This window comes from Polyodon spathula, chromosome 13 (genome assembly GCF_017654505.1).
Source record: "Polyodon spathula isolate WHYD16114869_AA chromosome 13, ASM1765450v1, whole genome shotgun sequence".
Classification (NCBI taxonomy): domain Eukaryota; kingdom Metazoa; phylum Chordata; class Actinopteri; order Acipenseriformes; family Polyodontidae; genus Polyodon; species Polyodon spathula.
The window spans coordinates 8,707,813-8,851,991 of NC_054546.1; the positions used below are offsets into that span (position 1 = coordinate 8,707,813).

General features: G+C 39.7%; 6 protein-coding genes across 11 annotated transcripts in view; 3 read left to right on the forward strand and 3 right to left on the reverse strand.

Moving 5' to 3' along the window:
- The first annotated feature begins 5,178 nt into the window (after window positions 1-5,178).
- Window positions 5,179-27,912, forward strand: LOC121326284 (lysyl oxidase homolog 4-like). 2 transcript variants are annotated; one of them, XM_041269529.1, is made up of 16 exons: window positions 5,207-5,256; window positions 6,028-6,094; window positions 6,367-6,677; window positions 8,716-8,897; window positions 9,872-10,086; window positions 16,063-16,101; window positions 16,577-16,790; window positions 17,476-17,656; window positions 19,541-19,695; window positions 20,047-20,214; window positions 22,287-22,449; window positions 22,620-22,863; window positions 23,594-23,709; window positions 24,046-24,182; window positions 24,979-25,090; window positions 25,393-27,912. In XM_041269529.1, exons 3-16 carry the CDS (start codon window positions 6,392-6,394, stop codon window positions 25,461-25,463), a joined length of 2,283 nt encoding a protein of 760 aa, XP_041125463.1. In that variant the 5' UTR covers window positions 5,207-5,256; window positions 6,028-6,094; window positions 6,367-6,391; the 3' UTR covers window positions 25,464-27,912. The 2 variants fall into 2 exon arrangements, with proteins under 2 accessions (XP_041125464.1, XP_041125463.1); XM_041269530.1 differs by lacking the exon at window positions 6,028-6,094 and having other exon boundaries at window positions 5,179-5,256.
- Window positions 27,913-30,315: 2,403 nt separating this feature from the next.
- Window positions 30,316-38,232, reverse strand: LOC121326086 (R3H and coiled-coil domain-containing protein 1-like). 2 transcript variants are annotated; one of them, XM_041269247.1, is made up of 7 exons: window positions 38,152-38,232; window positions 34,550-35,534; window positions 33,950-34,131; window positions 33,710-33,780; window positions 33,235-33,330; window positions 32,026-32,166; window positions 30,316-30,811 (listed from the first exon to the last, which is right to left on the reverse strand). In XM_041269247.1, exons 2-7 carry the CDS (start codon window positions 35,516-35,518, stop codon window positions 30,759-30,761), a joined length of 1,512 nt encoding a protein of 503 aa, XP_041125181.1. In that variant the 5' UTR covers window positions 35,519-35,534; window positions 38,152-38,232; the 3' UTR covers window positions 30,316-30,758. The 2 variants fall into 2 exon arrangements, with proteins under 2 accessions (XP_041125181.1, XP_041125180.1); XM_041269246.1 differs by having other exon boundaries at window positions 33,950-34,149.
- A 4,674-nt stretch (window positions 38,233-42,906) lies between these two features.
- On the forward strand, window positions 42,907-69,179 carry LOC121325463 (cartilage acidic protein 1-like). Of its 2 annotated transcripts, XM_041267955.1 has the most exons (16): window positions 42,907-42,981; window positions 44,514-44,710; window positions 46,411-46,607; window positions 48,084-48,220; window positions 50,387-50,543; window positions 53,947-54,081; window positions 54,944-55,089; window positions 57,334-57,470; window positions 59,530-59,612; window positions 60,420-60,520; window positions 60,795-60,963; window positions 62,584-62,726; window positions 62,949-62,991; window positions 63,460-63,603; window positions 68,240-68,359; window positions 68,973-69,179. In XM_041267955.1, exons 2-15 carry the CDS (start codon window positions 44,520-44,522, stop codon window positions 68,320-68,322), a joined length of 1,866 nt encoding a protein of 621 aa, XP_041123889.1. In that variant the 5' UTR covers window positions 42,907-42,981; window positions 44,514-44,519; the 3' UTR covers window positions 68,323-68,359; window positions 68,973-69,179. The 2 variants fall into 2 exon arrangements, with proteins under 2 accessions (XP_041123889.1, XP_041123888.1); XM_041267954.1 differs by lacking the exons at window positions 68,240-68,359; window positions 68,973-69,179 and adding an exon at window positions 63,822-65,273.
- Window positions 69,180-74,967: 5,788 nt separating this feature from the next.
- On the reverse strand, window positions 74,968-88,085 carry LOC121325284 (golgin subfamily A member 7B). 2 transcript variants are annotated; one of them, XM_041267721.1, is made up of 6 exons: window positions 87,943-88,085; window positions 82,228-82,353; window positions 80,654-80,806; window positions 78,387-78,488; window positions 76,160-76,263; window positions 74,968-75,266 (listed from the first exon to the last, which is right to left on the reverse strand). In XM_041267721.1, the coding sequence occupies exons 1-5, from the start codon at window positions 87,952-87,954 to the stop codon at window positions 76,180-76,182; spliced, it is 477 nt and encodes a 158-aa protein (XP_041123655.1). In that variant the 5' UTR covers window positions 87,955-88,085; the 3' UTR covers window positions 74,968-75,266; window positions 76,160-76,179. The 2 variants fall into 2 exon arrangements, with proteins under 2 accessions (XP_041123655.1, XP_041123654.1); XM_041267720.1 differs by having other exon boundaries at window positions 74,968-76,263; window positions 87,943-88,084.
- Window positions 88,086-109,930: 21,845 nt separating this feature from the next.
- LOC121325805 (secreted frizzled-related protein 5-like) lies at window positions 109,931-128,847 on the forward strand. The gene is made up of 3 exons (XM_041268860.1): window positions 109,931-110,892; window positions 119,395-119,472; window positions 128,503-128,847. Exons 1-3 carry the CDS (start codon window positions 110,361-110,363, stop codon window positions 128,829-128,831), a joined length of 939 nt encoding a protein of 312 aa, XP_041124794.1. The 5' UTR covers window positions 109,931-110,360; the 3' UTR covers window positions 128,832-128,847.
- Window positions 122,313-144,179, reverse strand: part of LOC121325803 (protrudin-like) — a 47,034-nt gene continuing 25,167 nt past the window's right edge. Inside the window, exons 14-15 of one of the 2 annotated variants that reach the window (XM_041268857.1) lie at window positions 122,959-123,021; window positions 122,313-122,700 (exon numbers count right to left, since the gene is read on the reverse strand). In XM_041268857.1, coding sequence (XP_041124791.1) covers window positions 122,981-123,021 — 41 coding nt within the window. In that variant the 3' untranslated portion in view covers window positions 122,313-122,700; window positions 122,959-122,980. Of the gene's footprint in view, window positions 123,022-144,179 lie in introns of both variants that reach the window. The other variant, XM_041268856.1, reaches the window with a different exon arrangement.

Sequence of the window (144,179 nt, forward strand, 5' to 3'; positions counted from 1 at the left end):
TGGATGGAAAGTCTAAAGACCTTACCCTTAAAGGTATAGCAACATTTACAGAGTAATAAAAATCCCTTTACTAATGGTTGAGTAGTAGACCACACTTCAAATTTCATAACTTTTATCACTAGATTTATTTGGCACATTTTTTTTTTTTTTTTTTTTATCAATATATGAAACATAGCTTCTTTTTTTTCCTGCACATAGTGTGTTTGTTAATGGCCTGTATTAATCCTAAAACTGATTGACGACTACTGCAAAGAAGTTAATTTACAGTTAGGCTATGTGTGTGTTGTTTTCATATTGTTTATTACACAAACGTTTTTGCAACCAGGGCTTTTCTGTAAGTTGTTTTCATTGTGGGGCTGTTCATTTTGCAGTTTTGCTTATGAATTCCTGGTGTGTTCCTATTCTTTAAAGGGCAGTGGGGGTAATGTGACACTGAGCATACTGTGTCTAGCTTAGCTAGGTCAGTTACTTTACTTTGTGACTGCTCCTTCGAGATATGCAAATTTTCCCCACGCTTTGGAAGTAAAGACACAGTTAAAATCCCATTTGAAAAAAATCAAAATAATCCTTTAAAGGGAAAGTGATTTTTTTTAGCTAGAGTATTTTTTTTTTTTTTTTTTTTTTTTTTTTTTGCACATGCCTGTTGATTTTTTTTCTTTTTATTTATATATTTATTTTTGTGCTTGAAGCCCCAGTTGCCCAATCCCCTACTGCTGTGGGGTTGTATTGGGGGCTAACAGACCAATCTAATGGGAAGAGCTGCAGTGCAGTCAGAACTGTACCATTACCTCCCACATGTACGGCCGTTCAAAAGACATTTGACTTCAGCAGTTTATAGAGAGGTGGGAAAGTAAGTGCAGTTAAACAATGGCACACTGCAGGTAGGAACATGAGACCATGGGAAAGGGATGGTATGTTTGGGCACATATCAAAAAGGATCCAACTATGCCAGCTGTAAAGTGGTAAAGTGAATTTTGAATCACCCTGTAGACAGCTGTAATTAGTGTGGTCTTTTTCTTTTAATAGTAAAAACACACATTACTACATTTTAGACCGTATTCCCCCCACCTCCTATTTTTTTTCTTTTCAAGTACCAGATGCTGGCAGCTGCATTAAAGCAAAAAGCTGTCTTTGTGGGTTGACTGGTATGTTTCCAGAGCGTTATTGAAAAACAGATTCAGTGGTATTTCTCAAACCCTCACCCAGAGGTTTACTATCATGAGTGTTTTCTACACAACTCTTTTCTGTTGTGTTTTTTTTTTCCGCTGAAGCTGATATTTCTAAGCAGTTTGTTGTGGTAAATTGAGAAGAGAAGAGCTCTTCAAACACTGTAAGCAGGCTGGCTGCATCGGCTCAGATAGGTACATTCGAGAGTGTTTTTATCATTCTGTTTCCCCTAAGTGTTACTCAATGTGTCGGACTGCACTACTGCCAAAATGTAAATTATTTCCATTGCTTGTGAATGTTTTGTGTGTTTGTTTTTAAAGGGCCAGTGGTAGTGGTCAGTGTGCCACTCTGCTGTGTACTGGAGAACAATAATAAAGACCAGATTAAACAAAAAAACCCAGAGGATCCTTTACTAGGCTGCAGGATTTTTTTAAGTCTAGGTATAATAGTAGGGTTTGGGGAGGGATGTTATACTGTGGTTATGTTTATTTTGTGGTCTGCATGTTGCCAGGAATGAGACAATAGTATACAGGGGTGGAAATGACTCTCATTGCAAAGCAGTTTGATGCATTCTCAGTTTTACTACGAGTTTAGTAAGACCTACCTGACACTGATACAGTTACTCTGTGGCTAATCAAACTCGTATTAACACCTGGGGGTCCCTGAATGGCTCACTTGACTGAACTTAGGGGCGGAGATTTGCTGGGCTGGTCTTTGTCCTCCAGGGGCCAATAGCCTGTGGGCATAAGCGCTCAAATTCCTGTGTGTAAAAAGACGCTGATTGGCCTGTGGAATCAGAGGACGCCAACTGAGCCTCGGGTCCCTGAGTTGCATGGGGAATCGCCATGGTGAAGGAGAAAAATAATAATAATTGGGCATTTAAATTTAAAATCATTGAAAAAGGGTTCAGTTTCTGAGTGCTAGTTTAACCACTATTTCACCTCCATGATGCTTTCCTGCTTTACATTGTGAGCCCCACTGGAATCCATGGTGAAATACACCAAATCTCTTATTAGATGTATGGTTTTAAAACCGGGTTTCAACAAGTCTCTACTGGGTTTGAAATGCCTCTAAATAACTTTTAAGTACATGCCTTGACCTAAATTACCTTCATTATCTGTACCTTCACTTCTGTGTCTGCTGAAGAAGTTAATTCGTTCAATTATTGTATCTGTTTTAGGGGTCCAAGTTCCAAATGGCAGGTTCCCTTTATCCATTATAATACTGACCTTTCATCTTTGAACCCTGGAGAGAGGGATGCTAGCCACTCTATAGACTGAACTGGGATGACACAAACACACAGTCATTTGACAAAGTTAATTCTTCCCTGTTCTCTAACTTGTGAGAGAGAAAGCTGCAGCTGGATAGAAGTCATAAAATGTTTCTTTTTTTCAAGTTAAGGAGGTGCTATAATTTGAAAAGGCTGCAGTTTATCATTGGAAACTACCCATTTATTACATGCAGCCACAAATTGTGGTTGATGGAGGAGCCAGTACCGCACTATGTAATTAGAGAGAGAGGTGGAGTAACCACTGAGCAACAACAGTCGATTTTAAAGGGACTTTCCTTCAAATCAGCCAGCACTGCCTTCCTGCAGCTTAATAAAGATCACTAAACACTCCATTTCAGCTCTCTAGCACTGCCTTCCTGCAGCTTAATAAAGAGCACTAAACACTCCATTCTCAGCTCTCTAGCACTGCCTTCCTGCACCTTAATAAAGATCACTAAACACTCCATTCTCAGCTCTCTAGCACTGCCTTCCTGCACCTTAATAAAGATCACTAAACACTCCATTCTCAGCTCTCTAGCACTGCCTTCCTGCACCTTAAAGATCACTAAACACTCCATTCTCAGCTCTCTAGCACTGCCTTCCTGCACCTTAAAAGATCACTAAACACTCCATTCTCAGCTCTCTAGCACTGCCTTCCTGCACCTTAATAAAGAGCACTAAACACTCCATTCTCAGCTCTCTAGCACTGCCTTCCTGCACCTTAATAAAGATCACTAAACACTCCATTCTCAGCTCTCTAGCACTGCCTTCCTGCAGCTTAATAAAGATCACTAAACACTCCATTCTCAGCTCTCTAGCACTGCCTTCCTGCACCTTAATAAAGATCACTAAAACTCCATTCTCAGCTCTCTAGCACTTCTCTTAATAAAGCTCAGCTCTCTAGCACTGCCTTCCTGCACCTTAATAAAGAGCACTAAACACTCCATTCTCAGCTCTCTAGCACTGCCTTCCTGCAGCTTAATAAAGAGCACTAAACACTCCATTCTCAGCTCTCTAGCACTGCCTTCCTGCAGCTTAATAAAGATCACTAAACACTCCATTCTCAGCTCTCTAGCACTGCCTTCCTGCACCTTAATAAAGATCACTAAACACTCCATTCTCAGCTCTCTAGCACTGCCTTCCTGCAGCTCTCTAGCACTGCCTTCCTGCAGCTTAATAAAGAGCACTAAACACTCCATTCTCAGCTCTCTAGCACTGCCTTCCTGCACCTTAATAAAGATCACTAAACACTCCATTCTCAGCTCTCTAGCACTGCCTTCCTGCACCTTAATAAAGAGCACTAAACACTCCATTCTCAGCTCTCTAGCACTGCCTTCCTGCACCTTAATAAAGAGCACTAAACACTCCATTCTCAGCTCTCTAGCACTGCCTTCCTGCAGCTTAATAAAGAGCACTAAACACTCCATTCTCAGCTCTCTAGCACTGCCTTCCTGCAGCTTAATAAAGAGCACTAAACACTCCATTCTCAGCTCTCTAGCACTGCCTTCCTGCAGCTTAATAAAGAGCACTAAACACACCATTCTCAGCTCTCTAGCACTGCCTTCCTGCACCTTAATAAAGATCACTAAACACTCCATTCTCAGCTCTCTAGCACTGCCTTCCTGCAGCTTAATAAAGATCACTAAATACTCCATTTCAGCTCTCTAGCACTGCCTTCCTGCAGCTTAATAAAGATCACTAAACACTCCATTCTCAGCTCTCTAGCACTGCCTTCCTGCAGCTTAATAAAGATCACTAAACACTCCAGTCTCAGCTCTCTAGCTTGAATAGTTTGACAATAAGAACTATTTACAATAAATAATTGTTCCACAGCGACTAAATTAGTTGTATCACATAAAGTAGCCTCAGGCTCATTTACAATCAGTCTCAGGTGCATGAAATGAACTTAAATACAAAAAATATCAAGATATTAATAAACCAGACCCCCTTAGGAGAAATCAGTCACTCTGGAACATGTTGGTCACAATTGGTTGCAACCATTAGTTATATAAAGAATATATTTTTACATTTTGTTTATTGTAATAAATGTTAGGAATTGATGTTTTCGATGGCCGTTGGCTTGTTTAACAACAGTCTGAAACAGTTTCACTGATACAGAACTGTATTCAATCAGTCAAAACAGACTTTCTTCAAAACCTTAAGAATAGGGCCCGATGTCCAAGGATTGGATGGCTGGACTATTTGCAAGGCATTATGGGGAAGCTGGCATTGCCACTGCATGTGTTGCACACATTGTGTGGATAAATAGAGAGCTTCCATTTCCAGGACCATTGATCCAACAGCTTTCAATAGCTTCCAAAGGTATTGGTTACTGAGTGCTGGAGCGTGTTTAAATGGCGTTCCCTGGTAGGTGGAAATTCTCCTAGGTGAGACAATAGCTGTGGACAAAGCAGGGTGTCAATACTGAGGCTAAGCCTAAACAGACGAGAGGAAGGATTTGTTCAAAAAGGTCAATGTTACAAGACAGACATACAGAAGCTGGGAAGAGGCAGAGCTCAGAATGAAGAGACAACAAAGAAGAGAGAAGGAGAGGGATACAAGCCTGGAGGCAATACAGACACATTGTAATACATACACAATATAATGAAATACAACGGGGAAAGATAAGATTAAAGGTTTTCTGAGAAGCTTCAAAATCAAACGAGTCCATCAGGAGAGAGGGAGGGAAGGGAGGGAGAGAAAGAGGGAGGCAGAAAAAGAGAGGGATAGAGAGCAGAAGGGTTAGCTCACTCCCTCAGTCCACACTTCTCTCTCACATGCAGTCACAGCAAAGCTGCTCTCTGCAACACTCATCTCAGGTGAGTAATCATTCACTAACATGCTAGGGGCTTACATTCACAGCTTTAAATATCTCAGTTATAATCTTAATACATAAGCTTTTTTTTTTTTTTTTGCTTTTTTCAGTTTCAAAACAGATTATTTTTTATTATTGTTGGCTGTTTTCAACTAAATGATCATTTTACATTTTTCAACATTTTTATTATTGTTTTTCTTGTGTTGTTTTCTTAGCAGGATCATTGTACATTGTTAATAATTGCAAAGGATAATATTCACAATGCTACAGTAACACTTTGATTATTTATATATTTTTACAATCCCCTACATTCCAGGAGTCCATACATATGGCTGTGTTGCTATGTGGTATGTCTCAAATATGTAATATGTGTTTGATATACATGTATGTAAATAACCTTTGGTGAGACTATGTAAATAAAAAGATATTTTACACTGTTTTATACTCATTTTACCTTCTATGTAATAGTTTTGTAAATGAAATTAAGGGTGCAGAGAGAGAAAGGTGGACAGAGAGAGATCTACTGTTAGTGTGCCACAGCTCAGAGAATATATAACATGTATTCTCAGTTATTGTTAGAACTCTTGTGTTGACTTTTGTATTCTTGTTCTTTAGTATGGCAAACCGTTTTAACATTTTTTTAATATCAAACATTTTAATAGAAATGTTGACATCAGAAATCAAGGATTAAACGTTAAAAGGGGTTGCCATACTTTGGGGATTTTCAACACAAGAGACCTGCTTTAATTGAGTTTCAGTCTCTTCTCTTCACCAGAGGGTGTCAGTGTTTCCCCTCTAGGAGCAATCCCTTTGTCAGTGAGCTTCTCACAGAACAGAGCCAGGTGAGCTTGACCTAGTCCTCTCTCTATTGCAGCTGCATTATTCACCCATCATCCGCATACCCGTATGTCAAAGCATTGAAAGTGCAATGAATCACAACGCCTGAAATGCAGACTGAAATTAAGCTGCACTGTAAAACATTCTAATTTTATAATATTGAAGAGGGAACTTCACTTACAAGTCTTTAGACGTTTCACCCGACAACTTGTTACACAATGGCGCTCCCCCAATACATTTCTGCAGTGCTGCACACGTTTTTTATGTTCTCTTCCAGGACTCTGTCAGGCCCGTTTGTCGAGATGTTGGGGTTCCTCCTATCTGTGACCCCTCTACTGCTTCTGTCTGCCCTGACCTCCCCCGCTGCAGGACAGCCTCAGAACCGTCGTGCACCCCTCATCAAGCTGCGGCTAACGGGGAACACGGGCAAGCCCAACGAGGGTCGGCTGGAGGTCTATTATAACCGAACCTGGGGCACCGTCTGTGATGACGAGGTGGACATCAACCTTGCCAACGTAGCTTGCAGAGAGCTCGGCTTCGAGAACGCACAAACCTGGGCTCACAGCGCCAGGTACGGGGTTGGCAAAGGTGAGTGGCGGTGGCTAGATCAGGGGACTTTATTTATAACACGATTTAGTAAAACGTCTGTTTTATAGATTTTGTAAAGCGCACGTATTACTGAAGTTTCTTGATTGAGGGATTCAGTTGAAGAGTTTGTATTGGGGTGTATTCTTGGTGGTAGATGGAAAGGAGACTCCTATTTCATAGCAATTTCACCCATTCCAGGTTCTACTACGAGCTTGATTATCCCCAGTGTATGTACCAAGCTTATCTGTCTTCTAAACAGCAAAATCAGGTGTGGATCAGGCTGCCATGCAATGGAAGTCTTATTTCCATCTCTGGTGCCGGGTCATTACAACTTAGACATTTGGTGTCAGCCTGTATTCTACTGATTTGTTCAAGTGCTGTACATTGACAAAGTCTCTGAAAAAGAAACTTTTTCTGTTGAACCAAATAAGGCAACATACTGGTGCTATGTAACAAATATGGTGAAATATTGCCTGCTTTCAGTTTCAACAAGAAAAACACATTTTGAACCACTGACACTAAAATCAACCAAAGCAATTTTAGTTTTAACATAGTGGGCCCTATTCACTGACAAGTAATTAAGAGTCGATTAAATGCAGTTTATTTAACTTAAACTCTCAAGAGTCAATTAAATGCAGTTTATTTAACTTAAACGCTCAAGCTGAATAGGGCACAGTCATTCAGTGTTGTACTTTTTCACTTCACTAGTGTTTACCTAATATTTTCTTTCTGTATAATGTATTTTAAATGTGGAGAGGAAGGAAAAATTCACATGTAATATAAATAATTCAAGAAGTATTGTACATTTTATAGCTTAAGTGATTTCCCTATGTTTTTGAATATGCTTCACTCTTCCTTGCTGGTGTTTACAATGCTTACATATGCTTTATCATGTTTTCACTGTCCTTTATTACACTTTGCTATGCTTTTACTATGGGGAACTTGTATAAGGGTTAGTATTGCTTTTAGTTGATGCTTATCCTCAAACTGGCATTTTTCAAACACAAACCCTGTGCCTCTGGCTTTGCAGCACTGTTTTCTGCTTTGCTTTGCCTTCTAATTTAAACTGAGATTGTCTGTAAAATGCACTGTAAACATAATGGCAATACAATGCTGTCATTAAACTGGAAGGAGCCATCTCAGTGAGAGTACCATAGCTTATTACACTCATGAGCCAATCGCAGCATAATCTGCATATTGAGAAATACCAATTTTGCAGACTTCCCTTCATGTACTTGGCTATGATTTGCAGTGTTTACATCTCATTTTATTGTCTTTTTCCATGGCCCACTACAGTAGATGCGTTGAGGTGTTAGAAGCTGTAAAGCTGGAGGTGGCAGCTGATTTCAGCATTTAGGGAATTCCAAGATATTGGTGCTTGAACAACAAAAGGTCTTAAGACTTTGGTGACCTAAGACTTGTTCATATTGTGCAGTATGTGCCATTTTGTTTCTTTCCTCTATTTCTGTTCTGCATTCGCATATTTGTATTGTGTTTTAAACTGGTCCAGTAAGAAATGAAAACACAGTGTCTCCTGCTTGAATTTAGGTTGAGGCAAAGGTCTGTGCTAGAAAAGTTTTAGCACTGAGCACTTCACAGTTACACTTGAATGAACGACGCAAATTCCAGTGCATCCAAGGCTATGTCTGTGGTGCTCCACTTGAATTCAAGTGGGGGCCATTGTTTTCCGCACTAGAAAATGAATTACAAAATAACCCCAAAACATTTATTATTCAGCTATTTCTCCTATGGAATTCGTTGAAATTCATATACACTTGCAGCCATTATTTTGAAGTGTTACCCAGTTTACATTTTTAAATAATTCCTTTTTCAAAACAGTTAATTTTCATTGAATTGAACACATTCATTATTATTAATATGTAATTGATAAGCTGGAGAGACTGACCATGTGTATAAGGGAGTGTATAGGAAACACCCTGTTTCTCAGCAGGAAGGCTGGTTTTGGTTGTGAATAATTTGCAGTGCAGTGTGGGTCCTCAAATAATAATGCTGTTGTTTCTGTGTGTGCCCCACCCAGGTCCAATCTGGCTGGATAATGTGCGCTGCAAGGGCACTGAGAAGTCGCTGGCGGAGTGCAGCGCCAATGGCTGGGGGATCAGCGACTGCCAACACACAGAGGACTTGGGCGTGATATGCAGCGAGGGAAAGCGCCGTGTGATTGATCAGCAAGGGGGGCGCCCTGTCACCATTGTTAGACAGGTAACCAGTCAGAGAGCATTTACCTGGTTTAATAAGGAGAGAGTGAGGGCGTGTTTATTTACTTGTTTCATTTCGAGAATATATCCTAGTTGTTAGTTTTACTCCCTGCCCAATTTACTAAATGTTTTAGACAACATTCTAAGTTGTTTATTTGGTAATATAGAGGGTTTCACACAGTTCCCATGCAGGAGGGAAATGTTTAAAGCCAAGGGATCTCAAAGCTCTGTGGTCTACTGTATTGTTAATTTGAAACTAGGTTACAGTATGGCTTAAGTGTTCCAGCTGAGGAACAATTCAGACGTAGTCTCAGAACTTCAGCTGTTAAAAATGCAGCCAGCATCAGATTTCTGAGAAATGAAAAGACATCAGAAACAAGCCTTTCCTGTCCAGGAAGTGTTTGTTTGCTGAGTGATGGTAGCTGCTGTGATCTCGCAACCTCTTCCGAAAAAAAAAAAACACCTGGAGAGGGTACTGCTGCCAGTCATCCCCTTGCTGAACTCTGTGTGACACAGGGCCTCCCAGTTACCATGTCAAGGTGTCTGGTAGCGGTGCAGGACAGAAGCTCTCAGGCATGATTTAAGGAAACCCAAACCAAACTCAAACAGGAGCTCATGCCAGGCAGGAAATGTTCAAAAGGGCTCAGGCCTGCACTAAGAAAACAGCTTTACGAGGCATTTCCCAGATTTAGATTTTAACTGGCAACAAAATCTTTAGTCTTCTTTAGCTCTGCTCTAGCCTCTGGGCGACATTGCCCCTCAGTCCCTCAGCTTTAAAAATCAGACTGCACTGACCCCCAAAGCCTCCTCTCTATTTAGCAGGCCACACGGCTCTCTCAGCTCTAGCCACTTGGCCACACTGCCTCCGTCCCTCAGTTCTAACCACAAGACCACGGCGCCTCCTAGTCCACATTCACCCTTATTCAGACCATAGAGTGATTCCCTTGCTAAACAGCCCATGTTCTCTTTGTTGCTCAGGGCGGCAGCGGGGTGAAGATTGAGGAGGTCCGTCTCCGACCACTTATGACTGGTACTAAGGGCCGCGTGCCCATCAGGGAGGGCGTGGTGGAGGTGAAGCATGCTGGGAGGTGGCGGCAGGTGTGTGATGTGGGCTGGACACTCAACAACAGCAGGGTAGTGTGTGGCATGCTGGGATTCCCATTGGAGGCTCAGCACAACACCAAGATGTACAAGTAAGTCTTTAAAAAAATAAATAATAATGTGCTTCAGTGGTGCGCATTTGCTCAAGTATGTGAGAGCGCCAGGACTGGGTGTGTTCGGCCCAGTCTTACTGCCACATTTCTAGAGGGTTCTGGGCAGAGCTTTGAAGGTAAATATAGCTGTGCTATTCCACCGGAGCTTTCTTCATCCCTCTCTAAGAGGCCCTGCATGTTTTAAAAGCCTTTGTGGTGTCCCGCTGTTCCCATGCACCACACAAAAGCACACATGACTCACGACTACGGGAGAGTTTAACACACATTCTCCAGGTCTGAGCCTCAAGCTCTCGCTGTGAGACGTCGATTCTGGAAAGACTCCTGTTGCAAAGTTTTAGCTAGTCCAGGTTTTCCATACCTGAACCTGAAATTCTACAGTTTGTCTAAAGCTCAGGCGTTCTGTGATGGAATTTATATCCAACCTCAAAGCAAACTATACAAAATGTTTCTGGTTATCTAGTAAAGGTACAACATGTTGTTGGGGTTTTTTTTTTTTTTTTGGAGTATTTTCTTGGGGTTTTAATCAGTATGTTATGCACCTCGTTTCACAGATCAACCTTCTACTGACTTACCAAATATAACATTAGGTATTTCTTATTTATACGGGCTGGTTTCACAAGATTAGTGAAACCAACCCATATAATATAGGATATCTGATGAAGTGATTGTTTACAGCCTCTGATTAATCGTCTAAAAGGAAATGTTCAGATATCAGAACAAGGTGTAGATCCCCCCCCCCGCCCCCGCCCCCCCCCACACACGCCCTAGAGTGTCCATTACACCACAGTAGCAGTTAATACAGTGTACTGTAGGGCTGCTTCGTGGGAAACCGCTATTCCTTTGACCAGACATGTTAAACAATTCTGTATTTCATAAGGATGTGTAGAAAACAGCTTTCCAAAAAAAACCTGGTATCTGTGGGGAAATTATATTGTTTAGTCAAGCAAGACTCAAGTCAAGTGCTTGTTTTTTTAATTGGTTTAGTAACTATATAATTAATACCAGACAGAAATTTGTTAAACGCTATTATATATTTTGTAAGTGTTTTTTCAGACACCACAGACTTCTCTTGTAATTTTCCGCAATTACCTTGGCTTTACAGAACTGTACAATCCCATGTCAGAGTCTGCAGTTTTATAAGGGCCAAGGGCAATTGTCTCATTTCTAGCGCAGTAATTCTTTACAAGATTTTGAGGGTGGTCTGGCTGCTTTCTGAAAAAGAAACTGATGCTGACCAAACCCTGCCCTGCAGTCACACAGCTGAGCTGGAGCTAACCCAAGACTGCCATTCTGACACTCATCTCCAATCACTAGCCATTCTGCCTCCAATTGATCCGGGTGAACTACAGGGTGCACTGCCTGGTCTCGATGGCGGTGCTATTGAAAGTCAGGGAAGCAATACTGTGGCTGTTCAAGAATGGGGTAAAACCTCTATCATGGTCAGCCTTATTTTCATTAAACTTTCATTAGCTTGCTGAAGATCTTGAACATTAAAACAAAAAGTATTTCGCTGTAAAATAAAGTTCAACACCCCAGAAATTCCATTCCATTGAAATGGATTGATTGAAACAAAGAAAATGTGTTGCATTCTTTTTAACTTTACCTGCATCAGCTGCATTCTCAAGCATACATAGAGCCTGGAGACGTTGAGTACTGTTAATAGCTGAGTAGGTGCAGAGGGCTGCATTTTAAAAAGACTGGGTCCAGTCAGTGTGAAATAAAAGGATAAGGTTTTAGTCTGTAAGTAACAGACTATAAAACAAAGGAATACATAAGGACAGTAATAAGAAACTGCACCGTGTGGTTGTTGTAAACCTCACAAAAAGCTTTAATTATGAGGGAGTTTGCATTTAAGTGGTTAGGTTTACCACTGGAAAAGCTTGAGGTCAGTGATAGAAATGGAGGCTTGCTGTACCTGATTGAGCCAGTGACATTGTCTTATTTAGGCGCTATCCACGGATCTATAACTGCAACTAAGTAATGATTTTCATGTTTTACTACCCTAATTTTGTGTTTTTATATATATATATATATATATATATGTGTTATATATATATATATATATATATATATATATATATATATATAAAATATGTGTTTTCAAACATAGGGTGATTTGTCACAAATAGTAAAAACAAATTCAACTTTTTGTACATATGGAAGTACAAGCCCAAGTTAGAACTGATTATACCAGTCTCTGTAGTTACCCTGGTTGGGTATTACCCCCAGATATTTCTAGACTATGTAAACAAGACCCAGACTGCATCCATGCCCAGAGTCACGTCTGCAGAGTTGCGTAAGCATGCAGGCCCAAGAGAGACTTGTCGCTGTGTGGAAGGCACACAGCTAGATTGTTTAGCAGCAACTCCTCCTATAATTTAGCAACCTCTGTCTCTTGGCAGCCTCCTACAGCGGCTGTAATTAGACATTAAAAAGGGCTGAGCGTTTTTCTGCGTTTTAATTTTTCCCGTGAACAGGGTGCAATTACAGCTGCGCCCTGCTCCTGCCTGCTGTGTCAGCAGAACCCCGACTCAAACACTGTGCACATGAAGACAGTTTTGTTTTGTGTGTTTTTGGAAATGTTTATTTTAACTTGCTAGAGGAGCCTGTAAGGCTTTTGTCACAACCACACATCCTAAAATAATAGTAGGTTTACATTTGAAGGAAATGCATACAGCCTTTGACATTTAAGGTAGTTTGCAAATTTATTGCACACATGGTGTCTTGCTGGTTATACCCCTCATAGGTTTACACGTTACAAAACCTGAATACAACTGGTGCCTTTCTCCAATTAATGTGTCTCATGTGATTCAAACCTTCACTCCTGCAGTCCAGGACAGAACAGGAGAGGTGCTGCCTGAACCTGCAACTCACTTTCAGGCTGACTAACTGATGGCCCTGCACCACTGAATCTGCTCACAGTCGCTAAACAAATACATTGAAAAGACACAACCTTTAAGCTAATTGTGTTAATAGGACATTATTTCTGCTAAATACCCGCCCAGCTAGTATTATTGGATGTAATTGGACCTTCCAAATGCATTGTATAGTGAATGCTGCAAAACAAATGAGTAGGCACAAGTTTGACTTAATCATAATTACAATATGTTGTTAAATTATGTTCACTTTACAATTAATTACAAGGGGTCTATTTTTTGCTCAAATGGCTTTATAAATATTATTTTATATTAATTGTTTAAAATGATTCTACTAGTGCCAAATGCTTTTATTTTATACCTTGCAAATGTATATGGCCACCATAGTATAGTGAGGTTGGTTATGTTGCATAGTACAGGGCTACACAACTGGCAGCCATTTAAGCTTAATGCATAAACGTCAAAATGAACTAAAATGAAATACCAGTATAAATATGAATTGGGGCATCCAGAAAAATAATGATTTATTTTGCATGAGTTTTTCAGCTTCTATGTGTGCTGGCGTTTCAGTGTTGGTATAATAAATGATCCAGATCAACAAGGTCACAGTTGTCACAATGAAAGTGTTCTTCTCTCAACAACACGCCCTCTCACAGAACTGCCTGAAATTGATAGCTGGCAGGTGCAGATTAAGTAACCTCTAATGAGAGTGATCCCAACCCTGCACTTGGGTGATAGTTAGGAGGCTGAGGAGAAGGGAAGCCTTGCATTGGAACCAAGAAAACAATCTTTTTTGGCTACCGTTGCCAGGGAAAACAGCCACAGAAGCAGCCTGAAATGTATCATTTCTCTGAGGTTTATAAATTTGGGGTGGAACTCGAGCTATAATGACAGAGGCATGTGGTACTTAGAGAAAAGATTCTCAGAACAAATTAAAAACACATCGTTTTCATAGTTTGTGTATTCTAAAAGCGTGGAGCTGTATGAATCGTTATTACAAGGTTAGGGAACCAACCCCACATGCCTATCCCTAACCCCTATATACGCATTGCATAATAGACTGTAATTTTCATCAAGTAATGGAAAGTTTTGTCTGCAGTTCTTTTTAGGAGGGCTGTGTGTGTGTGTATATATATATATATATATATATATATAGGGTGTATATATATATATGTATGTTTGTTTTTGTTTTTGTATGTAAGGGTAGTATTATTGAACGCAATTATCTGTAAATTCTTCCCAAATTGGAACCAATGAAGATGTGGCTGGCTGGTGCAATGTTAGGCAATCATTTTACAATCCGAGGAACACTGAAATACCTCCCGGCCCACCACAGTACCCAAACAACAGGGATTACACATAAAGAGGACGTACAGCAAAAACAAAAGCGGAAACCGGGTTTCCATGGATTTGGTCGAATTTGTATTGCTCGTCTTGTTTCATGAAATGTTCTAACTGAAAACTAAAACCAACTTGCTTTTAAGCTGGCGGCAGTTTCCACCACTTTACACGGTGGATATGTTAGGTTAAATAACACCACCTTTAGTTTACAACGCTGCTTCCAGGTGGAAGATGTTGTGAGTTTGTATTGTATCTCAATGGGCCTTTCAGTCTTGATAAGCCTGCTTAGATATTTAACACTTCCATATATCAGTTTTCATTAAGGGACGGTATCTACGGTACAATACAAGTTAGCCAGCGCTTATTCTTAGTAATTCACAATTATTGACATTGTAGGACCTGCTCTTGAACCAGCATAACTGGTCAACTGGTCAACATATAATATATATATATATATATATATATATATATATATATATATATATATATATATATATATATTAATTTTTTTTTTTAAAGCTTTGATGAAATAAGGTTTGGTATTCATGACGTTTTTTGCTTTTTTTTTTTTCAAACACCAGTCACCAGTAACCAGAATATGCTCTTATTTCCAGCAATGTATAAAGTTTGTTTGTTCAGTAATTCTTGCACAGAGCCTGCATTCCTAAACTAGTTTTAATCTGTGTGCTCCACCCCTTTAGCAAGTTTTGTGGTATAAAAGAACCCCAGTTTGGATTATGCCCTGAATTCCATTCACCTAATGAGTAAGGGAGAGTGTTTTGAAGTCCTTCTCGGACAGCACACCTCCCTGCAGTGCTGGGAATGCTTTTTGTTTTTAGTCTTTGCGAGACGGCATGTTTTTGATTGGCTCTGGTCCCGACCTACGCTCGGAATGCTTGGGCTCTCTACCAAAGGAAATGTGTGTTTTTGTGAATAAACATTTTACAAGTCATTGGTGTGCCCAACCATATTTTCTTGCTTTGAAAATCGGTTACATCCAGAAGTGTCTGTAAAAGGAAGCCCAGTTTGCATGCCAGAGGCCACTGTCTGCTTTTTGAGTTTAGAAATGATTTCCCAAAAGGAGATGCAATGGGTGGAATTGGGGGTGCAATACTTTTGGTTTTACCCAGGCTTGAGTGATTTGCCCTTGTTATGGTGTACAGGCTAAGGTTTGAACGCAGAGTGTTGTTTCTCTATTGCCTCACCACAAGACCGCGATGTCTCTGTGGGGTGGATGTCTACAATAGACATATTAGTCTGGCGTAAAGGCTTTAAACTAGGGGGCATTAGAATGCGGAGTGACCACATTGAAACAGCTGAGCGAAAACCTCCACTTTGTATAAACAAACTGTTCCGGTAAATAAAATAAAATCGTGTTGTAGGAAGTTGAAGTCATGAGGCTTAACCAGATAGACAACCATTTCCTCCTCCAACCCTTTACTTCCAGTTTCATGTGAAGGACCTTGCGCTTGTCTGTAAACTATACAGTAACCCGAAGACAACAACAACAGGATAAATCAGGACGCGGACGCAGGACAACGCTTCCAGTTGTTTCAGCTTGTTAGTCAGTGTGCTCTTGTTCTGTTATGACTTTCCAGTGCATGTAAATAACTTTTGTAAAATGTAAAGATTATTATTGATTATTGTTTTCATCATTAAATTATTCATAAGTGACAAAAAGAATTGTCCCTGGAAACAAAAACAACAATAACAAAAAACTGACTTTTCTCTGTTACAGAAAACTTTGGGATACCAAGGTCAACAATCCAACTACCAGGTAACTTCTACTATACAGTACTCTCAACACAAACAACTGTATCACCTATATTAAAATGATTGTGAACTTTATACTGTGTTACAGTGCAGTTCTATATAATGATAGTCAACCTAAATTAATTTACAATGTACAGCTGAAAGGTATAGCACTATTGAACTCTTAACTATGTCTAATACAGTTTGGGGAGGAAATTAGCTGATGGGGTATTCAATTTGAGGCCTTGTATACCTTTCAGATCATATTGCCTATTAACAAAAACGACATCTATAATAACATTGATTAATTAGTTATATTAGTGAAGCTGTTCTAGCCCATTGATCTTATAAACCAATCTTTGTCACGCATGAAAACAGGAGCTAAAGTAAGCATTGTGAATAGGGCTTGATGTTTAACCTTAGAGGATCAAAATGTATACAATGAATGACTTAGTAAATAAAGAATTCCTGTCGAGTACATGAATGTCCCCTCTTCCCAGACTCAGCACAATGTCCCGGAAGAAGAGTTTCTGGGTGGAGAAGGTGAGCTGCCATGGCAATGAGCCCAGCCTGTCAGATTGCCGGGTCCAGCTCTCTATTTCCCGCAACAGCCCCCCCTGCAGGAAAGGCATGCACGCCATCACACGCTGCGTCCTGGGAGCAGAGCTCAGCAACGCCCTGAACACTGGCCGCAAGACACACTCCCACAGAGAGGTGAGAGGGGGAGGAGGGGATGGGGGGGTGCAGCAGAAGGAAGATGGAGGAGTGGGGAGAGAGGTAGATGAGAGGCTTACAGAGGTTCTGCAACAATAAAAAGCTCTAACAATCAATAAAGAAAACACAGAGTATTGTATTTTTACTAAAAAGAAACCCTGACTCCTCTTATCACAAGAACATTTAAGCAAACAATAAATTATCATATATTCATTTTTTGTAACTATTTTTTTTTTTTAAGGTTAGGTTGCTGTCATTTTTTAGAGGACCGTTCAGTGTTACTGATTCAAGTTCTCTACAGTGTGGGCCATATTTTCAAAGCATTTACTGCAGTCTTGAATTCCTATTTTTTGAAAGATGAAAATCCAACAGCAATATACAAAACTGAGAAACAAACCAATTGAGAGTATTTAAGAGACCTCACTTAGCAGATGTTTAATACTTGTTTTTTGAAAACAATGTGTTTTTCCCTTTTAAAACACAAAAAACAAAACAGCAGTTAATTAAAGACTGGAGTAAGCTCTTTGATGACATGGCCCTGTGTGTCTGGGAGGGGATGTTTCAGCTTCACAGTCCAACCCACAGTTTCATTATCAAAATCCAAGCTTTTGTGAACTATTACTAGTGACTTTACCATAACCTGATTCCATTTCTGCCCCTCTCTGTCTTCGTGCCTTCCCTGCAGCCCTCAGTCCGGTTGAAGGCGGGCGCTCGGCTGGGCGAGGGTCGCGTGGAGATGCTGCGTGAAGGGAAGTGGGGCACGGTGTGCGATCACCAATGGGACCTGGTCTCTGCCAGCGTGGTGTGCCGGGAGCTGGGGTACGGCACAGCAAAAGAGGCCATGAGAGGAGCGCATATGGGGCAAGGTCAGCCAGCTTCTCTCTGTGTGCCAGTGCTGCAGGCTGAACACCTGTCTGTGTGTCTGTTAGACAGCTTTCTCATGTGGATGGGTGTCTCTTAGCCTGCTTGTATATTTGTCAGCAAATCAGCTAAAGCACAGAAATGCTGTGCATGTGAATAACGAGGGACTGACAGCATTAGAGATTTGGTGCCCTCTAAGTATTGACCTCTGTAGGTATCCCATTCCTCTAAATAGCATGCAATAAATTGTTGACTTTAGATTTATCTTGCAGTGAGAAGTGTGACAGGATTTGTGTGTTCCAAGTTTTGAACAACATGAATGCTGATTAGCAGGTCTTCTGTATTTTGTAAGGTGTTAGTGGTTAGAGAGTGCTGGACTGCAATGTATAAGATGGTAGTTAATTAGGCTGTAGGATCACAATGTAGATGGCAGCAGGTTTAAGTGGGTCTGTGATAACTAGTAGGTTCTGATAACACATTCTATTTTGAGAATTGGTCTGTGGTATAGAAAGTAGTGGGTTTGAGCAGCTCAGTAGCTAAGTACTGAGTTTCAATGTGGGAGATATGTATTACCAGAATAAGCAACATGACACTTCACAGTGATAGTTGCTGCAATTGAAGTAGATTTCTAATTTACAAACAATTTATACAGAAGGGTAATTTTAAATAGTTGATAGTTTGTGTGATTCAGATGGAATTACTGACATGGCCTGTGGGCATTTGAATCGGTCACCGGGATTTCTCTCTCTCTCTCTCTCTCTCTCTCTGTCTCTCTCTCAATGCTTTGAATGTTGAAAGAATTACTAAAATAATGTATTTACTTGTTGTTATATGGACAGCACCAAAAAGAAAAATCACAGACTCAATGCTCACATTTGAACGAGTTTTTCAGTCAGTAGATGCATGACTGTTCTAGTTTTGCAGCACAAAAAAACATAGAAAAGGGGAGGTGTTTAAATTAAAAAGCATGTGCTTATTGAAACCAAGCGTTAGTCCCTCTCCCACTCTATTTTTTTTCCAGTAGGATTCCTGTGTTTAAAATGCCCCTCCCTCAGGGAATTGAAGCATTGCCCTGGCCTCGAACTGGTGTTTCTTGGCAGGGTCATTCAAAGGAAGTGTTTTAATTGGTCAGGAAGAACAAGCTTTTCAGTTTGCTCCCTATAAAGGGCTGTTTATTCTCCAGTCAAACTGCTTGGTTACAAAACCCTGTTTTTTTTCCCAGAAACAGGTCGACTCTTATAATTTGAATGACGTTCTGTTGTAAATGTTGCAGTTGTAGCATGTTGAATATCAGGTTGGCACAAACACCCAAGTACCCAGCTCTGTCAGTCTGTACCCCTCTATACCTCTCTATTACAGAGCCTTCAACTCTCCCTCAATCTATACCCCCTGTACCTCACTGTATCTGAGCCCCTAACTTTCCTTGAATCTTTACCTTACTATAAGTCAAATCATAGCCAGGTTACCAGAGAAGCCGATCTGTATCTACCTGTTTTGATTGCTATCCTTATTGTTGTGAAATGGAAAGGAAAGGTAGTCCTTCACTGCCTATAATGCCCACTCAGTGAACCGCCGTACTCGGTGGACCACAGCACGCTGTGGTGGGTGCTATTGTAACTGTAGACAGTTTGCTTAATCTGGATTTTTTTGTCTGTATCCAAGTTAGGAACAGTTTGTCCCCTTTTGTGTTTTGGATCCACAATTCCAAAGGCAGCACTAAAACAGCCTTGAGCAGGCAAGGGAGGCCGCAAAGAGTCATTTACACGCCATTGCGGAAATCAGTCTGCCGTTTGAGAGATGTTCATTTACGCTATTATAGGGAAGTCCAGTTTCACTTACTACACATTTTCTTTCATTAATTGTTTTTAATGTGGCTGCTGTGCTTGAAGGATTGGGTCCCATCCACATGAACGCAGTGCAGTGCAGTGGGCATGAGCGCTCCATCACTGAGTGCTACTTCCAGGACCTGGCCACCAGGGGGTGCACTCACTATGATGATGCCTCTGTCAGGTGCAACGTGCCTAAGATGGGACTTGACAGCAAGGTAAGGTCATTTAAGCCTTTTCCTGAGTTTATCTGAATTGGTTTGCCACCACTCCATCCTTCCCTATTGATGTGGCTTTCTCATTCTTTCCATTCCAGCAACAAGATATAATGTTAGGTCTTTAAATCACAAATACAGTTTGGTACACTTTCATTTATCACAGAGCTGCTTAACCTTGTATGACCATCTAATGGCTCTACAAACTGCCATGAGCTGTGTTAAAAGTTAAGCTAAACAATCCTTTATCAAAGTAGTGGAACTACTTTTACTGCAGGCACTGCTTGGGAATATGCATTGGAAATGAGATGTGCAATGCAATTCTTGTTTTCTCCCCTCTGTGCCGCTGTGTAGATTCGCCTGGCAGGGGGGCGCAGTCCTGGGGAGGGTCGTGTGGAGGTGCTGATAGAGGTTGGAGGTCGGAAGCAGTGGGGTGCGGTGTGCAGCGAGTCCTGGGGTCTCAACGAGGCCACAGTGGTGTGTCGACAGGCGGGCTTCGGATTTGCCTCACATGCCCTGCAGGTGGGTGTCTTATTGTACTGATAAGACCCCCTAGGTCTGAGAGAATGGGATAACCACCTGTGTAATAAAGCTTTAAAATCACCAGTTAGGACCTGCTTGTAACAAACCAAAGAGAGAAGTTTGATCTACGGAACTGATATGCGGATGTACGTCAGGCAGATCTGCTCTTGAATTGAATCTCTGTTCTCAATGGGAGGTTTTAAGGGGTCTTTTGGATCCAATCTCATTTTGTACTTTGAAAAGTAAATGGAAACAGTGGGCATCGAAGACAAGAAATAAACCTTTTGATGCAATAAGAAATAAGAACGTTACGATCCAGTGATATGAAACACCTCATTGAGACGTGACTGGGAAACAGCAAACTGTTTACTCTGTTACACCCTGGCAGCTGTAACTAATGGGTAACACCTGTTTGGAAAGCACTTGTTGTTCTTGTTAAAATAAGTAAACATGGTAATTATATACAGTGGTTTGCAGAAGTATTCACCCTCTACCAATAATGTCAGGTATTGTTGAATTACAAATAACGTATGCAGCAAACAAACTTTTTATTCAAAGCTATAGTGGTTAAACTGAACACTGTTACATGACGAGGTTAAATGTCAGCAAAACTTGAAAAGAAAATATACAAAATGAAATTTACTGGTTGCATAAGTATTCAGCCCCTTAAGTCAGTACTTGGTAGAAGCACCTTTTGCAGCAATTACTGCTATGAGTCATTTTGGATAGGTCTCTACAAGCTTTGCACAGTAGGATGGTGAAACTTTTGCCCCTTCTTCATGGGAAAATTGCTCCAGTTCTGATAAGTTTGTTGGGGATCGTCGATGGACTGCAATCTTCAAGACTCGCCATAAATTTTCGATTGAATTCAAGTCAGGACTTTGACTGGGCCACTCAAGAACGTTGATAATCTTCTTGTTCAACCACTCCAGTGTGGCTTTGGCTTTTTGCTTCGGGTCATTGTCCTGCTGAAATGTGAATTTCCTCCCGTTTCAGTCTTGGCTGACTCAAACAGGTTTTCCTCAAGGATTCGTCTGTACTTTGCACCATCCATTCTCTCCTCTATCCTGACAAGCTTCCCAGTCCTTGTTGAAGAGAAGCATCCCCATAACATGATGCTGCCACCACCATGATTGACAGTTGGGATGGTGTTGACTGGGTGATGTGCAGTGTTGGTCTTACGACAGACTCTTCAAATTTAGACTGAAAACTTAAATTTTTTTCTCGTCTGACCACAAAGCCTTTTTCCACATGTCTGCAGTAAAATCTACATGTTTTTTTTGCAAACTCCATATGTGCTTTAAGGTGAGGCTTTTTGAGTAATGGCTTCTTTCTTGCCAGCAGTTCATACAGATAAGCTTTGTGTAGGGACCGGCTTATTGTTGATATGTGAACACTGACTCCCATGTCAGACACAGAACTTTGCAGATCTCACAAGATCATTGTTGGCTTCAGAGTGACATCCCGAATCAGTTACCTGCTTGCCCGGCTGCTCAGTTTGGGAGGGCGACCTGATCTGGGTAGTGTCTGGGTGGTATGAAGGATCTTCCACTTTTTAATGATGGACTTCACTGTGCTGAGGGAATTGGTTACACCTGAGCTAATTTAGGATTGCTATTACAGGGGGGGGTGGACACTTATCCAACCAAGCTATTTCAGTTTTTATTTTTATTTAATTTTCTACACATTTCTAGAATATTTTTTCATTTGGAAGTTGTGGGGTAGGATGTGTAGATAAATTAAAAGAAATATATATATATATACACACACACACACATACATACATTTGTTACAACATGTCTGTTATTAAACTACCGCCCATGTTTAGAAATCATCAATTCAGTGCCCTTAAGACAATGATCTGTAGTACTGTCTGGAGATAATTTATCACACAATGATCTGCGTGAATTTTTAAGTTCCCCTTTAAAGTTAAAAACTAGATTTGATCTGGTTTAGGCAGTGTGAACAGATACAAGATTCTTCTCTTTTTTTATAAGGATACAATGCAGAACTGCATATTTCATTATGCAGTACTTCTGCTTCAGCAGTGACGGCTATGTTTGTTCTTCCAGGAGACGTGGTACTGGCAGGGGGACCCAAGTGCCAGTGAGGTGGTGCTGAGCGGGACCACGTGCTCCGGGACTGAGCTCTCGATTCAGCAGTGCCAGAAGCACAGGCAGGTACACTGCCCTCGAGGGGGCGGGCGGCGTGCTGCGGGGGTCACCTGTAGTGAGAGTGAGTATCCAGCAGGGGAGGCAGAAACACAGAGAGCAGGGAGGGAGAAACAGGGGGATTGGATGACTGTCTGCTCTTGGAACAGGGAAACGTGAAAGAAGTGTATCTTTGTTTCCAGTTTTGCTGTTCGATTGTTGGTTTGAGGGAGTGGTTTCCCTCTCTTCCCCCAGTGGCCCCGGACCTGATTCTGAACGCTCAGGTGGTCCAGGAGTCTGCGTACCTGGAGGACCGACCGCTGCACCTGCTCACTTGCGCCCACGAGGAGAAATGCCTTTCCTCTTCCGCAGACCACATGAATTGGCCCTATGGGCAGCGGCGCCTGCTCCGCTTCTCCTCGCTCATCCACAACCTGGGCAGGGCTGACTTCCGCCCACGGGCAACTCGAGAGTCCTGGATCTGGCACCAGTGCCACAGGTAGGGTTGCACACCATTGCAGTGACATGCAGTCAATATCCCTTAACTTCACCTCTGAACCTTAAAATCAGCTTGTCTTCCGATTCCTAACCTCTTCTACAGAGAAATAAAATCGCCATAACTGAATGCTCCCATTCTTTTTCAGTGCAGACTTTATAACACGGTTCATGATCAGTTTTTTTTTCATCCCTATGTTGAATACACGACCATGTCTCTCTGACCTCCTTAGTGCAGACCATTCAGCAGCTGTCCTTGCCATGCCCTCTATCCCATAAACCCCAGGTCTTACAGCTCCAAATGAGTTTCCTGAAATCATTACAGCAACACTCTTTGGGAACAAGGCAGTGCCTTGTGCCGCAGGCAGCCTTTCGAATAATTGAGTTCCAGTCCCCGCGTTGATCTCTGCAATAACTGTGACCTGTTAAGATGTATTTCTAAGTGTTTAATTGAACAGTTAAATAAACAGCTCCCCAAATCAACCTGCCTGGGAACAGGAGGTTACTGTCAAAGGTGTTCGTGAAAATGAAACACACCTTACTTACTGCGTGCCCCGGGAATGAGATCATCTCTTTTAATCCCCTAGTGACTTTCTGTGCCAACCATTTGCAGTGGTGAGGGTTGATTTGTTTTATATGCTAACAAGCTCTCTTTATTGTAGATTGCTACTGGAAAAACCCTGCAATATATCTGGTTATAACAGAAGCTCTTTTTACCCCCACTCCCCTTGCAGGCACTACCATAGTATCGAGGTGTTCACACACTACGACCTCCTCACCCTCAATGGTAGCAAAGTTGCAGAAGGTCACAAGGCCAGCTTCTGTCTGGAAGACACCCACTGCTCTGACGGTAAATCCTGAGCAAGACGCACCATCTACAATCACAGTGAGGCATTGAAAGGAATGAGGGTGCTAGACTCGGTTCAACGCACCCTACAGCAACAGGGCTTCTTAAATTCAGTACCCTCAGTCAAAGCATTCCTTGCTGAAGAAATGTGGCTTCCACAGGCTTTCTAACCACCTCTACAAATCACCATGGTGTAGAACCCATTAATTTGACCACGAGGGAATAGACACAAATCTCTACCTGTGGTAGTTGCACAGGCAAATATTTTTTTCGAACCACTATTTCTTAGTGACCACCTGGGTAAGTGCATGTGTTTGTTTCTGTTATTTCGATTGGCAGGGCTACAGAAACAGTACGCTTGTGTCAACATGGGAGAGCAGGGCATCTCTGTGGGCTGCTGGGATACCTACGGACACGACATTGACTGCCAGTGGATCGACATCACGGATGTCAAACCAGGGGACTACATCTTCCAGGTAAGAGTTCAGCTGTGAAAAACTTCAGCAAATTTGAATAAGCTACAGTGTTGGGGGCAGCATGCAGTGTGTCAGAATGAAGAGGGACCAAACAAACAGAGCACTCTATTTAGGGATATTCTCTCTCAAATAGGTTATCGATATACACTCACTGACAGAATTGATTCTAGTTTATATTTTATGTGCTACTAACATTTGCTATTCTAACTCATTGATTAAATTCTACTGTACAATTACAGGTTCAAATGACAAAGAGCTACAATTCTAAATTACACAGAACAATGCAACTCAGCACCATGACTGGCAGATGAAAGTGTAGAATACCTCAAATCCACTGGAGATAGACTGGAGCTCAGATTTTCTGTCCCATTGCTACAATTTATCTATTTCAATTCCTTGAAACAGTTTTTGCATGCATCGCCTCATTCACAAGCACATCCTGTTGGCAGCTAAACCAGTAACCGACAGAGATAAAAACATGCCCTACACTAATAAAAAACTAAAATTGGCAAGTCAGTGCATTTACAAGAGTTGTTTAGTTTGATGTTGGGAAAGTTTTGGAACATATTCTTTTTTTTGTCAGTGATTTAACTAGTAGTTAAGCATAAGGTCTAATTTTGTGAACTGCCATTTAAGAGAATAGTGAAACAACATGATAAACAACTTGGCATTTCTGAAGAACGACAAAACTAAATTAGGGTCATTACAGACCGCCACGTTTTTTAAAACAGAAGTTCAGTAATGTAAGTGCTGGACACACAATTTCCTCACTAATCCATCTTACTGGTCTGTCCAGGTTGAAGTAAATCCCCACTTTGACATGGTTGAGTCCGATTTCACAAACAACGTAATGCGCTGCCGATGTAAATACGATGGGAGTCGGATCTGGATGTACGGCTGTCACACAGGTACAGTATTGAATTCACACACTGCAAAGAGCCACATATCCAGTGACTGTATATGGGAAAAAAATAAACAATGGTATTTCTGTCTCTTTGCCAATCAAGCTGCAAACGGAGAAAGGTTATTCCACACTGAAAAAAGTTTCGGATGTAGCCCTCTATAGAATCATGCTTAATATAACGTTCTCAAAGTCTATACATTGCCAACCAAGTTTAAACTTAGTTTCTTAATGTTAAATCTCATCTGTATCCCAATATTACATTTTATTCTTCTGACCCCTGACCCCCCCCCCCATTTCATCTATCAGGAGATGCATATAGTGATGAAATTGAGGATCTGTTTGAGCACCAGAATCGGATCTCCAATAACCTGATCTAAATGTTCACCCTGGAAATGCCTAGAAGAACCTGGAATCAGGAATGGGGAGAACTGGAGCTTGAATTCGGGATTTGGACACTTACCTCAATACGTGCAACACCAACACAAAGCACAGCAGTCTTCTTGTGATCAGTGGGGAAGTCAAGTGGATTTAGAGTGACAAAGGTGGCTCCTTTGGGCTACATACATCCATGGTGATCCTGCTGTAGGATTTGGAAATCTTTATCCCAGTGTCTTTTGCAGTTTGAGTATTTTCTACTTTTATTTTTTTTTAATGCATACAATCCTTTAGGACAGCGTAACTTTAAAACAAGAAAAAAAAAAAAAAAATTGGACTTTGTTTTACAGCCTGTTTCTGATTCCTTACTGAAGTACTTTATTTAAATGTTGTCTTGTATAAAACAGAAGGGACAGAAACAGACCTATTGAATATCTGTGAATGAAAATCCAGATTTTCTCCTTGATTTGTTTGAGGACATGAGTAAATAACACACTTCATACTCAATGCTCAGATAATTCCATTTGTATATAGCTCAAGTATTATTTTAATATTTTCTCAATACGGGCTACTGCTTTACTCAGAGCACCATGATGTCAGGACAGCCTAAAGCTTCTACAGTATCTTGAAACAAACTACAACTACTTTTATGTGTCACTGTGAATTCCCTAACAAAGTCTCTTCACACAAGTGTAGCAAGAAGTGCGGGAACATTTTCAGGAATTATACTCAGGTAGTGATGTCATATTTAAATCATTTAAGTACTAGAATGGCAACATTTTGCAGTTCCTCATTGAGGTTAAATACATGAGTACAGCCTGTTTCATAAAAAGGAAAACTAACCATACTTTTTAATTCAATGAGGAGAACTTCCCATACCTGGACTTGCTTTATAATAAACATTTGTTTAAAATAGATCCTTCTTTTTTTAACTGAAGCAAAATTGCTGTTATAGCAATACAAAGTGCATTTTTTGAAACCACAAACAGCCTGGTTGTTTTAAAAAAGAAAAAATCTAAATTTGACCACAGCGAGGAAACTCTTTAAAAGCATATTATGATTTCTATGCAATGCAGAGCCAGTCATCCTGTAAAATTAAATTATATAGACTTGAACAAGGCAACAACAAAACAAAGTCATTTTCTATTATAATCTTCCCCTTTTTTAAAGTTGATCATCTGTAGCAGGAATCCCACAAAATGTGTTTTCTGTGTTAAGAGAACAATGTTTTTAACTTAAAATACACTTTGTAATTTGTACTTGGAAGTTGTTTGCTTCTTAATCTGTGCAAACATACTTTAGTACACCATACACTTCAGTTTTATAACATTCCTCGACTTTAAATCCAGCTGACTTGTTTACACTTTGAGTTATTGAATTTTAGAATGTTGTTTATTACATCTAACCTTTGAATTGTTCGCTGTAACTTAGCACATCAACTTTTATTTATTTTAATCAAAATGCATTCTGGCAATATGTTAACCAGGCCATTTATGGCAAATAGTGTCTGTAGATACAAGTTTAGGCAAATCGTTATTTTTTTTAATTGGCTATTACCTTACAGAAAACCCATATACTTAGGATTTTTTTAAATTACTCGACCTCGCTGTTGAAAATGATTTAGACGTACATATTGCAGTGTAAAACAAAACAAAAAATAAACTCTTGATTAGTCCTTCCTTGACAACTTTCTGTGAAAGCAGTAACGTTTACATTAAGTGCCACAAGTTCTGCATTTAAAAAATTTCTGTACTGTACATTTTAACAGAGAAGTGCAGTAATTTATGCAGGTCTGTGGATAAACCACACCACCTTGTCATGATGTCTTATCCACTTACCTTTTCTGTAACAGATTACACTGGTACTCGTGCAAAAAATAACTTGCTGGACGTGAATGCCAAATTGTGTTTTTTTTTTTCCTTGAAACAAAGCTGGCTTAAGTGTTTTTGTTTTTTTAATCTGTTTTTGTACTGTATTAAGGGCTTTTCATTGTATTTATTTTTAAATACTGTATGACTTCAACTAAATACTTTCTAGTGTATTACTTAATGCAAATAAATATGCATTTTTATTAAAAAAAAAAAAAAAAAAAAAAAACACACATCAGTGTTTGCTCTTAAGTAAATTTTAGACTGTGTTCAACATCACTTGGGGAAAATGCTAAGCACTAACTCTACAGTACAAGAATCTCCTAAGCTCAGTTTCCACTGCCCAGTGTTGCCCTGTACTGGAGCATTCCTGTAGAGCCTACAATTAAAGGTAAGAATTTACACTAGTAGGAATACATAATTTATGCTAAAAACACCAAAAACGATTACCAGAACCAAGTCTGGACAGCAGAAACGCAGCTTCAGATTCTCACCTGTTGTAGAATAATCTCCCAGCAAAGGTGTCCCTACACAAACCTACTTTAACAATGACTTGTAATCAATAAAATAATCTGAAGCAATTGGAAAGAGTGATTGTGTACTTTTGTTTAATCATTTAATGTGTCCTGGTTAGTGTGATGTGTTGAAATGCATTAAACCATCTTCAAACTAACAATCCCCCTTTTTTCACAAAATTATATAATCTGTAGCCAGCAGCTCAGTGAATGTTGTGTGTATTATTTTCAAGACTGCATATAATCAGCCTGCTATATTGATCAAGTGGAAGACAGGCTTAGTTGTTATTCGGTATGGCCCGGTGACACTGAGGAAATATAAGATGCAGTATGGCCTTGTGCGGCGCTGAAACACAGAAGCAGCTTGGACCAGAATCAAGAGTAACAGAACTGGCTGGGAAGTGGGTAAAACTCGACTGTGCTTAGGAACAAAGCATGTGCAAATCCCACCTAACTTAATATTTGGTACATGCAACCCACAACTAACTAAAAGAAAAAGGGGTCACCCAAGTTGCGGCATACCAATGTGCATCTGGAAGTCCTTTCCCTAGAAAGAAAAGCAAAACTAAATTTCAAACAAACAGGAATGTAGACTTAAAAACAGTTCTTGACCCACCAACATTCATTTTCCAAAAAACACAAACCAACATATCCCCATGCATGTAAACAACCAGCCCCTGTGTTCTCATTTTATCTCAGGAGGCCTGCTTCCTGTTTGCAAACACACCTTTTTATTTGTGGGTTAGTCCCATCCCCCCACAATGCCAGCTATGTGGGCTGATGTGAATCAAAAATCTGTCTTGTCTCCCTAACTCCAGTCAAATCTCTTACTTTATACATGGCTACTACTCTGGGAACCGAAGGTCCATTTCTCTGGGAGATCAGTGTTCCACTCTGGTCACAAGTGAAACAAGTTCTAGAAGTCTACGTTTAGTTGGCAGTGGACCAGTAAAAAACTTTGTATACCCTCAAATGTTTTGCTTCATGGCAGCTTTGTGCTGGATAAGCTAAATTAGTAATCTAAGGGGGTAAGGTAAAAACTTTAAGACTCAAGTGGACATGAACAGTGTTAAGAAGCTAATGTTATAGATACTAACAAAAACATTTCAGACACAGCGTGGTACCCCTGGGTAGCACTGTACCCTGGTCTCTCTCATTCATATTACATCATGAGAATATTCCTCATGTAGACTGTGGGCATACTAAATCCAATAACATACTCCTAGTGTTAATAAACATTTAATGATTTTGCTATACCCCTGTGCCATCAATAAATACACCACCCACTGGATATATCGCGGGTGTCGGGGTCCAGTATAAATCCGCTATATATCAAGGGAGACTCATAGAAAAACAAATAGGCAACAAATACTGTACAACTACTCCCTTGTTTTATTGGCGGCGTCAGGGTCCAGTAGAAATCCTCTATGCAACCTTTTTCTCATTTTCCGTTTAAAAAGCAGAACAAGTTTTAATCCACACAGCGTAGGGTAATTTCTTCTCATCAACTTCAGTCTCCAATTAATTTCATGAGTCTTCCTCTCCTTTCTCAAACGCACAAACCCACTGCATTGAAAGAATCCATTCCCAGCAGCAACATAGGAGGCTTGTTGCTAGGAAGCCGACATCACTGCCCTGTGGCTTTTGCTTGTGCATTGCTGCCACATGTGAACACCTTGTTGGCTAAAATAAAACGGCTTCAAAAAGTAGATATTTAATTTGCTTTGTGTTATTGTGCAATACGTGTGTATATAATAACCTTTTGATACTAATGCTTTGTTTTTAATTGTTTTGTATATTGTTGTTTGTGCAGTACGAAATAAAATGAACAGTAATTCTAAGTACCTATGTATACTGCAGCTAAGGCATACACAGTTAGACAGTAAAAATGTGGAGCCAACTCCAGGACCGTGATATATCCGAATCCGCAGTATAGTGAGGGGCGACATAACGAGGGGTGGGTGTAATAAGATAAACATGGCAGATTTGCATGGAGTACCGTGTTCATTCGCCTTCGTCTACTTGGCTTAGACTATTGTTTAATGCAAGTGCATGCAACCAAAGCCAAAAAAGATTTCTGTAATATCCAGATCCACCACCAGCGCTGCAAATACAAAATTAGAACTATCAATAAAGTGAAAAAGCAGATTACCATGACCTACATTCAAATTACAGGCCGCACTCTTCATAACGATGTAGTTGGGAGCCAGTGCCAAGAGGCCGTGCAATTTGTTCTACCTTACAATGATAATGCAAGCCCCAGTGTAATAGCATCAAGGGGAGCCATTACTATGCTGACTTATAAACTGTTCTGTAGTGTAAAGGGCTGCCTTTTAATGAGGGATCACTGTATGTGCATGTAAAAATGTAGATATGACATAAGTTGTTATGCATATACACAGGGACAGATGGGCTCCTCCAAACATGAATGGATTGATTTTTAATTGACAAAAAAAAAGAAGTAGGTGATATTAAAATCAAACAAAACTTTATTTCTGTTGATTACTTTTTAGTAACTTTCTCAGGTTGATCTTAGTTAACTTTGAAACTCGAAAAACTCCACCTATATAATTCCCAGCATAACAGTCCTCTCAGCAAACGTATAAAAACATTCAGTTGAACAGTCAGCTTTCGAAAAAGACGCTACCTTGTGTGAATATCTTCGGTTCCATACAGCATCAGGCTGCTAATTTCTTATCAAACGAAGGTCTTGCAGAGAATGCTATACATCTTCTGTCACTAGCTCAGATATTCATGGCAGTGTCCAAGATAAATTCCCAGCATGGAAACTGGGCCTCTCAATATGGTTGCCCTGTTAAATATCTTCAAATACAGCATATCCAGCTGAATTCGATGGCCCATATATAATACTGCTGATCTTTCACCAGCAATGAGTCATGTATAAAATGCCCAGTCATTTTCCCTCCCAAGCATCCTCACGCTGTTTGGCCGCCAACCGCTTTTGTTCTGTGGGGGTGGGAGAGAAATAAAATCTAAATATATATTTTTTATATTACACCCAGTGTCATGACCGTTCAAGGACAGCGTTTACATTAACAATTTTGTAAGAGCGAGAGACGCAAAATTATCTTACTTTTTTTTGTATTACTAGGTGGAATGTTATAAGAATTGCTGTAATTTAGATTGCTACACTTTTTAGCATCAATGTGTTTTTGTCCGATAACACTGAATCTTTGCTCTGGACATCGATCCATGCCGCGCAAGAAAAGCGTGGCCTAAAGAAGCCTAGGGAAGTGGCAGGGGACAATTTCTGGTGAATAAGCTGTGTGGTGCTTTCAACCTTCCACCTTGTCTTTGTATACCTGTACTTTGTAAATCAGTGGTAAATTAAAAAATAAAATAAATGAAGAAACCAGAGAAGAAAAAAGTCCCAAGAGAAAGTCTTGGTGGGAGGGGACATTAAATAGCCCCGGGGGATGCCCTAATAGTCTCACCTCTACACTGGTATTTATTAAGACCTTTTCATACACGCTTGCATGTTATTATTCACCACAGTACAGCCTCTGTTGAACCACACAGCATCAGGGCTACCCTTGTCTGCATACAATCTGCCTTTTTTCCTTTTTATTCTACTGGTGAATTTAATGACTGCGAGAGACGAAAGCCTGAAAGGTGAAGTGCGCACAGGCACAGAGGACATGGGGAATGTATTGCCAGTGGAAAGAAAGATGCTGATAGCACTGTGGAAAGGGGCCCACATGTGCCCTTCCATCTACAGTGCAAGTATAGACCTGGGGGTAGATCATCCACAAAGCAGGAACATCTCAGGAACTGTGCTCGTTACTGGCGATTGACTTCCAGCACTAGGGACTGATCACTTGTTATGTCCCCAGCAATTATATGAATACACTAAAGCCAAAGTTTAAGAAATAACTATGTTCTTGATTTGTATTAGTCAATCTTATTGTATCTTAAACACAAATTTACTTCTAAAAACGCACCTTTTTAAATCAACGTAAATTAAAACAAACCCACATAACAGTGCAAGTACTTTCCTTAATCTAAAACAGGCAAAATTACTTGTAGTGTAAAGGAATAACATCTAAACTCTGCAGCAGACAAAACACAAGCATTACTTGAAATACATCCCCATCTAGTGGTAGAAATAGGAAACTACACCAGTGTAACATTTACTATAGGAACATATCCTGTGTTCTCACCACGGGCCTCCTGCAGTTTCCTCTTCTCTGCATCCCTATCTTCTCGGCTCTGGGGGCTCCGCACGCCCAGTGCCCCAATAACCAGCCTTCTGGCCAGAGCCGCACTGGTCTTGGGGCGCTCCTTTGCAGGCAGGAGGTAATCTGAATGAGGGAACAAAAAAAAAAAAGACAATACTCAATTATTTATTTTATCATGCAGTTGCCAAAGAAACAACATTCCGAAATCAAGACCTGGACTAGGCCTAATGTGGGTTTCTAACACCATTTTACACCAATTCTAACAAATCAACACCGAATTTGTCTTCAAATCCAACAGACACTCAGCTAACTGCATACGGATAATAACATCCCTCAGTTCAGATTAGACAGTCTGCATGCCCCACGGAAGTGTTTAAAAGAGAATGATCGAGCAGACTGATAACAGAAATACTGTCCTAAATAAACCATGGTATAGGATAGGTCAAATGGTAGCTGTATCAATACAGAGATGGTAGACAAAGAGAAAAGGCGAAACCTTTTAAAAATCAGACTAACTAAACAATAATGAATCACAAGCTTTCAAGACCTCAGAGGTCTCTTCTCTCTTCTACTTTCACCTGAAGAGACCTGTTATTTAGTTAGTCCAATAAAAGATATCACCGCTCCTTCTACCGTGGTATAGGAAACTCTGAAAGCTTGAATAAGTGTAAAACATAAAACATTTTTTTTGTATCAAATTTGCCCATGAAAAGTTTAGTAAAATTCACACTAGTGTTTTCTAAGATAAAGTCGGCAAATCATGTGTCAGTTCAAGTACTGTGAAGAAATATGTCACCCTGACCTACAGTAAGTTCAGAATACTGAAGAACTTACTGCAACACATTTCCATGCAAATATCTGAGATATAGCCTTCTCACTAAAGGATAGAAATGATACAAAGTGGGTCTCCATCACTATGGCTGGAAAAGTGTTTTTCAAGATATAGCTATAAAAGCCCTTTAATACCTCCACCCATATCCCCACTATGATTGCCCTGGAAATTCACCATTAAACTACTTTTAATAGTCAATGTGTCACTGGTCATCATTTAACAACACCTGACTCTGTACAAATTAGTATCTTAATATGCAGTAATAGAGTATGACAGGAGTTTCTGTCTCCAAGAAGAAAAAAGTGACACTACTTTATTACTGTAAGTTACTCATGCTGATTAAACTGTTTAGAACCCACCTGAACATCCCCTGGCCTTAGCTTTGGTCACAGCAGATGCCTGTGACAGCGGGCGGACCTTCAACATTGGGTGTTTTGTTCTCAGGGCATCTCGTGCTGGATTAACAGAGCAGGGTTAGAGATGTGAGTGTGTATGCAAGCTAGTCAAAAATTATAGTTCTCACTGTGCCCAACTTTTTCAAAGAAGGACTGCATTCAATATGTGATGATGACATGGGAATAGGAAAGCACATTGGTACATTACTGCACAATGTAAATGTAAACATTGCATTATTTTAAATAAAATACGATAGTCGCTAATCGTTGCATTTATTATTTAAACTACTAAATACAAATACAGGTACAATGTTATGCAACAATTTAACTCTTCATGGTTCCGTCTTAATATTGAATAAACAAAAATACAAATCTATGCAAGTGACAGCAACAGGTGTAAAAGCATATGTACATTTTTTAATATCACTAGACAACTCACCAGCTATGGGGCTGGAGAAGAGTCCAAGCGCGTGAGTGTCATCCACCCATTGAATATCAAACCCCTTTTGCCTGCATATGAAATCAAAATTAGTGTCCAATATAAAGGTGATATTTACTCCAGTTTTCCATTAAAAGTATTTTCTTCTATATTAGGCTATTATCCACTATTGTCTCAGATAGAATGCTCCTTTTTACTCCACCCTCAAACTGAGGCTCTCTGCTCACAATTAATACCCACTGAAAGCTGTTGAAAGTTCGGAGCAGATCCTCTGTTTTGAACTCTGAAGGGAACTCGTAGATCTCAACAATGTGGGACAACTCATCCTCTCTGAGCTCCACCTCGGATTCGACTGCCCAGTTGTAATAATCAAATCGGGGCTCCTGGACGGTCTTCTTTACCTTCGCCTGATCTTGTGATATCTGAAAAAGAGATTGCAACTAGACAGGACACACCATCAGAAACTAGACTAAACCCCAGCTCCTGGTGTTTTAGAATAGTCTATCAAGTTTTTTTTTTTTAAAAGGAGGTAGTGTTTTTGCATGCTACTTTGGAGTCAAGAGCAAGGGTTCTAACTATGCAGTTGGTTCTGTTTTTATCTGGAAAATAAAAAGAAAAGTGTTCTTGGAATCATAAGGTTTCTTTACAAAGTACATTAGAAGCAGTAACTCCACCAACTAAATTGCTTCAGAATAGTTATTAATAATGCTCCCTCCTGCCCATTCATCAATTTGAAGAGGAAAACAAAAGTTTGCCAGAGAAACTTTGATGAACTTAAGGCATTTAGCCTTCCGGGTTGTTGTTCTAATTGTGTATCATTCACAACGAACACACAGTTACCTCCTCCAGTAGATGGGGGTCCAGGCAATCTCCCTCATCGTTAAATAGGGTGTCCCAGCTGTCTGACTCCTGGTCACTGGGCTCCTCCCTCAATGCTGTACTGATAGAATGTGAACTTTGTTCCAAAGTTCCCGAGTCTCCATTCAGGACCTTCTCAACATACCAAGTTTCCTCAGTCTGCAAGCCTGTCCCTTCTGTGCTGGAACAATTTGGGGTACCTTGGGAAGGCTTTGTGTTCTCTGTGTGTGTGCTACTCTTTACCCCTTCACCCTGTCCTTCACCCAGCCCTGTCCCAGAGCAGGCACCCTCTTCCTGACCTGCACTCACTGCTAAGGGCTCCTTCACTGTCACACCTATACCAGAGTCTCTCTCTCCCAGTCTGCTACCTACAGCTTCACCAAGGGGGGAAGATTTAGAAATACAGACTTCAGTTTGGATGTCCTGCATGTTTTCCTTATGAGAACAGCTCTGAGGTCCGTCCAAGACAAGGTGTTCCAAAGTATCAAAATCATTTCCCTTCTTGTTTCCTACCTCTCCCTCTTTATCTGCCATCGCTCGATTTCTTGTGTCTTCCCTTGTCTCTGTTTTTTTGTCCCCATAGCTAATCCCCTGACTCGCCTCTCTCTCACCGTCCAATTGCTTCTGACTTTCACTACCTTCCCTGTCCCTTTTCATTTTGCTTCCCCCAGTACTCATGTTACCCTTCTTCCCTTTATCCTTGACCTGCCTCCCTTTCCTCTCCCTCTGCTTTTCCCCCCTCCCTGACCCACCAACCTCAAGGGGACTTGCTCTAGCCTTGCCCTGAGCCTGTCTCTTGGGCTCCTCACTAGTAGAGGGGCATAGGGCCGATTCCTTCAGCAGCTCTCCTTTCTTCTCCTGCTCCCCATTCACTTGCTGCCTTTTAGGGACATAAAGTGCCCTGTCTGGCTTTTTGGAGTTCATTTGCTTCCTCTCCTCCTCCTGGTCCATTACTAATCACAACAGCCTGCAGAAAAAAGCATTATTTATTACCACTATTCAAAATAAAAGACTTTCATCATCAATCCTAACTCTTAATGGAAAGCTTGTTGGGAGAAAACACCTCACTGTGGGCAATTCGATGAATGTCAGACTACTAGCAACGCTCTGATGGCCTGCGTATTAATAAAAACACATCAACCAAAAACTGGTTAATCCTAGAATTCCGTACAACAAACATACCATATGAATGGAATGAGGTAATACTCTCAATCCTCAGTGAATTGCTTCCAACGACAAAACATTGTATTTATGAAATGCTCTGTGGCTAATTTATTGTTAAAGGTTTTTTATTTTGAAAACGAGACAGTGTGGAATAACTTGCCATCAATTGTGCACAGTTTGAGCAAGGGTCTGCTTCGATAGTCAGCAGTCAATCTGAACACAGTTTTATATTCTACAGGAGAAATTAAACTTTTTAATATATATATATATATATATATATATATATATATATATATATATATATATATATATAAAAAATCAAAAAAAAATCTGGATTTATTTTTTTCTCTTTATGTCTGTCAAATTTATGGCTGGCTGTAGCGAGATCAATCCAACCATAAAAGAGCATTAATTACTAGAGATGAGGGATGGGGCTCTACTCTCCTCCTCCCCCCTTTCTCTCTGTCTTCTCTTATTTATAACCCTTGTCAGTCTGCTGTTGTGATTATGGATGTCATAAGGCAATAAACTGCTCTGGGATCAATAAACCTGAAATTTAAAAAATGTACTTCCACAGCTAACTTTCATCTTCAAGAAAGGAAGTGTCCTGTGTCTGTAACATCACTGGAAATAAAACCAATAAAAAATAAAGAAAAAGAATTACATGGGCAACCGCACAAAACACATCAACCTACTTTAAGCATAAATTCTGCGTAACTCGGTGAGTAAAACAAAATTGCATTATATTATCCATGCTTGTAACATTGGATGTATTAAATGTTGACACTGAAATTCTTTATTTTAGGTTATGTCAGTTACACTGGTTTGGAAATCTGAAAGTGGGGGGTTCATATTGTTTGCTCCATTTGACCAGCTCAAGATCCCTTGTTATTGTAGGTGAGGTGAGGTGAGGTGAGGGGGACAGGGTTGATTAATCATCTTGCACATACACCACACAGAGCCCGCATTTCCACCAGCACCCCACCTCAGAGAACAGACCCATTATTTGTCTCCCCTTTCACTCAGGGAGTACAATTGATCAGAAAATAACTGCCGTACTCTATGGGTCTACCACTGAGCACAACAATATGAGTGAAGATCTGGCTCCACAGTCGTGACAGCGCTCTACCTTTGCGTAACACATTTCCCCTGCATCACCTTGAGATGCTAACAGTCACCTGGAAATAGCTCCCACTCTGTCCAGCCACAGACTCAACTATAGTTTCAACTATAGAAATATGTTGAAGTTAGTAACATATTTCTATAACGATAGGACCCTGAATAAATCTACAAATCTGACTTAAATGTCAGAGTAGCCTGTGAAGCTACTTTTTATGTCCAGACAGGGGCCTAAGGAAGGCTAATGAAAGGGCTTGATGCCATTCTGAAATACATACAAAGCTGTTGCCATCCCCATAACCATTTCATTACAAACAGAAGAAAGTTACAATCGAATTTATTTCTCTGATTGGACATCGAGAGTAAAACTACTAAATAAATCAATGTCTACAAAAAAAAAAAAAAAAAAAAAAAAAAAAAAAAAAAAAAAACCCACACAATTATTACTACATGACAATAACCTTAGACCTTGCTTAAAAGTGAATAATTTGGGGCGGCTCTAATGAACAGAGAACAGAACAAATCATGGTAGAAAAGCATACTAGCTTTCCACAAACAGCCAAGTGGGTGTAAAAATGCTAAGAGTGGGTTTAAACTATTTAAACGGTTTAAACATTAAACTATTTTCCAGCAAAATGGCTAACTTTGGAAGGGATTCCAGGCAAGAACAGTATTTTTAGTATCATCCAAGTAACTATTTGTCTCATTAGCCTAAATAACAAATCTACAGGCACATGAATACACAATCGTGTAACCAAACACACATCAAATACAGACGCAACGGCGAATTGCACCCCCGAATGCTCCACCTGTTGAAATCGTAGGCCCGCTATTCTCCAACGGCGGCCCTTTTTCACACTGGTCCATTACAGTAATTACTTTACTCATTTTTTAAATATATCTTAGGACAGTAGGTACCGACATGCATTTCAAAATTGTACAATTAGCTTCACAAGTTACTTATGTAGTTTCTCAATGTCCGTCGTTTTTGAGCATATTTTACCAGTCCCCAGTTTAAAATGTTAACTTTTTTGTTTGTTTGTTTTTACATATATTTTTTAATTAAATTTAATTTTGAACTCATCGTTACAGGCCTATAAACAGACAAACTAATATTTTCAGACAGAAATAAAAACCAGGAAGCGCAAACAAAACTATATATATATATATATATATATATATATATATATATATATATATATATATATATATAAAAACACCGTCTTTGTTTTGTTTTAGGAAAAATTCAACATGTTAAATGAGTTCAAAAAATACATGCAAGTTATAGATTTTAAGGGTACCTTGTCTGTTATTATTTTGCTTTCTGTCCACACCCGGCTGGTGAACAAGCACGGCGCACACGCAACGGATGTTTGCCCTTCACTTTCGTCGGGCGTCATCACGCACTTCCAAAATAGGAATTCTGGGAGGTGTAGTTTTTTGTTTCCTCCACCACCTATAGTAGAATAGGTCTCTAAACTGGGGGCCCACCACACCTTTTACCAGCAAACCAAGCAGCCTATTTACTGAATGCCAAATCAAAATGGAAACCCAACCAGCCGTGTTTTGTTACAGGGAAACATGTACACCAAATCGGCTTGTTCACTGACAATACAAACCAACCATCAACAGGCTAATCAGCAGTATCATATGGAGGCCAATCTCTAGGAGAAACAAGCCTAGTTTACTAAGAGGAAAGCCATACACTGATGAACTAAGTAGACCCTCCAATGGAAACCGAAAAGCTATTGGATCTGAAATAGACTTTTCACTGATTACCCAAAAAAGAGCCTTTCCTAGGAACCAAAAACAAAAAGCCCCTTACTGGCAACCAGCTGGGGACTCAAAACTCATAAACATAAAAAGTATAATAATGCTTACAGAAATAACCTATAGAAAGTCCTATAGTAGGTTGATCAAGTCCTATAGAATATCCTGTAGGATTTCTTTAAAACCTTTTTAGTTCTATAGAGTGCCGTACAGTACTACTGTAGGGAGACCCTTTTGAGTACTATAGGAGGATATTTTTTTAAAATAATCCTTTAGGATTTCTCTAAAAACCTTTTTAGTCCCATAATTTCCTGTAGTACCATTATAGGATCCTATAGGACATTTCTGTAAGGGTATGGACTACGTAATATTCCTGTTATATAATAATGAACCCCGAGGTATGATTTGAAGATTCAGATTTGCATGTGTATGCTAATTGTACATAATTAAATGTACTGAATATTAACATTCATTCAAAAACTAATAATAATAATAATAATAATAATAATAATAATAATAATAATAATAATAATAATAAATTGAAACAGTACATTCATAGATCAGCTATAAAACACAAAGACGATTATACCATCCAATCAATATGTGAACATCAGATTTTTTTTACACACTAGATATATTGTTATAGCCAGAAGGGCATAAATCAGATATTATACACTAAATTAAAAAATGATTTATAGCAGTTAAAAACACGTTTATATTCCAGGGTTATTAAACGAGTAAATATTTGTTGAACTGGTCACCACATATATCTAATACTAATTTCTTATGCGTTTTATGTTTAAGCAGTTATGATTTTTAAAGCTTATTCCCACAGTGTGTTAGGTGACAGCAGCACTGGAAAGACGAGCACGGAGTAAAGTTTTAGCAGTTATTACTGCAAGCATTGAATAGCTGCGTAATAGGGTGATAGTGGTCATTGTTAAGGTGAACCTAATTTAGTCTACATTTCCATTATTTTGGGACCCCTAGGTTGGCTGATCTCTGGTTTTGTTCCACCTTTTACATGTCATTGGGTTAAAAAGTGCTGCTGTTGAGGCTTCCTGGATTGGGCAGATCTCTGTCTTATATAATTAAACATCTTTCATATTAAAGGCTATTCACACTATAGAGTTTATTCATATAATCGCTGCGGGGAAAAAAAGCGATATTCGCTGCGAAAAAAAATCGATTTGGATTGGGAAAATTTCGATACAATATGAATCGGGTGCAAGCTGTCTATGGTTATTACTCTGAGGAAGAGGAAGAAAGAGAAGAATGTGGATTCACCATTCTTGTCTTTAATATTTTTGATGTGCAAGTATGAATACAAAAATAGCAGCGAAACGTCAGGTGTAAAAAAAACACAGCGAATAAATAGTGTGAATAGCCCTGTAGTGTAAATAGCCCTTAATGATGTATGGCACAATTCCAAATCTGATTTTGGGTGAGTGAAATTTAATTGATATCCAATGCAGGCTCACCTACCCTCCTTGCTACTCCCCTGCAGAGAGGCCATGCAGCCAGCAGCATTGCAGAGGATGGAGGAGATTTGACTTGTTTATAAGCATATTATTAAAGGTGCAGTGTCCCCTTGCAGTACAAAATATTATCTTACAAAGATAACTGCCATTCAGATAATATTTATTGATTTGATGCAATTATTTTAAACTAACTAAAAACTTATCAAGACAATATTTGCAATGTGCTTATTTGAGGGAATTGAAACATCAAGGTGATCAAAACTTGTGTCTCTACCTTACAGCTAATTCCTCTGTGGACTGTAAACAAACTGGACTGCCAATAGTCTGCTTTCTGAAGGCTTAATTATGGCTTGAAGAACTAGTTAACAGACATCGCATATTTTTATCGGCAAGTAAAACTGATCTTGGCAAATGAAATCATAACAAAGTTAGAAGACAGTTCCAGCTAATCCTTAACCAGTTTTAATTTCAATTTCAATAAAGTTTCCCTATTTCTTTATATTGCGTGTAATTTTGCTCTTGGTAACGTAACATTACAGACCCATTGAGGTTCACTGTGGGATGTGTAAACTAGGTAAATCAATCTATTTTGTTATTAGGTAACACATCAATGTGGTTTAATGGAACATGCATTCATCACGATAAATCTGATTTATTCATCGGTCAAGAAATACTTGGAGATTTGAGGCGGTATCATGATGCATAAACGTTCGATCAAGTGGCACAGGTTACCAATACCTCTGTTAGTTCACTGAGCAGGGATTCCACACACTATTTTGAACTGTGGATTACTGCAAAAGTCACAGATCAGGTCCCCAGAGCTGTGCCTTTCCACTTTCCACAGCAGAGCATTATGGATACTGCATGATGGGACTGCAGAACAATACACTTAAACCCCAACAACTTATTTCCTTATCATGGGGCAATAGATTAAGTTTTTCAGACTATTATTTTAACTTTGACTCACATGAAAGTGATTGATCTTAATTCCTGCTACACAGGAAATTAATTTATAGTGTGGCGGCAGGATCATTAACTTGATACAAAGCAAAGACTAAAATCTGGAAAACAAGCAAAATACAAAGAACTTGTGAGAATGGTTTAACAGCCAACTCCTGAAATGCAAGGAGAGGTTTTAAAAGCTGATGCCCCCAAATCATTTTTACACCTTCTTGCCACTATGCTGTTTTCCTACCTGCAGCAGAAGGGAGTTATAATTTATAAATGGTGTTTTTGTAATGACATTTTATATGAAACACATACAGAGCTGATAGCATTATGTTATTAAATATAGTGGACTTTTAAATGATAACTTAAACTTAATTCAGAATTGACAATTCCCTCAATTTTTGTGCGACCTTCAGCCATTGAAAGGAGGTCAGCTGAAGCATCCTTTGTTTGGTTGATTAACCAGAGAAATGCTAATCTGGGAATAAAAGTGAATTGATGAGGGACATACATTTACGATCGTTCTGACTGAGGCTGTGCTGTGCCTCACCCACACTCTTTGTATTAATACAGGGTCTCCCAATCCACCAACTGAATCACAAAAAAAGGAGGTTGTTACAGTTGTGAAAATTTGATTTCATCCAATAACTGTTTGATATTGTGTGCCAATCGCAGAAATATTGGTCCATATTGTCAAATCATTTAAATCAAAACTGTAAACAAAGAACTAAGTTATATGTCTCAGGTTCTCTTCAGCACTCCCAAGCTGTTTTGTTTTTCATTATGTAACATTAACATGATTTTTTTTCTTCTTTAAAATTGCTGGAAACCCTGTCCTGGAGGTTTACTCAGAAGATCTAGTATTTTCTAACAATAGGGTCTCTTTTTACTGTCAAGCTAAAATGTCATTTATGAATAACACCCTCTTGGGTGGAAACCTTTGTAAGGGGTCTCGGGAGAAAATATAGCAGCAGTGTGCTGTGAACAATGAATAAAACATACTGCAAACATACATCCTACCAAATAAATAAGCAACAATTACACTGGGGCTGAAGTGAGGAGAATGTAAAAACACCAGGCCTATTGGGGTTTCGTTTTCCTGGTGTATTCTTTAAAGGGGGATAGCAGGCAATCATTTAGCATTTCAGGCTCTATTAGTTCATACATGTCTTATGCTTGATTCACATATAGTTAGCACAAATAGACCAAATAACAGAAGCTACTGTACTTAATTATGTGTATTTAGAACAGCTACAAACCTTTAAATAGTTGGAAGTACCTCCAGAAAGGACCAAATATTGCTTACATAATTATAATAATAATCCTTTCATAAATAGTACAGCTCTCCATGCAGCTGCATTGTACAGTACAAGTAGTAACTGTAGGCTGTTACTGTCAATTTAGAATGTTATACCCAGCTGAAATTGCAGGTGTAGTTAAAAGCACCACAAACGTTTAAACTACAGTTAAACTAGTTGGTTGTAATTGAATGTATTATCTGAATGCACTTTCAGTTCATCTGCAGCTTAATAGAAAGAGGATAACCCATATTAATCTGATATATGAAATCCACCTATAGTCAGCAGAAGACTGGACAGCATGATCCTGAAATATACTGAAATCATCCATCTATTGGGATTCCATTGATCTCCCCCTCTATCTGTCAGTCCCTTACTCTATCAAGCCTTCCTCTGCCCTAAAAAAACGCCAGCATAAATCAGAATGCTCCCAGCAGGACACACCCATAATACCTCCTTATTGGTCAAACCAACTAATTAATATTTACTGTGCCCTTCTATGATTGGCTAGGCTGTTAGACAAGAGCTTGCATAACTGAGAAGTTCTATAAAAACATGAGAATTTTGGTGGCTAGAAAAGCACAGAGCTGAAGTTTTTAACAGCAGGCTGGTAGAAGACTGATCGTTCAATTCTGTAAGTATCAGAGCTCTTTATTGCTCTTAGACCAGTGCTGGCAGGGCTGTTACAACTACTGTAGATAGAGAGGAGCGTGGACCGGGCTGGGTCTCACTCCAGTGCAGGTGCACTCTATTGCAAAGGTCTTATTCCATTATAAAATGTAAGCAACATTACACTTTCAAAGCATGTTAAATCCTGTACAAATCATTTGTGTAATTTATGTATATATTTTATGGGAAAGAATTGGGGGGGGTGGGGGGTTGGGGAGGTCACCAACATCAGCCATTGTTATTCTCTATTTGTTGTTTTGACTGCAGGACTACCAAGTGGCTTCAGATTTCTACAACTGTTTTTAACGCTATGTGTGCATCCAGGAAAGGGTTGAGTACAATATTAGATACCAGTATATGGATTTGTTCTGTGCTCTATACAAATAAACTGGGTTATACCCCTCATTAATATATAATTGATTGAAATATTTCTGGTATCTACAGCACACCTGTATAAAAAGATTGGGGTTTAAAATGGTCTCGGTAACACTGAATTTGTGATCTATGTTTGATTATGAAACTCTTCAGAAATCCAGGTGTTTTTCCAATGATATTTGATTATTGTGAATTGCTGTGCATAGTTTGTCTTTTGATTATAAGCAATACCTAAAAAGTACAAGCACACTTTTCTTGGTGTATTATTGGCACCGTGTTTTAAAGAGCCATTAACTATTATCTCACAACTTCCAAGTGCTTTTGTCATTTGTAACAGAAATTACTAGTATAGGTTTGAAATGATAGCTGCAGTTTTTAAATCTGCTACAAGAAAAAATCCCAAATTAGGATTTTGCTGTACTAGAGAAAAAAGAAATACTCAAATTGCTTGATGCCAGAACAGAGCTTTTCAAATGGAGATTCTGTTTCTGAAATCAAATGACAGCGGTCTTTTGCCTCAGATTTTATTCTTTGTGATTATTTCCTCTCGCTGCAGACTGCTTTAGCTTGCATTTTTGCATCTTGCTCTACTGCTAACCCGGACTGCCGCAGCGCTATTTATGTTCTGTTTCAGTTTAAATGTTTTTCTTTACAGGTTATTACTTTTGTAAAAGAAAGAGAGACATTTCCAGTACCGTTTGTTTAAATGTCAGGCAGTATCTGCTCATTTAGCGGAGTCGCTATTTATTACTGGAATAATCTTCTTGCATGGTGACTTGCCAAAATTGGTTGCTCAGCCCCACAAATTGCATGCTAAGTAGAGAGAGGTGAGTCCCCTAGCAGTATTATAACTTGGCATTCACTGGTTGAGGAACATTTACTTGAACAGCCCCTATAGAATACTCGTCAAGTGACTGCAAAAATCAGAAAAGGGAATTCAAATTGAATACCAGGAGAAGCTCCGATCTCACACTGTATGCCAGTTGTACTAGAGTTTTTCTAGTGGAGGGGCAGTGTCAGTACACTTTAGTGATTACAGGCAAGCCTGATGCACTGTTCTTGAAATGCACCTCATGCATCATTGACAGCGATCTCCCTGACAGGTTCTGTTTGTGTATGCAGGTGAGGATGATGCAGACCTGGTTGCTGGTTTCTCTCCTGCTTTCTATCTGCTGGGCCCAACGTTCAGAGCCCATGTTCAGGGCAATGACCAAGATGGTGCTGCCCCCAGACTATGAGAACAACCCCACCCAGCTCAACTATGGGCTGGCAGTGACGGACGTGGATGGAGACGGGGACCTAGAGGTGCTGGTGGCAGGGTATGTATTGGACCTGCCTGTCTGTCTAGTTTAGTTTTCTATTTGAAATATATAAGTTTATATAAGTAAGTTTGCTGTGATACATTTGGTATTTGTACAGTGTGTAGAACCAGTCATTATTTAAGATTACCATTTGATGTAAAAAGACTTTCATCAATACACACTGAGGAGATAAAATGACTGAAATATGAACTTGTTTCAAATATTGGGAACCACCCTTGGGAGGTGATGTTGTAAAGGATGGGGGGAGGAGAGCAAGGCCTTGATTGTCTGAATGCCATTTCCTCTTTCTAAACATTCCTTATTGTACAGTAAGACTTATTGAAGTAATAATTTAGGGTATCTCAATGTGCCTTATCTGGTGTGGCAGGGCAGAAGCCTTACTGTTAGAAATAGTCTGTGTGTGGGAATGTGAGGTTGGTAGGGATGGGGTTAAATCTGTCTCTGCCAGCAATCACATGTGGCCATTCCCCAGTAAGCACCAATTACCCAATTGGGCAATGACCACACCTGTGATTGGGCAATGACCACACCAGAAAAGCTACCAGTTTAATATACAGTAGGTATTTAAATACCTATAAAAGCGCTTCTGACAGAGAGAGAGATTGTTTCCGCGAAAGCCTGATTGGCTTTAGCCATCAGTCCAGCTCTGATATAAATCAAGGTAATTAGACAAAACTCTCTGAGCTGTGAAAAAACGACAGATCTGCTGGAAATGATCTCCCCAGGGAGTGAGACGGCGAGGGGGGTGTTGTGGTGTCTCTCAGTCCCCCGAATCCTCTCATGGGTGGCTGCCAGGATGGTGGAAGAAGCCAGGGCCGTCTGGGCTTGTAGAACAGCACACTGTGTCAACACTGTGATGATTGAAATGCAGTAATTCCTTGAATCGATATAGCAGTTTAGAATACTTATCAGTGCAATCCAGTTGCAGATATTACATTCCTAGTTTTGCTTTTTGTTTTTCAATTTCAGTCAAAAATGTTAATTATTGGAATGGTGTGGTAACAAACAAAACCACAGAAAACTGCCATGGAAATGTGTAGGCTCAGTTTATAGTGGTAACATTTATAAAGGTAGAGTCACAGACTGAATGACTGTATATGTGTGCCCCTGACATGGCAATTATCTTCTATTCTCATAATTCTAATATCAGACCCTGATCTCAAGAGAGCAGGGCTACATTGCTGTATGAATATAGTGTAGTTTCGTGTATCTGTAATGCATTTGCTTTTGCTGTACAGCCACAAGCACATGTTTTTGACAGTTGTTTGGCTAGTTGTCAGGTTACACAAGTATCAGCGTTTCATAAGCAGAAGCTGGAGAGTTGTATAAGGTGTTTACTCCTACTTCGTGTTGAATAAGAATGAAGCCGAATATCAGGAATGACAACTCTTTTTTTTCCAGCTTAGCTCGGCTCAATGGAAACGTACGTTTTTAAGGCTTTTTAAAAGCAAATACTGAGGTTATCTTAATTGTTCAGACAAACAAAAAAAAAAACTATAGCTAGAATCAATATTTATCTGCTTCTGCCTGCATTGCATTTTTTGGGTTTGATGATTGGGTTCCACTGTTCAACACAAAGCCAATTTGACTTCAAGTAAATATGAGTTTAAAAAAGCATGTATGAGATGTCTAATTTATTTAGTTTTTCATAAACATATTTTTGCAGTGTAACTTCTGCTACTATGTGTTGGTTGCAGGTATAACGGGCCCAATCTGGTGCTGAAGTACGACAAGAGGCGAGAGGTGCTCTATAACATTGCTGCGGACAACAAGAGCTCCCCGTTCTATGCGCTACGTGATCGCCAAGGCAACGCCATCGGAGTGACAGCCTGCGACATTGATGGGGACGGCAGGGAGGAGATTTACTTCTTGAACACGAACAACGCCTTCTCAGGTAGAGAGGGGGAGGGTTGGGTGTGGTCGGGTGGGGAGAGGATAGAGAAAATATAGCAGAGATTCAAAAGAGAAATTGGTGAGTGAGAGAGAAGTGGGAGAGAAATTTGGTAACAAGTTGAGAGAACATGTAGATTTGTTATAAGTCATTTAAGCACCCTAATTAAATATCTATTTGTCAGCTCTCTAGAATGTTCCTTACTTGTAAGCCCTTATAATGCTAACCTGTTTGAAGTGGACCAGTGCCAGTACCATGGGCAGGAAATGTCTGCATCCATAGACTTGTACAGTATCAATTTCCAATTTGCTCACTTCAGCAGTCCCCTAATAGGGCAGATAGGGAGAGAGATAAGAGGAAACCGCTCACTTCAACAACTCCACTGACGCAGAGACAATCAGAGTCACAAACTGCTGGCTTGGGGCTTTGTCTCTCTCTTCAGCTGTCTCTACACCCTCTGCCCTGTTTACAAAGCTTTCACTTGAAAATGTGAACCTAGGCACTGACCATGACAGCCTGTGTGCCTGTCTGTCACATTTTACATGGTGAACATGAGGATCCCCTTTAATTGTCTCCAAACTTTTCAGATTGGATTTGGGTACAGTTATAACATTTTACATTTGCGATGAATCTGTATGATTGATGGAGATTATGAGGACTGTATGTGTGTGCGCTGGTCTATGTTTTAATTCTTTAAATAAACTATTCATGAACCTCCTACTGCTGTTAAGAAAACCAACCTAGTTTTTGAAATGTTTCCTGAATATCAAACTCAGTTGAACTTGGTTTAGCCAAACACTTTGCATAGAACATACTTTTCGGATTATCTCTATCACTTCTATTTCCTTTTGCCCCTCCTTTGCACCACCTTTCTTGAGAAGGAGCTGTGTGCTCTTTACACTCAAGGTAGCAATGGCAGTGACACTGGTGTTCGTAGAGGTGAAAAGGTGTGGATGAGGCCCTGGTTAACACACAGTGAGGGGTGAGAAAAACACAATGGGGATGTGATGGTTGCTGTGATTTGGCCCAATTCATAAAGCTCATCAGTGATTGAATGTCTATTTGAAGTTTCTTATTCATGAAATTGTATTTTCTCCATAAAAAAATACTTTATTTTAAGAAACCTTGGGTCGTATTTTCAAAGTTGTTCAGTTCTAGCTTTGTCAAATTAAGAGACACTTGTCTCCATTACAAAAAAAATAGGAGTTTAAAGACTGGAGTTATCACTTTGGAAATAAAACCTCATGAGTCAAAATTACAGGCCCCATGTGTTATACTGCAGGAGGGAAAGTACAGAACTTCAGTTAAGTGTCTTAAATCTGTTTCTGATTGTTTCATAGACCCTGATTAGGACCTTGGACTATTTTACCAAAGGTAAGGTTAAGTTATCCAGGATTAGTGTTATTCTCTCTCTCTCTCTCTCTCTCTCTCTCTCTCTCTCTCTCTCTCTCTCTCTCTCTCTCTTTTTCTCTCTCTCAGGTCTTGCCACATACTCTGACAAGCTCTTTAAATTCCGGAATGGTCACTTTGAGGACCTCCTGAGTGATGACATCAATGTGCGCCGAGGAGTGGCCAATCGCATGGCCGGGCGCTCTGTGGCCTGCTTAGACAGAAAGGTACCCACAATCCTTCACTTCTAATGCAGCCATTACTAATCAATTTAATATTTAATCACCGGGTACCTAGCCAGTTGGGTCCTGTATTATGCAATGAGGAAAGATCTAGGTGAGGCTAAAATGTAAAAGAGCTATAAAGTTGAATTGCTTAAAACCCATGGTTAAAAAGTAATGAACAAGCAATTAAATAAATACATACAGACATTTGAAAATGAATTAATTTGTAAGGTTTTGTATAGTAATTGAACTATGACTGTGGATAACGAGTGAGAGAGATGCAAGAATGTTGCACATTGCTGTCAGAACCCTGTGGCAATGTGTTAATCACTTTTTTGAGTTAGAAGGGCGTTAGTTTGCTACCCCATCTCAGTTGTTTTTGTTTGTTCATTAATACCGCCTTCTCTATGCACTTCCAGAATGTGACAATTGTGGGATAGGTGTGCCTATTAGTATTACCACTGAGTTCAGGATCTTAAAACACACATGAAGAATGTACTAAAACTAGTTCCTGTAATATAGCTACAGAAACTAGAGCTTCATTACTTTTTTCTTATAACTTTCTGTATAATGTTTGACAGAGCAAGTAGTCACTTTTTACTGTATGAATATGAATGTGGGGAAAACAAAGAAACGTCTTTGCCTAGCAGACCAATGTTATGACAAAATATCAACGCTGTTTAGTTTTGCTGCGTCTTACTGCATCGCTTTATATTATGAAGTGGGTGTCAGCGTAACAATCAGATGCTTTTTATTATTTTATTAAATATGTTATTAGTTATACAGCACTGAGTAAAGGAATTGTATTATTCTAACATGACAGTTTTGGGTTTCATAACCTAGTCCACACACACTAGCTATTAGATTTTTCTATAATGACATTTTATGCAGGACATTTTTAAAACTTATTAATATAGTCGGAATCACAACACGTCTTCACTAGATTTAGGTAATCCTAAACATAATTTATATATAGAAACGTAGACATCTCTTATTGCAATAAATCATCTTTTTAGAAATTTTTAACTAATTCGAGGAACCCAGTTGGGTCATCCCAGGGGTGGGTGGGGGGGGTGGGGGGGGGGGGGGGGGGGGTGGGGGGGGTGATGTCCTGACCTGGATTTTTTTTACACCAAATGGACTGGATTTTTTTTACAGTGCTTAATCATACATGTCTATGGTTGATTTCACAGTAAGTTTACCCTGTTTCACAACACTTTCTATATATTTACTGTGCAAAGTGCTTTATAAGGGTATATGTTAAACAAACAACCAAAAAAAAGATTCGCTTCAAATGGAAAAACTGCCAGTGTACCAGTATAGAAAATGTGTGTCAACAGTCCCCAGCACAAGACCAACAGAAAATTTGGCTGCATTCTTTGAAGAATGGGGGGTATTCAGTTAAAGGATGAGGCCTGCTTGCAGGGCTGTGCTGGGAGGGTCTGATTGTATGGCACTCAAATTTCATGAACCCCACAATCACCTACAAAAATCACAGCAAAATAATACACATGTTAATGTTGAGCCATGGCTGGTTTTAGTTATGATCCTTATCCAGAGAGTACAATTGTGAGGCACAGCGCCCATAATATTCATTGAAAGGCCACAGACAATTGTACACCTTCAACAACATTCTAACATCAGTTTGGTAGATTATAGGCATCAGGAAATGTGCATGATGCTTGTACAGGTAAGGATCAGCCTGTGCTTTCTGGATTGAGTACTGCGTGCAGCCTGGCAGGTAAACCAACTTGTTGTGAGATTCCTCATTCCATCTGCAATTTAACAGTGGCATGCAGCAAAGATTTTGCTGACAAGGTGGTAAAATAGTTCTGAGCAGTGCTTCACCACACAGGTTGTAGATACTGTCTTTTGCATATTGGCCGGATGCAGGGTGCAGCAGAACATCTTCATTTGTCTGAGGGGTGACATGAACCTAAACATGAAACAATCGATCAGACCCCCATCCCCCAAGCCCCAGTCTTACAGTATTTACACAGGTGATACATACAACAGGGTCCCTGTCCCCACACAGTCACTGTATCTGTAATAAAACTATGTTAAAATGCCAATCTGTCACTGCCTGTATGATCTGCTCTCTCTCTCTCTCTCTCTCTCTCTCTCTCTCTCTCTCTCTCTCTCTCTCTCTCTCTCTCTCTCTCTCTCAAGGGCACTGGTCGCTACTCTATTTACATTGCTAACTATGCTAGCGGTAAAGTAGGGGCCCATGCGCTAATTGAGATGGATGAGGCTGCCAGTGACATGTCCGCAGGAATCATCGCTCTGTCTGATGTGGCTGAGCAGGCCGGAGTCAACAAGTTAACAGGTAGATCCATTCTCCACCTCTCGCTCGGTCTCTAATGCCAAACTTGCTTTCAAAATGCAGGCAGTGTGCAAAGACATTACAACTGACCATTCATCAATTTAGTGTACTACGTTATAAGCGTAATTTCCGTCAATGCGTCAATTGTTAGCAACGGGCTTAGCGACCACCAACCCATCCAAACAAACGAACATGTCATCCGGCAGTTAGTTTTTCGGCGTTACGGTTTTATTCACTGAGTGAGGAACCGAAAATCTTATTGTAAATATAAAACTGCTGAACAGTCATGCTTCTACTAAAGTTCTTCTTGTGTACAACGGCTGTTTATTATTATTATTATTATTATTATTATTATTATTATTATTATTATTATTATTATTATTATTATTATTATTATAGCTGCATAAATATCAAACCTTAATCAGAGTATCATGATGAATGTTTTAATTGCAGAAAATAACTTCTTGTATGCTGACATTAATTACTACAGTACGCTATAGTCATACGATGGGGTGAGCAGAAAAACTGTGTTGTACTGCGATAGATACACGGGCGGTAATGGGCGTGCAATGAAATATGTTACTTCTCATAACTGCCTGATTTAAAAAGCATGCAGAGTGCTACATTGCCAAAATCCTAATGTGGACATCCTCACGTCAACACAGTAAGTTAACGTCTGTATGAGTGAAAAGTACATTCAGTGTATTATAGAAACTGAAAAATGACATGTTTGAGTGGTGTTTTAATAACTGAAATTAACCGATTTTGCAAATAACACCCCCCCAGCCCCCCCTCCCCCCCCTCATACCCATGGGAAGTCCCGGACTGAACAAAAAATAAAAAACAAAAAAATCAAGCTGTAAGTGTCTCATATATTTTGTAGGTCTTAAAAAACATCCAGAATTATTTTGAAATCCACATATCAAACATATTTTCAATTACATTTTGTCAGTCTGAGGAACTGTTTTTATATCTATACTTTAAAAAGATGATTTTCTACTGCACATATATATATATATATATATATATATATATATATATATATATATATATATATATATATATATAATATATAGGATTTCAAGATCCAGAGGTGTTATGCATGACAGGGGTTACATCTGTGATGTCTTTTTACGTTAACAATGCAGTGTTAAAGCAGATTTAGTGTGTCTGTGGAGGTGTGATTTTCTCTTTGTATTTACACGTGGGTGTTTCAGAATATGAATATGGATGCGTATTATTATTGCCCTCAGACCCACACCCTTTCCCAGTGAATAACGGCAAGCAAGATTTACACCACGCTCGACATGTTCGATTCAGGAGTCAGCTGATATATTGAAAGTCTTTATTGGAGAAAGCCACCTCTATGGGTAGTTGCCAAACCAGAGTGCAGCAAGTGCCAGTTTTGGCCCTGTCAGCTGTTTTCAGCTCTGAAAGTCACTGGGAAACGCAAGGACAATAAAGCCACATTTCAGCTCTGACTTGTTCAATGGGCCAAACAGTCAATTAATCAGATGATTCTTAGGCTCTGGCATCTCTCTTCAGCAGCGGCTGCCTTCACTTCCTTCATTGTGTCTCAATGAGACAGTGCTGTACACATAACTGGGCGAGGCAGTGTGCCCTGGTGGTTTAATGCCAGGCAGTATTGTTGTTATTGGGATGGATTAGAATAAATAATTAATAACCTTTCCTTAAAAGCAAAGACTGTTTTTTTTTTCTTAATTAAAAAGTCATTAACATTAAAGATTTAGGACTTTAAAAGCAGAGTGTTCTTTTTATTCAAAAAACAAAATGTCTTGACTTTGAAAGATTTGTGGGAACAGAAATCTCTCTTGTGAATAGATGACTTATCTTTTCCAATAATGGTCAGGCCCTAGAGTCAGGAACAGCGTCAGTCTGGAACAAAGAGAATTCACTGTCAATGCAACACTTGTCAGCATTGCTGAAGTATCCTATGAGGCAAAAATGGTGAAAGAATGGTTAAAAAACATGATCCCAGCGATGACCATCTTATTGGACTGAGCCGCTAACTCTGTTCTAGAGTATTGTGTTACTGTTGGAGCTTCTACCTCTTCTCTCTCTCAGCAGTAGAGATATGGTAAAGAGCAGGTACTTTCAGGTAACTCTTTCAGGAGAACTGAATGTTCAGTGGGCGTCCTCCGATCCAATGCTGTTTGTTTATTTAGCAGACGCCTTTATCCAAGGCAACTTACTTAGACTAGGGTGTGTGAGCTTACAACAGCGCCTCATCCAAAAGACGGCACACAAGGAGGTTAAGTGACTTGCTCAGGGTCACACAGGATTGGAACCAGGGACCTCCCTGGTTACAAGCCCTTTTCTCTAACCACTGGACAAGACAGTTTCCTCTTTTTACACCCAGGATCTCACTAGGTGCCTGGCCGGTATGTTCTGCTATAGAACGATGAGGAGAAACAGTCTCTGACAGTTTTGCCTCCCTAACATTTGGGAGTGCCAGATCCAATGCAAGACTTCCACTGGAATGCTCAGCAAAGACTGACAACTTTCCACAGCCAGGGAACGAACATGCGCTCCCCTGACTGTATGACTCACCCAGCACAACAACATGGTTGTGCTTTTACCAGGTGAGCCACTCTGGGACCCCTACTTTCCAGTAACTCTACTATAAGTTTCTATTAGCAATTGCTTTTTAAGGTGCCTATGTCAGTTCTCAGCAGGAGAGTTGTGACCCAAAGCAGGTAACTGGTGTCTATGTCTCTTGCTTGAGCTATGTGGCATTGGAGGATGTAATGGAACACAACAAAAACTGGGCAAGGGTTAGCAAGTCATCTGTTCATTCGCTCATGCTTTTAACTTATTGGTTTTGCTTGATTCTCAAATGGTCCTAGAGTTTGTATCACTAGAAGTAAGGAGTTCACAGTTTAGACTCGTCCATCTCTGCCACTTTATCATTCTTGACAAAAGCAGTGACCTTTCAAGGAAATTGGCAAAGAGATAAACCAAATCAAATCTGTGAACGAGACACACCTTGTGTGGTTTAACTAAAAAATAACACTAACTGGGGTTGCTACTTGCCCCTGTTTTCCCTGGACCATCCCAGTTTTGAGGAAGGTGTTCCAGGAATACCTTCCCAGGACCCTAAATGCCTGTAATAAATTGAACAGAGTTAGAGAAATCAGGATACAATATTATTGCAATAGACGCACAATGTGAATTGGTTGTCAGTACTACTGTTGCAATATTATCAGTGTTTCCTATTGGATGAATATTGAATTTCTAAAAAGAGTTTAAACTTTGAACAACTCCCTTTCTTTCGGAGGTCCTGGGTTTTTGTACCTCAGAGGTGGCAACCCAAACGGTAACTGAGCCACCTGCAGTGGCTCTCGGGAACGTTGGCGAGTAATTGAACCCCTGTCCTGTTGCGCAGGCGGCCGTGGCGTGGTGGTGGGGCCCATCGTGAGCCAGGTGCAGTCCGATATCTTCTGTGACAACGAGTACGGGCCCAACTTCCTGTTCAAGAACAACGGAGATGGCACCTTCACTGACATTGCCGCACAGGCGGGTGAGTGCGGGGCTCGGGAACATGGGCAAGATGATCATGCAGAACTGTGAGAATGCTTACCTTATTGCCTTCTTACAACAAGACTTCAAACTGAGGTGTGCACTAATCACTTCTCATGCTCACTGCTGTGTTCAGCAAAGTCGGCCCTTAGTATATGCGCTGTGTTGAGCGCGGCCAGTAATTGCAGCAATAAACATCATCATCTAGGATGTCGGAACAGGAGAACAGGCGCTGTTAGGAAGTCTCTTTGAACGATGGTTATACTTTCAAGGTACCGATATCTGAAATGAGAGAGTCAGCAAGTAATGCAGATAGATTTGGCTGGGAGGATATATAAGCGTACAGCAGTTTTATTGAAGCACCACTTTCCAAAACAAACTCGTTACTCATGCAGATGTGTGTGACTGTGAGTTTCAGCACTGATGGCTAATGGCTGTGGGTTTAATACAATGATGACATCTCCTTTGGCAGCAGGGTGGCTGTCAAGGTGAGTCAGTCGTCTGTGTTGTGAATGGGCCCCAGACTGGTCACTCACAGCTAGCTCGGGTATCTCGGTTGGCACACGACCACAGAGGTGTTAACATGTCAACGCAGTGCTTGTCTGAGAGACAGAAGCCTGAGCACAAAACACCACTGCCAGGGAACTCTCTGATTACCTTCCATTGAACACATTCTACAGGCATCTTCTTTCGATTTGTTGCTTTTGTGGAGCCATACTTTATGAGTGGACATTCTCTGACCACATTACCAAACCACATGCTTTTCTGTTTCAGGCTCAGAATTAAATGACAGGGGGTGTTCAGGTCATTCACCTTATACAAATTCTAACTGTAATATGTTTTCCTGGCTGCGTTTTGGTCAGGTGTTGACGACCCCTATCAGCACGGCCGGGGGGTGACGCTAGCTGACTTCAACCGGGACGGCAAGACAGACATTGTGTACGGCAACTGGAATGGGCCACACAGGCTCTTCCTGCAGACCAGCGCCAACCGCAAACTGAGATTCAAGGTATGGGTCAGGGGCTAGGATCCACTGGGGGACTTTAGTTCCATTTGATCCAGTAATACATCTCTCTCTTTCTTATATTAGTACTGCCATGGTACATTGCCATGTATTGCGGTACACTTTACTATGATTTTACCATTGTTTACCTTGCTTTTCTGCTTTTTACAGTACCCCCCCCCCTCCACAGACACTCATTCATTTCTCTCCCAGACACACTCATTTGTCCTCTCCTTCAGTTTCTCTCTCTGTTTCTCTAAACCCCTTGTAGTTTTTCACCTTGAAAGATGCAGCTGAAACACTTCAATTCCTTTCCTTTCCTTTCCTTGAGCATTGATTGTTGGGGGGGGGGTTAATGCTTTGGGAGCTTGGGAACAGGGCCTCCCTCGTTTCTCCCCTCATTAACTCAGCCTCTGAAGTAGATGAAACAGTAATTACAGGCGGATGAGAATGTGCTGACAGGGAGTGTGCCGTCCTCATCGCACTGCCTGACCTCTCCAGAGACTCAAGCACACTGGATTGTGCCTGCAGTGCAGCATGCACAGGTTTTGTAGGGTGCCTTTAGCTATTGCAGAAGCCCATCAGTCTCCAAGCATCTGAGACAGAGGTTTCATATTGTTTGGGACCGAGGAGCTGCCGATACAGTTACACCTGCACTCCTATAGCTATTAAACGAATGGAGGCCTCTTCCTCATCTCTCAGGAATTGGGGAGATACTTTATGGAACACAGTGGCTAGTGTGAGTTTATGGGTTGTATTGCATTAGGAACCCATCTTCTCTCTTCTCTCTCCAACAAAAGATTTTTCTGTGGGGCAAGTCCCTATTAAATATAGCAGTAAAACTAACACTTCGACTAATGCCTTAAAAAGTCCTATTGCAGATAGTGACAGGTCAAAGGATTTGAAATTGTTGGCAAATTTAATCAGGAAAGCACAGGTGTGGGTTAATTTCACTGTTAAGTGTTTGGCAATATGTTTATAATAATAATAAAAAATGAATTAATTGAGTGAACCTGCCACCTATAATTAGATTGTAATGTCTCCCTGGTAAATTGACAATTAAGTTTTGGCTCATTGGCTGACTGATAGCTCTTGCACAGAAATAAAGCCACCACAGTGTAGCAAAGGAGGGAATCTTTGGGGTTTTAATTAAGAGTAATGGGTCATCACCTCCTTAGGACATGTAGCAGAGTGTGTGTGTGTGTGCATAATTATGTGTGCATCAGTGAATGGATGCACAGTTGTGTATTAGGGGTAGCCCTGAATAGTCACATAGAAAAGTGATAGTCAGCTAATCACAATAGTCAACTGATCACATGTAACATGATTGTGAAGTAATTCTGAAACGTACGGTTTCATATGGATAGAAGTGCAGTTGCAATTGCAATCCATTAACATAATTATATATCACATTTCAGAACATTACGTTCACAAATAGAGACCTGTATTTTAGTATTTTAATCTTAACTGTTTGACTCTGTCAAATCAGTGGATGTCTCTTGTGATCGCGCTGTGTTCAAGTTGTTAAATGCAATGTTCATGATGTTAAACATTTCAACCCTTGTGTCTTGTTTCCAAGGACACAGGTATAAAGTAATAACTAATATGTTTGATACCAGTAACTGAGCTGGTAAATATGAGAACACGAACAGCAAACAAATGGATTACTTGGTGCAAGTATCACTGGGTAATTTTGTTCCCTCAGTGATTCCTATCCCTTAATTTCTCAGTAATGCTGTCTGTCCAGTTCACTTAACTTGTCATGCTCTGGCTTCCCATCTGGTATTTTCAGTCCTGTCCCAGTAATACAGACCCCACCTCTCTCCTAAACCCATTGAGCCCTCAGTGATGTGCTGTTGCAGCACATAAATATAGGCGACATACATAAAAGTTATACCCTGTTTGATCACAAAACGCTGAGATTTACCTGGGGAAGTCAGCCGTGTCCCAAGAAACTGCGTCAGGCAGCTAACCTAGGTGAGCCTCTGAATCAAACATGGGGAGTGATGGCTTTATCACAGTATATACCAGCACTGGATCTGTAGACAGTAAATCATCGTAATGTAAAAATCTGTCTGCCAAGGCCTTAAATGTAGCTCAACGTCTTTTCAGTGTTTTTTGATGTGTAAGCCTGATGATGACATTTTATTGTTTTTTGTACTTCAAAATAAGGACTCACATGTACAATCCTATCTGAGTTGATTCTTCTCTCTCTCTCTCTCTCTCTCTCTCTCTCTCTCTCTATCTCAGGACATCGCCACTCAGAAATTCGCCATGCCCTCTCCGGTCCGTACCGTCATCGTGGCTGACTTTGACAATGACCAGGAACTTGAGGTTTTCTTCAACAACATTGCGTATCGCGGCTCCTCTGCCAACCGCATCTTCAGGTAATACAGCCTGGCTCTGCCCACTCGGCTAACATCTGCTGCTTCTTTCTCTTCCGTCTCACCTGCCTTCTCCTCTACCACCCATCCCTCTCCTCTCCACAAGCATACAGCAGGTGGAAGGTCCATGTGAACCAGTTCAGAGTTCATTTGGTTCAGAAAGTTTGGAAAAGGTTTGGATACCAGAAGTTCACATTGCTACTCAGATCATAAAATAATAAAATGCTAATACATTTAACTATGTTAACACTAACCTGTTTTATCTGTTTCCTTTAAAAACTCTGCACCTCGCTTTGAGTAGCATATATACATTATGAAGTATTCATATAATAACGGAAGCATGCTAACAGAGCACTGCCTTATTACTGTGTCCCGATACATAAGAATACACCATGTGTTTGCCTAAGCAGCCCTTGGATCCCCACGTATGCCTACTTCAGATATTCAGCGTCATTTCTGTGAACCCTATGTCTGCCACTACTCAGAACCTCTCATTAATAACTGGCTTTTTTGTAATGGGTTTGGTAGATATTGTATTGGTTGAGCCCAAACAGAACTTATTTTTGGATAAAGGGTGGGTTAAAGACAGTTTGACTGGAACTGCAGTGTAAAAGCATCACTGTTAAAACATGCAGCGTTGAGGTTTCTCCTGCTAGTCTCCAGTATAAACCAGGTCTGGGGTTAAAAAGCACTTTCTGCGCCTATCCCGCCAGTGACTAGCATTGAGGAAAAACTTTGTCTAATCAAGTCTTTAATCATAATTAACCCATTTGTGTTTAGATTCCTAAGCAATGACTTTCCAGGGTTTTATAAACTATTGACCCTTAATGAATAAGCACAACGTTTGTTACATTTCCAGACTTACATTTCAGTTGAACACAGCACAATGAGTTGCCTCCTGTGTTACATGTAATAGGGTCCCACCTGAGCCTTACACCTGCATTAATGCTTCCATAGGACAATATGGATGATCAGGTGGGGTATTACCTGTAACACAGGAAGTGTACTTATAATATTGTCTCCTACAAAAATGAGCTGTGATCACCTGTGTAAATAAAGTCTAGAGAAAACAAATATTGACCGGAAAATAATTCGAGGTAGTTGTTTAAAGCTTTGGTTATTGTTGTATTAGTTATTTTTTAATTGTTGTGTGATTATTCTCCTCTCTAATTAGATGAATATAGTACACATTAAGGTATAACACAAGGATAATGTTTTTGTTTGAAACCGGCAATTCCAGGGCTACAATACTTAAATGTACTCAATAATCTACACCCGATAGCAGCCTGTATTGATGGGTCAGGAGTCAGGACACAAATAAATAGCTGTGAGGGAAGCAGTCCAGACTTATAAATACATTTGGTCTGTGTTACTTGACCCTTTGGTTTGCATTCAGTGCTCATATTGATCAGATTGTTGAGAAATGAAGACAAAACCTGGGAAATAGTGTACTGAAATAGGAGGCAGTTTGTTTCTGAGGACTATGCCGGCAGTTCAAATAATGATTATACAGTATCACATACTAGTTTATTAAATTAAAGATGCCCGCTAGTGGCAGGCTGTAGTACTGTTCCGATGAAGGCGATGTGGATTAATACTTTCCCGTTTTCAGATTAACTGGCCTTTGTGAAGTTTTGGAAAAAAGAAAAAAAAAAAAAATATGCTTGTTGAGTGTGTAAAAAAAAAACAGAAAACAATTGAACAACAACATGCAAGAGTCAAAGAACTTTAAATGGAGCCAATTGAAGAAACATGTGGATTCCTTGTATTGGTAATTCATGCTTGAGTCTGGCCTGGCTCCGAACTCCTGTAGTGTTAAAATAGTTTTTTTAAAGGAAGCTTTGCATTACCCAATAATTAGTATGTTTAAAACATCTATAATTATTTAGAACTGCTAGTTTACTGTATTTCCATTCTAGGCTTTTAGCGACATTGAGATGATAGCGTTTATGTAGTTATAATACAGTTACATGTTCCAGCACCCCTATACTGTACACTGCGCCGTGCCTGTCATTGTAGACAGCACACCCGTTCAGACCTTCATTCTGTGCTCCTGTTTCAGGGTGTCTCGACGGGATCACGCTGACCCCCTGATCGAGGAGCTCAATGTGGGGGAGGCAGCAGAGGCTGATGGCCGTGGGACAGGTAAGCTTGATTGGAGGGTTGAGGACTGATGGGGGGTGGGGTGATGAAAAGACTAGCAAGCAGGCAGACAGACAGACAAACAGATCTGTTTTCCACAGAGCGTGACTTCAATAGGCTTCCTTCATGTTGAAGGTGATGTGCTGCTTGATTGGCACTAGGGGGCACTAAGTTCCACAGTTTCCTGGTTTTATAGATTCAAGAAAAAGTTGCTGACTACAGTGAAAGGAAAGAGGCTTTACACAAGATGTAATTTACTGTAGTTGTGATACAGCATTGGACTCAAAGTTGATTTGAGAGGGCGCAAGTCAAACCGTAATACTGTATAGTCATACCACTGAAAATCATCCCAGTTTGGCATCTGACGTCTCTGTGTACTGCATGTAGGGGATACCGGTCTGGTCCCATTAGTGCATCTTAATGTCATTCCAATAACCTCCACATGGTGGCTCTAGAGATCCACAGTAAACACTGATTTGAAGTCCCTGTGGTGAACTCACTTCTGATTATGACTGAAGTACAATATAAAGTCAACTGTCAGTGCTGTGCAAAGCTGGATCTTTTGGTACAGAAGAAAACACGCCGATCACTGAACATGGGAGCTCAACCACTACCTCAGTATCATGTCAGGGATATCGATGCGTTAGTTGGTTACACTACCTGGTGCAAAAATCTCCAAACCTGTACCTTGGAGCTCCTTTCATCCTCGTATCTCATTCATGCTCTGGAGCGGATGAAGGCTCCCCACAGGCTCTGTCCTTGTGTCAGTCTCACTGTGTGGCTGTCTGACCTGGCTGCATTGTTTCCTAGGAGCTGCAGTAACGGATTTCGATGGGGATGGGAAGCTGGATCTGATAGTGTCTCATGGGGAGAGTGTGGCTCAGCCCCTCTCGATTTACAGAGTCAACCAGGTAAGCAAGGGAGCTAAGCTGCCTAGCTTTTATTCAGTTCATGGCAACTGTGACATTTCCAGCCATTTATCTCAGGAGATCTCAGTAGTGGGTAGTTCACACTACACCACATAAGTCTCCAAAATCCATTTCAGTTTGCTATGTTACATGTTTTAATTCTGGCTGCCTGGCTTACTCTGGAGTCGAGTTGCTAGCCCTCAGTAGAATTTACCTGCTCAAAACTGGACCTATGTTCACATCCTAACCTCTCTTTTTTCTCTCTCTGTCTCCAAAGGGCTCTGCCAATAACTGGTTGCGTGTGATCCCTCGCACCCGGTTCGGATCTTTTGCACGAGGAGCGAAGGTGGTTGTCTACACAAAGAAAAGCGGGCCCCACACACGCATCATCGACGGGGGGTCCGGCTACCTGTGTGAGATGGAGCCTGTCGCTCACTTTGGACTTGGTACTGCTGCCGTTTACTCATTAAAACCATGCTGTGTTTGAGTGTGTAGTTCTGGACCAGCTTAGCCCCTTCTGGTTGATACATTCAATTGGAAAGTGTTTAAAAGCACCCGTATAATAGGACCACCTATTTAGTTACCACTGGATCCCTTGTATCATATTTCATATGTTAAATCACCTGGATATAAAGACTATAAGGTTCACATTGACCGTATTTAATTTTGACTGTGTTATATGAAATTTTTCCGTCTAGAATACGTGTCCTTGCGCAGGTTTGTGTGTTTTGGTACGGGGGGAGGTTTCTGTGATGGCACGCTGGTTAATCCTCAGGTTTCCAGAGCTATTCTAGCTGTATATACAGCATAGTGTCGTTGATTTGTAGTGTACTTAGAGGAACAGACGGGAAAATGATTACTGTTAATTCAACAGGAAGAACAATAGCCTTTCCTGTAGAGCGCCCGCAACACGCTTTTCCAAGTGAGCACAGTCCCACTTCGCTAGGGCTGGCATGCATAGGTTATTATTAGGTAGTAATTAAAAGTCTTTGCCAGTGGCTTTCGTGTTATAATGAGCTATAACATTACCAATAGGTTTGAATTATGAGTCAGGTATTGGGGAGACAGCTGCTTCACTGCCTCTTTAATCACAGCGCTTGTGGGCCTCCTTGGTTGCTTCCTTGCCCCTTCACTGGAAACACATGAGGATCTGTTTACCTTGGAAAGGGCAATTTAATTAAGAGCAGGAGACCTTTCAAAGGGTTTTCACGCTTGATAAAAACGTTTAATTTCAGGAAAGACGGCCGCTCTGGGGCAGAATCAGCCCTCTGTTTCTCAGAATTTATTAAGAGAAGCGATCCACGCAGCAGAGATTTGTTTTTCTTGGCGCGACTTCCACTTTTCAACTTCTGAACAATGCCAGGAATCAGGATTAGCCAATCCCTTTGTCCATCTGTCTGGTTTAGTACAAGGCGAGGGACTGACAGCAGAGCCTACTGTCTGTCCCTCTGTTCACAGCATAGTGGTGTAGCTCAACATTGTGGTCCTTTAAACTGACGTTCTGGTGACATGATAAAACCAAGAGAGGATGATTTGCCTGGCTAACACAATTTAATTGACTTCTTTAACCAAGAATAATGTTTTTCACATAGTTAAAGTTTTTTTTTTTTTTTTTCATTCCAGGGCAAGTTATAACAAAAAGTAATTTTAAAGAAGTAACAGACATCTGACAAATCTTTATTCATTTCAAACAAAAGCAAAATGGCTAAAAATGGGTCAATTATTTTTATCTAGAACAAAGCATGAAATTCTAACATGGAGTAACATTTCTATAGATTAAATTGGAACTGTATTGATGAAGTGTTAATTGAGTTTAAATATTGATGTTCAAAGATTTGTTGATCAAATCCAGATCCATGTTAATCCTCTGTTAAAGGCACAATTTTATGTCCCAGTGCAAATCTATCTCATTTTGATCAGCAACTGGTGAAAACAAACACCATTCATTTCAAATTACTTTCAAGTAATTCCATGGGGACTGTGTTAATGATCTAAACACTTCAACAGCTGTCTCGCTGCTGACCCTCCCCTCTGAGTGTTGACCTTCCTCTCTGATTGGTTCACAGGCAAGGACACGGTCACCACTGTAGAGGTGAGGTGGCCCGACGGCAGCTCAGTAGCTCGCCCCCTAGTGGCCAGCGAGATGAACTCAGTCCTGGAAATCCCCTACCCACAGACTGAGGGCAAGGAGCAGCTTGCAGAAATTGAGGTAGGACAGCCACCCTTTCAATCAAATATACTATCCGATTGAAAATATACAGAGAAGGGAAAAATGGAAGAGGTAACTAACATTACAAATAACAATAATTAGCAGTCTTACCCTCAAATTAGAACTACATTTGAGAATAAGAGTTTTCATGACTTACTGTACTTAACCCTAACATCTCCTCATATTATTGCGCTTTCATAACATACGTGTGCTGTTTTTCAGTGTGGACAAGGATTTGCTGCTGATGAAAAAGGACTCTGTACAGGTAAGACAGCCCTTTATACCACAAAACTGGTTATAAGGCAGTGAGGTCATGGCTTGTTGTAAGACAAAACACACATCTTACTATTACCTATGGCTAATGACTAGAGCATCATAAATTAACCACTGTATATTGCTCATTATTAGGCTGGGATGCTGCTGCACAATTATGAAAAGCACCGTGCCAGGCTAGCATCCTTCCAGGCCCCTCTTCCCTCCTGTATCCTTGACTGTCCTATGTTATCTGATTCTGTACTGTACCCTCTGTTGTGTTTTGTCCTGTATCTTGCTCTGTTCTGTATTGTACCCCAGCTCCTGTTATGTATTGTGCTCCTCTCTTGCAATGTGCTGTAAAGTCTTGTTATCTTGTGATACAACCTCTACTGTACACTGTACTAAACCTCAGCTCCTGTCCTAATATGTGCTATAGATCCTATCCCGTGTTGTAACTCTCTCTCTCTCTCTCCCTCAGACAAAGATGAATGCAACGAATTCCCCTCTGTGTGTTCTGGGGACAGGCCGGTGTGTATCAACACCTTTGGAGGGTACAAGTGCAGGCCCAACAAGAGGTGTGGCCATGGCTTTGAGCCCAATGAAGACGGGACAGCCTGTGTGGGTGAGTGCGAACAGAACAGGGGTTGCCGTGGGGTGAAGATTAGAACAAGTCTCCCACATTCTCACCCAGCATCTTATTAATGAACATGAGCACATTCTCAGCTCCCCAGTGCTGCCCACTCCATTAGCACTAGAATGCTGTGTTATCACTCTATGCTACAGGTGGGTCTGGTAGATTTGTAATAAACTCTTGCCTGTTCTCTGTTGCTCTGCTTACAGCTCAGGTCGCTTACTTTGGGGGGAATCGATCCTCGTCTTCTATGTCCTCAGCTGGTCTCCCACAGGTCTGTGTGGCTCTGCTTGGCCTGGCTCGCTGGCTGCAGGCTTGATACCCCTGTCTCCTCTTCTTTTTTCTCACCAAACCTTGGGACTCTCGGGCAAGCTCCATCCAACAGTGAAAGACCATTAAAGACAGCTGATCTTAATCCAGCAAAAGCGACTTCACTGTTTCTGATTCTTTCATTTCTCTTTTTCTCACTTTCTCTACCTCTCTCTCTGTCTCACTGTTTCAACTGAGCATGCCTGCTGTCTGCAGGGTTTCTCTGTGTTTCTCGGGGGTGATCTAATGATGCAAAAATGTCACCTTGACCTGCCTTACCTCTCAATTTAGACAGACTGTACCTCCCTACTGTCAGGTCAGTGAGGGACATACACACTGTACCTCTCAGTGACCGAGGGAGAGACAAACAGGCATTGTCTCAGTGAATGAGTGAGGGAAAGACAGACTTTCTCTCAGTGAGTGAGTGAGGGATGGACACAAACATTAAAGCCCCCCCCCCCAAAAAAACAAAAACAAAACAAAAACCAAAGTGATGCAGTATCCCTGCTTTGCTGTATAAAGTTTGGAACATTATGATTTGTAGGATTGCAGTGTTTGAAGTTGATTTGTAAAGCTTGTTAATGAGTTAGATTATATTTTGTGTATATTTATTTAAACAAAGTGACACAATAAAACTAAAAAGTAGACTTGCAAAACTGAACTCTTACTCTAAACTACCCTTACTCGTTTGATGCTCAGGCCTAAAATATATTGGATGAGTTCAAAATTCAGATAAGTATTTAGGGGGGAAGGTACTGATTTTAGCCTTGGACTGTTTGTGCGGTGCAATAGTTGTTCAGTACGTTGTTTAAAACACTGCCTGTGATGTGTCCCTGACAGGCTGGAGGTACAGGAGTATTGGACATTTTTCCATAGCTGAAGGAGTGAAAGGGATCCAGCTGGCAGAGTGAAAGCGTAATTGAGGGATTGGACCTGGTAAAGAAAATGCTGTATTGTGTATTGGAACAAACAAAGAAATGCCCAAGGCCCTGGATAGACTCCAGTTTAACGGCATTAACTTTGCAACTGCAATTCTTAACATTATAATTACAAAACAATGCAAAACTATAGTCTAGCAATTGTGGTGTTTGTAGTGATTCACTGTGCTTCATTGCAGAGATGCTTTGCATGCAAGACAGTGGGTCACCCTGCTGGCTAGACACAGCTTTCAGGAAATACTGTAAATCATGTTCTGTAAATATTCTGTATGTCTTTCCAGTTCTTTTTATTATTTATTATTTTGATCTATTTTAGTATTTCAGTGGTAAACATTTCAGAGTTGAATTTAGCAAACAGCTGTGTTTTTGCTGAAGCTTGTGGATCACGGTGTTCATGTGTAAAATAAAGTGGGAAATCTCCATGGGCTGCCTCTTTACTGCTCAGAGGCTCCGTTCTCTTCACTGTCCTCCGCCTCACTGGAAATTAACCAGTCTGTCTAATGTCCGAAGGTAATACGTTCACTTCTCCACTCCAGAAATGTGGTAGTTAGCCCATACAAATAAAGTCTCTCAAATATATTGCAGTATATTTTTCAATATCAAATATATATATATATATATATATATATATATATATATATATATATATATATATATATATATATTAATGGGGGGTCATATTATTTTCTACTACAAATAATAATGAGAATAATAATAGTTATTATACAGCATGTATATCATGCTTTTCATGATAATAATTATAATGCAGTATTTGTAATGACTCAGGGCAATGCAAGGGTGCCAATAATGAAAGTTTTATTTATTTTCGTAACTGGAACACAGCGTAGTTTACTCAACACAAATGTGTAGGTCAGGAGTATAGTTTTCTACGGCTCCTTTTCCTCTGTTTTTCTTTCTCTTTTTATCACATCCGGTTTCTCTGTGGCAAACACAACATTCCAAAAAATAAACATGAAAGTGCAGTCCTCCAAATCCAAAACTGATACAATGTTTCAGTCTTACATTATGTGCATTTCTTAATATTTATTTCTTACATATTTTATATCCTAATTATGTTCAGTATGAGTCATTAAGACAGCATGATGCTTGACATATGGGCTTTAGCATAGACTTCAACACTAATGTGCATCCTGGCACCACAATCAGCCTTTTTTAGAACTGTTATAGCAAGTGAAGTTGAATCGAAACAGACATACTGGTGTGATAAGAACATTACTTATTGAATAAAGAGGATTCAGGTCGCAATGATGATTTGCAAAAGCTATTCAGCTGCAGAGGTGGGGAGGTCTTTCTTGTGCCTGACTGTATTCCAAATAGAAGTTAGCAGTTTTGTATTCTGTAAGAGTAGCTCAAGATTCAGCACAACAACCACATTGAATTCCAGAGTTTTCTGGGGCTGTCAATCCTAATAACTTGCAGAGCTGACCTGTTGTGTGCAGTTCTGATGAAGAGCAGATTAAAGAGACAGGGTGCTCATTAATGCAAGACTGGTCTCTGTAGCCCCAGGGCTCCGTGTGACTGACTGACTGAGAGACTGAAGAACAGAAAGGATCCTCTTATCTGATCTATCACAAACATGCAACAAAGACAAACATGTCTCTTTTAGTTACATCACTTCTTAAGAGAGACGAGGGACATGGAGACAGTTTATAGAGAGACAGAGAGGCTCTTACAAGCTCATCTTTAGTGGCACTACTATACTCAGGGTCGATTGTAGCAAAAGAACAGCTACAATGATCAATGAGTCACTGTCAGAATTGTACCGTAGTTTTTCCATAGTTATACTTAGTTGTAAAGCTTCCACTATGCTTTATTACACTTTGCTACATTTTTACTACAGTTAACTTTTTCTAAAGGACCGTTACCACAATGGTGAATGCACACTAATTATCCATTGCCATAACATGGTAGCGTATCTAAGAGAAAGACGAGAGAGATTAAATCAGAAGCACGATCCAAACAGAGGCTGTTGCCGTGTGATGCAAAGCCGTTGTCTGTTTGTTCCCTTTGAATACTACATTAGTTTTCAATAGCCGGCTCCCAGCCTTTGAAGTATTTGTGGTTAGGAAAGAGATTTTCTGGTAAACCGTGTTTGATTCTCAGCCTCTGGGCTGTTCTCTGAACGGGTCAGTGGAACCAGAACAAGGGAGCACACAGTCTGTTTATACAGGTGCAGCTCTTGTCCAATTGCAAGGCTGCACTAGAATGGGGTCCCGGCGCAGCCAACAGATTGTTATAGCGCTCAGATGCTAGCTGTACAACAACTACCTATGCAAACTGCTCACAACAATAACATATTGCCTGATATTGAGGAAAGTTCATTGAGTGGGATGTTATATATTAAATGTCTGACAGATGGTGTTTGACACATGGTTGGTCACTGTTTATTTGTGTCCTCAGCGTTTCTTGGTTATTGGGCTAGTTTATGGGCATTTTCCTTATATAAACTGGTACTAAAGGGTTGTTAGGGTTACACTATCATTCAGGTGTAAATGAATACTGTTTCCAACAGGGACTTAAAACAGTTTTAGGAACTGACCCCAGTATAGGGAAGGCAAATTAGAAAGGGACAGTGAATGATAGAAAGGAGAGGGAATTGCATTATGACTTGTAGTGAGGGCTGTAGTCAGATCTAGCTTTAAAGCTGCCAGTTGTTTGATCAGAGCGTGCTGATTGATTGGCAGTGACCCTGGAGCTGTGGTGAGACCCAGCATGTACAGAGCCACTCTCTCTACCCACCCAGGACATAACCTCCCAGAGAGTGCGGCTTTCAGCATCTCTCTTCCATGAAAAACTACACGGAGAGTACCCAACAAAAGTGATATTACATTCCAGGAAATATGTTTTATCAGTGATATCAGTCATGAAGGTGAAAAAAGAGAGCTGATTTAATCTCTTTCCCCAATTTAAAAATAGTCCGTTAAAAAGTAGAATCAGCTACATCTGTTTGGGATAACCAGTCATATCAATTGGAATAAAGATAATAACCACTCCTCTTTCTCATGTGCTCCTTAAACTCTTGTGAACAACAAGTGTGTGTATATATATATATATATATATATATATATATATATATATATATATATATATATATATATATATATATATATATATATATATATATATAATATACCTTCTTTATAAAGATGACACTAGAAAGATGGCACTGCCAACTGCAATATCATGGTAAAGGGTGATGGTTGGCACACAAGGGTTCTTAGCATACCATACTTGGAGGGCTCCAGTTCAAGTACTGACCAAGTTCCATCTCTTGCTTCTGAGAGCTGACAGGATTGTGTTCCCAGGCACTGGCATATGAGCACTGTATCTCTCTGCTGACACTGTGTCCTCTCTCTCAGACATTGATGAGCGCTCTCTTGGGCTCAGTGAGTGCAGTCAGCAGTGTGTAAACTCAGAGGGCTCCTTCTCCTGCCAGTGCTAATCTGGGTACCGGCTCTCCAGCTCTGTGGAGTGTGCTGGTGAGTTGACCCCACATGCCCTGTAATCCTTGCGAATCTAACTGCCAGAGATATAGCTAAAGCTCAGAGTTTCGACTGGGATGAGATTCACAGTAAATTAATTTACATTCTGCAAAATATATTGGACTGAACTGAAGTTAGTCATGAAACATACTCTAGTTAAGGATTTTCAGATGTACCCACGCTGTAGCTTTAGGAAATTGACACAGCTGCCCTCCTGGTACCATATCTCTGAAGGTCAATTCAATGGTCTGGCCTCCATCTCATCCCTGGCTCATTATGGTAAACCATGAGAGTGCGTTTGAAGGAATTAATTAAATAACCTTGGTTATGATGTCTCTAAATACTGTATTAAAGCACACAGTCCTTTAGGAAGCTGGCTTTTTACAATATATTACACCTGGCGACTGCAGTTCCATCAACTACCAATCTCATAATACTGTATGCTGCCACCGATCAAAAAAAGAACGTTTTTTTTAATAAAACAATTATCTCAATAGTTTATAGTGTAGTATATATATGTTAACTTTATTACTGTATAATGCAAACACCACAGTAACTATGCAGTATAGCTTTACAATACTGACGTGTTCCCCTTTCTCTGGTGTTTCAGATGTGGATGAGTGCCAGGAACAGAGTGGGGTGTGTGAGCAAGCCCGTCACAATGACCACGGCTCATTCCACTGCCACTGCCAAGCAGGATATTCACTGGGGGCTGACAGGAAAACCTGCCTTCTGGCATAGAGACCCTCTCCTTTAGGCACTACTGGCTCCCACACCTTTAATGCCATACCACTCACATAACTAACCTAAATTTATCATTCACACCACAAAATAAAGATCTGTTGTCTGTAATTGTAGTCTGTCATCAATAGCTCTGTTATACGATTGGCAACCACTGCTATCACTTTGGTTTACCTTTACCCAATGATCTTCAAAGGAATCTCAGTATAATTCTGTGTTAAAGGGCAGGGATAGCACAAGCGCAGCTTCAATGGTACAGGATGAATCATTGGTAGAATGGGAAGAGTACTCAATACAAGCTTGTAATTGTTTGCAGTGTCATGGTACCATGTCAATTCTGTATTTGTTTTAGTTCCACTTAGAGTGGATCCCAAAATAATAACAAACAAATGTAATGGAAATATAAGGTAATATAAGGTTTATTCTAACTCAATTGGATCATGCAAGCAACCATGTCATTCAGCAATAACCACATTTAGAGATATTTTACAGGACAAGTACGTGGGCAGATATATCACTCATTTACAGGGCAAGCATGCTGGCAGTTCCAAGCCCATTACTGTTCTGCCACTGGTGGTGATGCTGTGGTATGGTAGTTTCTTAGTGTAATTCCCTGATATTATAATGATATTCGTCAGCCTCAAATCAACATAGGGAAAATCTGAATCTGCTTTAACAAAAATCACCTAAAAAACTGTGCTATTTTTATCTGAAAGCCTTTAACAAGCTTAAAGTTAATGGAATCTAATCTCTCAGCTTTATCTGAACACAGACCGTGTGTGCGGTCCTCCATAAACAATACCTCTTCTGGGTTCAATAAATCATGCTTGAACTGCAGTAAAAAAACAAAAACATCTTGTATTAAGCAGGATCATAAAGGAAGAGTTACTCATAGTGTTAATGACGTGGAATAACATGGAGAAGCAGTAACACCAATTTACCATCCACACCTATAAAAGTGGTAATAAAACATGGAATTTTACAAGTACTTCCAAATTCATACACTTCATACTATGGAACACTTTATGTTCTGGCTATTCTTTCTTTATTTGTTTAGTGGTGCCCAAAATGCATCAAGTTTTCTTACAGCTCAAAACCCCCCCCCCCCCCCCCCCCCCCCAAAAAAAAAAAATAATAATCTACTTCCTGTAAGCCTGGTTGTTAAGAAATAAAGCTAAGAAATAAGATGGAAACTCACTGTGTGTTTTTCCATTTCACTGTTTCTGGTCCCTTAGCAGGCCATGATTACCTGGCGTTTCCAGCAGTGAAAGTCCCATACCCCCTAAAGGAGGGGCTCCCAGCCCAGTTCTGGTTTAAAGCCGCTCTCTCTTTTATCTCCACAGCTGCAGAAAGGCCAGGACAGGTGATGCATTCAGAGCGCGAAGCTGAGCTCTGAGGCTGATAAAGCAAACAAAACTTTCCTTGTGGAACAAAAAGACGCCACGCCGAGAGAGAACTCCAAACAAATACCCTCAGACAGTCTGACCTTTCCACACAGGTGTTGTATCATTAGTGTTGCGTTTTGGTGTTTTCTTAAACACTCCTGGTTCATAAAGTTCCCCAATAGCGGTGACTTATCTTTGCCGGGGATATGAAAAGGCTCTGATTGATATTTGGGCTATACTTTCTATTCTTATAATCCTGCAATAACAAGACCTTTTTTTCCTTTGATGAATTAAGCAGTTGTAAAAGGTGCAGTGTAAGCATCTCTTTATACTAAAGCCCTTTATTTAGCCAGAGCAGCCACAGAGCAAATCTTTCCCTTGGGCCGGAGACAATGATGTTTGCTTCATGGACCCCAAGATATCCACCGCCTTCAAAACCTTCACAGCTCTCCCCTGGAATTCTTCTTTTGCTTTATATCTCCCTTTCCCCTTCACCCCTCTTCAAGTCTTTTTCCCTCACTCTCCGCACCCCTCTCCATTTCTTATCTTTCCCCCTATTCCTTAACCTTGCCCTCTCCACCCATGACTCTCTTCACTACTTTACTATTCCCCCTCCTCTCTCTCCCTTTCTCCCTCCCATAATACCAACATCAGCAAAAGAGAAAATAATGAAATGCAGTCAAAGTGAGAAGCAGTTTAATTAAATAGCAACACTGAGAATCCATTGTCTGTTGACATTAACTCCTTCCTTGTCCAATTCTTTGATGAGAGCTTTTGAAATAACTCATAACAGCAGCAGCTGTTCATGAGTCACAACATGTCAAAGCAATCAGAATAGAATGTCTCTAAGGATTGAAACTGGGGGAGGTTGAAAGGCAAAAAATGAATTCCACAGCTGATTTATTACACTGCCAATGCTATAATTGAAATCATTAATTTTTTCTGTAGCATTCCTAGTGGATAAGTGTTGTGACTGTGTTTTCCTTCATTGGGGTTCCAACTTTGTTTTCCATAAGATGTTAATAATAAAGAAAAGCCCTGTCCAGACGTTCCACACAGTCACTTACTGAGCAGTTTGTATGTCCCTAACTCCCACCCTGAGAAGTTCAGTCAATATGTCCCTAACTTGCAGGCTGAGAGTTACAGTGTGTTTTCCCTCACTGATGCTACTGAAGATCAGGACACCTGTCAGTTCTGTTATTGTCGAAAGATAGCCCTCAGTAGGCTGAATCTGCCCAGCTCTGCATTATTAGTCTCCTACCGCTAGAAAATCAATAACTGTTATCCACAGTACCGAGGCTGTGCACAAAGCTGACAGATCAAGGATGATTTAATTTCTCTTAAAACAGGGGAGTGATTTGTACCCCCCAATAAAGACACCTTTGTTCGTGTGCATGTCTCCCTATCGCTGCCATCTCACCACTCCGTGATTTGACTGTGGAGTGTCCTGGTGAAAGACTGCAGGTGCAGAAACTGACTTGAACTAGCTGGGGAGAGAAACAGTGAGATTGCTGGGGATTAGAGAGAGAGAGGGGGGTGGGGGGGTGGGGGTGGGGGGAGCGGTTGTTTTTGCTTCTTACTGGCTCTTGTATCCTGTCCCATTGCCTTCTATCACCCACAGGGGCCAAATCTGCATTTCCATTTTAGGACTTTGTCCCAGCCATGTCCTTATTTATGAAATTGTATCAAATAAAACCCTAGACCGGGTAAATTAGTTATAGAATTTAGTCGTACTTTTATAATATATAGTATAATTTTCATCTGATACAAACTACCTGATACAAAGACATTTCAGAGAGCCGTATCACATGATTATTATTGTCTACTATGTATTATAAATATATAAATAACGTGCAAATATATATATAAATAACATAGAGAGTATTCCAGTATGAATCTGTTCAGTGGAATGATTGCTGTGTATGATAGTTATTTGAACAAGTCCTCGTAGAGAGTCAAATATTGGAAGTGAAGAGTCTGGATTCTCCTTTACAGTGAGTATCTGGCTACTAGAACCTCATTAAAGAAGGGGGGGTGGGGTGGAATGGATTCCATTAGAGAACACGCACCTGGAGCTATTATACAAGGTGAGTCATACAGGCTGAAAATATGAGAGAATAGACTTACCTTACATGAATCTGAATAAACTAATCAACTCTCATGAACAGCAATCTAGATTTAACTAATCAGAATGGGCTTTATCAACACATTCCTTTAAATGGTCCTTACAGTTTTTTTGTGAATAGGGCCCATTGTAACTTCTGTTTCAATAAGTCATTAACTTCATAGAGTTTGCATGAAATTCCAGTTGTTGTGTACTGTGCAGGTGCTCATGCAGTTAATAGAATACAGTTCAAAGAAAAATGATATAATGTGCACAAATAGTGTGGTAGGTAAAGCCAAGAAAATACCTTTCTCATTTAAAAAAAAAAAAAAAAAAAAAAAAAAACTTGGTTTATTTTTAAACATGCTCATATCACAAACAGATGCATTGCTGTTGAAAATGTTACCGAATAAGGCTTGAAACTGTATCACAATCCATTGGGTTTGTTTTTTTATCCATGTTTAATAGTATATATACAAAACCAATGGGGGGGTCTGTACAATTCTGGCAGGCTTACCTGTGTGATGTTATTGGCATAGGCAGTATAAATACAGATGTATTTACTACAAAATAAGCACATATCTAAATATCTAATCAGCCATGGTGTGAACAAATAGACATACAGTCACCAATGTCACCATACCACAATGTTGTTTCAGTATTCACAGTCAGTCCAGATCAATGAAAGCAATGTAAAAAGCTTGCTCTTTTCACCCATGGAGACTGATTCTTGCAGAAGGCAGAGGCAGCAACTGCCTGTCTCATACACAAACCTTTCCTCAATCGATGTATTAAGCATAGAGATTTCTCCCTCTTGAAAACAATGTTGACGTCTGATTTCAAGAACTGCTTAGAACAGTCTGTCTACCTGACATGCAGACGAGACAGGAGTTACACTGGTGGTATGTGATTTTAATTTCACCAGATTGGTGTTTGTCAGTATTTTGGGATTAAAGCACAACATTATCCCCTTTTGGGAACATGCTCCTCGGATAGTTGAGTTAAAGCAGGTCACGTAACTAACTTTCAGGCATTAAGAGCACATGTCACTCATTTAACAGCTATTATCTGAGAGCAGGCTCTTGGGATTTATTACTTTATCCATGACTGTCTAAACACCATTAAGAGTTGATATTGGTTCAAATGAACAGTCACGTTATAGCTAATCGTTTCTGCTCCACTGGACACGTGCAGAAGATAGATTTTCACATGTCGTTTTCTGGTGAAACATAAATCTTGGTGCTGGCTTACAGTCTGCTTCAGCACCTAATACCTATTATCTAACCTCATCATCCATATGAACCAGTCACTACTGAAACAAAACATCAGGAGCGAAAGCGAGCAAAGGATGGAGCTCATCACAGCATGACACCATAAACTGATCACCATAAACCCTCATCTAGTTCTTCTAAAATCGCTCTAGTTATCACCCACCATGACAACTTTCAACAGTCAGAAGTTACAGCATATAAACCTCAAACCGTTGCGGCATTGATGGAGTGCAATATCAGCCCCTCTACTCCTGCAATGCCATTCTCCTGTTGTACAGATTAAAAGGTGAGTGGTGCCCACTTCTCAGCTCTCTCATTGTCTAACTATAGGAAGACTTGTTTTCCCCCTTCAATCTGCGGAGTGCTACATCACTATGTGCAAAACGGATCATACTTGACCTGTACATGATAAAGATAGAGAGTATCCCTTGTGTTCCATTAAAAGAAAGTTTGCCATCCCATAACTGTCTTGAGATCAGTTACAAAACTGTCGTAATACACTGGATTCCGCCCGACACTCTTTTATCTCTCAGCATCATCTGCCACACTGTCCGTTTTATTTTTATTTTTAAAACCCTGATCTTCCACCCACATTCCTCTTATCGGTTCAATCTGCCTGTCCCTATAATTCCCCACCATGTCATTTATACCGGAATCCCCCAATGCCCCACCCTCATGATTGTATGGGGAGGGAGTTCTATGTAACATCAATACGATTCCGACACACTTACAGCACATTCACTTCTGTACAAGAAGACTCTCATGCATTTCAGTGCTCATGTACAATATACACTGGCTCAGTGGCTCAGAATCTATCGGTCAGCCCCAGGCTGGGTATTCACCGCAATGAAACATGAAGGCATTGTGCACTAGAAATGTGGGGTGCAGATTGAAAAGGCCCTTGAAGCCAAATGGGCAACTAATTAAATTCTATAAAATGTAAAAAGTCTGAGGAGTTAGCCAGGTGAAAGAAAATGAAAACACTCACACACAAATAAAATAAATACAAATACAAAAAACAGTGTCTAAATTAAGACATGCAAAAATAAACAAAATATTTTTTATTAGTAGTATTGTGGATAACAGAAGGGGGGGGGGGGGGGGGGGGGGGGGGGGGGGGGGTATTTCCAAATATAGTGTGAAAACTTGTAGGTGTCCTAAACTGGAAAAGACAAATAGACAAAGGATCATATCCTTAGGGTTTCAGTCTGGTCTTGGTCCTGGTGTGGTCCATTTCACAGTACCTCAGCATGGAGGGGGTGTGCTGAAGCTGAAGGAAGTTTAAGACATGTTGATCCACTGTGAACTGGTGCACTTTCTTCAAGAAGCTTCACTTTGCCAAGGAGGGAAGGGTCTCCTTAATAATGAATCAGCATGCACATAGGCCTACCCTAGCGATATTCCTGAAATTTTAAATAAATAAACAAATAAACAAATAAATAAATACATATATACAAAAATAAAGGAACAGATTAACGAATGAACAAATTAATAAACTAGTAAATAAATACACTTAAACTCAAGGACATTGAATGAAACAAATTAAAGATAAGACTGTTTCCATGGGTCCATAAGACTGCCTTGAGCTGTGCCTGCCCCTAACCACATTAACAACATTGTTTCCTAAGCTTTTAATAAAGTGTGTCTGTAAAGGAAATCCATTCATTGACATCTATCCTTCTTTTTTATTTTTTACAATTGTTGCTACTTTTACAGCTATGGCCTTAAGCAGTTGTTCAGTCGATAGTACAGCTTCTGCAATGGCAAACTCTCTAAAACAATTATCCATAGGAATGCACAAACTAGCATGAAGGCACAAAGCAAGTGGCTTAGCAGCTTGTCAATATGAAGTCCCTGATCAATAGTGACCTAAAGCCATTGTAATCTGATGGCCGTTTTGGGGCTTGTGTAAAACAACTCCCCCTGTTCCAAGAGAAAAGGGTCGACGACAAAAATCAACTTCAAAATTGGCACTTAGTGGCACATTACTGGCAGTGCCTCTGAGAAGCAATGGATTGGGTGGGCACTAACACTACCCTCTCCACATGTCAGACAGTGAAGGGTTGAGGCACACTGGCGGAGGAAATGTACACTGCTGTTGACCATGTTGTCCGAAGATAGCTATCAGCACAATACAATTAAAAAAGAGATTGATGTGTGCCCATGGAAACATAGTCTAAGAAGGAGTGGTGTGAGTGTGATCCCCTGGCTGTGACTATGCTCCCCTCAGAACCTGGTGCTCTCATGTTTCAGCATGCGGATCTTGGGGAGCCCCCCAGCACCCCGATACCCATACCCCTGGGGCCGTTCCTCCAGTCACCGGCCACTGCTGCTGGAGGTGGAACTGGAGCTGGAGCTGGAGCCACTGCTGCCACGGTCCTCGAAGATGGAGATCTCAATCTGAAGGAGCAGCGGAGTTAAGGAAACACACACCAGAGGTAGCACTGTGATCAAACACTCTAGATCCGTTAACTGTGGTTAATACATTCATTCATAATTTCAAACACTAATCAATCAATCAATTTATATAGCGTCTTTCATGGTGGACCAAGATTTCTGCCACTGCGTTATAGGGAAAAAAAAGTGCTGAAAAGATTTTTTGGTGGCCTCAATACGCTTCAATCAGTACCGCTTTCAATGTGTATACACATGAACCGCCACTCACAACTGACCAATGACACGCTTGCTGTTTGTCAAAGCGCGTGTTTCAAATTTCTGTTTGTCACTGGGCTATTTACTGTCATTTGTAAGAGGTTCAACCTTGAACTCTTCTGATTGGACAATGCACACAGCTTTTACACTTTACAGTCCAAACGGACGTGCAACATGACATAACACTGAGTGAGAGACGTGAAGTACGGCCTGACAGAGGTAGGGGAAAGGAAAACATAATAAAAAAAATAGCTATTTGTTTTAGTCATCCTAATCTGTCTAAACGGCAGAAAACTGTTGATGAACCGTTTGAAGACAGCAAGCTAGCATCTACCACCAGCAGTCCTGCACCAGTCAAACGGTAATTAAATTAGTCAGGAATTGTGAGATTAAATAAAATGGTTTGCTTTGCTTTGAACACAAAATGTTAGTTAACAAAAATGAAGAACCATAAGTACGAATGAAATTATATATAGTTATTTTTATTTATTATTATAATTTGAAATTGAAATCTGATGCGCATGTTAAAAGTTCAAGTCCTTTGCTTTGTATTTCCTTTTTTGTTTTTAATCGGAAGTGTTCTAAACTGAATTTTTTTTTAACTTGGATCTTCTGTTTTATTTCAAAAAATAAAACGTCAATGCACGAATAAGAAATCAGGTTGCCAATTGCAACACTGATTACTCACCTTAAAAAAAGTACCATTTCCATCCCCTCCCAAAAAATAAAATCCTGGCTACACCACAGCTGCCAGGGTTTATTATTTAAAAATAAAAAAAAACAGATTTTTATATTTTTCATAAGTGGGTGGAGAATATGTAAGTGTGCAGTTTATTTCAAATTTTCAAACCTTAGTAACATAACCAAATAGTGTCTAAGACCCTTCACCGTTATATTTGTTCTTGTGTGAGACTTTCACTTTTCAGTCAATGAACATATGTGCTAAAAACAGAGTGAATTTGATGTAGCCCTTTTAAAATGGCAAAAAGACAGCTACGTTTGGAGAGATATCAACAGAAACCAAACCTGACTCTTGTGTAGTTCAGAGTGTTATTAACAGCACGAGAGTGTCACAATACATCCATTTCAAATGCTCAGGTTAGTGCAGGTGCAGCTGTCGATAAGAGACCCTTGCCTGTCAAGTGTTCTTTGCAGCTCTCTTGATTGTGACAATCTGGTGTAGAACTGTTTGTGATGAAAGATCTGCTAATGTTAGAAAGCCAGCTTAATGTTTACATAAAAATGGTTAAAATTGGGCAAAATCGGTTTCACTTTGTTAGTTCATTTTTCGGGGGAGGGCGCGGGGGGAGTAGAAATTATTATTACACAATTAGAGATGTAGAAATAAACTACTGAGTGTTCAGTTTGTAAAACTGTAAAAGTGCCAGGTGTTACTCTCCTGTTATACTGTTATACCCTATTTGAGTTTTAGACCCATACATACATATGGACACACTGATCTGGAGGAACAAAGGGACTGTGCCGTCGCCCCCCAATAAAGAGCAGAGTGGGCTGTTTCTAGGGTGCTCCTGGATATCTCTGAGCTGTGTGAAGGTGGAACAGATGAGAGAGGCTCTTTATGAAGCTCCTGCACATCCTGTCAGTGTTTCCTAAATTTATTTTTTAAATTTTTTTTACAGACTTTGGATTGTCTTTCTTTCTTTTTTGCCAGGAAGTAAGGGTGTCTCCTAGTGAGAATGTATCTGTTTCTCCAATGCACAGATGCGCATGAGGTATTGCTATAGTGATAATAAAAGCACAGTTACTATAGAAACCTATGTTGTTACAGCTCAATAAAACTCTACCCTGAAAAATAAAATGAACACAAAGAAATGTAGTACAGTACTGTTCTTTCCTCTTTGAAAGGATACCACCCTCATGCCCCTCTCAATGGGATCTGTGATAAGCAGGCCACGGGGAGCATACATCTTCTCATTCTGCTCCTGGATGTACCTGGAGATTTTCTTCAGCACCTGGAAGCACAGCCCGTGGCAGCAGTGTTAAGTCCTCCCTGAGATAGCACAGAGCAGCTGGCAGCTGCACACTCACTCAGCAATGCACTATACCTTTCCAGGACTGGGGCTCCAGTTTTGCTCCAATTAACATTTAACCAGACAATGCTAGATCATTTACTGCAGCAACAATTAAACATCCCAAGCCAAAGATGATTATTCTTTAAAGCCAGTACAGCAAGTAAATGTTATCTTAGTTTATTACAGTCTTGTGCAGACAGAGATAGTGGATTAAATGGTCAATATAGTGCTGGTGTTTCCAATGGCAAGGCATCAAGCCCATCTGAAGCAGCATTTATTATACCAAGTGTAATGAACTCTGAGTCGAGTAATATAAAGACGTGCCTGTCTCCTCCACAAATAAAGCCTGGCTTTTAGCACAGCATGTTGGGAGACTGAGGTTTCTCCTCAGTCTCTATCGTTACTTCTGCAGTATATGTTAAAGGTTCTAATGTAAATACCTTACTTGTATTATAATCACATCCCAAATACTTCTTGATTTATCTTTTTTCTGACACAAACCATCCAAATGGCATTGGTGAATATTCTTAGTTGATTCTTAAGGTTTTGGAGTACAGCACTGTTGGTTTAATTGTCAACAGCTCCTGATGAGCTATTCTTACCAACCATAATTACATTTTGTATTGGTATAGTTTTGCTGCATTACCCTCAAGAATAAAATGGTTTACATTTAAGGGCAATTAGGAAATAAAAGCCATATTAAAAAGGGTTATTTATTTGCATCAAGCCAGTGATGCCAAATCCATTAATCCAGTACTGCGCACCCCACTGAAGTGAAACTGTTTGTTCTCCAGTCCAGAAAGTTTGATTTTCTATGATGAATGCTAAATCATATCATGACTGAATGAAATACATCTGAGACCTAGAAAAATATATTGCATATATCTGTTTGCATTTTTAGACAATTTGACCACCCTGCTATTTTGTGGAGTGTCTCCACTATATAACTATTCTCCATGTCATGCTGGGATGCACCACCAAAACCATTTGCATGCTTCTACAGTGATTAACTATGCCCTAGATGTTCTTCCATATGTTTTCCCATGTTTGGTTAAGCTTTGCTATGCTTTGCCATGTCCCTGTCCTGAACCCAACGTTGGCTTGCTTACTGAGAGAGTTTATTGCTGTAATATTCCTAATGCTGATTGTTTGTGCCTGGTTTTATTGGTTATAAAAACTGTGGAAAAGCTATAACATCAATTGGATCATTTGACAAAGGATATACATGGTTTTAGATTATCTCTGCCCTCATTTGACTCTACTCACCGAGGACCTGTTCCTGCGAGGCCCTAGCTGTGCAGAGTGGACATACTGAGGTATTGCTCTGCCCAGGTAACCCTAGCCAGCCCCGGGATGTGTGCCCATGCAGTGAAGGAGAAAGTCCTGGGGCGCTGAACCTTCACTCTGCAACCCGCAGTGAGAGAGGGCAAGCGGGTGCCGGGGCATGTGCAGAGTTTCTCATGCAGATACAGTTCCACCTGAAACAATAACTGCCTGTGTGGATCTGGGGGCAGGGGGCAGCCAGGCAATGAGCTGAGGAGGCTTTCGCTACGCCACGCTGCTCCACACTCTGGGGCCAGTTGGCTGCGCTGCCAACCAGCTATCTCATAATTCACCCAAAGAGAGACAGAGAGAGGGATGGAGTGCCAAAGGGCAAGAGAAATAGGTAGGGGTGGGGGGTTGTGTCCCCTCTTCAGAAAGAGAGCAAAACAACGTATTCTCTCCCTCCACTGAATCTCCATCTTCCCCTCTTTTATCTCTCTTTTCGCTGTTCTCATCCTGCATTTTCTATCTCTGTCAAAATTCCTATGCCACAATGCAGCACGTTTTCCTGTTACAAGTAACATGGCCCCATCTGATCTCATATAGGGCCATAGTGCTTACTCCAGTCTTTAATTAAATCCTATTTTCTTTTGAAAGAGGTAACTTCTAAGGTTGCGTACTTGTGGCAAGAGCATTTTAAGTTGGATCAGTAAAATATCAACAGCAAAACAATAAAGCACTTTTGAGAACGTTGTTATTTTTAGGAGAGGTAAGAACATGCTGAAAGCCTTGATTTACAGTATATTAAGTAGGGGAGTCTCAACACAACTGCAAGGCCTCACCTTCTCGTAGCGCGTCTCCATGCATAGGAAAATGATATAGGCCGTGGCACAGGCCAGACAGCCCTCTAGGTATGACTGACCCCCAATCTTCTCGGCCTCTGCGTAGTAGTTGTTGAGAGTCTTCACTGTTTCCTCGAAGAGCTGCCGCTCAATCTGCCGGGGACAGCCAAAGGGAACACTTTACAATATGCAGGAGGCATTCAAATGGAATTGGGCCCAACTCTGAACCAAGTGCAAAAGAAAACTGCCTGAGCAATTTCTTGCTAGCTCAATACCGCTGTATTGTTTCTTTTCAAATTTGATTATGCTTCACAGTACAGTAGTAGTTAATAAAAATGCATTTTCTATTAATTTCCAATAAAATAATTATTCATTCACAATCAATGAATGATTTTATGAATTGGCACATTGTAATGTTACATTCAATGTATGTGTGAAACACAATAGGAACATTATGGAAGAGGAAAAACCTTTGGGATATTCTAATCTATATTATAAGTCACGTCCTCTTGGAATCTATTAGCAGTAAAACTATGCATTTAGATCTGCATTTAGAGTGTATTTTATCTTGCACTCACAGGCCTGATACAGCAGAGTGTGAGAAATACACACAAAATAAAACAACTATAAGGTAAGTGTTTTGTATTGCTTATCTGTATTTCCCTGGGTTCTTTCCAAACCCCTCAATCCTTCTCATGTTCTCAAAATACTAAAATTACTCTATGTTGAACCAACTGGTGCTTTGCACTTTCATTGCCATCCTCCCTTTGTAATTCATCCCATATGCTTAACTTCCATAGAAGTTTTGCCTGAATAACCCATTTATTTCTAATTTCCTAGTTTTTAATTGTTTGCAAACTTCATATCATTTCTTCTTTGCTGTAACATCTTATCAATTCTATATTTTCTATTATAGAGCTATAAAAGTACACAAGGGGAATAATTAATAAAATATATTTCACAATTAAACTGAATTGTAACATCTCTACTAAAACATAATTGTTGTTGAAATAATTAGGGGCTTGACATTTACTGTATTGTGCAGTGCTGGATTATTAATACTACATCAGATTTCATAAAACTCTATGGCACTCCAAGGCAAAGCACTTGAAGTGGATGATTTAATAAGTATCTCTGAACCTAATTCTGAGCGGTCCAGCATGACCTCAATAATTTAACAAATCAGTAACTGCTACCCAGCATTGCTACTGTAAGTGTGCACCTTAATAATGAGCATTAAAGCACTCCAATGTAAGCTTTCCAGCACTGTAACCCTGCACTTTAAACTTGAAATATGTCTAGCTTGTCTGCCTGTGTCCATTTAGGATGTTTTTAATTAGCCAGTAAGGTTCCCTGGGTCAATGTATATTTTTCAGATTAGAGATGATGGTATTGCCAAACTCCAGAAATGCCATAGGGTGAAGATGTCGAAAAGTTTATGATCCTGAAGTCAATTAAGCAAGTCTATGGAAAATAATGGAGAATAGAAAGAAAACATGTACATTAAATAAATAAAGGAGAACCGCAAACCCTTCTATCCCACTTAAATAAAGCATGCAAGAGTGTGCTCTCACGCGGCTGTCGAGCTCGGCTGGAAACTTGGTCTGGAACTGGCAGGTGGTGCCCTCAGTGTAGTCTCTCTGAATGAACACTTTGGTGGCCAGCGAGGCGCTTCGCCGCAGCTCCTGTAGGTTGTGAAACTGGAGAGAAACAGCAGCTGGAAGATCTCTCTCTGTGTAGATCTCCTCACTCTGAGTAGAGGTACTCTGTGCACTAGTCTTACTCTAATCACATGTAATACATTAAGACATAAATCATTGGAGGTAGACATTTAGAGAGGCTGTGTTAATTTCATATCATTGAGAGTGTTTAAACTAGATTGGTCACTGTAGCAGGCAAGATTTGTGCTGGCTATCAGGCGCATGCGTGCTCCTGCAGGGGGGTGTCGACAGCTCTGGAAGACCTGCCTGCCAATCATGATGAGATGGAATTATTTTCCTGTAACTCACTGAAGCCCATATATTATACTCTCTCTCTCTTTCTCTCTCTCTCTCTCTCTCTCTCTCTCTCTCTCTCTCTCTCTCTCTCTCTCTCTCTCTCTCTCTCTCTCTATCTATTATATATATATATATATCTAATATAGAGTTACTCTTTCTGTCTTTCTTACTCACTCCCCCTCTATTCCTCTTTTGCTCTGTCTCTCTCAGCACAGCTCAATGCAATTCAATTGAAAATAGCTTACTGGTATGACATGTTTTCTAGTTTTGCCAAACCAATTGCAGTGTACATGCATACACTGTCTGACGCACAGCATACACAGCACCTCTGCATGCTCAGCTATGGAAAGAGCCTTTCTCATTATTGTAGGCGGGCAGGGGCCTGTCATAGGTCATAGGTCATAGGTTTGATCCCCACTTCTTCCACCAATTGTAGATATAATTCAAATACCTGAGCATGAAAATCACCTGTCTTATAAAATGTAACACATAATATCCATAATGACAGAAACTGTTTGACTCTCAATCCACGCACATCCTCTTCAAAAAGTATTTGAAATAAATGACATAAAGTGGTCCCTGTATTAAGAGCTGATATTATGCAAAAGACCTGCACCATGCTGGCTGGAAATCAAAGACTCTTGTGTCATGTATCTTTAAGGACAGTGAATTCAGTTAGGATCTACCAGCCGAGAATCAGAAAGGGTGAAAGTTAAATATATAAAATGTGCATTGAGGATATATTAAGTTCACTGGCACAGTTGACCAGATCTCATATGATACACGTGCTCAGAATAAAACATCATATACCAAATAGATATAAGAACATAAGAACATAAGAAAGTTTACAAACGAGAGGAGGCCATTCGGCCCATTTTGCTTGTTTGGTTGTCAGCAGCTTATTGATCCCAGAATCTCATCAAGCAGCTTCTTGAAGGATCCCAACCTCAGCTTCAACAACATTACTGGGGAGTTGGTCTCAGACTCCCACAATTCTCTGTGTAAAAAAGTGTCTTCTATTTTCTGTTCTGAATGCCTCTTTATCTAATCTCCATTTGTGACTCCTGATCCTTGTTTCTTTCTTCAGGCCAGAAAAGTCCCTTGGGTCGACACTGTCAATACCTTTTAGAATTCTGAATGCTCGAATTAGGTCACCGCGTAGTCTTCTTTGTTCAAGACTAAATAGATTCAATTCTTTTAGCCTGTCTGCTTATGACATGCCATTTAAACCAGGAATAATTCTGGCACTCTTCTTTGCAATCTTTCTTGGGCAGCAATATATTTTTTGTAGCGAGGTGACCAGAAATGAATACAATATTCTAGATGAGGTCTTACTAATGCATTGTAAAGTTTTAACATTACTTTAAATTCAACACTTTTCACTATATATCTGAGCATTTTGTTGGCTTTTTTTATAGCTTCCCCACTTTGTCTAGATGAAGACATTTCTAAGTCAACATAAACGCCTAGATTTTTTTCGTAGATTTCTTCTTCAATTACAGTATCTCCCATATGGTACTTATAATGGACATTTTTATTGCCTGCATGCAGTACCTTACACTTTTCTATATTAAGTGTCATTTTCCATGTGTCTGCCCAGTTCTGAATGCTGTCTAGATCATTTTGAATGACCTTTGCTGCTGCAACAGTGTTTGCCACTCCTCCTATTTTTGTGTCATCTGCAAATGTAACAAGTTTGCTTACTATACCAGAATCTAAATCATTAATGTAGATTAGAAAGAGCAGCTGGCCTAATACTGATTTAGAAACTGAGGTTTCTCCTCTAATCAGTACTTTCTGTTTTCTACATGTTAACCACTCTCTAATCCATGTACATTTTTACTTGAATCCCAACTGCATTCAGTTTGAGAATTAATCTTTTATGTGGGACTTTGTCAAAAGCTTTCTCAAAATCTAAATAAACTATGTCATATGCTTTGCAATTATCCATTGTCAATGTTGCATCCTCCAAAAAATCAAACAGGTTATATCCCTTTCCTAAAACCATGCTGACTGTCTCCAAGGATACTGTTTCCATATACAGGTAACTTTCCGTCATGGATCTTATTATAGTTTCCATAAGTTTACATATAACAGAAGCCAGACTTATTGGTCTGTAGTTACCTGATTCTGATTTGTCTCCCTTTTTGTGCTATATTCTACTAGGAATGGAAATTATTGCTAAGACTTGGCCAAAAAATAAAGGATGTATATCATAGCACATATCGCGTGTTGTCAATCAGCTGCTAAACCAACTGGAAATAACTCACAAAAATAAATGCAGCTGCTCAGGAAAATTATCCTTTTATCAGTGTTTAACATGTGGTGATAATCAGAAAAAACTGCTTCAAGTGGCCCTCAGGCAGTATAGTAATGCAGATGATGTTCAAAAGCAATGAAACAAAGCACAGGGAGATAAAGGAAAATGGGAATTGAGCTAAAAGGAATATTCATTGCTAGTGGATATCTGTACAGAAAGGATAATACTGTAAGCAATATAATAAACCCATTCAGTCGCAGTTTTTCAATGTCATTTTTTAAAATTTAAAACAGTTTGTGTGAACTCTATGGCAATAGAGAGGTTGCCCTGCCAAAACATTGAAAAAATCATTCTGCATGATAAAATAGATACATAGATAGGTAACTTAACATGGCACAATTTTACACGCAGTGACTGAAGGGGATATACCAAGTAGATGTGTCTACAAATACCTCCACTGTTTGTTTTTCTACACACATACAATTGAAAAAAAATGCACTGATTATATTGAAATTGAGTGCAGCTGCTCTAATATATAATTAAATTTGTTTATCTTATTAAACCATGTCTAATATAGTGGACAGTTCCCACACAGATCTCTGTATGCAACGTTTAAAACAAACACTGTTACTGCAGCTGTAACTAGATTAATTTACCATTGCATTTCACAATACACAACAGAAATGAAGAGGAGAATGGCCTAACAATACCCAAGATACTATATACACTTTCTCCTCCCAAGCAACTATGTCTAGTTCAAATCTTGGAAAATGGAAATGATTACTGTAAACTGTGAGGGCAATGAGAAAGTATTTGCACATGGCAACAGTGATGGAAATTCAGTGCTGTACTAGTCTTTTTGAGGCTTTCCAGATTTAGACTTAAAAACAGCCCCCGTATTCATTCTCTCTCTCTCTCTCTCTCTCTCTCTCTCTCTCTCTCTCTCTCTCTCTCTCTCTCCTGCTGCTTCCTGTTGCAACCTTCACTTTATTATGAAGAAAGAAAAAGACATAGTGCTTAGTAGCAGTATGACAATGTTTAAAAATAACCCGGTTCTTTAGCTGTGTTACAGAAAACACAATGTGCAATGAGCAATTGATTAACAGTTGTCTGTTATTTTTATTTTGGATTAGTATATATAACGTGAAGCCTTTTAAACAGCATGTGCACTGCACAGATGTTTAAACCTCTGTCCCCTATTTGTACAATAAGGGGAAAACAGGATTAGAGACAGGAGCTAAAAAAATTATCTTGTGGCAAATGGTAAAGCACAGTAAAGTAGTATTATCATAGGGAAAGCAGGTAAACCATGATAGAATTTTGTGACAGTAATTATCCTCTTTCTGTGCAATGTCATTGTTTTTGAAAGTTATATGTTAATTATGTGATAAACAAATCTTGGTGGATAGGATGTGGTTTAATAAACTGAGACTATGTTCTTAAATCAGACACACAACAGCAGGACACAATGTAAAATATCACTCCACTTAATTGGTGTGCTATGGCTAAAAAGACTGACAGTCCTGACAGACTGTCTCCTCCTTCAGAGAATCACAACCGCAGAGACAACGCACTTTTATTATTAATTTTCTTCTATTTGCTGTCTTTAATCCAGCAAAGCATTTCACAATGGCTTAATAAAGTGCTTAAATCAAAGTTCAGTGAAGAGTACAAGTCCTGCCGCGCAGAGCAGAGTGTGATGCTAGCTCTCCTGCCTCCAGTGGGACTTGCCCTAAGAGCAGCAATCGCCATTCTTTAGAAGTACAAGCCCATACATTACACATAGAGAAGAGTCAGCCAATGGCCCCACAGCTCTTGCAGTAGAGAAGAATCAAAAGATCACCAGCAATATAGACACATAAGAACTGAGTGACCTGAAAACAAAAGCCATTGACTTTCTACTAGGAGTTTCATTTATTGAGTTATTTATTTACATTCCAAAGGTATCTTTCCCAGCCACGACATACCTTTAGATTACACAAACAAATCATTTGCATGTATTTGATGACGGAAACTTGACCTATTCAAGGATACCAAGTTGGATGGTGCACAGCCTATTTCTTTCAGATTTCTTCTAGAAATGCCTTAGTGTGAGGATTTAGGAAGGACATCCTTAACCCTGGCCCTTTAGCACTGTACAGTCCCTGCCCTAAGAGAGTGTGCAATCCCCTTCCCGCAAATCCAGAAACAAGCACAACGGGAGCTCTATGACCGCTCTAAGCTTCTGTCCAGGGTGCTGACTCTCCCCCAACAAGTATTACAAACCAACATTCAATCGCTCTGCTGTATCCTGGGGACAGACAGACAGGCAAACACTGCAGTCCACACTCCACATTACAGCCAATAATCTACCAAGATATTCGAGAATACTATTGCTATTATGATAAGGAAAACTTTCAATATGTCTTTCACAGCGCAAAACACACGCTTTGAATATACTCAATTTGAACACAACACTGCTGAGTAGACGGTATCGTTATCGCAGGTTACATTGCATTACCCTCAACCTGCTTACTTCTGTCTATTTGACCAAAGCTGTGTCTCGTAAATTACTGTTTATAAAATATCTATGTATTTTACAAAAGACCAAGTAACCGTAATCTAAAATAACCAGTGCCGCAATTTACATACATTCAAACAAGTCGGAACAAAAATACGATGCTGTTGTATTTAATTATTTTGTGTTAAACATACCTAATGACTTTGAGCACGTCTAAACGCACATTTTGCCCTCCCGGACATGCCGTTATCAACCATTCCCGACTTTGAGAAGCGAGAACGGGCCCGCTAGCTCCTTTGTTCCGGCAGAGCTGTAAGGCAGGTGCAGTTATTGCTACCGAGTCTACTCTCCTTCGATCAGCTGTCCTCCGTTGCAGACGCTTACATCTAGTTGTTATTTATTTTTTTAAATTTACAAGGGAAGGGATATTCGCATTAAACAATTATACTCACTCCCTGTACAAAAAAAGATACTGAGATGGCATAGCCTTTCTAGAGACAAATTTCTATCAATGAAGCTGTCCGTTCCTTACCTCTGTCGCCATGTTGCCATAGACAGTGTAGGATCTGTCCCGGTGCTGAAATCTCTAACACAAGCTGTAATGGGGCAATGCGCTGGAGCTTCGTGGGAGGGAGGGAGGTTGGGTTGTTGGGTTCTAGCCGGTATTACTGTCTGTCTTTGTAATTGTAGTGAGCAATAGAGGTCGTAATGACTGAAGCAAATTAGACACAAGATTAAAGTCTAAATATAATGTCCCAGCTGAAAAGTTTCAATTTCTTAATTTTTTTAATTAGTATTATTGATCTATAATTTAATTAATGTGCATAAAAGGAAGATACTTCTTGTTTCCAATTGTATTATTATTATTATTATTATTATTATTATTATTATTTATTATTATTATTATTATTATTATTGCATTTGTTGTTCTTGGCAGGGTGGTCCCACTGAAAAGTAACATCAGAATATGTACCTATGCACATAAACTGCATATTAAAACCATTAAGAATTTCCACCGTGAGCCCACTTTTGGAGTGTGGCTGCTTTAGAAGCCTAGAGGTACAAATAAGGGAGTATGGGAATATGAGTTTTACACAATAAATTAACAACTTAAGCTGAAATCAACATCCCTATTACCTCTCGTAAAGACTTGTTTACATAGAAACAAGAAGAGTGCAGGATTCCTGACTGGAAAGAAGAGAAATACAAGTTGCTTTTATTGAAGGATGGGGAATAGAGAACATGGACACCGTTTGGAATGAGTTCCCATGTAAAGAAAAACAGAGAAGATGATTGAGGCTGTTGTGTAATGCCATGTGACATAGTGACATAAATGGATAAATAAATAAATGCATAAATAAATAAACAAATACATAAATAAGTCACTAAGTAAATACATAAATAAATACCTTTGATATGGCCTCAATGAGGTAATTTTATAATGAGTTTACACTTAACAGTATTTCCATTTAGAATTATTTGCTAGCTTTCATTCTAGTTTAAAAAACAGAAAGTGTGTGCTTCAACATGATCTCAGATGCTGTATCTGATGTAGCAAGAACTAACTGTACTAAGCAGAATGGATGGTAAATGAAACATAGTGTTATGATAACCCTAACTATCTCAAATAAATACAGAAGTAAAAATATCAGAGGCTCAACTTTCAAAAAACAAAGCAGGTTCAGTGAGGGGTCAGCTGTAAAAGGACACTAGTGGCAGACCTACAAATGCAGGCATGTAAGGGAAACGAGAAGCTTTACAATTCAAATGAGGAGCTGAGGTTTTCAAAACAGTACAAATCACTTTCCCAGGTCACGTGAAATAAGTCAATAAAACTTAATATGTGAGCAGCGTAACAGCACTCTTGAGCTACTCAGTGCAATTGTAAATATCATAAAAAGGCTGATATACTGTAAGATGGTGATACTGCTGCCTCGCTACCCTGGCATATGTGGGTTGAACATAAAACTCATTTATTCTAATGGTCATTGGTTTTAATGATATGAGAGCAACATCCTTACTCCCATTCAGTCCAATTGCTGTTTTGTTTTACATAAAAGACAACCCTAACCTTTTCTTCAGTAGTGCTTTTCACTAACCCCCTCATTGCCAGGAGCTCTTATATTGTGCATACTGTGCTTCCTTGCTTTTTAAAACCCTTTAAATAGCATCCATTGTGTTGTTCGCCATGCACACACAGAATGCATAATTAGGCGTATCTTCTTGTTCCAGTCCTTTGTTCAGACTGACTAATTAGGTGATGTCAAATTACAGGATGCCATGCTATTGAGGATCGGCCTGGAACTAGCAATCAGCCTGCATGCGCTGTACCTGAGAACAAATCTGCCAGCTGTGACCTAGAATGGCCTTGTAGTTAGAGCTAAGGGACTGGTACAAAATGTTCCTGTACTGTTACAGTGGAGGTTGTATGATAAATTTATATTGACTTATACTGGTGGGGTAATACTATTCCCAATCTTTATTACACTCTTCCTCTTTTCTTTCCACACAACTGGTTGTTCAAGCAGCATGCTCAAGGAATGCCCACTCAGACCCACGTTAGAGGCAATCAGGGTCTAACTGTGGCTGTCTCTGGTTGTCCTTATCTTTATTTAGAACTAAGTGGGGGGAAGTGCTACCACTTATCTCCACCAGGGGGTAGCAATGTGCTTTTCAGCACTCTGGCCAACCTTCACCTTTGATTATCCTTACTGAGTGTTAAACCTGTCTCAGGCCAGTCTGCACCTTGCTGGTATCCTTTTACTATTGAAGCCCTGAGAAATCCTCCCTGGATCGCACACAAGGCCTTGACCTGCTGACAGCTTTAATACCCCCCAGAAGAGGATTTCACAGCACCTCCTACTGGGAACATCTTGGCTTCAGGGGTTCCATCTGCAAACATGACAATCTCTACATTCTTAATGGTTCATTCTACAGTCAATGAACATTTTCAACACAGGCTACAGTAAATCACTGTTTTAGACCTGTATTTATGGTTGGGTTGTTTTATTTCACATCAGAGAAGATTTCCTATTATTTTAGTTTTGAACAAACGGGGGCCAATTAAGGGCAATGTTGTACTCTCTGGTTTGTAGATTTTTTTTCTTCTTCCCTGTGATCAGGAAGCTCCACCTGTATGAAATGACACCATCTTGTGCAGAATTTTTTGATTGCCCAGCAGGCCTCTATTAAAAATGTAGTACATGCAACAGTAAATCTGTGGGCATTTGCTAATGTATAAATACATTTTTCTTTATATCTTGCTATCATCATATAGTTATAAATCCACTGTAATTAGCTTGCCAATAATTTAAGCTATTTTCAAAATGTCCATTTAATTGCTTAAATGGTTGGTAATTGTGCAACGTATTGCATGCTGCAATGCAACTGTTTTAACTTCAAATACTAATGGAGTCAATTTGTAGACAAATTACAGGATTTAAAATCTGGACTCAGCGGTATCTTAGTAGTAGAGGGAGTCTCTCCAATAAAGCAGCGAAAGCCAGCCATGGGAGAGTCTCCCTATTAAAGCAGCGAGAGCCAGCCAAGGAAGAGTCTCCCCAATAAAGTAGTGAGAGCCAGCCGAGGGAGAGTCTCCCCAATAAAGCAGGGATCAGAGCCAGCCAAGGGAGAGTCTCCCCAGTAAAGCAGTGATTAAAGAGTTAAAGAGCCAGTGGAGGGAGAGAGGGATATACATCAGGAGTGCAGATAGATGATGTCTATTTTCCAGATCATCTGAGAACCATCCATCTGGACCCATCTCACTGCTCCCTGATCACTGGGGCATGTGACATTAAAAGAGATATATGATGACCTCGGCCTCCTAAACAGAGCCGCAGGTTTTATTTGATACAGAGGGTGAAAGCCAACCTACCTACATGACCTGGCTTTCAGCAGTATCGCTTTCATTTCGCATTCCTCTTCCAGCAGACAGACTGTAGATCAAGGGGGAGCTCTCTGCCTTCAGGTGTGTCCTTGACACCAAGAATTATTCTCTTGCAGTATGAAACTGCAGGTCTGGGAGGCACAGTTAACGTTCCTTTAAGTTGGACCACAGCCTTCACTTCAAGGATCTGGTTCAAGCCCGGTCAAGAATGAAGCTTTGGCTCCATCACTTGCCAGTTCTGGCACCAAACAATTCTATTTCAAAATTTTCCAGTTGTGAAGTGTGAAGGAGATATCGCAGCTGTGCACAGATGTGGTTCTGTTTCCCTGCTACTACCTCAGAACCGCATTCAGTTTCATGTGTCTGAGCAGAAATACATCTAATAAGCTAGAATATTTTCAATGTGCATAATAAAAATGTGTTAGTCCAAGGTAATATGTACAGCATGTACACTTCCATAACACTGACCACTCAATCACTTCTAAAGATTAGAATCTTAGACTAACACATTCTTATCTTTTATTAAATTGGCCCTAACATTTATTGCAACAAGGGTTGGGTGCATGTTAGGACCTTTGATTTGCACAACATTGCCCAGGGTAGGCTGAACGTGGCACATGGATTTGAGAATAAAAAACGCTAAGCAGTGGCTGGGTGAGCTGCCCAACTTTAGCAGGTCATGTTATTACTTTCAACTGGCAACTTAATGGACACACCCTAAACTCCAGGATCTGGCAACTTATGGACCCAGCAAGTTACCGCCGGGATGATTCAATGTCATCTTGTTTTTTTTTGTTGTTGTTGTTTTTTTTCAAATTCAGGAAAAGTTAAAGCTCTCCCTTTGAGCTGGACTGTGTACCTAAAATGAATAAACTGAATCCTCATGACAAACAGGGCCAGACCAGGCTCTCTGCCACCACAAACATCTCCAGCTTTGCTGTTTACTTAGCTGTGTGAGGAGAGACTGCCATCCCTTCAAATCATGTTCAAATCAAGGAAATGAGAATGAAAAACTAAATATTACCAAAAAAGTAACTGGAATCTTTGAAAGGCAAACAAACACAGATCATTGTGTCAAAATATCCGGTCTTGAAAATAAACTTACTTTTAATATCTTTTCTGCAAAAAAGAAGAGTTTTGCACACAACTCTTGAACTTAGTCCTCTTGGTCACTCAACATGGGACCAGGGAAGTGGTTAGAGCTAAGAAAGCAGGAACAATATGGCTTAGCAGTGGTTAGAGATACGAGACTGAGTAGATGTCTAGTCTAGTGATAAATATCTGAGGAACTTGGCAGTGGTGTGTCCTAGTGCAAGAAGTGAGAATTTTAAGACAGTATGGCCTTGTGGTTAAAGTTTAGAGATAGGTTAGTTTAGTTGTTATGGACAATAGACTGTGAGGCAATATGGCCTCGTGGTTAGTTATGAGAGATGGAGAGACAGTAGGAGTGTGTACAGCTTAGAGTTGTGAACAAATAATTACACCCAGACACCCTAGAAAGACACACACACCCACAATACACAGGAAAACACTGTGTTCACTTCTTTAACCTTAATAGATGTGACACTTGAAGCACTTCTTTCCCAACCAAGAATATATTTTGGCCTAAAAGCAGGCCAGTTTCTTAATTTCTAAAGCAATGTCATTATGGTGTCTTTAGTAATAACCCTGACTTTCCTTACCAAGAGTTGCTCTGGATGAAAATACCATTGTCACTAAAGATGAGTCTTGAAGTTTTTTGTCATCAAGTTGTTAAAATATTCCTTCTGCAAAGGAAGTACTGAGGTGGGCCAGCAAGAGAAACCGATTTCAGAGCTTTGTGCGGTAATGGAGGAGCTGCCTGTCGTTACTGGCCACAAGAACACTCGGTCCCATAGAAAGAGACATCACGGCAGAAAATTACAAATGAATACAAATATGTATCAAAAATAAATGGATGCAGAATAATTGTAATAAAGTGTAGGCTATACCAATTGTAATAAGGTAAATAGGAGCCATTCAGTGACTGAAACTAGATTTTAGTATCCTGCACTAGTTATAATGCATATGAATTTCACCATATACTTTCCAAATATACCTTCCTAATAAGCGTCATTTGAAAGAGGAAATTAAAGATCAGTTTCTTAAACGTAAAAAATCATCCAAATCTTCTATTTAACCCTTCCACTAGAAATCGTTCACATATGAATGATGATGTAATGGTGGTGTTAGACGACAATTTTAAGCCTTTTTAAACAACCATTGGTTGCTTACCAGCTGACTGACATCTACAAAGGCTTCAACAACCAATCAGGGATGGTTTAATTTACTTTCAAAATGAAGGAAAAGTTAAATGGAAAGAAAGCTAAAGTTTTTGTTTTTTTGTTTTCTGTCAATAGATTCCGCGATCACAAGTACAAGTTTACCAGAAATCAGACTAAATAGTCTAAAATGTTTATAAACCAAAAAATAAATTTACAAAAGATTAACTGCGGGGAAATATTCATAGGATAAACTTCTGGCATGACTCTCCAATCAAAATACAATTCACTAAAGCCCCAAGCCAATGGAGATACCTTTTATTATGAGGTGCAGCATTTCAGTACCTAGGTTTCCGGTTCGATAACTGTTTATACCATGATTTTAAAGCATTACTGGAGAGCAGACTAAATTGCTTTATATAACCAAGAATGCTTACCGAAGATTTTGATGCTTTGACAGATTTATCTGATGACGAACAAATTCACATTACGCACCCATCAAACAATTTGGTGTAAAATCAGATCCAGACATGGTACTTACAAAATCATTTTCTGATCTTAGTTTCTGAGGGTTGTGGCTACCACTAATAATTGTGCTGTTTTTAGGTAGGAGATCAATAAATTACACTTATGGGGACATTTTTAAAGAAAAATGAATTTTCGAGTACATTGTAAATTTTTTTTTACATTCAAACTAGGTAATCGTAGGATATATTTCATCATAGAGTGAGAAAAGATTGTTCTCTTAATAATCTTCAGACTCTCAGCTGTTTAGAAAGGTATAATACGGTTTACTTTCATGGATATTTGTCATGATACACAAGCCAAAAATTTAGACAGGTTGAATTTTCACCATAGTGGAAGGGTTAAACCTACATTTATTTACATTAATTTTGCGTGATGTTTTTTGTTTTTTTTAATTTTAAATAGTTTTTCTATAAAACAAGTGTTTAGCATTTGAGCTGGTGCTGTAAGTCACCTCATGAATAGCATGCAATGGTTTTCGCTGATTCAATCCCTGCTGTAAAAAAAAAATCATACAGGAAGGATCTTTACCACAGTCCTTTATGAATAAAGTCTGTATTCTGAATTAAAAGCAGGCAGGCATGAAGGGAATACAAGCTCTACTGTAGTGGCTGTGTGGCAGGGTGTTGCAGGCTTGTCCAGGTATTCCTGTGGACATGTAATATTCCTGATTCAGGACATCTCCAGGGCAGGGGTTGGGGCTCTCTGTCCCAGGACAGACTGAGGATATCTGGGATGGGGGGTGACACAATTGTATACCTGCCCATCCTTTCCCTCCTCCTTTTCGAATGACAGAGGGCAGTGAAAGAAGCTGAGATGACAGCTTTATTTTGGGCTGTCAATGCATCGCACATCTGTGTCCCATCTCCACACATGATGTAAGGGTGAGCTTGATCTGAACCAGATGTGACTGAAGATCACTGGTTAGATTAGCCAAGATAAAACATCAAGACAATCATTATTCCTTGACTTCGTTGAATAAGCCTACAGGTCAAAAAGTATTATTTTGTTATTCGAACTTGACTAACTCTATTAGAGGCTGAAGAGATTTTCTTGTACATCATTGCATTACCGTTTCAAAAAATGAAATTTTAAATTGAAGTGTCAAGCAACTGACTTCCCCTAATATATCAGTTCTGGTTTCTCTTTTCAACACTACCCAAGACCTTTAGGATGTTAAGTGCTCTGCACTAAAGCTGCCAGCAATATCTTTTTAATGAACTTTCCATCTTCAAACACAGGTGCTTCCTTAAAACCTGGAACCCTAACCAAAGAACATTGGCTTGTGGATTGGTTGAAGAATATTTACTTTTAATTACCATTTGAATTAACGAACAGTGCTTTTTTTTTTTTCCTTGAACTTTGAATATGCTTGTGGCTTAAGATGCTTGGGTGCCAGTTTGCATCCTGTCTCCACCCTTGTTAAACAAATTAAAATATGGAAAACCTTCAAGGAACCAAGTGGACTTCTTTGCAGTATGGTCCAAACTGGTTCTGTGATCTACTGTTCCCCGGCACAAAACATGCCATATACATTGGAAACTGGTTATGCGGTGAACATCAACTGGCATCAAAATTGTTTTGTTAAAATATGGAAATGAAATATTGATGATTGTTCTAAACTTTGAGACCCTGTTTTATTGCTCTTTTCTTTTAAACACAACCTTGATCTGGAGGCAGTGATTCCGCTTCCAGGAGTATGTGTAGTCACAGTAATATGAGAAGTAAAAAGATTGTTATAGTCTTCCAAAACCCATTTGATGTAAACTGGTAAACCGCTAAAAGTTTATTGCTGAATATTGAAGGCTCTCTATGGTACCAATACTATGGCTGTCTAGCTGGAATTGTCTGAAATTCTATCTCTTTCTGTGTATCTATTTAATACCACAGGGAAATGGAGTTGTCATAGGCTGCCAGAGAAGCAGTTCCAGCCATTGCTGTTTATCTCAAAAGGAAATGTCTTTGGTTCTGTTTCACCTCAGAACAGCGCCAACCCCTTGGACCCACACTCTCCCGTCTGATCCAGAGGGACAGCACGGGGCGCTGGTCTGTGTTTCCACATCAGAGGAAGCACGTTCTCCATTGAATCATATTATCTGTAAATGCAGCCATTTTCATTTCAATTGAAAACAATGTTGTTTTTAATGCCGCTGGTTTCATTTCAGAAACTATTCAAGTTTCTTTGATTCTTTCAGTGGTTCCACCCATCAGGACCCACACTTGAATACTATCCAAAAATATATAATTTCTCCCCTTTACATAGTTTTATATAGTAGTAGCAACCTAGAGCTTAGATTGACAGCTTGCTTCCCAGACCTTGATTAGTGTCAGTGCAAATCTGACCAAGAGTGTTTAAATGTATAGATGAACATCCCAGTCTCATCAGACAATATTCAAAATCACGACCACACATGGTAAACATATAAATATAAGTATAATTCTGATCAAGGCAATGGGGTACCAATATTAGAACAGGGTTTGAAATTCACATTTCTATTTTAGGGGAACACATTGGTACAGTGGTATAGATTGAGAGTTACCTATAGTACTACATGTGTAGGGAAAGTTAATGACTGCAGATACTGTACAGAAAGATATATTTAGATGACGTGGGACTTTTCTCTAAATAAAAAAAAAAGATTAAACAGTGAAGGGTAGCTTTTAGATGTGTCATTAAAGATTAAATTGGCAAATGGCAAATCTTCATCAAGCAGCTCACATAAGGGTGAGTAGGGTTTTTAAGAATTAAATGCATTTAATGAAGGGAGTGGGATGATAGACAGTGGTGATCTGGGAATCAAAACAATGCATAGCATGTGCAGGCTCCAGAGAGCCAGGGGTAGGGATGGATTCCTGGTCATGTTCTGTTCAGCTCCTTGGTTCTGCAAGAGAGTTTGTAAAGCCAGGCATTTTTTTCATATTAAGAAATAGTTCAGAAATCATCTTCTTCTTCTTCTTCTTCTTCTTCTTCTTCTTCTTCTTCTTCTTCTTCTTCTTCTTCTTCTTCTTCTTCTTTAAGTTTACTTTTAAAGATACAGTCTAGCATCTTTAAGTATGTGCTCAAAGGACCAGGACCGTGTGAGGGAGACAATGCCATAGGCTGCTAAAGAGCCATGCCGTTCAACATCAAAATTACTCCCCTTTCTATTACTGCTGGCAGCCTCCAGCGATCAATCTCAATAGAGAAGAAATAGTACAAGCTTGCTTGCAACTGTCTAATTTATGCAATATTTAAGATTTTTATATTACAATGTGGTATGCAATTTGATATGTTAAATAGTTAATTCTATAGGGTGATGCAAAACTTTTGTCCATAACTGTATGTATGACAGATTCTCTGAAAGCCTCCTCTGGTTACAGTGAACTCTGAATGCATTTGAAGATTTCTCTTGGCATGTCCTCATTCTCTTTTATACATTACAGTACATAGACATCTTGGGAAATATATGCAGCATAATGGATGGCTTAGCTTTAAGTATGGCGCAGTAATTCAGTCCAGAGGAGTTTAGATGGTGTTCTGTTGACAGTAATACCCACTGATTCTGAGTCTGTGTCATGTGACATAAACCACACAAAAATTCCATGAACTAGAAAGCTATACCAGATTATATTGTTTGTTGGATATACAGCATTTTCATAGGGATGTACATATTATATGCATGTTTAGACTAATTTTCATACATCACCATTATTTTTTTTTCTCTCTTCAGTACAAGCAGAGCATACTTCAAAGAGTCAAGAACATTAAGCCAATGAAATATTGAAAGTAGTTTTTTATTCCATTGCTTTATGTGAGGAAAAAATGGCATCCTCATGCAAGGTCGACATGCATTTGCATCTTCCAGATGTCCCCCTCATGTTGTATTTCGCTGAAACTCCTGAGAGAAAGGGGGTTTGAAGCGAGGAAACACAAGTCTGTGGTTTGAACGTGTCAGAAGGTCGAGAGCTAGGGATAAAGACTCAGGAAGAACTGGTGGGAGTTGCACAATGTGGAATGAGGCAGAATATTTTAGGAATGTCCCTGCCTCCCTGTGAGCTGGTCAGTCATCCAGGACTTTGTTAACCTCTGACTGACTGCAGTGGTCACAAAAACAAAGACACCATATTGAAAGAGCGTTGTTAGTCCAAAGTTCGCTGTCTGGTATGAAGAAACATGTTGTGCTTTCACTGTTGTTCAACAGCAGCACAACATGCAAAACAAGGAATCTTGCGTAGAACAATATAGATATTCAGCAATTACAGACATTTCACTGAGAACTCAGAAATCAAAACAGAGAACCAAACTTGAAGGAATTACTGATCTTCAGACCATCTGATCTGCAGTACAAGCTTAATGCTCTACCAGCTACTTGGGTTTTACGCAGACAAGCTGACTAACTAAGCTAGCTCTTGCAGGAATAGACAATGCCAGTAGAGAGATGTTCATTTTAATGGGACACTGGAGACAGTAAGTCTCCAAAGAATTAAGAATGTATGTTTTTCCCTTTGTCTTAGACAGACAGAGAGACAGAGACAGACAGGTGGAATGCAGAGTGCACCCTCTGGTGGATTGCTAGGAATATTGCAAGCTAAAAGCTCTGAGTTATAAAAAAAAAGATCATGATGCTCATCCGTGCATGGAACAGTTGCAGGTGGTCCACAGAATGAGTTGGTAAAACTGTACTTTAACATCACATAGAAAAACAGCTGAATTGTGCTGACCATTTATAATAATTATTTAAGTGTTTCTTGACTATCACTGTCAAAGGGCATCAATTAATTACACACATACAGCCACTCTTGTGATTGCTTCCATGCTTCATCACGCTTCATCATGCTTACACGCTTCCATGCTTCATCACAAGCCTGTGTGTGTAATCAAAGTTTATACAGCAGTTCATGAAAAGCTTTAGAGATTCAAATACCTTTTAAACTGGAGCGTGATAGGGAAAGACAATAGATGGTGAAGTGTATTACATTCATGGGGAGACCTGGATTTGAATACAAATAGCACTCCGCTGCTAACCCACATCACACTACCAGAACACAAGTTTGAATAGTTATACTTGGTAATTTTATAGATTTTCAATCAGTACTACAGCCTAGACTGAGTATTTTCCTCCCTCAGCAGAACTGACACATGACAGAGCTGTGTTGATCCAGGCTAGGCCTCTGAGGCCTGGGATTAGAGTGTGCTTGAATCCCGGGCCTGGATCCCAAGCAGAGGTGAAGGGTTTAACTTCAGCTGAGCAGGGATCTGTGCAGGTGCCACGCAGGTGGTGGAAACCACTTTAGAAGTTACTTTTATTGACAGTTGTGGGGAGAGGGCACTTAAAATAATTATTTGGTATTCCACATTTTTCCATTGTGAAATAACACATTATTAGTTAATCCATTCCTTCCAGTTGATTGCAGTAACTAGATACGTGTAAATCCACATCTGCCCATCTAGTGATACTGTTTGTTTCTTTATATAAGCTCAAGTTCAATCATGAATTTTCATAAGTACTGTACTATACTGTACTGACTAAGGCATTATCGGCTTGGCTTGTGCTGTATAGTTGTACATCACGGTTCATAGCTTTCTTGTGTCACATACCATTATACTGCTTTACGTTTTTTGAAATGAATTGTTTGTGTTCCAAGAAATACCAAAGTAATCAGTCTCTTCTGCTCTGGATCAACTTGTCAGAATTGTTTTCATTTTTTTTTTTTTTTTTTTATTGCAGCTGCCAAGCTTCTTCTGCTTTGATGTTGTGTCTGTTTTCCAAACTGTCAAAGAGCATCCTGCCTTGCTTTGGCCCCGGCTTGATCCTGCTGGGCCAAAAGGAGCTGTGAAGAATCGTTCAAATGAGAGATTATCATTAATGGTCGTCTGGGTCATATAGCAGTATTCCACTCTAAACTAAGTGGCCCTAAATCCAGCGCTCAGTGCTCGTTCTCTTGTGGCTCCTGCTTGACTTATTCTGTAATTGTAATTCTTGCATGTTATGTTTTCATTGCTGGTCCCCAATTTCCTGTTTGCTCCAGGATAGGACTGATGTCATTTATTAAGAACATTATTTCCTGGAACTCACTGCACCACCTAGCCCCTTGAAGTTTTATTTCTTACAGACCACCCCATTCTTATCTCTCATTAGATGGGATTGTTATGATGTCCAAGTGTTCAGGATCTGAATTTAACTAAGCTCCTTCACATTGCCTTCCTAGGGAACATTGAGATCTGGCCTTTACCTTACAGAACAGTTGATATTTATTGGATATAACCCATCTAAGTTATGGCCGGTTTAGTTTCTATAAACTGACAAGATAAAGGTAGTAATAGGATGGCTGCCAGCAGACTTTTATATTATTAAGAGGAAATATAATAAGACCAAAATAGAACTACATTAAGTAGACTTTTTGAACTATAAAAAATATAGTTTTTATATTGCAAAGCCTGTATATTATCAAAAAAGTGTGGGTCACTTTTTGTGCGAAAAAAACAAAAACAAAAAGAATAACCTGTGGATTAAACCTTTCATGACTATACCATGATAAAGTGACCTTTATCTCCCACTAAAGGTACAGCTGGCCCATGTGTCATTGAAAAAGCAGAAACCAGATCTTCAGCTCCCTGTTCATCTATGATTCCAACCAGTAAATATGAAGAAAGTTGGAGAAAGCATGTTTTCTTACTTTCTGTGGACTCGCAAGTATCTCAGCAAGTCATAGATCTTGACATTTTTATTGTAAATTGATTAAAAGGTTTCCCTTTTCTCTCTGCTAACTCTGTTAGTGGGATTATCTCGCGCTTGACTTGCTAAAGCCCTTGTTCAACAGTTTTGTCTCAGAGGCTGAACTAAAGGCTGGTGTGCGTGTGAAAGGTTAGACTCAAACCTTTCAAATTGCTACAGTTTACACAGCTCCCAGACAGGATAAAGCTATTTCTGTGCCACAGACAAGGTAGGCAGGCAGACGGATAAGCAGACAGGTATTTTTGTGTGTTTCTGATTATTTCATCATTATTTTTATTACTGTAATCTGGCTGGCCCCAGAACTGCAAGCTGATATCGGATATGATATCATTGTACAGTATGATCAATTACTTTATAAAAATGAAATAAACCCATATTTTTCCAGCCCAGACCCTAATAATAGAGGTTGACAGGGATGCGTTGCTTTCAATTTAATCTTGGTGGTACACTAGTGTTCTTTTATTATTATTATTTAGGTAGTCTAGGCAACATAAATTGGAAGAACTTTTGTTTTTATTTTTTTTTAGTTCGTTTTTTTTTAAGGCTTTGATTACATTTCTTATTGGTTTACGCCCAAAAGCTACTCTATTGAATCCAACACTAAGGGGAAAAGCTGCAATTGTCAAAACAGTGAAATAGTCAAACTTCTGCATTCAATTTTAAAAGCTCTGAGAATGTTGGAGATTGGCTTTGATGAGGATTTATTATGTAGTATGCAATGATATCAAGAGGTCTTTGCGTGGTGCCTGTGAAGGATTTTAAGTTGACTTAAAGGTATCTTAAAAATGTAGGAGGAGGACAGATGAACACCTTGGTTTACCATATAGAGCAGTGATAGAGAGACTGCTGGAATTTACATTTCAATATCGCTTTTAATGTAAACTTCTCAATCCCGTGTACAGTACTCTAGGGTGCTGTCAGTGAAGTAAAGCAGAGAAAACAAAAGTCTTTGAAATGTGATTTAAACTTCTGGCATTCCTACTTTGCTTGTTCGTTATTCTTTTCAAGATGTTTTGGATCTGAACTGCTCAATTGGATATGCTCTATAGTATTTATCCTTGTGGTCTCGATCTCCAGCCAGGTTTTGTTACTCTGCAGTGAATGTGTTTTTTCTACAGCAGCCATCCAGATTGTTCATTTAACAACATACAGTAATCCCAGCTTTACATGGTGTCAATGCTGTACTCAGCAATATTTATTACGGACTGCAGATTATCAACTCAATTATATTAGTGTGTGACGAATCTTGCTCCTATCTCTTGGAGACCAGGGATAACATGATAACCGATGGCACTGGCTTATCATGTGCTGACCTCTTTCTTAGTCATTAAAGTGAAAGATTTCCCACCATTGCCTGTTTACTGCCCCCCAAAGAGCTAAAGTGCTGGAGGATTCATGGATTTATAGCCCACATCTCAGCAAACACATACCATCCTACCTCTATTCTGATAGCATGTACAACCATTATCTCCATATTATCCCATCCCAAACCTACACTGCCTAAGAGACCTGATACAATAGGATGGGAAAGAGGAGCGCTTCTGAGGATTAAACTGGCCAATCAGCTCTATTGTGCCTCTATAGGGGCAGTACTTTTTCTCTATACTGCTGTAACTCCATTAGTAAGAGCATTTTCCAAACAGGTCATCATCTAGCTTCCAGTGTAGCATCAATATATGTCCCTGCTCTCTACCTGGTTGGTATATTTGCCAGTACTTGAAGTTTGTAAACTGTTATACAGTGGTTGGACTGGTGTAAATAGAGTGGTTGGACTACTGCTTTTGTAGAAATGCAACATTTTCCAAGGTGTTTATGCCCTTATTAGTAAATACAGATTCCTAAGTGTATTTGAACAGTCTGATTCTAGGAAAAACACATTCCTACCTTCCTAACTTCTGCTCTGTCTTACATACTTACAAAGCATCCTCTCAAATTGTTTTTATCTTCTTTCTTCAAGTGCTGTGTTTGGAGCTACTGGTGCAAAAGGAAATCTGTCTACCTCTCTATATAAACATATGCACCCTGTAAATAAATAACATGAATAAGGTGGTCAAGCAGAAACAGAACAGATAATTTAAAGGAAATCAATTACAGTATGTAGAAAAAATATTTTAAATGGGTATACATTTGATCTGTATCCAAAACTATCAAAAGAAATCAACACAACAAATATGTTCTTTTAGTTGTACTTCTTATTTTTTGTATCTTGTAATTCTGCAGAGAAAATAAGTAGAATTAAGTTGAGGACCATAGCGTGCAAATCCTGAGATTGGAAGCCAAGAATCATTTTTAACCTAATAGCAATTATCTGCCAAAGCTGAGCTACTGTCCCCATTTCACCTGTAGATGCACATCTGGCACTGGGCAAATCTGTGTGATAATTCTAGGAGACATTGATGGGGAGCTAAAGGAGAGGAAGTAAGAGACAGGGTTGAAGACATATAGTAGAGAGAGGGGGAGCGCTGGGAAGGAGATAAGGGGGTGTGTTCAGGTTATGTGCATCTAATCTCTGCTGGTATGCAGCCTTCATAAATTCTTCAGGTAAATGCTTATAACAGGTAATTACAATCTAATGAAGGTTCACGAGGGTCTCCCGCTGATCCCTTCAGGAGATCGGAAACTGAAGTAAACCGGTGAGGCTGTTCATGTACTGGTACGGTTAGGGTCAAGTTTAAAGTGCAGTTACACAAAGCTGAAGATATCTATAGGTGAGTCCAGGTGTGTTTCTAACATGGTGTTGAGGGGATAAGGAGCCCACACTATAATTGTGACCAGTACATTTGTGGCTTATGAAAAAGATTTAGTGCAACATGTTGGAAGTTAGACAGGCAGGGGTTAAAATGGCATTTGGCAGACAAACAGAAAGACAGAGGACTGCAATACCCCCCAGTCGTTCACATTCCACAGACACTAAATTAAAAGCAAAAACTTTTAAAATGAATACTAAAAGATCACGTATTGATTAATACATTGCCAGTTTTTTTGGCTGACATGGGCTTGAATATGATGTTTCCAGCAGCTCTGTGGCTTTGGCTGGTGCAGTAATAGTTTTTTGTTTCCCAACAGCATCCCGGGAGCTCCTTAACTGTTTTGATGTACTAAAAAATATATGAATTCAGGAATGAGTCAATTGTACCCATCAGAAAGGCTGGCTGGAGCTGAAAGGGAGAGGCCGAAAGAATCCAATACCTCACTGAGTGTTGTGTATCCTTAACTGGAGATAGCTGCTCATGCCAAGAGAGATAAGTGATAGAAAGTTGGAATTTATGAAGTGCAAATACCAACTGCATTTCAACACCCACTCTCCCTGCCAGGACTAAACCAAAGCGGCATCCTCCGATTCCACTTTATTGGCCCCAGCAGTGGCTTGGCAGAAAGAGTCTCATCGTTGGCCAAGGATCAGCCGTGTTCCTCAGCAGTGCTCAGCTACACACAACTAGACTCAACACCCCAAAATCCTGCTACGACAGGAGATTTTAAAGCCCTGTGCGGTGGGGGGCCAGGGAAGGGGTCTGAGATGAAGAGCCATCCTTACATTACAGTTTCCAGAACCCCTTTGCTTCATTTTATTCCTTCATTCCTTGTTCAGCCCTGTGATTGCCCCACGGCTTGTGTACAAAGTTAAATAGACAAATGGCTAGTTCTTGACAAGTGAGCTCATATTAGGAAGGCTAATGTTGAAAATAACAGCTCTGCATTGGTATGAATTACATAATAATGGCATTTTAGAACATTTCTAAAATACAGTAGATTTAAAAGATTCCAAGCAGTTTTAAAGCAGGTTACAAAACTGTGTGTACACAAATTGAGCACCAGACAATATCAAATACATGATTTATTAATATATAGTTTATTAATATATAGTTTAAAGACCTCAACTATTTGACAGTGGTTGTTCTACCTCTATGGAATAGACAGTGGGAGTTATTTTAACGATCTCAACAGTGACTGGCCTTTAAACTCTATATTAATCCAGCTGGTATTAACACCAGCTTGATTAAATACAATAAAAGTATGGTTAAAGGGGGTGTATAATAGAACAGGTTTACAAGCTACAGTGTGGCAGTATGCCTATTTAATTTTAGATAATTAAAATAGAGCCCAGTGTGCACTGGAAAGGTACAGCAATGATTGCCACCCCCAGATTTGTATTCCGGTCATGGAGTCAGTTTCTATAAATGATTCTATAAACTTTTGGATGAAGGGTTTGAATCGTCTTGGTTATCAGTCATTAATATGAGCTAATGCCTATGTCTGGCCCAGAGTCAGTTCCCTGGACCCAGATTGGACCCCAGTACCCCCACACCCTAGCTCTATGGCAGCTGGAGCTGGCTCCCTCACACTGCCCAAGCTGTTTTGAATAAAGTCTGATAAGGGAGTGCGTCTCTTGTCCCTGATCTCTCAGCACTCCTGCACCCCACGGGAAGTGGAACATTTGCAACCCGCTGACTTTTGCAAATGACTTTCCCGAAGTCGTTCAGTCTTTTCAATCTTTCCCATTTTTTAAATGATATTTCTTTTAAAGGAACTGTCATTTATTTTTGCAGAGGAATAAAAATGACATTTTTCAAGCTCCTTGCTTTGTTGAAGCTGTCGTTTGCTACTGCTGTTTTGAATCCAAGCTTTCCGACCTTGACTGAGTGATTGTTGATTTAGAGATCGCTTTAGCTCTTGCAGCTGTTGTGTGTATATTGAGAAGACAGTATTAAAACAAACGAAAAGCATCACTGTACCATATGAACATATAATAGGAATACTGTGATTGCTAAGAAGAGTTGTGAGTCTGGTACCTCATTTACACCTGTAACTTTTAAGATGGCTCTAAGCTAACATAGGTCATAGGGTTAGGGTTAGGGTTAGGGTTAGAACAGCTTTTTGTAAATTGTAAACACAGCTGAATTGACCTAAAGTTGGCCTACGTAGACATATAATGTGTTTAAATTAAGCTTGTATTGTTAACTTTGATATTAGTGACTATTGGTACAGACAAAATTCAAACTCTTGCATGGTGCTGACTCTGACACTATGCACATGCATACAGGATCAAAGCAAAACTGGTGTAACTGGTGTAAACTGGTGATGTAACTGAAACAAATTGTTAGAGCCAGCTAACCCAAGACTTGTAAGTGTAAACACAGCATGGAAGTCTGTGGATATGTTGCCAATTTGTTACATAGCAATAGAGACACTGGTATCACTATATATCAGCCTACAGCTGTGTTGATATAATGAAGCTAAGCCAGGTCAATCCAGGTCACAACTTGCTTGGGAGAAAACACTAGCTGTTCTCTGGGTTAGGGGGGACCCTCCCCTCAGGCCAAAATTCACCTACTCTTGGAGGAAGTGAGAAATGTAGGCTTTCTTGACATGAGCTTTCCTCTTATCTTTTCCATAAAGGAAGTGTTGAAGACTCCAAGTGAGAGAAAATGAGCCCTTCATCCATTCCTCACTTACTTTAAAAGGTGGCCACTAAGCAACCTGTGCTTTTCCCCAGTCTTTGTGCATGTATGTGTGTAGGTCCAATGTATGCTCAGAGCACAGTCAATATTCTTTACAATTTTCTATGTACTTTTCTTCACAGTTTCAAGCCTAAGATGAGATTTTGTATTTTTAGTTTTGATTTGGAGGGGGGAGGAGCTCTTATCCGCAATATGTCACTTTTCTGCTCGTTTTCCAAAAGTAACCCTTGTGGGTTAAGCCAGCCAGCCAGCACAGCAGATGTTGTGCCAAGTTGCATTTGCAATATACAGTAACACCAATAAGTCACTCTGGACACAACCTCGGCCCTGGACCCTGAAAAATAATGTGATTGGCTAAAAAGCAGAGCCTGGAACTGAGAAGAAGCTTTTTGCTCTAGTCGCATCTGTTAAAGATTCCCTGAGCAGTGACTGGGATTAGCTCAGCTTTGCTGTGCCCAGGCGCTGACCTTGCAGTGTTTGCGAACATTCAGCACAAAGGTTCTTTTCACAGCCAATGTGGTCAGAGCCTGCCCCTCACAGAAAATCAATTAATTGGTTATAAAAACTACCACATTTAAATGTGTAAACATCTCTTTTTATCTTTAGGAATAATAATATTTTAAATCTATAAACTATACATTAACATTAATCATTTAGTGTAGCTTAGGTATTCCAGTAGATCCAATCCATCCCTTAGTTCCAGTTGTTTTCCATTAGTCCATATACTCGATTATCACTTTGTACGTGGCAGGCCAGCTTTTACTGTGAGAAGCTCCTGCAGGACATGCCCACCTGTTGGTTGGGAGTCCACAGCTGGCCATTCCTGTAGGAAAGCACAGCAGGTAGCATGTCTCAGAAAGAGGATCCCCTGGTTTGAAATATATTGGTGCTGTGCACCTGCTGGTGCAGTGATAAACCCTGCTCGTTTCGTGGCTCTTGTTAGCTGTGTGTGTACAGTGCAATGCACCTTTTTCCATTGCTTTAAAACACAAATATTAGACCAATCAATGCTTACTGTCACATGATATTTTATAAAGCACGTGGTTGGAATCTGGATTAGTAGTTGGAAACGCATTGCACGTGACTGTGAACAGTAGAACGCTTATTAAAAATGTCCCAAAAAAGAATATCAGATGTTTTGTAAATTCTTTAGCGACACCATCTACTCAAATCAGCTCATCACAAGGACTACTGTAAATAAAATACAAATATGTAAATGTAAATAAAATATACTATTCTCACAAGTAAACATTTCTAAATTGCAATACTTTTTGATTGGCTTGCTCTAAACAGTTTATGGTAAGCATGTTGTAAACATTAAAGCAAGGATTGTGGGTAAAGCATTTTTATTTACTTAAATAGATAGACAGGTGTTGATGCCGGCTTAGTCTTATAAACATGTTTAACATAATAGCAACCAAACGCATGGCTTCCATTATATACAGGGATTACAGTTTTGTTCAATGGCTTTCAGCACCCCCAGTATGTAAAACGTACCAGTGCCACTGTATCTGACTCTCTAATAACCAAACGAAAGCAAATAAACACTAAAGAAAAATGAAACAAAATACACAAAGAAGTTATATGGCCTCAGACCTGCCATCGCATGTTGATTATTCTGTCTCATTGTTGTTTCTTATTTGTTTTTAAAACTGAGTTATGTACTTTACAGGATACTGCAGTGTACTCTTCCCACTCAGAGGAAATCTTTCATGACTTGGAACTGGGCCGATTAAGGATCATTACATAAGAGTTTGATCCATTCCAGATATTACTGTAAGCGCCGTTTTATATACACTGCATTTTCTGTATAGGTCACTTGACCCAGTCAAAGTTCGTTGTAAACTATAATGTAATAACTTGGGGTTGTCACCTTTTGAGGCACTAGCAGATATAATTTGTTCTTTACTGTGCTTTTGACATAAAAAAAAACCCCAAAACATTGGTTCAGACTCAATGTCACTTTGAAATGGTAGTCATAAAGCATAAGAGAAGTTGTGACAGACTTTTATGGCTCTCTGACCAGGTCTGTATACCTGTGGAGACTTTTATCTTTATTGTGACAGGTGGCAAGCGTGTATAAATAGCATGCAAACATGGGAAAAGACAGTTTTTCTAAATGTATAATACACCTTTTAAAAACCCCAAACTCCACTACCCTTTTAGCAGTGGTGGGACCGGACACAGCAATAACCCGGGCCTGACCTTACAGTGTAAAAACAATGTTAAGCAATTATATCCTGCAATCCATAATCAAGACTAGGCTATATGCAAGTGTAAGTCTATTCAATCTTCCTGCTTAATATTATTATTATTATTATTATTATTATTATTATTATTATTATTATTATTATTATTATTATTACGTTTAGAAGATTTCTAGTATTCAAATATTTAAACTTAATGTTCATTCAAGGTCTTCAATGACACATCAATTATCAACTGCCATTTTGGTAACTTGGGGTAACTGTATTAAGCTGAACACTTTTTAGTTTAATGGGGTTGTGGCAGAGCAAAGCTCTGCCCTTTTTAAATTGGCAGGGATGGGGTTAATTTCCCCATACCTGCCTGGGTTTATTATGTTCAGTTGGCTGGGGTTGATTAGTTGATTAGGTTAATTAACGATCAATCAGTGCCCAGCCACCTGACATAAAAGGAGGCCTCTGCGTCTCATTTGGGGAGGAGGGAGCTGAGGAAGTAGGTTGTTTTTTTTTGGTTGGTTGTTTGTATTTTTGGAAAGTTTGAATCCAGTGAAGGCATCGCCCAGCCTGGAAACCTTAATTTTGAAAGCTTTGTTTTATTGTCTTTCTTTTTGTGTTTAAAGATTTTTATTTTGCCCTTGTGCACGCTTATTTTGTGTTATTTATAATAAAATTAGTATTTTTGAACTGCAGTCTGTCTCTGGGCCTCTTTCCACTAGCCAGCCTGCCACAGGGGTTGTTAATCACGTGACTGCCATAAAGATTAAAGTGTGCTGGTGATTAAGGGTCAAATTATTGATTAAGTGCAAAGGTTAAAACGTTTTATCAACCAGTAATGCCTAAACTGACACTATCTGAGCAGTAAGGAGATGTGCGTCTCCAGCCAAGGAGGTATTGATTAGACCATTGCCCTTTAACACAGCACAGTGAGCTTGAGGTATGTGAATCCAGCACAGCCCCTCCTCCAGTGTCTCTCCTGGAGAAGCAGGTTAGTTAGAATGACACTCAGGGTCACACCATTGCTGTTGGGATCCAATCCAGTGTTCACACAGTATGGGGAGCATAGATGACTGGTCCTGTTTGAGAGGGCTCTGAACTCAGTAAGATATTTATTTAAATATGATATGTATTGGTATGCTTTTTTTTTTTTTTTTTTTTTTTTTTTTTTTTGCAGATGGTTTGTAAAGTCTAAAATATATTTATTAATATCAAGTTTGATATAATTCATCAACACAGTCTTTATGAATCTCTGAATAACTGATTGGTTTACTGGCTGATTTTTTAGTCTCTGGAGAAAATTAGAAAATAAGTAGAAAGCAAAGAGTGAGGGAGAGTAAGAGAGAGAGAGAGGGATAAAGTCACAAGCACAGTATACAGTTTCCTTGCTATGAAAGCCTGTGTGGGTTTCTTTTCAGCATGCCTTCACAGCCAAGTTCTTCTGCTCTCCTGTGATTGACACAGTAGGAGGGGGAGTGTCTAGCTGGAGAGTGAGGACCACCCCGGGCTGTGATTGGTGGGGCTTGTCCCCTGTGTGGCAGGGGAAATCAGGGGGCTGGGAGTCGAAGCTTGTGAAGTGGGCTGGAGGCTGGCAGAGCCCAGTGATCCACAGCCTCTTAAACACTAGGTGCACCTCTGAGGGACAGAGAAGTGCAGAGCGACTTTCCTCACTCACTTCCCTCAGAGCCACTTGAGTCCAGGACTAGAGAACAAGAACTAGAAGAGAAGACCATTGGAAGGCAGAAAGAGAACCTCTATTTTTGGTGGATAAATAATAACTAAGAGGACCTTTTTGTTCTGAAGGAAATTTTTATTTTCTATATAAGGATTCTTTTTTTTTCTACAATATTATATGATTCATTTATTCTATTACTTGCACTTTTATTTTCCTATCTAATTCTTTTGGAGATTCAAAGCTAGCAAGTGATGGAGTTCCACAGAAGCGGGTCTCTACCCACTAAGGTGATGGCACTGGCACTGGGACTAATTTTTCTCACCTCAGCTTCATCGGTGGAAGAACACGACTACTACAGCTGGCAATCAGACAACTTCCAGAGCGGGCGTTTCTACACCAAGCAACCACAGTGCGTGGACATCCCAGCTGATCTGAGGCTCTGCCATAATGTGGGCTACAAGAAGATGCGGCTGCCCAACCTGCTGGACCACGAGTCCATGCCCGAGGTGAAGCAGCAGGCTGGTAGCTGGGTGCCACTCCTGTCCAAGCGCTGTCACGCAGACACGCAGGTCTTCCTCTGCTCCCTCTTCGCCCCTGTCTGCCTCGACCGGCCCATCCACCCCTGCCGTTCGCTCTGTGAGGCTGTGCGTGACAGCTGTGCCCCTGTCATGGAAACCTATGGCTTCCCCTGGCCTGAGATGCTCCAGTGCCATAAATTCCCCATCGACAATGACCTGTGCATCCCCATGCAGTTCTCAGGCAACCAGGCCACTCAGACCCCAGGTAATATCTTAGCTTCTCACTACTGTTCACATCAGCAATGGTTCTTGAAGCTTTAGAGGACAGGCAGTCTGCCCTGACTCTATGTGTCCACCAAGCTACATGTTAACTACTCACTTCATTTTGGTTATCTGAGGATCAGCTTGAGTTTAAAAACCTTTAATGAGGTGGGGGTATAAAATAAAGAAATGGTGTTCTTTTTTATATGGGCTTGGTTGCTCCATCTGACCCCAGTTTATTCAAACTCACACATAAGGGTTTTAAGCACAAAGCTGCTTTCAACGTGAAAGAATTCCCCCTTTTTTTAGAAACAAAAATGTATTCTCCTCTTTGATTAAAAAAAAAAAAAAAAATCACATTTGGAATGTGGAAGGGGCAAGCCCTGCTGTGAATGTGCTCGCTCGCTCTTTTATCTAGCTAGGAAGTTAGTTAGCCAGTTAGGTAGAGAGCCAATTACTGGAGATCGTTAATTAGTGGGACAGAAGAAAGTTAGTTAGCTTGAACGTGACTAGAGAGAGAAACAGCCCTTTGAGATCCTGTGAGGAAAGGAGAGACTGGGAGCTAACCTTCACACAGTGCCTGCCTGAAACCCAAACCTTTAAACTCCCAACACCATAAAATGTTACCCAGAGTGCAGAACAAAAAAAAACAAAAAAACACAATCATTTCTGTTTAGATGAAAGGGGGAAATGAATCAACAGAAAATAGAAAGTGTGCAGTACTGTGATTCTGTGAATCTGTGAACTCCCCTCTAACCCACATCCACTCCTCAGAATGTCATTTATACTGCTTGTTTGCTCCAGAAGTGAATTTAACATGCAGGGTAGAGGGAAGACGGGCAGTGGCTAGGGATCAGAACATTTAAGAGAGACCCAGATTAACAAATGGTTTGATCTGGGGACTGTAAAAAGGGAGAGCCCAGTTTTAATAGCTGTATGAGGGACTTTTGCTGTAGGCACAATAAATGTTTACCTTGCTCTGTCGTACTTGCTTCTAAAAGACTTTGTCACTATAGAAAAGAAGAAATTACAAATTAGTTTTTTTTTTTTTAATATCATACCAGCTAGAAATGATTCTGGGTGACTGCTGTGTGGGATGTAGGTAAACGAAAGTTAAACACGATGTAAAACTACACATGATATACACTAATGATTGTGTGGCAATAAGGCTGAAAAATTAGCACTAAAACCTCTGATCTACGTACTGGTAATGTAATTATGTTTGCATAAGACAAACTTTTGAGCACATAACTGTAGCTAGTTATGAATTACTGGAATTCTTTGCTCAACAATAAAACGCTTGGCTTTGCTTTAGGATATTGTGCATACACTTCAAAGTGCATTAACTTTTAGTAACACAGTACTTCCCAAATATTTACCGAATGCTTTTAGCAAACAATTTTGTGATTGCAATGATGGAACTCCTTACATTAACAACACTTATTAACAAAGTGAATTCGTTCATTTCCTGATCATACTGTTTAAGTACACTGTATGCTATATTTTAAAGTTTCCATTTAAAATCTTCTGCAAGTGAAATGTAAATGCTAAGGTTCTTGTAATATTGTGTACCTTGTACTGTGACCTTGCTATTATTTTGTTTTTCCAGGACTGCATCCTTGTAAACATGATGCAACATATCAGGGGGTGCATATCCTAATATATTAAATAAATAAATATGGTAAAGAAAAGTTCTGAACGGCCATCTGTGGAGGACACAATATTATATTCTCCTTGCCCCTCCAACACCTACTGTAATACCCCTCTAAAGAGCACTGTCAGTACCCATAGGGAAGCACGGGGGCAACAAGAGGGGGTAACATGTTCTTAAAAACACTTTTCATTGTTCAAACTTGATTTGAGTCACTGCTTTACAGAACTTAATTAAAACTCCTGAAGGAATGCCGTCTTGAGGTTACCTTTCCCTTTATGTAAATTAGTTCAAAGTATTTAAACAAATTCGGGCAAAGTGTTGTTGTAGCATATATCATTATTGATTACCATACAGCAAGCCCTGTGTGCGTTGTATCTGCACAGAATGTGTGTGTGTGTTGTGTCTACACAGAATGTGTGTGTGTGTTTTGTCTGTACAGAATGTGTGTGCGTTGTGTCTGTACAGAATGTGTGTGTGTTGTGTCTGCACAGAATGTGTGTGCGTTGTGTCTGTACAGAGTGTGTGTGTGTGTGTGTGTATGTGTGTGTGTGTTTATGCGTCTGTGAAGGAGTTCACCTTGTTAAAACTGACAGAAATTTAAGTCATGTTGTAGTTCACCCTGTTAGAACTGACAGAAATTTAAGTCATGTTAGAAACCAGAGCTCTTTTGATACTTTGAATTTCTCTTGCTTTTGTGAACAATTTCAAACATGTTGCACCAGGAGGGAGAGCACATTGTGATACCCCAGCTCACTGCCAGCACCTCCCATCTGATAAATCCTCATTAAAATAAAAGTGCAAGGAGTTCCCTGAAAGGTTGAAATAAGTGTCAGGCCAATGACCCCAGAAAGAGCTCCAGTGAGACGAGCTCCACTGATCTGAGCCGAGAGAGGTCAGAGAGGCTATTGCAGGGAAATCACTTTGTCATTTGAAGTGGTTTCTAACCCTAGCAGTTTAAAGATAAACTCCCTTATAAATTACCAGTACTTTAAAAAAGAATACAAGGCTTGTTATTACTGTTGACAATGGTCAAGGTTTTGTTTAAATGTATTGCGGCCTATTTAAATGACCTTAACAGAGACCTAAAACGTGCTTTAAGATGGCCATCTGTCAGCAGCATTTTCTATTGTTAAGCAGTTAATAATGCAATTCACAACCCCATAGCAAAGTGATAGAAAATGCATATATGAATACAGCAACTGTACTTTCTGATCTAGCTACTGACATTCTCAAACCTAAAATGAAAACTATGATTCTTCAAACTATAGCTGTACATATTTCTGGATTGCAAATTATAGTTTCCATTTGAAGAGGTTAATATGAGGACTCTAGCGCTGTGCTTTACTTAACACATTTAAACAAAGATTTGGAGGAAGAACTCAACAGGAAAAATAAGTCACCAAACTTATATGAAATGCTGGCATGACTTTCAGTACCTGAGTGGGCACAAGGTGGACATACCCAGAGCTAGATGCTTTTAGAAAAACAATGATATACAGTATAACACAGGTTTGCAAATGTGCACAGTGACAAGTAAGGGGCTGAGCAATAGATAATCCTCTTGATTAGTATATGTGTCTATTACTACTACCATCCTCTTAAGGTAGCAAGGATGTAAACGGGTTATGTGTGAAGTTCATAAGATGGATACCGTGACAAAGCCAAAAGTATTATGTGCAGCTCTGTGGCAGACTAGACTTCAAATTATGTATTCTTAGGAAAAATCATAGCAATAATTATAATTATAATATACAACCACTATAAACTTCTGTTGTCCCAAAGGAATTACACCAGCAGAAGAATACCTGTTAATCATCTCAACTCATTCAATTTAACTGCAGTACAGTTCAAGCCACCTGCTTTCAACTGTACCAAAACACAAAAAACACAGTTGGGCAAAAAGCAAAGTCGCTGTGTAAGTTTATATTAATCCTGTAAATAATCCCAGCATTATGTTTATATTGACCCATTGATTAGCATCACTCATTTTTACAGTGGAAATAGGCCTCTGGCAGAGTGGGTTAGTGAGCTGACAGTTTGTTTATTATTAGAAACTAGTTCTAGAAAATGATCCTCCAAAATATTGTATTGTGTTTTCAACTCTTTCACCAAACCTGCTATAAAAAATAGCCATTTGCCAAGTAGGTTTGGAGTTTAGTCCTAAGTAGTGTTTATTTTTCATTAAACTTGATTGTTTTTCAAGGTCAAGGCACCTGTTTAATATCGGAGTTACATGAGTAGGTGCTGTCGAGGCAGAAAGTAAAATGTTTTTCCCAGGTTGGGAATTGGCACCCACACCTCGACATGCTGACAGGACACAGTTCGTGTTTGCCAGAGAGTGCCGGTTCTCCAGGAAAAGGGCTGGCTGACATTTAGATCAACACTACTTGCCGTGCGAAAACTGGATACTGAGAGTGTCACAATGTGGAGAATGTGCCCGGTATTTTGCACTGATCGTAGACTGAAATACTACTGCTACATTATGATAAGCGCATCAAACGTAGGCAAAGAAACGCCCTTTTAAATCTGTACCAAACTAGAGTAGAAAACTATGTTTCAAAGAGGCTATCTGCATTTATATATTTACTTCAGTGGATGGCTTATAACAATTTCTTTACATATTACAATATATAGGTGGTCTGCAGATTTTAAAAATACTACAAATATTTATGAAACACTATAAAGTTCTGGTATGTTGAAATTCTATGTCTCGTAAACCTTGCCATAGAAAAGCTTATTTTTTACGACTTTTACTGCTAAACTACTTTTCCCCAAGAGGAAAATACAAAATAGCTTGGGTAATTGACAGAGCAACACGGTGCTTGCTTTCGCCTGCCAGTTTATACAGTTACAAAACAAGCAAGCCAGCAGCTAGTGTTGCTCTGCGGTTATTGGAGCTGCACAGTTAATAGCAGTTCAGAGTTTTGGGGATTTTACTGTAAAGCAAGTGCAGTTACGAAACAGAATTTTATCTGGACTGCAGAAGCTTAACTGCACTATGACTTCATTGTAATTGTAATTTGAGATATCAGGTTTGAACTGCCAGTTTAATACTGTACAGTCTGATGACACTTTTCCATATAGGAGACGCTGTTTCAGTTTTTGCAGGGACAGCGTCAGAGTTCAGGACAGAGCTGAAGAGGCAGGGAGGTCTGCTCTAAAGCAGGGGGTTTGTTGTACTTGTGGCTCATGCTTCATTGCTAAACTTTAATCTCTCATTATCTTTGCCTTGCTGCTGCATCCAGCGATGGGCTGATAAAACTGTGCTTTGATGTTGTAAGAAAACTGAATTGCTTGATATTGAAGGGAAGGGTGGGATGGCTGGCACGGTGAACGGTGCAAGTTGTCGGGTACACACTTGAATGCTATACCCACCCTATAAACAGAGAAGCAGACAGCTAAATTAACAGAGGCGCTCTTCTTTCCTGAACACAGGATTCTGTGCTGTCAGTTTTGTGAGCTAAAGCAACCCAACCCAAAGTAGACTTAGTGAATATGGTAATGTATAACATTTATTAAAGAGGGAATTTGTAGATCTTCCAGTAGACACACAAAAACATAAACACAATGCTGAATCAAGAACAAGGCGCAGGCTGACATAAGGTAGCTTGCAGTTTCTCCAGTCCCCTCTTTGTACCAGCAGGTGGCTCTGTGCATGAGCCCTGGAGTGTTAGTCCTGTGTTTGCGACTGGCTGATCTGGAGAATGACTTATTGCCATCAGGCATGACCTCTAGGCTTAAATATTTCCTAAAAGGGAATTCCAATTGAGCACAAACGGCTTTAGCTTTCTATTTAATTCCCATTCTCTAAAACTGTGTTCACTTGTTTTAATTCCTACTAACCCCCAGTCCCAAAGACACATCAACTCACAACCAAGAACACACTTACACTTACTGTATTCACTCTTTTAAAGATATGCTCAGAAAAACCATACACACTAGTGCATTCCATTTGAACTTTGTGAATCGAATCACCTCCACTTTAAGGGGTTTATGTTTTGTGGAAAGAATTATTTTAACCCTTTATCTACTAAAACAACCATGGCATATGAGTCAGTCTTATCCTTTTGTAGCAATACTGTGTCTGCTGACTCCACAAAATAACTCTTAAAAACTATGACATGGGGGTGCAGTCTTATAGCATGTCAATGCTTCTCTTTTTAGGGTTTTCTATCTAAGCTGAGCACACACTTGCACACCCAGCTATATACATGCACCTATTGACTTTCCAACACACACACACACACAAGCTAGACCCCTTTAATTTCACACAATACTTTGCACCTAAATCACATCTTTGGAATCGGATTGTATTCCCATTCTGTGGAATTCTCTAACACTGTATTTTAGATACACTGTATCAGTATTTTTGGCCTCTTTGAAGTGGGGTTGATTTAGCTTTGCCAGATTGTTCTTTCCACTGGCACTTTGCTGAAGCGTGGCCTTGCATCCCTGTTTCCTAATTCTTCATGGTAGGTGGGGGTCTGGGGCTGGCAGTGTACGCAGTTTGCTGAGGGGAGGTCACACTTTGCAGTATGCAATGAGAGACTTATCCCTGCTACATATTTACTCAAAGACTTTTTCCCAAGCTGGCAGAGTGGGATTGGCCTAGCTGGATAAGCTATGGGTTACAGGGATCAGAGTTTAGCACGGCGACGAACACAAGTCAGCACTCAAATCATATTCTTGATAAGAGAACTATACAGTGCAGTACTGTGCTAGGAATAGCAACTACTATGGTGGAAATTAAGAGCTCTGCACTGGGGCTGGCTGATTGCTTCACAGCACTATAACTGCTGCTGACTCACACTGGAACTGCATAATATGTCATTGCATATTAATTAAACTATCTCAGTTTTTGAATTGTGTTACCTTTATTGGGCCAATTTTGGTGTGACAGAATTTACATAATTAAAAAGAAAAAAGAAAAAACTCTGACTCATATGACATTTAACTGTGGTATCCCATGGTAAAAATATAGGAACGTGTAATTAATAACAATGAAAGCGTGGAAAAGCAATGAAAGAAACATGGAAAAAGCCTAGGAAACTGCTGTATTATTGTTTGCCATGGGAAACATCTGTACTACTTGTTGATGAATACAAAAAAACTGTATTACACAGTCTAACATGTTGGTGAATGTAGTTAAACTGCAGCAATGTTTCATATAAGACTCGATTTACTGTGTGTACGAAGCTTTCTTGAAGGCATTTTTATGAATGTAGCAAGCAGCCAAATTCAGACAAAGATCCCATCCAAAATCTGGAATGATTTAAATGTCACAATTCCTGCAAATAATATAACTAATAATTCCTTATCTTGCTGTGAAAAAAGTGTCTCATTGAAAGGCCATCCAACATCTTCAGCTGCCAAAAAGCCCCTCTCCCCCTTTTACTTAAAGCTGTGGATTAACCTCTAATAGCGTCAGACTTTCAGAGTGCATAGCAATAAGTGTGCTCTCTCTCCAGGCCTACTGCAGGGTGATACCATTCCAAGCCATTAGGGGGCATGCTCCCACAAGGCAGTGCACTCTTTGTAAGTGCACAGGTGGATTGAGGTTCTGGGAGCTACAAGACCAGACCCTGTGTGAACAGAAACTGAACACGACTGCAAACAATGTGAATATGCTGCAGTCGGGGGCTTTGTTGCTTTATTGCTTTATATTTCACAGCACACATGAAATGGTACCACATTTCATTTTTTATTAGTTCAGCTTACTATTTTCTTCCTTTGAACAGTAGTTAAATGGCCTTTTTTATAGCACATTCTTATTTTTTGGGCTGCATTTATAGATGTGAAGCTTACAAAATTCAGCTTTTGTGTAATAGCAATGGACAGCCTTCTACAGTATCTAAGTGGGTCTTAGTATTGTACATTTTTATTAGGAAATACTAAGAATTTTACCTTCAAGCTGTTAACATTTCTTATGGCATCTGTTGTTAATTTATTTGTTTTGTCATATAAAGTCTCCTCAGAAATGGCATGTCCTTTCCTTTAGCACTGCTGCCAGTAGCTACACAAAACAAATTACTAATATAACCACCCATTTCATTCTATTTAAACTTAAAGTCAATAAAATATAAGTATTTCTCTTTTTTCAGCCCTGATTTTAAACTACTGGCAGCATTCTTTTTGGGGCTCCTTATTACCAGTAGAATTTGTTCTGGTAATAAATAGGTAACCCCCAAATAAATTTTCTACTGGTTCTAATCACTCTATTTCAATAAAAACAAAGGTTTGTGATCTAGGAGACACCCCAACTCAAAAAATGAAAGCATAATATTAGTGAAAAATATATAAAATTAAAATAAAATTTTTTTTTTTTTTTTTTGTTCCTGGGTAGTAAGTGTTATTTCCTAATTGCTTATGCCTCAAAAGTATAGAAAATGGCTATTATTCCCCACAAACTTTGCTTTTGTGACCAGGACAGTGATATTTCAAAATATTACTATTTCCAATGGGAAAATGGACAAATGTGTGTCTTTTCGTTCACATAAAGTCAGAAAAAAAACATACATATGAATCCAAATTAACATGTATTTATACTAAAGTAATACAAAGATGACTACAACAGATTTAGAAGTGAGTAGTTTTTCGAAATTTACAATTATACTGTAAATATGAAAAGACACACATTTGTCCATTTTCCCATTGGAAATAGTGATATTTTGAAATATCACTGTCCTGGTCACAAAAGCAAAGTTTGTGGGGAATAATAGCCATTTTCTATACTTTTTAGGCATAAGCAATTAGGAAATAACACTTACTACCCAGGAACAAAAATTGTGTTACATAGTGTTATTAAAATAAACCTGAAATAACCGTTCTTCCTCATCTCTTTTTGGTTTGCAGCCTTCAAAGTTTGCCCTCCATGTGACAACGAGCTGAAGGCCGACACCATCATGGAACATTTCTGTGCCAGCGACTTTGGTGAGTCCCCCGAGTTCAGCCCTGTAACCCAGGTTAAAAACAACCCATTTTCCCTGCCTCTGGCCTACCCAAATGTGCCATCTAACCCCATATATCTCCCTCTATCTCTCTTACAGCATGAGATGAATCGTTTGTCCAAGTTCTGGATGAATTACATCACAGACACACAGATAGTTAGACAGATATAGATGGAAGACAGGCAAGAAGATGAAGGCAAACAGGCAAACAGACACTGCTAGGCATGCAGGCAGATTGACACATACCAAAAAATGACAGCCAGTCAAATTGATGGATGCACTCCCATTTGTGAAACCACATGTTAGTAATAGAGAAGTAGAACATTCCCCCAGTCGGTATGGGATGCTGGAGAGGTATGCTGGATGGGCTGGGTTACAGGCTTCTAGAGGATGTGTGGGTGCTAGTGAATTAATTCACCTTCCCTGCCTTTAACCTAATGGACAAGTGAAGTGGTCATTAGTCCACAGCAAGGGTTCCCAGATCTGACACCTTGCGAGAATCTGGTGAGAATTGTATAATTTGCAAATGATGAACTGTGTGAAAAAACGAAACTCCACAAAACTAGCATTCTTAACAACAATGGTGTCAGTGCTCCTCTTAATTACAGTAGTCAGCCCACTACTAGTATTGTAACTATACTATTGTATTATATTGGAAAGCTGAAGGCAAAGGTCAGCATGCAGCCACCTAAACCAACAATAAGGCACAAAACCCACAAGCAGATGAGAACTTGAAGCATATAGCGAAGCTACTGTAAATCAAGGTCAGGACATTAAGTGTATAAACAAAAATGCTACCCCTCTTCCTTAATTATACAGTAAGATCCAGTCCACAGCATAAAACTATCACACATATTTTGGCCTATTAGTGAACTGCTAGAGTGAGGCTCTGGACTGAATGGCAGGGGTTGTTCAGGTTGGCACGGTGCTGGCATAAGATTAAATTGCATGAATAATACATGTAATAAACTGCAGGTTTATGGCAACATCATCACTTCATTGTGCCATAAATTTAGTCCATAATCTACTCTAACATTGATCCTGCATCCTGCAGCCCAAGGGTTCTTTTACTAGGATAGGCTACATGAGTATGATTGTAAGAAAAAAACAGCTTGTAAAACTGAATTGCAATCACACTAAAACACAATGTGTAAATATCCATGTTTTTATTTATCAACGTCTATTTATCAAAGAGTCTTTTTTACAAGTGTGCTTGAGACCTCGGAGAGACAGATGTCTGTTAGAGAGGCTGCACAATAAACCCTCAAATGTAAATGACAAAGTATTTAGAGTTCAGCTGGATGGTATTCAGAACCACATCAATTGAAAGGGGTGTGTGTGTTTGGAATACACCCCTGTTCATGGGACCACCATCTAGGCATATAATACACACAGGCACACATGTATCATGTGTCTTTGACCTCATTTTAACTGGCTAGTATATCATGATTCGTGACAGAATGACTACATTAGAAACGTTGTTTGTTTGCTTGCTTGTTTGTCTGTCGGTTGTTACACAGGGGGCTGTTGGAGAGCTGTATGTCTGTCCACTACAGACAGGGGGTGCACAAAAGCCTTTCCCTTACATAAACATTAGGAATGTATTTTATTTAAAAAATACAGCATTGTTTTAGGACCTATGTTATTTTTATATATTTTATTGACTTGAAAGGACATCTCCAGAACTCATCAAAACACATTCTAAAAACCCTTTCTTTAAACATGCTTCTGGAAACGATACCATAGAACTGGGACATGTGAAGTTAGTAGTATGTAATGTTTAATGTCACACTTAATTATAACTAATACCAGTGGGTTATATTTAAGTGTGACATTAAACATTGTTGTGTGCCAGTGTTCCTTTAAGTAAAAAACGGCACAATAACTGCATACTTGATTTATGGTATTTGCTTAAGGGTCAATTTGTCTTCCCAGCGCCTTCCTGACTACCTCCATATCTGCCCCCTTATCTCTGTTTGTAGCAACACTGAGCTGGCTTCCTTGGTTTCAAGGCTCTGATAGTGTGGCCAGGTGAGGAGCAGAGTCGCTCCGCTAGGGGTGAGAGAGCGGCAGTTCAGCAGTATTATGAAATAACATTGATTCATGGAGTGTGAGCTGGGAGGACTGTCAGGATGGAATCCATTACGTAAGGATCTGGAACACTGGCAAGGTTTTCCTAATCCTGTAACTCACCAAGGACTCCGGGTCACATCAGGTTTCTCTGCTTTTTAAGTGCTTTTGACCTCTGTTTGTCTTTCATAAAGGTTTATCATTCTAGATGTGTACAGTACTATATCACTACTGCATTTACAGCACGTTTCCATTAATGTCTGTTATTTACACTAAACTTTGCTATGCTTTTACCATAGTATACAGTACTGCAGTAAGCTTCCATAAGGGATCACAGGCTTTAAATCCTACTGTAGTTCCCTCAGTCTCTCTTATGGAGAGATGTATAGATGGTTGAATTAATTAGTAAAAGGTGCTAAAGTTTCTACCTATATTTTATTGTTAGAACCCCCCACCCCCCCACCCCGCACACGCACACACACCTGTCGCTAAATACCAGAAACTTGATTAAACCAATTTATAAATAACGAGTTAATTCTACTTTTGCAGAAGAAGTTATTATTTATTTATTTATTTATTTCTTAGCAGATGCCCTTACCCTAGTTTACAGTCGTATGCAAAAAATACATATCAAGAATTACAGTACAATTAAGAGCAAGATACAAAATACTACAGATTGGGTTAAGTGCAGGATTAAATACAGTAAAATAGGGCACAGATAAATGCAAGTTAAAGTGCATTAGGCAGAGGGATATATAGCCCAGAAGGGAAGAGTTGAGTTTTACAGGTGTTGTCTGTTGTCTAAATGATGTCCACTTCAGTCCATTTCACAAATGTTAAACAAATCATAATATACATTGGACCACAAGCAGTAACTAAGGACTGGTTCTCTGTCTTCTGTCTTATTGTTATAGTTGAGGCAGTGTAATCTAATGATCATGCTGCTGTAGACAGTGTCATCCAGTGATTAGAGGTTACAGACCTGGAGTGAAATCGGCCTTGTGGCTATTGTTAATCTGGAGAGTGGTCAGATGCAGATGACCTCTCCCTCACTGCCATTCAGAAAATAGTTATACAGAGATAAGGTCCTTTTCAATGACGTTTCGCAGGTTTCTTTTCAACCTTTTGTAAGAGTGTTGTTCTAAGAAGGGAAAATGCACTGAAGTTACCTACAGCGCATTATAAGGTAACCTTTTTATAAAGCTGAACCGGCTATATAGTAATGGCTCCCATTTTCCCCATAATGCCATTTCACAAGAGCTTGCATTCTTGTTATTAAGTGGAACTCCCTCTATATATTAGATTGCCTCTGGGACTGCGAGCTTGGCCTAAACAAATATTCCTGTGGCCAAACATTAAGGCATCAGTTTCCAAAGCATAGAGTTGTCAGTTTTATTACCTTCTGGGTCCATTTCATATTATCAAGAAACCAAGCTTCCACACCTCGGGAATGGAATGCACCCTGTAAAAAGTAAAAATATGAAAATATGAATCTAAAATGGTGGATTCCTAATAAGCAGCTTGTATTAAATAACAAAGAATGAATATTCAGCCCTTTGTCAGATTCTTTTAATGTGTTTTGCTTGGAAGTCAATGGCGGTAAGAGTGATTTTACAAGCTTTTCAAACTTCAGATGTCAAGCAGCGCTCCAGAGCTGGCGTTCTCCGTGGGTTACAGTATAGCTCTTGGTGCTCGGCAGACAGCCCATGTGTTAGAACTGGCAGCAGAAGCACTCAATCCTGGCCCTCCTGAGCATGTGGAAAACAATCCGTCTTTGGGCCTAGTTTTCATTCTGTTTCCACTCGCAAATAGTTTGACCCTATGTCCTGCAAGTAGAAAGACTAGCAGGAAATTTGCCATTACTTGAATTGCTTCTGTCTGAACCTAAGTTGTTTCTTATTTGCTTTGTAACACGTGCTAAAAGACCACCAGTTGAAATGACATACAATCTCAGTAACTAGTAACATGCTTGTTCTGTATATGCTTTCTGGAAAAAATATACAGACACATAGACAAGCACTAAATTGTTCTCTTTGATATTTTTCCTGTGCAGGTCCTGGCAGCTGGCTAGGCTTGTGGACGGGCTATGAGTTAGACAGCAGGGCGCAGTTTACATTAGAATCCCAGGCTTTGCAAAGAGAAAGCTGCTGGGTGAAGTTCCAGGGCTGAACCAAGAGGCACAGTTCTGATTCAGATTTCCCAATATTCCTGTGCACTTCTAGGATTTCTTTATTGTCACAGGGAGGGGAAAAGGGTGAAAAGAAAGCTCTTTCCTGTGCCATTCGGGAGTGCATGGAAATCTCTTCAAAAGTTTTTTTCTTTCAATGGAAATGACCTGCTTATTCTGTTCCGATTTGCTTCAAAGATTATATCACCCACCTCCTTTCTTCACACGAGAGCTATGGAACTGAACAGGTATTTTGTTTTATGAAATTGTTTTAAATTCATCACTGTGTGTATGTTAATAGAACATTCCATATCAGCACTGGTTTTTTAATCAGCCTTCTCCTTTTACAAATGCATTCTTTCAGCATTCTCGTGAACAAGTTGATGGAATGTAACTGCAATGCCATTTTGTATGTGAATCAAGGGTATGGTGTTGTAGAGATGGGATGAACTCTTACATAATCCATTAATTATATAGAGTAGCACAGTAAATATCAGTCAATTGGTGACACTGTGGTACTGCATACTGATACATATATGTTTCAATGGCTATATCTAGGGGGTTGTGAGAAGTTCACCTAAAACAAGAAACTCAGTAGAAGAGGTAGACTTGGTTTATGTTCAAAAGTTTAGGAATATTTCCCCTGCAATTAAATTAATCGGAGATGAATAAACTTGTTTCCAGTGGTATGTGAGGGTTTACTTTTAGACATCTGAACTGGGCTGTCAGTGAGGGAGGTCAACAGGGATGACACTGCAGCCCACAATCTGCTGATTTGCATGGATCACTAGTCTAGACCACACTACACGGAAGTAGAATGCTATCTTGACAGCTTCCAGAACCCTCTCCGTCTTGGGAATAGTGCCATCCCAATACACAGATACACAGGATATGAAACACCTTCAATTCTGATGGAAATGCCATTGCTTTCCAGTCAGTTCCAAGTGGAAATTAAAAGTACAATTATAAGGAGGGTATGCTGTATAAATATACAGGCTGTGTGTTAGATACAAACCAGGCAGTTCAGTCAGCTTTGGAAAAGAGCAAAGGTCGAGAATGTTTATGGATTTCTTCAACGTCCAAACCCTCGGGCTCATTAACTGACTACATTGTATTTGTACATTCCAGTTCACATTGGAAATGGATCACAGTCAGCAAATGAATAAACATAAAATGTTTGTTTTTAAATGGTTGTAGTTAAGTAAGATGAGTGAGTTTATTTAAATCTGCAACTACAATGCAGGCCCTGTCCTGTCAACATACAGATAGACAGACAGTAGGTTGTCCTCCCTTATTGCTCCTTGTATTCTCTAACTAAGCAATGTGTGGTGTAATTAAGAGACTAAAATGTTATACTCATAATTTGAGAGGGGTGCACATTTTCTTTCTGACAGAGGGTACAACTTTTATTTCTATGTGACCAGTTAGACTTGAAAGGTGCCCTTGATTGTAAAGCTGGTAATTTGGGCATGGGGTGGAACAGGTGGCAGTGAGCCTGTGGAAGGAACAGTACTGGTCCAGTATGTGTGTGTGTGTGTGTATGTGTGAGAAAGAGAGAGAGAGAGAGATCCCTCTCTCCTAACTCACATGCCAGGGAAAGGCTAATGGCTGTGTGTATTTTACAACATTTCCAAGGAAATGCTGTTTTTTTCAAACTGACAGGTCTTTTCCTCACCTGTCCTCCCCCTCTAGCCCAGTGTACCCTGGTTAAAGGGCCCTTGTTTAAGAAGCGGGTTCAAACTGTCACAGGGACAGTGCCCAGACACACTCGCACACATGCTTGTTTCGCTCCCATGCGCACGTTTTTAAAAGTGGAAAACGTCCGATATTTTTCCTACAGTTAATTTGTGTTGAAGCTGTGATTGCCAGTCGCCACAATGAATGCAGAGGTAGTTTGGAGTCTGACAGCAAAGCATTTTTACTTCTGAACATTGATTAGCCTCCAACCTCAATGCACATCCAGCTGCTCTTGAGAAGCTCATGTTGCGAATATGAGTCTTTCAGCTCTGCAGCCTTGAGTGTGCTTGAGCTGTCACTCTGGTTCATTTCATTTAAACGTTTTAATCGTTTCAATATTGTTTGATTGCATGTTGTATAATTCAGTGGTTCAGGAGCAGTAATGGCCAAACCCGCATTGGCACCCAAGCCAAAACATTGACGTGGAGAGGAAAAGTCACCAGATCTAAACTCTCTCATCTGTCCCAGTTTGAAGGCCACTGAATTATTTAAGGACTATAACAAGAGCGTGTCAATTTTGCAATCAGATTTAGACATTGAAACCTAAAGCTGTCACATTCTTTATGTGTTTAGTTTAGTGAATAAACATACTACATTTCAGATGTATTCATATTTATGTATTATACCACAGTGTACACTAAATTGCAAAACAAATGTATTAACGTTTTAGGCGCTGTATAATAACAACAACAACAATAATAATAATAATAATAATAATAATAATAATAATAATAATAATAATAATAATAATAATAATGGCAAATACTGTATAAATACTAATATGATAAAATATTTTTAGGGTCACATTTGACAAAAGGTACTGTAGGGTTTATATTTTATTTTATAGAACTCTAATACCCCATAGCTTATATTTAAAATATTATTAAAGATAATGCTTTAGACTTTATAGTTCTTTTTCATTTATTTGCTCATAACTAACCACCTGGAAGCACGTTGGATTTCTGAGGTGCCAATATAGTGTGGTAAAACACAAAATTGAAAAAGTGAAGTGCAGTAAATTATTAAAAAAACTGCAGACTGTGTGCACTACAGCTTTAGTTGTAATGCAGTGTAACAGCAGGTAGTGATGTCGAAGTTCGATCCCAGTGTTGGTATAGTACAGTTAAAGTAATGTGTGTGCACTCCAGTCCCAGTGTTGGTATAGTACAGTTAAAGTAATGTGTGTGCACTCCAGTCCCAGTGTTGGTATAGCACAGCTAAAGTAATGTGTGTGCACTCTGGTCCCAGCCAGCTGGCTAGAGCTCTGGTCAACAGCTCAGTTCCAGGCCTTGTGTTTTGAAAGGGAACATGCTTCAGCCCTGAAACTTCTATGAAATGTTATGACCAGACTCCAAACATTTTTTAAATTGATAAAGACTCTCAGCAGATGTTATGGTTGGATTTGATGGGGGGATAAGTCAGTTAATGAAACGCCCATAGCCAACTGGGGGAGAGAGTGATGGAAGGGGGGGTGGAGAGTAACCAATATCCTGTCTGCCTGTAATACTCTGCCCCCAGTGTATGTAAGAAATACCGCTTTAGTTCCATTTCTTTAGATCCACTAAGGGCACTAGTTGACAGGGGTGTAGCAATACAGTAATCTCATGATACAATATGCAGGCCGTGCTACTGTATGTACATGGGATTGTCCTGATTGGCTACTTGTGTGATGCATAATAACATCGAATGGACATTTAATGATGGATCATTTCGTTAAAAGACACAATTAATTGGGGCAGGGAGAGTATGTATCCATACCAACTAAAAAATACACAGTCTTCAAGAACCGTTTGGATGATACTGCTACGATACGATATATCATGTAAAGAAAGCAGCCCGGTTCCTCGATACACACTCAATCATTACACCCCTTCTAGTTGAGTGTTTCAGGGAGACAGATTAGTAGATAAATTGGTGGAGAGTACTAGAAAAAAGAAAATGAAAGTGAATAAAAACAGAAAAAAACTACAATAGTTAATATAAAGGTGTTCTTTAAGGCTGATATTACTGGTGAGTGGGAAATTGTTCCCCTTTAAGAAGTTATAAATCCCCTTCAAAGAAATCATGATTCCAGCAGTTATAAATCCCATTTGAAGAAATCATGATTCCAGCAGTTATAAATCCCATTCGAAGAAATCATGATTCCAGCTTTCAGCCACTGGTGGCAGGCACTGTGTGCTGTGAAAAAAAAATCCCAGTCTAAAACGGGAATAAATACCAGCTGTAAGATTGTTGAAAAACTTTCACGGCTTTTCGCACCCAGGTTCTCTGGTCTAACTGTGCCTTTGAGTATGCTTAATTTTTTTTTAAAAAGCCAGTTCTAGTGTTCTATCCTTTCTAAGAGTCTCCGGGCAGAGTTAGCTAAAATGAATGAGTAGACTGTGAGTGTCCAACACCTTGCTATGGATCATGTTCCTTGTACAGTTATACAGAGTGCATCTGATGGAGGTGTGTCTGCCTGCTAGGCACACCCAAAAATGTGTGGTAGCAGGGGGACTAGCATTGACTCCCTAATTAGTCTCCTCTTTCAAGTTTCCATTTTTCAAGCTCTGAAGAGCTATCCCCTGAATGGGAAGCACTGGCTCTATACTGCTGATTCATGTTGCTCTTGGGAAGTTTAAAAACACTTCATCGTTTAGACAGGCTAGTCCTTAAGCCTTCTTTCCTTCATGTTTGTTAGGGGACACTGCTGTGGTCTAATTAGCCCAGGGATGAAAGAACCAGACTCAATGTACAGTATCACATTTTTATACAATTTCCATTTATAAACTCACCTGCCTCCATTGCTTCCCTGACAACAGAATTAATTGATGACTTTTTGTTCTGCCTACATGGCTGATTTCCTGTTCTTGAGTTACGTTCTAAATTCTAAATATTGGTGACATTGTTCGCTATGTTTCTTTAATAAATCTATTATGACATGAGTATGACAGATGCTAGTAGTAAGTAGAAAGAAGATTTCTTATAAATGTCTGCCTGTATGCCTGTATGTTTCTAATAATCCTCTCTCTTTCCTCCATCTCTCGCTGTCTCCCCCAGCTCTGAAGATGAAGATCAAGGAGGTGAAGAAGGAGAAGGGAGACCGCAAGCTGATCGCGGCTCAGAAGAAGAAGAAGGTGCTAAAGATGGGGGTGCTGCGCAAGAAGGACCTAAAGAAGCTGGTGCTCTACATCAAGAACGGAGCCAACTGCCCCTGCCACCAACTGGACAACCTGAACAGCAACTTCCTCATCATGGGCCGCAAGGTGGACCAGCAGCTGCTGCTCATGTCCATCCACAAGTGGGAGAAGAAGAGCAAGGAGCTCAAATTTGCTGTGAAGTACATGAAGTCACAGCAGTGCCCCACCTACCACACTGTCTTTCAGTGACCCCCACACAGGCCAGGCAAGGAGAACATGTTTTTCCATAAAGAAACAAACACTTTCAAAGCACACCCTGACACTTGCTTGTTTCCTTTTATCAAATCCTAATAATTATATTAATGTTAACAATATGTGATAATGATCATTTTGGTAATATGAATAACTATATCACAAGGAAATTGGCCTTACATTCTTCATGGTAGTCACTCTGTTATTCCAGATTCAAATAAAAACAAGTATATATCATTTTTTCAACAAAATCAGTTCTGGAGTTTTTTAAACTCTCCTTTTTTTATTACAGAAAAAAAATATAACTTTGGATTGAGAGATTAGCAAAGTTGAATCGAGTGAGAGTGTAAGGGAATGAGAGCGAGAGAGTGAAAGAGAGAACAAGAAGGACAGAGACAGGGAGAGGCAGAGACAGTGGGTGAGTAAACACCAGAATTAAAAAAAATACATGAAAGAGAAGTGAGAACGAAAGAGAATGCATGAGCAACAAAGTATAGATGCGTGTGCGTGTGTGCGTGTGTTTGCGTGCTTGCGTACGTGTGTGTGTATGTTTTGGGTATGGGGGACAGACCAATCACAGTAAAGTGGGATTTCCTCTGCGGAGATCCCCAGTCCAGGGTTGATGCTGAAGGAGCAGAGCTTTTGTAGATAAAAGAGAATATATCTTGTAAAAATAAGAATAGTAATGATAATGAAAATGAATCAAAGGTTTTGATGTTGTTGTGTACTCTTAAACCCCTCCCCAATTCAACTACAGGCGGCACACACCTTTTTAATGATAAATGACTGTTATGACTGTTCTACAAAGCAGCCCTCATTGATGGACTGTGGTAGGAATAAATGCAGCAAGAGGGAGGACTTTTCTGCTTTGTAAGAGTGGAGGGAAGGCTTCCATTGCTCTCCTTCCCTGAATGCACAGAGACCTTTACTGGAAAGAATGGACTCACTGCTCTCTGGGTTCTCACATTGAATTAGTTCCAAGGATCTCTGTGTTGATGTGCTTTACAATGATCTTCTTTTTTTTAATATCACGTATGGTATAAATACTCTACAGTCAGCATCTGCATCCAATGCTGCTATAATAATGAAGAATTTAGCTTTTGAAATGTTGTAATGATCCATAAACCTGTAAGTAGAATTGTTACTGAAAAAGGTGTTTTTCATGAAAAAATAAAATAAACTTGACATTTTTATACAGAAAAAAAATCTCATTCTGTCTTTAAAGCATATGTACTTTCCACTGAAGATGCCAAGCTGTTTGTCTTTAATAGCGTACTATGCACCGTTTTCACACAATAAATGTCACATTAAATGACAGCATTTTCTCAATCACAAAAACTATTTCAAATGCTTTCCACAGAGTCACCCCCAGTGGCCTGCAGCACTCAAATAATCCCTCACAGCGGGTCTGTGTGTGAGGTCATTGTATGGCCGTTCAGGGCATTTCAAATGCTCCTGATGCAGCCCTGGGACAGGAACAAGTGCAGTGTCACAGCAGCTTAATTAGACACAGGCCAAGTTGCCCAAACTGATGTAATGAGCTTTCCTCTCACACCTCTTTACACCCAGTCAAGGATTTATAAAGTGTGTCAAAGCCTCTATCCTAACACACATTCTGGCATCAAGCACCTTGCAGTGTTATCAATAAACTTATATAAGAGCACAGCCTTCAATATAGCAGCTAAAGCAGGCTGAGGAAATTAGCCTGCATTTAGAGACGATATAATTTGGTAATGAAGTGAAGCGAGGACTATTATAGTCATAGGATGATTATAGTCAGGAGGTTTTACTGGAAACATTTTACAGGATACAGAACTGATATTTTCAAGATGGGTTTATGAGTCACCAGGCCTTTTTATAACACATAACATTTGGAGACCAATTTCAATACAGTTTTTTTTTTTTTTTTTTTCTTCCCCCATACTGGACATAAATCAATATATTAGTTGTTTTCGGATCAAGTTAGCTATAATATTTTATAAGTAACTTGAACTCTGCAACTGTTTAACATCTGAAAACAACTAAAAAGGTCTAATTAAGTAAATTATCGGTTCAATTTAGGGTTTAATTGAGTAAGTAATAACTCAGTTGGAATGAAAACCAGCAGACGCAGTGGGTCCCCAGGACCAGGATTGGGAAACCCTGCCCTAAAACATAAGAAACAAATTCTTTATTCAATGAGTAGCTGACACAAATGATACAAATAAAATTTTAAAAAATTATCTTTGATGCCGTTGATCGTTCAACTATGCAAGTATTTAAATGTAAGAACATTTGCAACTTTTCAAATACTGTGCTTTTCAACAAAACAAAACATACAACAATCTAAACTATGTTGAAATTCATACTGTGTTACATCGACTAAACAGCTTGTATATGCAAAATGATTTACGCCTACTTCCCTTTTAAGCTCTTTAGTAATTATTTAAGTGAAGTTTGCTTACTTGGGGGAGGATGAAAAAGGTAACACATAGTATAAAAAGAATGCAAATCAGAGCAAATTGGAGATTATTGGTTTATATGAGGGGAGTAGAGTTTTAGAGTTTGTTCAGAGAGTGAGTGGCGCCCTTTGGAGATGGGCTCCGTACACATTATCAATGACATATTTACAGCAGCTCAAAGACACCTTATGCAATTGCATTCTGTCATCCACTTGTAAATGGATTAAGCATTCTTATCTGAAAAGATAACCTACAGCCAAGGTAATCAAGTCTGTATTGTGATCAAAGGAAGGATATACAAGCAGGTATGCATTTCTCACAGTCCCCAGACATCAAGCCAACACAGACCATGTGGACAAAATTACTGGAAAGGATAAAGCCAAGAAGTCAACATCAAAGCAGGATGCATTCAAAATTCTAAAAGGTATTGACAATGTCGACCCAAGGGACTTTTTCAACCTGAAAAAAAGAAACAAGGACCAGGGGTCACAAATGGAGATTCGACAAAAGGGCATTCAGAACAGAAAATAGGAGGCACTTTTTTACAGAGAATTTTGAGGGTCTGGAACCAACTCCCCAGTAATGCTGTTGAAGCAGACACCCTGGGATCCTTCAAGAAGCTGCTTGATGAGATTCTGGGATCAATAAGCTACTAACAACCAAACGAGCAAGATGGGTCAAATGGCCTCCTCTCGTTTGTAAACTTTTATATATTCTTATGCGGAGACCACCTGCACTGAAGAAGGGGGACAGTTGGACTTGCAAACGTAACCAAAGCCAAATTACACAAAGTGGCGAAAGCTAACAACAAATATTGAATAAACAATTATTAGCAAATAGTTTAAGCAATTTAGATACATATCTTTGGGTCACTCCATGGAATTTATTTGAAAATGATTTGATAACGATATTCATTATGTTAAGGAAGACCAGGCTTTCTTTTGTATTGACTTTGTCAAAAATGTTTGCCTGACTTGCCTTAGTTTCTTTTGATATTACTGATCTCTTATACAATCCTGCAAGCATTTAGTAAACACTTTATTGTAAATGGTACACTGTGATGGACAGATAAATATTGCAAAATGACCCTTTTGAGTGGTACTTCATTAAATACTGTAAATGTACTGTAAGTGTACCTGCACAAAATGACACTGAATCCCTCATATTAGTCTGCCTTTTGCAGAGTTTATATAATTGGTTCTACATGTTTGCTCACTAAGCCGTGCAAGCAAGGTGGCAGGGCCTCTGTGGTCTGGGCCTGCCTATCCCTGTATAAATACAGTATCATCAAATAAAAAGCAGCAATAATTAGAGGCTGGGCTGTTCCTCCAGCTGTGAGAAAAAAATACTCTTTCTCTAGGCACTGTCATCACTCAGTGTAATGAACAGTTAGCCGTGCTGGCGAGGGGAGAGTTGCAGGTTAGCGGTAAGCTGCTGAGAGCCCCATCTGTGATGTCAATGTCAATCAATGCTAATTGTCACCCATTCACGACTGTGGGTCTCTCTGGGATAACCCCACGGCCAACTAAAAAGCTTGTAAAGAGCTCATGCCAGCCAAGCGTCAAGGGTCCCCAGAGGTTTCCTTTACCCTAGCTTGAGACTGGAGTTATAATATTTCCCTGGATCCACACAAACTCCATCCGACAACGCGTTGCTGCTCTGGGCCTTAACAAAACCACTTAGCACTTTTCAGTAGAAGTGTAGGCTTTGATGCAGGTAAAAACATGAGCCGAAAAGAATCACACAGGCAAAGTGTGCCTATGCAAAAACATACAGATCTTAGGCTTTAAATAAAATAATTGTAGGATTGGGCCTGGAGCTGTGTAGACACACAATACTCTATGTAATCTTTAAACATCCATAAATACAAATAGATTAAATAAGAGTAAAGTGAATAAGAAGTACAGTAGCAGGGTGAGAGAGCTTCAGTAGGACTACACACCATTGCCTCCCCTGTCTGGTTAGTGCCTGGTGTCTGAATGCCACATGTCATCTCTTATCTTGCTCTCTCTCCAATGTTTAGCTTATTAAAGATGCTTTGCAAGGACACTGATTGGCTCGGAAATGGGCTTTGTGCTGCCCCCACCCCCTATTGTGCAGAATACAGAGAGCTCTGCACACTGGTTTCAGGATATTGTCAATTCTCCTTTCTTCTGTCTCTTGACCGGATTCCTCAACTTCACTGTCCACACCCAAGGAGAAAGCATTTCTATCTGCTCTTCATATTTTCTGCAGGATGGGCCAAATGAGTACCATTGGGCTTCCTGTTGCTTCTATAGTGATTAGTAGGACTGAGGCACAAGAAATTTGGGAGGCTTTCCCCCTACTTATAATAGTAAGCCTCTAAGCTGAAACACAGTCACCTAAGGGGGGTGTCTTCCTAAAGAGAATACGTAGAGGTATAGACAAAATCCTTAACTGACAATCATAATCCAAAAAATTGGCACTTTCCCAATACCCCAAATCTGAAATGTCCTATACCAGACCAACTAATCAATTATAAAACTATGCCTGTAAGTCAGAAAAACTAATCACATGACTCAAGGGATCAGCGAATAGACTAAACTCTGCTCTCCAACCAGCAATATGAGCCTTACTGCGCAGTCAGCGTTTCTATTACTTCATCAGAATTAATAAATTCCACAAAAAACAAAACCACTATTGTTTAAAGCCTGCAATGATAAATACACCCCAGTAATAAAAAGCCGCAGTCAAAGCAATCAAAAAGTCATTTAGATAGCCTATCAAACTCCACTGCCAAAACTGACTTCCTCTGCAGGTTAATGGCTTGGCGGAAGGGTAGGTTTCTGTTTTTAAAACCAAGATCAAAGTCTTTGTTTGAATTCTTTTTAAATTAATAACCTCTTTATTGCCATACAGAGCTGACAGTAGTCTTTGTCTTGTTTTATTGTAGGCAATTTAATAAAGGACAACTTTTTAGTTGAGTGCCTGATTGTAACTGAAGTCTGTAAATAGCAGACTTAAAACAATTGACTGGCAGTAGTGTCAGTGTTCAATCCTGATTTAGCTATTAGAATTTCAAAGACTAAGGGTAAATCAGCTGTCGAGAATGGTGGTACAATCTTGTTCAGCTTTCACCAAAAGATTGTAATCTGTAGGCTTGAGTCTTTGAGAATAACCCAAACATCCATAGAAAATTGATTTGCTTGGTAACTACAGTAATAAACTCAAAAACACAAAGACAGCTGTCTCTCCATAACTTGGCAGCTTAGTGCAGAAGCATCTGGCAAGCACTGTCTGAGTGATCTCTGATCTCAGGAAGCTTTGCTCTGGGAATAAGAAGGAAACTGCTTTCAATGCAACATGAAGGTGAGAGCACTGCCTAAGTGTTTCCATATGGCAGGCTACTGACTCGGAGGGAGTGAGAGAGAGCGAGAGAGAGAGAGGGAGAAAGACTCTGCAGAGCCGATATAGAGCCGCTACAGAGCAATTGGACACACTAGGCACTGTCTTTTGATAAAGATCTCCAACATCGCCAACGCCTGTCACAGCACGCCCAGAGGCTTTGCACTCTAGCAACTACCAAACAACACACAGCAGGCACTTGTAATAATTCTGGCTCTTCTTTCCCCTCATTCCAGTGCAACTCCTTTGCACGGAAGATCAACAGAACTGCATGTCAAGTTTCTTATACTACTGCCAGTGACTGTCTCCTTGATGTGGTAGGATTTGCCTGGACGCTAGTCTGAGTACCTACAGTATAGAGCTTGTATTCATGTACCTCATTTGCTCACCCTGTCTGGAGATTGATGGGGGTAGGCAGATAACACCATTTGTTTATACTACTGTGATTGTCCATTTCTATTCAGCAGAACCGCAGCAAGCTGTGCACTGAGTTTCTGCTGAATTTACTGTATACTGCTGGGGAGGCCAATCGCTCTATTCTAGCAGAACAACTGTACTACTGAACAACTTACTGGTCTGCAGAAGCTTTAAGGGAGGAGAAATGGGACAGAGGAGCATGTCTGCTGTGTGGAAACATTACAATGTGTTGGTTCTTGATCATAGGCTCTCAGAGACCTTAGAGGCTAGTGCCTGCCGGGCTGAGAAGCACTCTGTTCCACGAGGGTTCATCCCACACTCCTCCAAGACTGCATTACAACTATTACGGCCGTCAACACTCAGTTTGGCATCTGTCATCAGTTTCACAAATATGTTAACATGAGAAGTCCCAAGATTGTCAAGAGATTGTCAACCACAACACAGGGACAACATTGACATTTTATCAACCCTGATGCATTGCTTAAACTAGGTAACCAAACTAAAGCTATTAGCATACCCAAAATTTAGTCGGTTTAAAGCTCCTCTTCCCTTTCTTTATCATTGTCACAGTCTCTAACTCTGGGTAGGTATAGTGAGGAGCACTTAAGACATATATTCTTTTGCAAGGTACATTCGGGTAATTTGATACAAAATCCAGAAAAGATATTCTGATGTATCTGTTTATGACACAGTCACTGCAGCTGCTAAGTTAGACTGGAGAATCATGTTCCAGTGCAGGTTATCTTAAACAACAAGATAACCATGGCCTTATAAATCACTTGCCATATTATGATTAGTTTAACAACATTGAATCCAAAATGGAATCCCATTGCCTCCGGTCTCCACCACCCACTTGCCCTGTTTCTTACCATGAGGATTTATTTTTTAACAGACTGGCAAAAATAACAAGATTCCTCCCCTATCAACAAGTCCCAAACTAAATACGGATGTCTGCGCTCGCTGCTCTAGGAGCTCCGATTTCAGAGGCAGATGACAACGTGGCCTCCCTCATAGTCTTGATTGTACTGGACAAACCTGAAGCCATGCTATCATACATGCATTTCAGTATCCTGATTGATCTTGAGAAGCTGTGCATTGCCCTGGTGAACAGACCTTTATAGTTCTCAAAAAAACATTCACCTCTTGTTTCACCCAATTGTACAGCAACTATTTTCAGTTAACTATTTAGTTCTGGCAATTTGTCAGTAGATAGGGTAGGTAAGTCATGTCCCAATATTAGTTTGCACTTTTTTGGCAAAAGATTAATGACCATGCTTGTATTTTTTAAAGATTTAATTATTTTAGATCTACAGTGGCTCATTAACGACAGTGAAAAAAATCATGAGATAAACTATTTGAGGATCTCGACATTTCAAACCGCTATGTTGAGATCACAAGAAAACGTGATCTCAGGATCCAGACATAACACGTATTGTTTTTCTATGTTTTCAATGAAGTTAAAATAAAAAGCAGAAAGACATCAGGAGTGAATATGCAATGAGACTATGCTGGTGTCATATGATATTATTGAATGTAAGTCACACTTTCTTGTTTCGCTACAACAAGAGATCAATTACATAAACTCCTGATAATCAAGACCCGAGCAAAATCTAAATGCTTCTCTGTTTGGTAGGTTTTGAGATTCTAGAATCAGTTTCATGCGCGTCTGTGCCAGCGACATATGCCTATATGTACATAAGTGATATACACCTTGTGTATCCAATTGTACTCTATACCCATGCGTGGGTGTGTGTCTTGGAGAGCTCGTTTCTCACTGCAGTGTTGAAAACGCCAGTGTCACGTGGTCGTTAAGTAAATATGAACATGATAAATGTCCAAGCCAGGGCTCTGCTGGAAGCATTCAGGTTACAGTAACAGCTCGGAACCCCAGGATGTGACCCAAAGTCATCCCCTCGCTATACAACCCTAAATCTCTCTGCCCACTTCTGGTAGGCAGCATTCTGGATACATAAACGTGTCATAATCTAAACACTAAAATCAATCCAATCACCCCCACATTCACAGTCTTGAATATCTGTTCTCTTGGGGAGATTTCTCACAAAAGTGTACAGGCTTTTAAAAAAAAAAGCAACTTCTTGCATTTTAATTGACAGTTGTATGTTTTCCTTTACCCTTGTGTTCCTGTGCTAGAATCTACAGTGTTTTACTGCTGCAGAGGTAGAACTGGAGCATTCTGAGTCCTCAAAAAGATCATCATTTTCATCCTCATAGTATCATATCATGGATTGAATGGAAATGCAACAAATCATATTTAATTATTACTTTTTGAAAATAAAGATTTACTTATTTATTTTTTTACTTGGGTTGGAGCGAAACAGCTTAGCTCAGGAAAGTTCCTGAAGTGTTCCTTTAGGGTAAAAACCCATATTCCCTTTAAGAAACTCATTGAGCTCTCCCTTGAAGGGGAGTAGACTAGTAAAGTAGATCCAGAGTGTCCACTGAATGCAAAGTAAAGGTCTCCCCCTCCCTGTTGTGGAAACTGTTAAGAGCTACAGTGTATTGTAGTGCCTAAACTCCTGGCCAGTGCAGCACAGTTGAATATCTGAACAAATCTTCAATTTGTGATGAAGAGGGCTTTCTCTGCAGGGGAGTGGGGGGCTCTTTAATAGAGGGATCCTTGTGAGGAGAGTTCAGACTGACAGGGCTTCTGTCTCCAGGGACCCTCCATGTGGGGGATCCCATCGGAAACACACACAAACTGCACTTCAAACTGAGTTAAAGACGCATATTAAGAGGCACATTTTGAAAGCTTTCTGCCCCCGGGCCAAATCCGCACCACTTTTATTGAAAAGGGGAGGGGGACTGTTATATTACAATAAACTACTCAGGTTAATTCATAGAGGTTTGTGTACTAAATTTTCATTGTGTTCCAAGAATTGTCCCATGAATGAGCTGGAGCTTATAACCTCCAGAGATGGATAGCGACAAGACCTCCGGATAAGGAGTTTTAGTGAAGATTTTTATACCAAGAATGAGTTAATTCCCACACATTTAAAAAATGTACTTAAATATATATTATTCATGAGATTTACTATACAGTCTGTCTTTCTTTGTTGAGGGGATAGATAAGGGGACTGCCACTCCCTTAGCAATAGACTGGGGCAAACTCACAAAAACATGTGATCAGTTTGACTGCTGTTTTATTGCACTGTAAATGCAGATTATATATATTCAGAGCTGTCTTTCTGTGTTTTTTTGTATATGGCCATATGGTGGTTATAAAATAGCCATATCGGATAGCCAGTGTTTCCCAGGGGCACACAATCTGCAAGGGATTCAAGCTGGAAGGGGTTAATGGAGACCAGCAGAGCTAAGCCCCTTTATGAAATTGCTAATTGACATAATCTTTAAACTTCGTCTTGTCAGCCCACTTTCAGAGGCACAGCCAGGTTAATCAATGGGGCTCGGAGGCCAGCAGTCCCCTTCAGACTTTCTAAAGCTTTTTATTTGGTGCCCAAGGAAGCCTTAACAAATAAAGCACTTCTGTGTTATTGTTCCAGAGGAATGGCAGCCTGTCATGGCTAGCTCTTTTTCATCCCCTCAATTTCCCTTAGTCTGCTTTCCCATGTATAAAGGACGGGGGTGGAGGGGGGGCAGGCCGCACACACAATGCTTCTTTAGGGGATTATACAGATTCTTATCTACATGCTGAAATTGGGGTCATTAAGGCTGTAGTATTCAGCTTCTGGCTCTCTCATTTTAATTCTAGTGAATTTAATACTTGTGAAGAGGTGAAGGACTGACAGCCCTGGAGACTTGAATGCTGTCAGTCAAGCAGTCGAGTCAATGTCTGTCTACCTGCTTGTCTGTCCTTATGACTGGGGCAGCATAAGGGTGGTTTAGGCTAGAGCTCAGTGTCTGCTGGTCGGCTCAAAGTCGTATTTAGTGCACATTACAGGTGAGGGAGTGATAGGGCTGCACCTCGCAAACAGGCTACTTTCAAGCTTAATGATAGTCTATTGAGATTCAAGCTCAAGTTAAAAAAAAAAACAAAAAACAGGCTAGATCATTCAGTTCACTGATTCCAGTGCCTCTGATTCACTGTTTACAAGTTACAAAATACACTTGTCATCTTAAACCCAAACTGTTTCTTCTTCCTTACGTTGCTGTGGTAAACAGAAGTGAATTCAAGTTTTTTTTTTAAGGCTACTTAAAGACAAATATATTGATTAGCCACAAAGTCACATTTAATTTACACTCTGTAAGGAATAATAGAAAATACTTTCTAAAGATAAAAATAATTTTAGACAGCTTGCTTCTCTATAAGTTAATTGGAAATTCTCAAATGGAGGTGAAAGTGTAAAAGCACCACATGCAAGAGATAAAGTAAATCCCGGAGAACAATACCTTTCTGCACACATTATCAATTCATTTCGGCAGAAAGATCTTTATAAACAACACAGATGTAATCCATTCAATCTGAGATAAAGTTGTTTAGTTTTCTTTATTTAAATAGAAAGCAAAGTTGAAAATTGTGCCTATAATAAATTAGGAAGCCTAATTCTTTCTGATGTTTTAGAGAAATACATGTCACACGGGTCTCCTATCCAAGAAAACAAAAATAAATGCACGTCAATGTGGCTGAAAGGATAGAGACTATACACACTTTTATTGGTTTTTTTTTGTGTTTTTACTTTTTTCATTTTTAAATATTTTATTGTTTTTGGTTGACTTTTCAATTAATTCATTTATTCATGTATTTTATTCGATTTTTGTAACAAGTTTAAATGCTTCTCAAACTTCCTGGATGCAGGAAAAAAAAAAAAAAAATGAATCGAACTGTATAGTTCATAGAGGTTAAGGTTTTAATGTGAGATGCCAGCGTGGTACGAGGCTTTTTACGAACTGTGCCAAAAGCTCGAACACTTTGTGCAAGCTCCAAAGGGTTTGTTCGAATCTGTTTAAATTCCAGACGAACGAGTTCATTGCAGCTCTAGCGCTGGAGACTGGAGCTATCTTTTTATCTGTTTGTCTCTCAGTCCGTAGGGCATAGTATGTTTTCATAACTGACAAATCTATGTGTTGTGATGGAACCACAAAAGATTGCGCTGCTCTGTAGTTTAATTTAAAGTCTTAAACAAACAAATAATAATTTTAATTTTAAATCTTCAATAAACTGAAAGAAATTTGGTGCTCGTTTCTTTTTGTCTGAACATCCCACTGAATGCTAACAAACACATTTTTGGTTGAAATGAAAAGTCAATGAAAACTACTTATTAACTCCAGTCTTGAGCTTGATAATTTTATTAGTATTCCCAAAACAGGTCTGTCACAGGTCACAGGGTAATAGTTATTGGACTATAAGCTGGCAAAAGTTAAAGCTAAACATTTTTTTAATATTCAGATTTACTCACATAGAATTAGATGTCGACATTTAAAACACTGCAAGTTTAATTGTACCTCTGCTTCCCGGTCACTTTCAGGCCTAAAGGACCTCACCCTATATTTTGAGGTGCAGGTGCAGTTCTAAGAACTGCAGCACAGGAAGTACAGCACTTGGATCAATTTTAAGAGACTTTGAAATCAGTATGAATTAAAAAAATATATATATAAAGATCAGAGTAGAAAGCAGTGAGTAATCCGGTATCACCATGGACTGCCATCTCTACAGTCATAGAGGGGTCAGTGAGCAAGGAATTTATGGGGACTGGGGTCAGGTCTAACCACAAAAATGACTCAGCAATGCAATTCCGATCCCATGTTCTCATGGGGCTCTGCTGCCAAGAAAGAGATAGGAAAATCATGAAGAAAGAGCAGAGTCAGAAGCAGACAGTGCCAAAGCTGGGAGGGAGAGACTGACCGGAGGAATGGGAAGCAGGGGTTGCTGTCACTGCTTCTCAGCTCAATCATGTTTCTGCAGATGAAAAGCTGCAGTATCAAAAATTCTATTTTTACATCACAACATTGCAAATGTTATTTTCAAAACAGAATAAAAAAAGGACCAATTTTTGGCCAGATACATCCCTTTTACCATTATAGCATTGCTTTAGAAGTTACAGTACTGTCCCTCAAACCCAAACACTGAGGAACAAATTCACCAGAACCCCAATACTACGGCCAGAAGATGTTCAGTGGTTAGAGTTCTGGAGTGCAGTGGGGAAGACAGTACAGTTGACTACCTCAGTAGTTAGAATGCTGGGCTGCAGTGTGAAAGATAACACAAACAATCATAAGATAAAAAGTTTGAGTCCTGGGTTACATTCTGTAAGGTAGGGGATGTGTAAATAGCTCAGTGGTTAGATAAAGAGCTGGACTGCAGTTTAGAAGTCAGCAAGAGGTTAACTAAGTATTTGTTGTGCTGGAGAGTAGTGGATTTGAGTAGCTTAGTGGTTAGAGTTCTGTGTGCTGTCTTTTTTGTATTCCACTTGATACACTTTTGGAAAGAGATAAACTGCAGTAAATTATCCTTTTAAAAAAAAGCCTTTCAAGTAAATGAATTTATGTTTTATAGATTTTAATAATCCAAACCGTAAAATCACAGCAGATGTTCGGCTAGGGAACAGTAAAGGAATTTTAAAAAAAGGAGTTTCATTTTAACAAGTGAAGTAGAAAATTGTAACGATTCTGCAGTTTTTAGCTAACCCAGTGATCGGACGAGCTGTCCACTGTCTCGGAAATGTAAACAATGCAGCGTGTACATATGGGAACATTTAAATACCATCCTGGACCCAAACTAGCAGAGGTCTGGAACGTGTCTTGGCCTCTGCAAAAACGAAGATCTGCACTTTAACAAACTTTTTTTTTCTTCATCAGTCCCAGGGATTCCCATTCTTTGTATTGCAGTGAAAGTGAATTAAATCAAGACTGCAGAGTGCAATTAATCTGCAGTTTAACTGCCCTGTAAAAACAGTATTAACTGCACTGAAACTGGAATTTTACATTATCACTGCTGTTACTGTTGTTACTCAAAGTAAGTAGAGTTTGACAATGTTTCAGCATCTTCAGTTGAGTAAAACACAATGCCATCCTTTTGTACTCTATTTACATTGTGAAGCCCCACTAACCCAATCATAATGCCCATAAGAACATTGCCATTGCACCAAAATCAATGGATTTGAGAATCAGTAGAAATGACAACACATACAGCAAACAAGGAAACATGTCCTGCTAATTGCACAGAAAAGTCCTGCAGTTACTCTACCACCCCCTGCTGACACAGGAGCACGCTGCAATAATAGACCAGAGAGGCTGTGTTGGGCATGTTGCAGCTGCTCCAATCCCACCTCGCCTCCATTTTCTCCCAGCAGGTGTCCACTATAAAGGAAATGGGATGAATGAGGGGAAAGTCGACCAGAAGTAGCACTGATTGAAGAATACCAAAAGGTACTCTACTGTAGACCTTTACTGAGTTAGAAAAAAAGGCATCCACACACACAGGAGAGGTTTGTGTTGTTTGGGAAGTTATGAGGTGGGCTACGTTAGGGTGGGGGTTGATAATTTAACAACAGTAGGCTCTCTGGTGCTAAACATTCAAAACAGTTGAACACCAATTTTCTAAACGATTTGCACCCCTGTGCGGTGCTACTGAAGTAATACTGAAAAAGGGATAGAAGCAGAGGACTCAATTGGAAACGTGTTCCCGTATCACTGCTGAGTCCAATTTAGTGGCATTGTTGTGGGATTGTAATTATGTGGGGTGGTTTACAGTATCTACAGTAACTGGGAAATATCGACAATATTGTGACGAAGCTGACTTTTGTTAACTCTTGATGTCTGACAATGGCATTGATTCTCTGTTCTGTTACTGAACCCATACTGCTGAATTGTTTAGTGTTCCAGTCAAATGCAACCTGATTATCAGCCCTCGATTATCACTGACATTTCTTTTTGATGGTAATTTGATTATTTTCAGGGAACAATGAAGGCTCTAAACCAGTCCATTTCTTGGTTGGCTGCAATGTTTTTACTGGCAGGGACTATTCCTATTCTGAAACAGAATGAGCTCTGTGCTCAATGTCCATTATTAAGACAAGCAATGTCTAGCTTACGGACATTTAGGCAAATGTCAGAATTAACATTCTCATGATTTAATACACTATTGTTGCAAGGGAATTATGGACTTATCTTTCCCAATAAGAGAAAAGAGGAAGTTCTCCGTGCTCATCGTAGTTCATCAATGGTGAGAATGGCAAGGCAATGATGAACAGACTGAGCTTCATCAAAGCTTGTCAGGAGAAAGCTACTTGAAAGAGAATAAAAGAGGAGATGAGGTGATTTTTCAACATAACAACCATCACAATGTGTATGGCCCCTTAGTCAAGCAAAATTATTGTCTGGAATAAAGTTTCTACTGGGGTTTCACCGATTGACTCTTCTCAGTTTGTAAACTCCTGGATTGTTTTTTGCATACCAGCAGTATTAAATGATCATGGTTCTGTTAGAATGAGGAACTAACACCAGCAGGCTTCATTAATATCCCCTGGTGATACAGCCTGCAGGGGAACTAAAATAGAAAAAGAATGCTCTTTGGGAAGTCTGTCAGAACTCTAAATTAGTGTCAACATTAAGGAATGTGTGCCCAGGCAAGAGTTTAAAGTTCAGAGGGCAGAAAGTCTAGTCCTAAGTCTTTATTCAGATGTTGTCTGCCTGTTGTCCAGGAAATGCACATGGGCTACAATGTTAGTGGGTCACAAGGTCCAGGGATTAAAGCCAGCTTCACATTGCAGGACAGTGTCAGTGATGCCCAGTTAAACTCTTGAAGCAGAGCTCTGTCTCTAGTAACTAACTCTGGTTCCCCATTTTCACTGCAGGGCACAAAAAGTACTTCAACAGGATCCTTAAACCTGCCAAGAATAACAGGAAGTTAAACTAGTTACACAATAAATGTGTGAGTAATGCACACTGTATATCTTTTTGGTAACTAGAAGGCTCTGATTCCCAGTACTGTCAGTCCCTCTCCCTACACAGGTCTGGTCGGTACAGTAGCTCCCAATCCTTACTGCCTTGCCCTTGTGCAGGATACCATTGGACATAGCTTACAGACCCAGAGGATCTGGATGCGATAGCTGCTTGGCTCTGTTGTGTTTTGGTTTCCTGCTCCCCAGTCGCTTCTCTACAGATTATCTAGGGTTTTCCTGAGAAAACGGTGGCATTGTGGAAG

What these genes read in the sequence shown, in the direction of transcription:
- LOC121325805 (XM_041268860.1), top strand. Translation starts at nt 110,361, where the DNA reads ATGGAGTTCCACAGAAGCGGGTCTCTACCCACTAAGGTGATGGCACTG. An exon ending in CCAGGCCACTCAGACCCCAG is followed by an intron (nt 110,893 to 119,394) that starts GTAATATCTTAG and finishes TTTGGTTTGCAG; the next exon opens with CCTTCAAAGTTTGCCCTCCA. An exon ending in TTTCTGTGCCAGCGACTTTG is followed by an intron (nt 119,473 to 128,502) that starts GTGAGTCCCCCG and finishes TGTCTCCCCCAG; the next exon opens with CTCTGAAGATGAAGATCAAG.
- LOC121326284 (XM_041269530.1), top strand. Translation starts at nt 6,392, where the DNA reads ATGTTGGGGTTCCTCCTATCTGTGACCCCTCTACTGCTTCTGTCTGCC. An exon ending in AGATGGGACTTGACAGCAAG is followed by an intron (nt 19,696 to 20,046) that starts GTAAGGTCATTT and finishes GCCGCTGTGTAG; the next exon opens with ATTCGCCTGGCAGGGGGGCG. An exon ending in AGACACCCACTGCTCTGACG is followed by an intron (nt 23,710 to 24,045) that starts GTAAATCCTGAG and finishes TTCGATTGGCAG; the next exon opens with GGCTACAGAAACAGTACGCT.
- LOC121326086 (XM_041269246.1), bottom strand. Translation starts at nt 35,518, where the DNA reads ATGGACCAGGAGGAGGAGAGGAAGCAAATGAACTCCAAAAAGCCAGAC. An exon ending in CTTCTCCAGCCCCATAGCTG is followed by an intron (nt 33,331 to 33,709) that starts GTGAGTTGTCTA and finishes CTGTTAATCCAG; the next exon opens with CACGAGATGCCCTGAGAACA. An exon ending in TAAGGCCAGGGGATGTTCAG is followed by an intron (nt 32,167 to 33,234) that starts GTGGGTTCTAAA and finishes TCCCTCATTCAG; the next exon opens with ATTACCTCCTGCCTGCAAAG.
- LOC121325284 (XM_041267721.1), bottom strand. An exon ending in CAGCCGAGCTCGACAGCCGC is followed by an intron (nt 80,807 to 82,227) that starts GTGAGAGCACAC and finishes TGTCCCCGGCAG; the next exon opens with ATTGAGCGGCAGCTCTTCGA. An exon ending in TGGAGACGCGCTACGAGAAG is followed by an intron (nt 78,489 to 80,653) that starts GTGAGGCCTTGC and finishes CTGTGCTTCCAG; the next exon opens with GTGCTGAAGAAAATCTCCAG.
- LOC121325463 (XM_041267954.1), top strand. Translation starts at nt 44,520, where the DNA reads ATGATGCAGACCTGGTTGCTGGTTTCTCTCCTGCTTTCTATCTGCTGG. An exon ending in CTAGAGGTGCTGGTGGCAGG is followed by an intron (nt 44,711 to 46,410) that starts GTATGTATTGGA and finishes TGTTGGTTGCAG; the next exon opens with GTATAACGGGCCCAATCTGG. An exon ending in CGGAGTCAACAAGTTAACAG is followed by an intron (nt 50,544 to 53,946) that starts GTAGATCCATTC and finishes CCTGTTGCGCAG; the next exon opens with GCGGCCGTGGCGTGGTGGTG.